At 39.9% G+C, this 144,179-nt stretch overlaps 7 protein-coding genes across 8 annotated transcripts; 3 read left to right on the plus strand and 4 right to left on the minus strand.

Annotated features, from left to right (window-relative positions):
- Positions 1–11,949: 11,949 nt before the first annotated feature.
- Positions 11,950–22,232, minus strand: LOC134210663 (ADP,ATP carrier protein 1). Its single transcript, XM_062686840.1, has 3 exons — positions 21,884–22,232; positions 16,274–16,770; positions 11,950–12,806 (listed from the first exon to the last, which is right to left on the minus strand). Exons 1-3 carry the CDS (start codon positions 22,047–22,049, stop codon positions 12,561–12,563), a joined length of 909 nt encoding a protein of 302 aa, XP_062542824.1. The 5' UTR covers positions 22,050–22,232; the 3' UTR covers positions 11,950–12,560.
- Positions 22,233–30,072: 7,840 nt separating this feature from the next.
- On the minus strand, positions 30,073–30,970 carry LOC134209156 (uncharacterized). Its single transcript, XM_062685139.1, has 2 exons — positions 30,895–30,970; positions 30,073–30,831 (listed from the first exon to the last, which is right to left on the minus strand). The coding sequence occupies exon 2, from the start codon at positions 30,745–30,747 to the stop codon at positions 30,073–30,075; it is 675 nt and encodes a 224-aa protein (XP_062541123.1). The 5' UTR covers positions 30,748–30,831; positions 30,895–30,970.
- A 4,192-nt stretch (positions 30,971–35,162) lies between these two features.
- LOC134210666 (DAZ-associated protein 2) lies at positions 35,163–44,494 on the plus strand. Its single transcript, XM_062686845.1, has 4 exons — positions 35,163–35,416; positions 36,859–36,914; positions 43,515–43,856; positions 43,922–44,494. The coding sequence occupies exons 1-4, from the start codon at positions 35,395–35,397 to the stop codon at positions 44,108–44,110; spliced, it is 609 nt and encodes a 202-aa protein (XP_062542829.1). The 5' UTR covers positions 35,163–35,394; the 3' UTR covers positions 44,111–44,494.
- Positions 44,495–48,265: 3,771 nt separating this feature from the next.
- LOC134210665 (KAT8 regulatory NSL complex subunit 2) lies at positions 48,266–65,990 on the minus strand. 2 transcript variants are annotated; one of them, XM_062686844.1, is made up of 3 exons: positions 65,873–65,990; positions 59,149–59,809; positions 48,266–49,665 (listed from the first exon to the last, which is right to left on the minus strand). In XM_062686844.1, the coding sequence occupies exons 2-3, from the start codon at positions 59,792–59,794 to the stop codon at positions 48,533–48,535; spliced, it is 1,779 nt and encodes a 592-aa protein (XP_062542828.1). In that variant the 5' UTR covers positions 59,795–59,809; positions 65,873–65,990; the 3' UTR covers positions 48,266–48,532. The 2 variants fall into 2 exon arrangements, with proteins under 2 accessions (XP_062542828.1, XP_062542827.1); XM_062686843.1 differs by lacking the exon at positions 65,873–65,990 and adding an exon at positions 59,896–60,015.
- A 479-nt stretch (positions 65,991–66,469) lies between these two features.
- On the plus strand, positions 66,470–115,490 carry LOC134210664 (cyclin-T). The gene is made up of 9 exons (XM_062686842.1): positions 66,470–66,690; positions 85,700–85,817; positions 85,880–86,090; positions 86,156–86,201; positions 86,286–86,376; positions 86,472–86,636; positions 86,705–86,846; positions 91,970–94,596; positions 114,985–115,490. Exons 1-9 carry the CDS (start codon positions 66,470–66,472, stop codon positions 115,300–115,302), a joined length of 3,939 nt encoding a protein of 1,312 aa, XP_062542826.1. The 3' UTR covers positions 115,303–115,490.
- Positions 115,491–131,961: 16,471 nt separating this feature from the next.
- LOC134210669 (protein lin-7 homolog C) lies at positions 131,962–133,806 on the plus strand. Its single transcript, XM_062686847.1, has 3 exons — positions 131,962–132,199; positions 132,273–132,539; positions 133,192–133,806. Exons 1-3 carry the CDS (start codon positions 132,163–132,165, stop codon positions 133,479–133,481), a joined length of 594 nt encoding a protein of 197 aa, XP_062542831.1. The 5' UTR covers positions 131,962–132,162; the 3' UTR covers positions 133,482–133,806.
- Positions 133,636–135,432, minus strand: LOC134210668 (actin-related protein 6). Its single transcript, XM_062686846.1, has 3 exons — positions 135,193–135,432; positions 134,131–135,123; positions 133,636–133,994 (listed from the first exon to the last, which is right to left on the minus strand). Exons 1-3 carry the CDS (start codon positions 135,270–135,272, stop codon positions 133,865–133,867), a joined length of 1,203 nt encoding a protein of 400 aa, XP_062542830.1. The 5' UTR covers positions 135,273–135,432; the 3' UTR covers positions 133,636–133,864.
- Between the last annotated feature and the right edge of the window lie 8,747 nt (positions 135,433–144,179).

The raw sequence follows: 144,179 nt of genomic DNA on the forward strand, positions 1-144,179 counted from the left end.
GACTTTGGCTTCCTTATGTGAAAGTCGATAAAGGGGTTTGCCCGATGAGAGCAGGTTTGGATTATCCAACCGTGGGCAGATTGGATTCTACGTTCTTGTCCAATATTTTCCCGAGACAGGAATCACAGTCCGAGATACCTAAAATTTTATATTATTAGTAAGAAGTATTGAAATCATTCGATTTTCAACCCACCTGAAGTTCTTATTAGGAAAATGCTAAAATCTTAAAAAATTGTTCACCTAAAGAGCAGTTTTAAGATTGTACTATCAGGCTATCAGTGACAGAAATTTGTCCAGTATCAGTGACTGTGTTTGACTGATAGACTAGTATCCAATATCAGTGCAGAGTTGATAGCTAGTTTAAACAACTGATGTGTGATAGACGAAGGAAATCACATATCAGCCTACGCTGATGATATTGTTCAACTCTGCCTACATCGCGAGGATGGGGCTGCCACCTTAGGTATAGCTGACGCGATACAGCATTTCGTTAATCAGCCGCTGGGTACCAGGCAGACGCTGTTTGAGCCGCACCTTCTGGTGAACAGACGCTCGAGCAGTGTTGTCCTACACTCAGGGCGAAAAATTCTGCTCTTTGATTTTACTCCACCTAAGTTATTTTATAGTCTTAACTAAGTAAGTTCAATTAACAGAGGGATACTTGAATTTTCTAAATGTCATGTCAAACTGTCAAAAAAATGCACGCCAGAGCCATAGGAGCGCGCGCGCTGAAAATACACTCCAGTGTATTTTCAGTGCGCGCGCTCCAGTGGCTCTGGCGTGTATTTTTTTTGACAGTTTGCCATGACATTTAGAAAATTCAAATATCCCTCTGTTAGTTGAACTTACTTAGTTAAGACTATAAAAACGTTTAGATGGAGTAAAATCAAAGAGCAGAATTTTTCGCCCTGAGTGTAGGACAACACTGCGCTCGAGGCGTACCTTCTCACTCTAGCTGATGTCAGAAGGACAACAGTGCCCAGGCTGCACTACCAGCTAAGTACACAACCCTTAGCTGGCGGTCTTTTGTCATCGGACGACCCGTGGAAGCGTAAGATAGGGACTTGTGGGGACCAGAGCTTTGTTGGGCGCTCCTTCCTTGATGTCAACCCACCATTTTGCAGCCCCACTTCGGAAGTACTGATGATGATAAGGACGCATTCCACGCGCTGCCGGAACGTGAGTACGACAGCTGCCCAAGCCACGACGTCAAAATCATCATAGGAGATTCGAACGCTCAGGTTGGCCAAGAGGAGGAGTTTAGACCGACTACACGCTTAAAGTAAATTACACATCGCAATCTGTGTGAAAATTATGTGTAAGACATGCACAGTCGCTGTGTAATGTCTTTTATTCTTTTAATATGTGTAAGAAACTTTGCTTCGAACTGTCAAGTCCATTTTGATCGCCATGATGGCGGTTGCGTCCGGCATGCACCGCAACGAAAATGACTTTCTGTGGATTTTCGTTATGTTTCGATACGATACAACTAAAATGTGCGACTATAAACATCGCACTTTAGTTTGGTCATATCGAAACAAATGGGGACTCCTCTGAAATAGTATAAAAATGTTGCGATAATTTTCAATTTACATGAAAAATATAATTGAGGTTAGGTCCGTTTTCCGACCGCTCTCTCACTGTGTGAAATGAACTCATCGATAATCGTTAACCGTCAATTACACTAAAATGAGTAACATGGCAGTTACTCATAATATGTGTTGTTCCAGGTTAGGCCCGTTTTGTGTGAACGAAACATAAAATTGTGTGAATGACTTTAAGCGTGTATTGGAAAGTTCAGCGCTCACCGGCTGACGAACGAAAACGGCCTACGACTAATTGATTTCGCCGCCTCAAAGAATATGGCCATTCGCAGCACCTACTTCCAACACAGCCTCCCGTATCGGTACACCTGGAGATCACCACTGCAGACAGAATCACAAATCGACCACGTTCTGATTGATGGACGGCACTTCTTCGACATTATCGACATCAGGACATATCGTGGCGCTAACATCGACTTTGACCGGGAGAGGGTGAGCTCGATGGGGCCCCTCTTGAGGACTGCTGGAATACAGTCAAAGCAGCCATTAACGACGCAGCGGAGAACAACGTCGGGTATATGGGACGAAGTCGACGGAACGATTGGTTCGACGAAGAGTGCAGACAGATTCTGGAGGAGAAGGACGCAGTGCGGGCGGTCGCGCTGCAGCAAGGTACCCGGCAGAACGTGGAACGTTATAGATGGAAGCGGAGACAGCAGACCCGCCTTTTTCAGGAGAAGAAACGCCGCCTGGAAGAAGCGGAGTGCGAGGAGATGGAACAGCTGTGCCGTTCTCAAGATACACACAAGTTCTATCAGTAGCTCAACGCATCCCGCAAAGGCTTCGTGCCGCGAGCCGATATGTGCCGGTATAAGGATGGGAGCATCTTGACGGACGAACGTGTGGTGATCGAAAGGTGGAAGCAGCACTACGAGGAACATCTGAATGGCGCTGAGAGTACAGGCAGTGAAAGTCAAGGCAGCGGAGGAGATGACTACGTCAGTTCAGCGGACGATGGAAGCCAACCAGCCCCCACCTTGAGGGAAGTTAAGGATGCCATTCAACAGCTAAAGACCAATAAAGCAGCTGGTAAGGATGGTATCGGAGCTGAGCTCATCAAGATGGGCCCGGAAAAGCTGGCCACTTGCCTGCACAAACTGATAGTCAGAATCTAGGAAACTGAACAGCTACCGGAGGAGTGGAAGGAATGGGTTATATGCCCCATCTACAAGAAAGGCTGAGTGTGAGAACTTTCGAGCGATCACCATCCTTAATACCGCCTACAAAGTGATATCCCAGATCATCTTCCGAAGTCTTTTTTTTTTTTTTTTTTCTTGAGCAAGGGTAAACGGAAATCTGCAACCAGACACCTGAGGAGGTACTCAGGTAGTGTGGGGATGGGTATGTCATGTAACTCTTACCCGACCCACTAAAACCAAAACCCTTTTGCCAGTCCGTACCCCCGGCCCGCAATTAAGCAATACATCAGGGGAGGACTATTGAGAACGCTCACGCCTATGCTAACGCACTTGACGTCAATACACACAACATCGACTTCAAGGGTGGCTACCTCACCACCCGTCGATCGCAAGCTATGATAGTAACCTAACGGTCCGTATCATAATCTCACGTTGGAGACGAGCACCCCGACAACAACCACCGCGCGTGAACCGCAATGACCTCTATATCTACATACTGAGGTCCCCGCAGCCCACCCGCGACATGTTGGTTGTCGGGGTGAGCAAAGTGTTCACTGCATCACAGGTGCCCTTACTGCACTCGTTGGTTTTGTTCAAGACGCCACCACCGCTGCAGTTTCGACATAATCTGTTGAGATGCTGTGTTCACCGCATTCCATATAGCTTCTTCCCGGCACATCCTCTCGACGAGGTTGTCCGGGGTTGTATCCATACCACTAATAAGCAGCATGGTATTGCGTTCTACCTCGAATCGCGGGCATGCGAACATCACATGCTCTGCCGATTCTACCTCACCTACACATTCAGGACACTCCGCAGAATCTGCGAAGCCAAACCTGTGTAGGAATTTCTTAAAGCAGCCATGTTCAGACAACACCTGTGTTAGGTGGAAGTTGACTTGACCATGCTTCCTATCAACCCAGTTGGACACATCTGGAATCAGTCTGTGGGTCCAACGACCTTTGACTGCGGTGTCCCATGCTCTTTGCCATTTGAGCAACGAAGCTGCTCTCTTGACACGTCGCACTTGCACCGAGTCCCTTTCGTTGTAGCACTCCACATCCTCCTCTAAGAGTATGTCGATCGGCATCATTCCAGCTATAACGCACACCGCCTCATATGATATGGTGCGATATGCGCTCGCGACACGTAAACACATCAGCCGGTGTACTCTGATCAATTTCTTTACATTGTACTCGGCTTTTAGTGCTACGGCCCATGCCGGCACGCCATAACGGATGATAGACAATGCTACGCCAGCTATCAGCCTACGCACTTGACTATGCACCGCCGATCTGTTGGACATCATTCGTGATAAAGATTTAATCGCCAATGAAGCCCGCTGACATGCATAATCGACGTGGCTCGTAAAATTGAGCTTATCATCGATCATCACGCCCAGATGCTTGAGAGACCTCACGGAGTTAACTGTGCAGGTCCCTACTCTTATCCTCGCCTGTTGCAGCCCATGACGGTTATGAACTACCACGACTTCCGTCTTGTGATGTGCAAGGGACAACCGCCTCGAGTTGAGCCATTCCTCCACTCTGCCAATCGCGTATGAAGCCTTCAGTTCGACTTCGTCGAGAGTGTCACCTGCTACTTCTAGCATTACGTCATCCGCGAAGCCTTCTATCTTCACTCCGGCCGGGAGACTTAGGCGTAATACTCCGTCGTACATAATATTCCACAGAACCGGTCCGAGGATCGATCCCTGTGGAACACCCGCGGACACTACGATCGACTTTTGACCGGCATCAGTGTCGTATAACAGCACCCTATTCTGAAAATAGCTTTTCAGTATCCTGCACAGGTAGTCCGGAACTCTCAATCGGTGCAGGGAGTCAGCAATTGCTGCCCAGCTAGCATTGTTGAACGCGTTTTTTACATCGAGTGTAATCAACGCGCAGTACCTAATACCTCTTCTGTTTAAACCTCTCGCTATCTTGGCCGTATCCTTTACCGCTCGAATTGCTTCGATGGTAGAACGGCCCTTACAGAAGCCATACTGGTTGCTAGATAAGCCACCAGCACACTCTGTATAGGCCGACAATCTATTCAGAATGACCCTCTCTAGCAGCTTTCCAGCTGTGTCGAGTAGACAAATTGGTCTGTATGCCGAAGGATCCCCCGGCTGTTTGCCAGGCTTCGGTAATAGCACCAATTTCTGCCGTTTCCATCGATCTGGGAAGTTTCCTTCGTCCATGCATCTCTGGAGGCAGCTCCTGAACATATCTGGATTGGCAAGAATGGCGTGTTTAAGGGCCAGGTTTGGAATACCATCCGGGCCTGGCGCCTTATTGAGCTTAAGTTTTCTTGCTGCTACGATAAGCTCTTCGTTAGTCACTAGCGGTACCACGTCAACTGACTCGTACGGAGTAGCGGGCCAGTTCGATGATTCATGCCTCGGAAACAACCCGTCTACTATTTTGGCCAACATCCCCGGAGATTTCTCAGGTGGCGTGGTATTGGTCCTAGCCATCACCATCCTGTATGCATCTCCCCATGGATTGTCGTTTGCCATCCTGCACAGCCGCTCGAAGCAGGCTCTCTTACTACATTTGATCTCGTAGTTCAGAGCTCTGCTCGCTGTCTGGAACACCCTGCGTCTCTCGACCTTTTCAGCGTCTGTTCTGGCACGTCGCAGCCTTCTCTTTGCTCTAAGGCAGGTTCTACGAAGGTCTGCAATTGTGTCAGTCCATAAGTACGCAGGTTGCCGGTTACCGGGGGGTTTGGTCCTCCTAGGTATCGTCACATCGCATGCACGGGTTAGTACATCGATTTACTCGTCGCCACCTAATCCCGTTGTTCGCGTCTCCCATCGTAGTGATTCCTCCAAGAGTTCTGGGTTGAACTGCGTGGTGCGCCATCCTAGATCGGCTTTGCCGATCCGCCTTGTGGTTGCTACGGGGGTATACCGGATCATAAAACGAATTTCCTGATGATCGCTGGAGGTATGCCCCTCATGAACCTCCCATTCTGGCTCCACCGTCCATCCCGCGCTGCAGAAGGTCACATCGATGCATGAATCACCGCTAGCGACTCTAGCAGGGTATGACCTCTGGCGTTTGTGGACCGGGATCCCCAGTCCACTACCCACGCATTGAAGTCGCCTGCTACAACTAACGGTTTTAAGCCAGTTAGTTTTGCTGCAAGAATATTTACTACCCTAGTAAACTGCACTATACTCCACCTGGGAGGACAGTAGCAGCTACAAAAGTAAACACCGTTTACCTTTGCTATAACGAAACCCTCATCGTCAGGTGATGATATTATCTCCTGGATGGGATATCGCCCGCAAGTCCAGATGGCCACCATCTGGGACTTATCCGCAATCCAACTACCGTTACCGGCAGGGATGCGGTAAGGATCGGACAGCAAGGCTACATCAGCTTTACACTCAGTAACCGACTGTTTTAGCAGCAATTGAGCCGCCTCGCTGTGGTTCAGGTTAAGCTGTGTTACCTGCGTGTCTGGGTCCTTCTAGAGGCCGGACAAGCCTGGACACCGGTGAGGTGTCTGTTGTCTGTACCCGGGGGACAGATCAGACACCTTGGTGCAGCCTGACAGGTGCGAGCTTGGTGGCATTCAGCTCCACACCTACGGCATAGCTTACTGCGATCAGGTCCTTTACAGTCATAAGACTTATGACCGTTGCCAAAACACCTGAAACAGGTCTGAAGCGGTTGCCTTATACTTAGCGGACATACCGACCAACCCACTTTCAGTTTAGCCTTATCCATTACCTTTTTGGCCTCAGCCTGAGGTACTTGGAATGAGGCAACCTGCATTCCTGCGAAGCTTTTGCGTAACCGAACCGTAGATTCCTGGATCTCGACATTGCACTGATCTCTCAGTGCGTCGACCAGGTCTCTAGCCTCGGTTACTTCATCCAGGCCCTTGCACTGGATGTTCGAAACTGGACATAGGGCTCTTACTTGAACCCCATCGCCCATGACTTCCTCCGTCAACTTTTTGTACTCAGAACTCTTCTGAGCAGCATCCCGCTTCAAGACGAGAATCATCTCGCCTCTCCGCGTCCTTCGGATGCAGTTGACATCCTCTCCTAGGCCAGCGAGTTTGTCATTAACTCTCATGGCCTTCAAGACTTCGGCGTAGCTCTTGTCTTCAGTACTGACGATAATCGCCTCACCTCTATCTTTACGCTTACCACTGACATTGGAAGGCTCACCCGTCGTCTTCTGGGCTCTAGAGTAGAGTGGGGCAAGAGTACGCACTTAGTTTTCAATCGATCATGTGGCCCTTATGAAGCAAGCTTCTGCATATCAAATCAGTGTCGATGATTCATATACTTTTCCTTTATGTTACCCAGTGGAAAACATATTGAAATTATTGAGATTCGTTTTAGTAGAACCCTTATTGCAAGACAAGTGAAAAACGCACTCTTACCCCACCGGTGGGGTAAAAGTGCGCATCGGGTGGGGTAAGAGTTCGCATTTATCCAATCATGTGCTTTAAGTATATATTAACACAAATAAGAGTTAATAACATTTAATTGATGTTTAATGAGCATATATTAGGGAATGTTTAAAGATTACGTAATTCTTAAAGGGGAGGGGGTCCTAAAAATGTGCCATTTCATACGAAAAACCATTGTTTTTTATATATACAAAAAAATACAGTTGTAAAAATATATATCAGGTTTCGCGTGACGTATACAAAGGCATTTTCTTTAAAGAAACTCCACCAATCACGTAACGTAAAATTTGGCTATTTCATCACACCTCCCCTCCTCCCCTATCTTACACTATTTGTATGAATCCTCTAACAATTATATGGATCGTCACACATCTCGCAACCCCTCCCAGCTAAACGTTGCGTAATTTATGAATGTTTCTTTTGATTGAATGAAATTATCATTTAGATGAAATTGTTTTTTCGTACTATGTTTAGGTGTACAACAAGTCCTAATACAATTTCATTATTTCGCTTCAGTGCTTTGTTCGCTAAGTCCTTTCTAACACCGAATTACTTCAACTTATCCTAAAAACTTGTGATAATTTCGAATTCTGTCTCTTTTTTCTTAGTTGTGGATTTTTACGCTTTGGAAGAAGTCTTATTTCGGCCGGAGATACGGGTTTGACATCATAACTTGAAGATTCATATGCGTACTCTTGCCCCACCGGTTCCTGCGTACTTTTACCCCACAGTCCCAAAAATTATTCAAGTAATGGTTTTGACTTCTTGGAAAACCAACCGGATTGGTGTTCTGTACCATAAAGTACTCTATACAATAGGTTATCGAAATGGTATAATGTTCACCTGATTGAACTAAATACTAGTTGCGGAAATCCAATTATTTTTAGCAAAATGACCAAAAAGTTATCTAACTCCATATCTCCCTTGTTGTTTATTCAAATCGTTTACAATTACACATGATAATAGTTGGCCAGAATACCTGTCAAACTGGTGCAGTGCTGCTAGTTTATCTTTTTTTATTACTTCAAAAAATCGAAAACGTACTCTTACCCCACGCGCACTCTTGCCCCACTCTACTCTACTCTTCTTAACAGTGGCGCGTATCGCACCGCCTGCCGCTTTCTCTGCGGTCTGCTGTCGTTGTCGTCTCGCCTTCTTGGGGTTCACGACTTCCCTCCAGGGTTGATCTTCCTCCCGGCGAGCTTCAGTGGTCCTCACTGGTGGAGGCACTGGGTTCAACGGCTTGGGATGGCCATCCTTCTGCTCGACCTTCTTCCTTTTCGCTGACTTCGGGGCTGCGGAATTCTCGACAGCTGCTTTCAGGTTCGCCTCCTGCGTAACCTTACTCAGCTTCGGGGTCGCTCCCGTTACAGCCATCCTTTTGCGGAGTTCCTCGACCTGGCTCTCCGCCAGTCGTTTGCCCTCGGACAAGAGACGAATTTTCAATTCCGCCTCCTCTTTGTCCTTATCCGCCTGCTTCCGCTCCTTGACGAGTTTGCGGAGCTCTCTCTCCGCACTCTTACTGGCCTCTAGTAGGGACCTCCACTCCGTTTTGGCCTCAACTACTAGGGCACAGAGTGCCTGTACAGCAAGTTTCAAGTCCTTGCTGTAGTTAACCCGGTTGTCTAGGAACGACATAATCACGTCGGATACCTCCGTGACTACTTCCATCGTGTGACCACCGCGTTCTTCGTGGTTCGCCATCACAGATTTGATGACGCGGGTCAGGGTAGGGCCGTCCATCTTTACTTCAACCGGCACCTCCTCAGACCCTCCACGGGCTTCACCATCGCCTTCCCCCGGCGATCTTTGGGGAGACCTTTCCAGGCCGCTACGTCTGGTGAAAGGGTTCTCTTTGCCACCATTCGCTTCACCTCCTTCCTTCGTCGATTTTATTTTATTGGGATTACTCATGTCTGTTGGGTCCCCCTTGCGGCTGCTGTCGAATCCTGCTGGTGTAGTCGCCTTCACGATCCCATGGTTATCTATACATACCTTGCGGCATGCAGGGAGGCCATGCGAGGGTTGACACTTTCGTGTTCAGAGCCAGATCAGCGCTAGTCAGGGAAAAGCATCTGCGCCTACTCCCACTCAGCTGTCAGCTGCGCGCCAGAATTGTACCGCGTGCTGCAAGGCCAGCCACGGTTTTAGGGGACGGAAGACAGCTTTACCATTAGCCCATTCGCCGTTTCAGGTCGGTGTCACCCGGCCTTACTAAGAGAATAGAATAATCAGACTACCAGCCCTCGCGTTCACAATATCTCAATATCCAAAACAAGACCAATAACTTCCGACGTCTGTCACCATTATTGAATGAGTTCGTGGGAAGTTGACGGCCGCTCGACAACGGACCAGATCTTTACTGTACGGCCAATCCTTCAAAAATGCCGTAAATACCAGGTCCCAACGCACCATCTGTTCGTTGCTTTCAAGGCGGCATAGAACAGTATAAACCGCGTAGAGCTATGGAAAATTATGGACGAGAACAGCTTCCCTGGGAAGCTTACCAGACTGATCAAAGCATCGGTGGATGGTGTGCAAAACTGTGTGAAAAATGAAGATTTCGGGCAGTTCGTTCGAATCGCGCCGGGGACTAAGACAAGGTGATGGACTTTTATGCCTGTTGTTTAACATTGCGCTAGAAGGTGCCATGCGGAAAGCCGGGTGTAACAGCCGGGGTACAATTTTCAACAGATCCAGTCAATTTATTTGTTTCGCGGATGACATGGACATTGTCGGACGAACATTTGCAAAGGTGAATGAACTGTACAGCCGCCTGAAACGTGAACCAACAAAAGTTGGACTGGTGGTGAATGTATCGAAGACACATGCTTGTGGACGGAACCGAGTGCGACAGTAATCTTCTACCTTGGATACTTGCTAACGGCTGATAACAATGTTAGTCGTGAAATACGAAGACGCATCATCTGTGGAAGTCGGGCCTACTACGGGCTCCAGAAGAAACTGCGGTCAAAAAAGATTCGCCATCGCACCAAATGTGTTATGTACAAGACGTCAATAAGACCGGTATTCCTCTACGGACACGAAACATGGACAATGCTCGAGGAGGACTTGCAAGCACTCGTAGTATTCGGGTGCTTAGGACCATCTTTGGCGGTGTGCAAGAAGACGATGTGTGGCGGCGAAGAATGAACCACGAGCTCGACCAACTCTACGGCGAACCCAGTATCCAGAAGGTAGCTAAAGCCGGAAGGGTACGATGGGCAGGACATGTTGCAAGAATGCCGGACAGCAACCCTGCAAAGATGGTGTTCGCTTCCGATCCGAACGACTTGGCGAGCGTGGGGCGTATTCGAGGATGGAGAGATGCGGCCTCGAACCGTGTATTGTGGCGTCAAATTGTTGATTCAGTGTTATCTGTTTGGATGTAGACTAAATAAATGAATGAATGAATCTCGACAATAAAAACATCGATTCAGGAGTATCGATATTTTTTTTTCGAAAAACGCCCATTCGTAATTAAAACTATTCAGAAATTTAGATTTCAAAACAAAACAACATTCCCATCATGACTGCTTGTAGTGTGACAGGTGACCGGGTTCCCGCTACATTTTCATTTGGTCTCTTGAAAATGAAAATGCTATTGCCTGATTTTCTCAAAATTGCACGCGGCGAACCCTTCATGAAAGGTACCGCCGCGCTTTCTGCACCCCGTTTACTTGATTCTTATGGGTGAATAGCATTGCGGTGTATCGTTAGGCGCGGCCGTACCTTTCGACAGTCATTCGCCGCGTGAAGTTTTGTGCAAGTACCCATTTGGGAACACTACAAACGCCGCGCAGTGTATCATATCCAGAAAATCTGACAATATTGTTTTCATTTCCACATGACGATCACGAAAACTACCAGTACTGCTTAAGGTAACTACACACTAACTAACATGCGTTACAATCGCACAAAGAAGAAGAAACTTGTGCTAAGTCTCCTAACTAGCATCATGCTGATCAGAAACACGATCAGAAGCGCCCTAATCAATTTGTATTTCGGCTACGCAAAGCAAAACAGCTGAATCGAGTTTGATTTTTTTTAATCAAGGGAGCGTCCACAAATTACGTAACGCTTAGAGTGGGGAAGGGGTTGAGCAAAGTGTGACGATCCATACAAAAAATGTTGATGTTTCATACAAAAAGTGTGACATAGTGGGGAGGAGGGATTGAGAATGCCCAACTTTTGCGTTACGTAATTAATGGATCTTTCCCAAGGGAATCATGTGGGGGACAATTATGCATAGAATGGTAGTGTAGTTCCTTACCTTAAATTCGGCTCAATCGGTCATTGGCGTACAAAGTTACAGTTTGTCAAAGTTGGCCATTTAGTATGAAAATCGGCCTCAACTGCCATTATTCTGGACACTGGTGTACCGATCTGTTCTTTTTGTCGTTGATCAGTTTTTTTTAACTTCGAATTCTTCGAGTTTTCCGAAGTTAATTCTCGCGCTTAGAATTATAGGGGCGTAACTGTATTGATCGATTTCTTTTAATCGATGTTATATTTTTAATAACTCATATTGTTTCAATAGCTACAACCGCGATTGATAATTTTGGTGCAACAAGCAACCATCCTCTATCACACCAAGCCATCAAATCTTCTGCAATCTACCGCAGTTCGCCACATTAATGAAAATAAAACATTGACAAAGAGAAATCGATCAATGCAGTTACGAGAATTAAATAATCCATGACACGTTGAATCCAAACTCTGGAACTTTCTTTCAGCATTGGAATCAGGACTTCTCGCAGACTAAATAACAATTGACAGTTATGTATTATTTACTCGGGTTTCAACTATAATTCGCAAATCGATTCTCGTCAGCAAACCAACGTTGCTCAGGATCTATAAGATTGAAGCTTGGTAGTCCGCCGTTCGGTTAAGTCAAGCCCTGCTTGATCGAAAGTTACACAAGTTGTTTGCCGGTCTTCGTAAAAGTCCTTTCTTTTCTTAAAATCGCAAATTGTTCTACCCTGAAATGACTTCGCACAACAAATTCTGAGCTCTAGGCAACATTACATGTCGTTGAATAGCGGAATGTGTACTTCTCTTTCATTTCAAGTGTTCAAAAAGGATCGGTTGTATCGTTTCACTCGTAAGAAACACTTTTTTTTTTTATTTTCGTACGGCCTATTTACAACTGAGTTGTCCTGTCTGGTAAGAATAGCATTTCAGTTTTGAGTAATTTAGTCATTCTAGTTCCTACAAATAACGCGGCTTGACTGGCTTTGCCTGTGAGTTTCTTTCTAACGTTAAATAAACAGATCACGCGGTTTTACGGATTTTTTTGTTCACCTCAATCGGTTTAGTTTACTTTAGCTGGTTTTAATAACTTTTTGTTGTTTTAATGTTTTCGCTAAGCTTAAATCTAACCCATCAGAGCCTTCAGCTCATCGTAGAATACGAGCACAAGAGCACCACCAGTACCACGCAGGACGTTGGAGAAAGCGCCCTTGAAGAAGGCCGACGATCCTTCCTGCTTGGAGATCTTGACCCAGCAGTCGAGGGTGTTCTTGTACATGATATCGGCCTTGGCACGACCGGACTGCATCATCATACGTCTTCTGACGGTATCGAATGGATAGGAGATGACACCGGAGGCCGTGGTTACAACCTGTTTTGTTTTTTAAGAAAAGAAAGAGAAAAATGAGTGATGAATATATGTTGAGTTGGTTTTAATGGTGCGGTAGGTCAAACGCAGAAGATCATTAAACTGGATCTGCTTAAAGCACGGCGTAGTTTCAAACACATGATCTAGTACTGGAGCGAGTGAGTGTGAGTTTATCGTGTGAATGAATCTATTGATAAGGTTTGTCCTGTCACATGGCTGCGCATTTGGCTGTTTTGCCGTGTTTGACAAACACGCGCCAAGTTGATTAACGTAGTTGGTAAACATACGCGCTCGTCGATGTAGCTCAGAACGAACGAAATCTCTTTGCAATTGTGTTCATAACATTATAGGCGCCAGTAAAAATGCATCAAAATAAAATATGTTTGATCTTTACAAGCGTTTTGATAGGAAAATAAAGGGATGCAAAAAAAAACATTATGTAACAAAATCGATACAATTTTGCTTTTCTCTACAGCGCTGTATGGCCTTTGGTTGCCATTTTATTTCAAATATGTAGATCTCAAAGTTGCAAGACATTCGAACTTTTTAAAAATAAACAACATTCTGAAAATATATCTCGTAGGATTTCCACAACAGAAAACAATTCTGATCTTAGAAATGTTGTATTATGTAACAAAAGATAGGAAAGGAACGTCCAATCGCTGTGTCACTCTTTAACGCTATACAGTGATTTTTGTGCTGTAATGTGAATTGTTACCTTTTCAACATAATAAATATACGGATCTAGGTAAATCGTTGACCATAGTAACATCAAGGCCGTAATATTCCTAACTTCCTAGACATTTCAATCAATAAAGTTCGGTTCAAAGCAGTTTTGTTACGTAACCCCATGCGTTTCGCTTCGCTACGCGATCGTGCTATCACGTTATCGCAGCTTATCGAGCCACTGATAACTGCTAGCGAGAGACCTTGAAATAAGACTAACTGCCTGTGCTCCGTTCAAACCAGATAGGAAATACTGGCGCTTACTTCTGATGCATGTGTATGAGTGGGTTACTGATAACATGTGACTGTGACATATTCCAAGAGCTCAGATTTCTTTACGTGACTTAGTATTTTTGACGGGAGGAGGGCATTGACAGAGACCTTGAAAATTCGACTGGAATTTGATTCAACTGGGAACTGGAACTTAACACTTTCCACTGAGCATATTAAAGAAGGATCACAGTAAGACGCGTGTTTCGCATTAAAACAGTTGTTACGTCAGGTACTCTAACTGTACGAGATACAACACAAATTAAACGTTAAAATTACGTACTATCAATGACGTCATGGAGCCAATATTCTATAGCAGAGGCATGGCATTTTGTTACGTCACCAATACTGGGAAAGTTACGTGGCAACATGTGTCGCCTCTCGCTTGTAAATCACACTGGCCCACTTCTAAAAATCAATAATTCTACCAAGACCAGGTGCAAATATTATTACGTACAATGTTGTATTCTTGAAAAAGCCATATTTTCTAGTCATCTACAGTACATTCTCCCATTTAGCCATCACAAATATGCCTTTTCCCAGATTTCTTGGCACTTGAGCGCATTAGAAGCGTGCTGAAGCGATTTTAAAAATAGCGGCTTTTACTCGATCACAAAGAAGCGAGAGCAGTTGTAGCGCATCGTTTCGAAATGTTTTGCCAGGCCTCTGAATGCTCCGATGGCTGACATTTGAACTACTAGGAGCTTGGCATGGCACCTATCGACGCGAGGAATCTGGCGCTTATCATCAAACAGGTCGCCGTGGTTGAAGTTCTTCTCGTGAACCGAACCGAGGTCAGGAATCAGGAAAATTCAATGAATGTGCTGCTTGCACTTGCTGCTACCGCGCGCCCCGCTTCCCATATAGATGATAGAGGCAATCGATTTCGGTTTTGCACTGCCTTTGCTTTTCTCTCTCACGAGGCAGAACATGTGGCATTTTAGTGCGATGTACTCTTCTACTCACTGCTGTTGTTGCTCTCTGCGCTCAATGCCGATGTAGTATGACGCACTCCGTCTGTCCCATTCTCACCGCGCGCTTCTATACCGCACCATGAACGGGGTCTGGTTCTTCCACAGAATATTTTATAGGCCATATCAGCTGACGACGAAGATGTGGTCTGCTGAACACCTTTCGTGTTATGTAAGGTTGAAAATTTGTTCCTTCAACCATAGACGACATCTCCGTACTTTGGAAAAGCTCAGAATTGCATTACATATATCGTAAGAACTTTTATTGTCTATTCAACGAGTGCTGATTGAAATGACCTTGTTCCATTAGCGATGGGCGTTAGTTGAAGAACGCAAAAACAACTCGCAAGACTACGTTGCGTGCGTTATCCACCGTTCCGTCATTCTTGGGGATTTTTCGAAAGATTGCGTCAATTTCGAAACGGAAAATCCTAATTTTAGAATGTATTTTGTCTTATGAAGAGTGAAAAGAAGCGTTGCATAACTGGTTATTTCTTGGACTGATCTTCAACGGACAATTATAAATAGTTGGAACGGAGTGGCCTTGCTCTTGACCATTACGCATCATCAATGCGTCAACCGGGAGACAAATCTGTCCAAAATTGAGACGCACTTGCCGTCTTCCTTCGCACTTTATGTTTACGTAACGGGTTTTCAATTGCTCGACGGTCATAGACGAGGTAACCAATATTCCTGCACTACGACGGACGACAGGAAACATCGTTTTTTTTCCTGTATGTGTTACTTCGATAAGAATCGTTGAAAGACAGGGAACCACGACACGTACATTGTGTCACACAGCGGGTCACCGTGTGTAGGTCTATACAAAACTACAGACGACAGCATATTCTACGGCGAGAATAGTTTTATGGTAAAAATAACATTTTTAGTTGACCACAAAACTCTTGCTTTTGCCTAATTTTGTCTGTCGGACGCAACCGAAATGACGTCACTACGTTTGAGTTGTAAAATCAATAGTTTTGCATGTGGCGGCTGTGCAAAGTCGTTACGTAACGCAATAATTCGGGTCATTCTGTAACGTATTATTCATAACACTCAGCTTCTAAGACAACTACAAGGATACGTTCAGTGTTTTCGTTTTGATCATGTCATTGAAATAGTTAATTTAAATATGCAAAAATGCAAACAAATGTTTTAATATTCGGGATACGTTATGCATGTACTTATGAATGCGATCCCCTTGATTGTAAATCATGATCGGAATTATATTTACGTTGAGGGTTGTGTAGAAGATTAATCCTTTAAAACAATCAAAGAACAATAATAATTTTGAATCAAGAACTGATTCAAATATCAAATTTCACAATAATAAAGGAAGAAAAAAAATAATGCCTTTGGTATTAGTACCTCCAAATTGCAAATAGAAAAAATCTTTTCACAACTTCTTTCTCACAATCATCTAATATTGAAAAGCCAAGAAGTTGCGTTTTGGTTCCAAACCAGTGACCAACTGCGCTTACCGCCGAAAATAACGACACTTACCTGAGCGATGGCCCACGAGACGAAGATCGAGGTGTTCTTCGGGTCTGGCAACATTCCCTTGGCAGTATCGAAGCAACCGAAGTAGGCAGCACGATAGATGATAATACCCTGGACCGACACGTTGAAGCCACGGTACAGACCGACCACACCGTCGGACTTGACGGTCTTCTTCAGACAATCGATCAGACCGTTGTACTCACGCTCGGCTCCGGCACGGCCGACATCAGCGCCCAATCGGGTACGGGCGAAGTCAAGTGGGTAGACGAAGCACAGCGAGGTGGCACCAGCGGCACCACCGGATCCGAGGTTACCCAAGAAGTAGCGCCAGAACTGTGTGTTCTTGTCGACGCCACCCAAGAAGACCTGTTTGTACACATCCTTGAAGGCGAAGTTCAGCGCCTGGGTTGGGAAGTACCGGATCACGTTGGCAAGGTTACCTCTCCAGAAAGCTCCGAAGCCCTGTTCTTTGGGGATGCGAACAAAGCAATCGATGATACCTGCGGGAAGGAAAAGAGAAGAGTTGATACGAGTTAAGATAATTTCTTTTAAAAAGTTAGTTTTGTGGACAAACAAAACCCCAAATATTTGATCCTATCCCGATGGAAACCAGACATTTTTAAATGTTCCATTCTTTCAAAAATTCCAATGAGGTCATTTTAATTGCTGTCTTCTTAATGCCTGCCTGAAAACAATCAGTTCCAAGAGAGGCAAAAAATTTCACAACCAGATTGTGCTGGTTCAAAGCGGATTGGCTGAAATGGCCTGTGAATAAAAACCCTAAACCAGGCTTAAGTGTCCTCGTCTAACACTAGAGCTTAGGTGATGCACCCACATGGGACGCTCGAACCTGGTTTAAGTTCTAAGTGGAGGTTATAAAATCAACCCTTTCACTGATTGATACAACAAAAATCGATCAATAAAGTCGAATGTAGATTGTGGTAATTGTACAACTATTAAATAATTACAGGCAGACTTCTTGAATGGGTGAGTATGTATATAAAAAAATATAAATTAGATGAAAAATAAACTGACGAAGGTAGCCAAAATGTATACAGCGATTCCCCAATTTTATCACGTTTTTGACCCGATTTATATCTATTAGCTGGTTCAAATGTGGAAATCAAGTTTGAATACGAAGAACTAGTTATAAATCAAATTCACACAAATAAAGATAATCAAGAGATAAATCTTGTATTCTGAATAGGCCATTATTTGAAAGAAAAATAAGTACAAGAACAAAAATGCTTGGTCAACTCTATTGGATGCCAATTTTGACATGAGAGCAATACACACACACAATACAATGCGCAATCTGGTGGGATGCATTTGCGTCCACGATTTTATTCATTTTTTTTACTACCTATAAGGATTTATAACTTTCTTAGGGTTTGTCTCATTTCCCAAACTCTCATTTAGAGTAGATTTGAGATGTACTTATCCATAAGATAAAAAATCAAATTAATCAAGAAGTAAAAACTAAAACTTAGAAAAGATAATTTCTAAGAGCAAAGTTTTATATTATATGATTTTTGCAAAACAATAACAAAGGTGTTGTAATTTTATCGCAAGGCACAATAAGAGTTACGTAAGGAAAAACTGATATCAATAATTCAGTAACAAATTTTACTTCACTTTTTCAATTATTATATAATGACTGCTGCGTGGAAGATAATTCTATTTCAAGGCACATTATTTTTAAAGCAGCTCTGACATGATACTCCTGACCTGTGCTCATTCCAAGATTGTAAGATCGGGGTTCGAAAACAGAGGAAAATGAAAAATCTCTCATTTGTCATCTCTGTATACATTCCCGATAGGTCCACATCAATTAATCGGATTCGGGGGAATTCGCCTTGATAGTCACTTAAGAAATGCTGCAGGTGCAAGAAGCAGCGATTAAAACGATGTGCAATGATGCACACGTATTTAAACTCGTTTCACACAGCTGTGTGGCAAAGACTGTGCCCCTCCCTAAGTCGAATAAACTAGAACAAGTCGTTGTTATTTTGCTGGAAGTAACTGCTTTTCGGCTTTTGTTTTGATCGCACTTGTATCAGAATGCGTTAGGCATACTTGTTTTCTTAATTTTCGAGTGGATTCCATATACAGATGGCACTGTATTGCAATTCACGGCAGTAGAGAAACATGCAACCCGATTGGGACAACGATTGCTGAATACTTTCAACGTTTTATCAAGTCAGTTGAATTTAATTTACACTACTACAAGCACTACTCTATTAAATTATTTTGATGTGTATCGAAACCAAAGCAATTCTTACTGTTCCTTTCGTAACATTAATGTTCTATGTGCCTTTGCCATGTTGTGACGCTACACCTCACATAAAATATCACTGGTCTTTACATGCAGACATTTGTGCAAAGAAAATTTGATATTATTCCTTTTTTGCCCATATAACAATTTAATCACATTCTTACGTGGTTTTTTAGCGAAAGATCGTAATAAGAACCGTCACAAATCAAACAAGAATCGCTCATTTTGCTAATAGAATAACCAACGAAGCATGCTAATAAAATGGAATAAAAAAGGGTATTGAGCTAAAAATGTGATATTCAGCAAATAAGGACATATTTCTTTCTGTTGAAATCAACAATTTCAAATGATTGGAAATCAACAGTAATGTGTTTGAAACATTCATAATTGTATCGCATTTTGCTCACTGAACGTATATAAATAGTTAGTATGTAAACGTTAGTCAGCAATGGCGACCCGAAGTAACTTGAAGTCACTCCGATTAGTTCGAGTTTTTTGTCAACAAGGAACTGTCAAGTTTCTTCAAGCTTGGTACTTCCAGAGTCTATTATATAGAGTTGCGCAAAGAGGATCTTCTTACTCTTATTCTGAATGATGCTCTTGTTATTATGTTGAAAACTTTCATTTTTGTTCAACCCTTCAAGTGACTTCACGGGAGTGATTACTTCTAAAGCTTTTTAATTCGATAACCAAAGTCACCTACAGAGTGCAAACACGTGAGTTTCTTGTTACAACTTTATTGGGGGGTGTATTGAAGTTTTTTGAAGCTGTTTCTAGAACAAATCTAATACATTTCAATTCATGAATTTTAATTCGCCATAATAATCATCAGGCGATAACAATACTTCCGCCTTACCAACAATCATTTGTTTACTTTGCACGATAGGTAGACGGTTTGACAGTTCAATAGGGAGATTTGGCTTCACTCTTTGCGTAACTCTATATATAATAGACTCTGGGTACTTCAAGTAAAAGTTCTGTTCTCAATGAACGTCAATGATTTTTGACGTAGAACTACGTCTGTCTTTTCTATATTGGGGTACACTTTAAAATTGCAAAAAATCGAAAAACGTCACGAAAATATTATAGACTTTGATCGTTAATGTCTCAGCCGTTTCTCGATGGATCTTCAATTTTCTTGGACCATTCGATCATGGAAGAGTCAATTCTTCATACCTGATGTACACTGAAGTCGTTTTTACGGGTTTTTTACACGAATTGCTTCTTATGCGATTTTTTTCACTCGAATTTCGGGATTTCTACGGTTCATTCAGACATACTTTGGAATTTACGCGGGGTTTAACTTTGTTTTATGGGCATAGATAGGTGAAGGATTCCGCTACTTGTTGATGGTGTTGGTTTGCGAGGGAGAGCTATCAGATTCGTCAAATCGTCGTTTAAATCTTTGTTTACAAAAGCAGATAAGTCGTTTTGAAAATTTTGTCTTGAGTTGTTATCGGCGATAACTTTTCAAATCTTGCAACACAACATTATTATTTTAATGTAAACCAAACTAATCTAATACCAATTTAATGTGAACAATTCAGCTCAATCGAATGTTTGGTATTGTGTTTTGGTGTTATGTAGGGAAAAAAGTTCAAAAGTAGCATGCACCAATAATGCTTCGAATCAAGATACAATTATCGAACGATTCTTACTCTCTAGCGAGTTTTTATTAATTGATAATTTGGATATGTGATCGCTTGAGAGTGTTATTCATCCTCGTTTATTTGAAAAAAATATTTTTATCATCCTTTTAAATGTTAGTCTAAAATCTCACTCAATCTCAGGAGAACAGGATAAACAGCGAAAACAGATTCACCCTGGGCTTGAAACACGCTTGCTTCGGTGTCATCGAACAGAAAAGTCGAAAACCTGTACATTACATACAGCTACGTAGTTCAACGTCACCTTTGCGTACAACCCGATTGGGCTGCACCTTTGAGTTTTTTTCCTTTCCAACTGACAGCTTCTTCCACAATATGTTTCAAGCGCTCAAAATTGGTTGAATGCCCCATCGCAAACCGACTCAAAGTAGGTTGGAATAGTTAAATGAACAACAACAACGAACTCGAAGCGATTGCAATCTACCTACTTTGAGCTGTCATTAGAATTGAATCCCAGGAAAAGACTTATAATCTAATTGGAATATGTTATGATTTCTACTAAAATCTATGATTTAAAAACGTATTCTCTGTTTTGAATTATGTGTTCTTAACCCCAGCACAGTTGTAGACTTTTGATTATTATATAATATCAAAATATAGTTTCATTCTCTGGTCTGTATCAATTGAAGGCAAATTGATTCATAGAAAAATGTCAGAAACTCAGAGGAAAAGTAAATATGTATTTGTAAAAATGATCTAAAATTTCTGAAATACGTTTATTCACCCTTTAATAACAATATTTATAGTCTCGCCATAATAAGTTATGTAAACGATAATACGTTGGTGTTATCTAATATGTTCTAAGAACAAAAAATAATGAGAAAAGTAAAATTCTAGATGTAGGTATTTTATTTGAATCATGATTAAGGAACAAATTGCCTAAATCGTGATACCAAAAAAGTTCATTTATATTCCCTGACTTCTATGTTCTCATCATTACCTGGATTTTCCAGTCGGATATTAGCATAGGTAAGCATCTTTACAATCGAAAATGCCAGAATTTCTGCCATAAAAATGTATAATTACTCGCAATATTAAATATTTTGAAATTTTCGTCCTAAAATAAATTTAAAATCTCAACGATAAAAGCATTGAGAAAGTTAAATTTTTATTAAAAAGCTTCATCAGTAAATATGAATATATGAATTGGTTATAATTTTTTAATCGCAGCAATCGATTTTTGTTCCTATCAAAAGAAAAATTACCTATTATTTATCTTCATTAAATGTTCAAAGGTTCTCCCAACCAAACAACATTGACTTCCTAGGGTTGAGCCAATTTTACCTGATCTAACGGATCAGCTCCCATCGATCCAAAAGAATTTTCCAGCCACCGCACTACCCGAGCATGGCTACTGTTACATAACCCCTACATTTTTCACCCCCGTCACGTGAAACCGCAATTTCGCACCGTTATCTAACCAGCCGCACCCAAAATATGTGCCAACCTAGCTAGAAAATCCTGCCTCGCAAATCCGGCCCCATTTCGGGTGTCCGGCTGGCAAAAACACCACCCACTGCCGGACCACTGGATTCGCGAAGAAATTCGCATTAATAAAAAGATGGCGGCTGCCATGCTGAGCCCGGGCCCACTTCGATGCTTGACAACGACGACCACTTCACCGAGGCGAGGAACCACCGCACTAAGGGAATATGGAAATATATCACCTACCTTTGTACTGCTGGTCGACGGCAATCTGCTTGGAGGCAGCCTGCACCTGGAGCAGCAGCTTGACGCGCTCGATCGGGGCGACGGCAGTCTTGGACACGGCAGCGGAGATACCTCCGGCCAGGAAATCCTTGGCGAAGCCTAGAGGATCAGCCTTCTTTCCAGACATTTTTCTGCGGGGATTCTTTTTTTCTTCTGCACACACACCACCACTGAAAGCAGGCGAGTTTGATCAAAACGAGCGCACAAAGGCAGCGGAGCTTCCGAACCGTACGGAGGGCACAATCCAAAGAGAATGAACGCTCAGTGGCTCTGCCAGATGTAGCCGAGTCGCGAGTCGTGGGTAGAATTCGTGGTGGAAATCCGGTTTCTCTCGCCAGCACAGTCTGCAGTCGCGAATCGTCGAAGCGGTTTGAAGGCCACCGGTTCGGGAGACTGTTGCCGTCTCGTGTGCACTACAGAGAACGCACCGGCACAGAGCAGGTAAACTTTTCGCGAATACGCACAGCGTAATATGTTTGACTCTTTCTCACCCAAGTATCCGATGCTCCTTTGCAAGCAAGAACGAGAAGACAGAAGTATTGGAGAGAAAATAAATTCTGCCAGAACACAACTTTTCAAAAGAGCGCCAGTATGCGGATTTTCGGGGGTAAAAAAGAGATGCCAATACAATTATGCTCACCCGGTTGGTGAGAGTGAACTCTCTCGCTCTCTGAACTTAAACAAAAAGGTTGACATTTTTCTGACACATGTCATCTGATGCACAGAGAATCAAAACTACCCAGCAGTGGGTTGTTTTCAACTCAAAACCGTACTTGGACCAATAAGGGTCTGTTCATAAATTGCGACCTTGCAGACGGCAATAATTACGCTTAACTTTTCAAAAGGTCCTAAGTAACATTTTTTTCATGATTTAATTTGAGTATTGCAATTAACAGATTAACATGAAATATGTTGATTGTATTATTCAGATTAAATCATGAAAAAAATGTTCTAAGACGAATTAAGTACTGTCCATTTAATTCCACCAGTTAATTTTCGTTATCTTTGCAGATACGTATTTCGACCACAACTGTGTGGTCGTCTTCAGTGTCTTGTACTTGACTCGACTTAAGTCTTAAATACATTCCACTAAAAGCTTAATATATTTTTCCAAAAAAAAGTTACTTAGGACCTTTTGAAAAGTTAAGCGAGAATTATTAAGGTAGCCTCACACCTCGGGAATCTGGTCCACGGATTTTTTCCCCATGTATTTTTGCATATGCGATGTTTTCGGGATTTGGGCACGGAAAATCAAAATCCCGGCCCCATTTAAATAACACGGGGACCAAAATCCGGCGGAAAATTTTCCCGAGGTGTATACACTATAAGGTAGCCTTTACCGCTAGCTTGTTGCATCAATCGAACTTGGTTAAGGCTACCCAAGAGGCTACCTTACACCTCGGGAAAATTTTCCGCCGGATTTTGGTCCCCGTGCATTTTAAATGGGGCCGGGATTTTGATTTTCCGTGCCCAAATTCCGAAAACATCGCATATGCAAAAATACATGGGGAAAAAATCCGCGGATCAAATTCCCGAGGTGTGAGGCTACCTTTAAGGCTACCTTACACCTCGGGAAAATTTTCCGCCGGATTTTGGTCCCCGTGCATTTTAAATGGGGCCGGGATTTTGATTTTCCGTGCCCAAATCCCGAAAACATCACATATGCAAAAATGCATGGGGAAAAAATACGCAGACCAAATTCCTGAGGTGTGAGGCTGCCTTTAAGGCTGCCTGGGAAAAAATCCGCGGACCAAATTCCCGAGGTGTGAGGCTACCTTTAGCACCAGTATGTTCCAGTAAAATGCCAACTCGGTGAACCAGTTCGATCCGGAACACGACGGTGAGGATCTCTGACATTTGGCCGACGGATCGTGGAAGTTGCTTCGCTTCATTGTGATTCTTCCAGTGCATTCTGATCATTTTTCAGATCTACACCTAATATTTGCTGCATCGGTAGTCACCGCTGGATGATGGTTATTGACGTCAACCGGAAGCAGGAAACGGGTGAGGACGAATCTCGTCGCCCGGTTTCGCTAGGCTTGCAACTCGCAAGCATCTTCCGTCAATCAATAGGCGATTTTGAGTAAAGCTCATCGATCATTTCGACATCTGGTGGTCGTCACAAGAATCACGAAAAAAATGTCGTTGGCCAAAAAAGTGCAATGGCAGCATACGGAGGGAGTACGATTTTTGCGTTTTCTGGTTAATCCAACCATTGATGAAAGCTGAAATAGTCCAAGGGGTAAGCCACTCGGCACACTTTCAGAATGACTAATTGTGCCCACTGTGCCTGAAACTGTGCCGAAATGTGCCGAAGTAAAAATAATATTGTTTTGGCAGCACTTGCTTTCATGAAAATCTGGCATCACAGAAAAAAATGTTTTTGTTTATTTTCATGCAAAATATTTACCTAGTGATTTTGTGATTTTCCAAATAAGTGGAAATGTGAAAAAGTTTATCATTTACACAAAAGTTTTTCATGACGACAGATACACCAAAGGAAAAACAAGTTTTTTATTTTGCGTTGGTGCCACAATCGTTGTCAACTACCAATGCAACTGCACGTTCTACGCAGGTTCTATACGTGGCCCTCATCGATACGGAGCGCCAAGAGCCAGATCACTCAACCATCATCTTCGATAGTCCAGCCAACTAGATCAACATGAGGCTCGGGTCTTTCGATATGGTCTCATCGAACGTATGGCGTACCATCAATAAAGCTGCCGTTGCTTATGATCTACGTAAGAAAACCGTCGATGAGCGTAACGTTCTGATTGCTTTGGTGGCGGTACCTAATACGAGGTGTCTATGCTGTACATTAATTCTGGTATCTTCGAGGTCAAGCTAAGTAAAGATAACCGATTGGTGAATCACTTCGCCCAGAAATCTTAGGCGCATGCATCAAAAACTTTTGTCGAAGAAAAAGTGTGTCCTGTGTCGATCCAACACAGGATGCAAAAGCATGAAGCATACTCTTCATACATCAAATGTATTGCGAGAGATCGGCTGGTACCTGGTGCTGGGAATTTGGTTTCATCAGTACCCGCTAAGCTGCGGTGGACGACGGAGGTCCTTCGTAGCTTAGTAGGGAAAGCACCTGTCATGCGAACTGGGGTCGTGGGATCAAACCCCACCGAAGGGGCGGTTACCCTCCAATACCTTTTCCGAACTAAATCTATCACATGTTGTACATATGCATAATCAAGTTTCAGACATAGTAATTAATTTCCACTCCGGGTGGCTTAATACCCGGCATATAGGCAATTAACTTTGAATGTACTGATCTCGAGTGGCGATCTCTCTTCGCTTGTGTGGTCGTGTTGGGATCTGACGACCAAACTGGCACAACCTCACACAACCCTACTTCATCGAGCGCCGTTGCTGATGAAGCAAGTGTAGAAGCCGGACAATATTAAATACTCATCCTACTTGGTTGACATTGTGTACAAAAATACATTTGAGAGAGTTAGTTCTGAAAATGTATTGCGAGAGATCGGCTGGTACCTGGTGCTGGGAATTTGGTTTCATCAGTACCCGCTAAGCTGCGGTGGACGACGGAGGTCCTTCGTAGCTTAGTAGGGAAAGCACCTGTCATGCGAACTGGGGTCGTGGGATCAAACCCCACCGAAGGGCGGTTACCCTCCAATACCTTTTCCGAACTAAATCTATCACATGTTGTACATATGCATAATCAAGTTTCAGACATAGTAATTAATTTCCACTCCGGGTGGCTTAATACCCGGCATATAGGCAATTAACTTTGAATGTACTGATCTCGAGTGGCGATCTCTCTTCGCTTGTGTGGTCGTGTTGGGATCTGACGACCAAACTGGCACAACCTCACACAACCCTACTTCATCGAGCGCCGTTGCTGATGAAGCAAGTGTGTAGGAGCCGGACAATATTAAATACTCATCCTACTTGGTTGACATTGTGTACAAAAATACATTTGAGAGAGTTAGTTCTGAAAATGTATTGCGAGAGATCGGCTGGTACCTGGTGCTGGGAATTTGGTTTCATCAGTACCCGCTAAGCTGCGGTGGACGACGGAGGTCCTTCGTAGCTTAGTAGGGAAAGCACCTGTCATGCGAACTGGGGTCGTGGGATCAAACCCCACCGAAGGGGCGGTTACCCTCCAATACCTTTTCCGAACTAAATCTATCACATGTTGTACATATGCATAATCAAGTTTCAGACATAGTAATTAATTTCCACTCCGGGTGGCTTAATACCCGGCATATAGGCAATTAACTTTGAATGTACTGATACTCTTCATCGTTGACCTGAACCTGCATTGAAAGTGAGTCGTTTAAAAGGCCGATTGAAAAGAAATCTCGGGTGCTAACGCTTATTGAATACGATCCGAACCTGTAGAACCAACCGGAAAGGAAAAATATTCCGTTCTTCAGCGATTGCAGTTGAATAACGCGGCCTGGGTCTGGAGAAACACATTCCGTCAATCGACTAACGATCAGCTAACGATTATTCTGCAGCACAAGAATATAAAAGCAACAACATGGGTCAAGGAAATACCGGGATTACTTAGCGGTATGTTGCTGCACCCTGACTTGGTGATCATCAACCCTTCGCTACATCTTTTTTCTTCGACGTCCATTAACCGCCATTCCTTTCGAAGATGATTTGGAACGATATTGTTCTTTTTCGTTGTAATAATAGTTGTATTCTGATTTACAATAAAAATTACATATATTACATATTTTAGATTTAAGATCTTTTTCTTCCAACAATATTGCGAGAGTAGTTAGCAAAATCATTCTTCCGTAAAAGAAAAACTGCTTGCACGATTGTAACCAGTTTCGTATTAAAAAAAAAACAATATACACGTAAATAGATAGACGGTTCGATTTGAATGCTGGGTTTTGTGATAATTCTTTTATTACTATCCGCAGATTTGAAAAAAGTGTAATAAAAATCAGCCAGAGGCTCCGGACATATTCTTAATTTTATGATAAAGTTTCAGGAAAAACTGCTTCCATCTCATCAATACTTAATTGATGAGCGTCGAATTCGTTCGAGTTTGAATTCATTTGGTAATCGAGAAGAGTGCTAAATATACAAAATATGATGCCGATCAATTTGCTCGTACTTCGACTGACATTATTGTTGTTTCATTAGGACGAAAGTCGTAATGACTTTTCTTAAAAAGTTTTTCAAAAATTAGAACTGAGGTGAATCAACCCAGGGCTGAACCTCAATAATTAGCAAATATAATAATTAGAATTTATCAGTACTGTTTCCAGCTAATTCTTACTGGAGGGGGCATCTCTCCCGCCGAAAGGTTCGTTCTTCTCATCAATATTGACGTCATATTGAAGCGGTTATTATGTGTTTATGTAGATACCCTCGTCGTTTGAGACTTCCATTGCAAATTTATAGCTGCAAACTCTGAATGGAAGATTATTTTTCGTGTAAGTCAATGTTAAACCAGGAACTAATAACTAATAGTTCCTGGTTAAACTGCAGTTGCGACAAACGGAAACCAGATCAGGCGGAATATGTCTACTGTCCCTGTAGATGTACGTATTTTGCCACTCGTTTAAACAGTTCAGATGAAAAACTTCTCGTTTTAAATACATTATAAAGAAAAGCATAGAGCCACTTCGTAGGAAACGTATCGGTTCATGGAGAATACAATTGTCTTGATGGGTTTCCAAGAACAGATTCATTGCAGCCGAAAGTGTTTTATCCAACGAAAGTCAATAAACATTGTTCTCGGCATGAATGACCATAAAATTGGGGAATTTAAAATCCATAATTCCTCCCATGTAAAACCTGAACCTGCTCAACAGAATGTATTGTCGTAAATCATCTCTATCTTCCAGATGCTGTCGTCGGTCGTCGGAGAATTCTTTAAACAGCAGTCAGTAGCAGCATCGTCCACAAAGCAACGTATTCCAACGAATTTCATTCTTACCAGCGGCGGATCATACCGGAGATGGCTACTGCATTAAAAACCACACCAAAGCAAGAAACTACCAAACATTGGAAACTATTGACTCGATTTGATTTCCACTTTTCTTTTTGCTGTCGTAGCTCGTAGTTCACCAGTGGATTGCTGTGCCGATTGCAAACGGTTCTGGTGTTTGGCAGGGTGCAGTTGCCGATCATGAAGGCAAGGATGTAAACCGCAATCAGGGTGTGGTGCGATTGCTAAATAGTTTATAGGTTCCGCGTGGAAATCTGATGCAACTATCTATTTGTACTTCAGCCATGCGAAATCGGATAGCACCGCAGACGTGCTGCTGATTCATCGCCGGATTGACTTATTTTTGTTGACAATCATTCCGTGACTGGATGAGGAATGTTTCTTATTGCTGCTAGAGCTGACTACCGAAAGAATCTTCTCCGTTTCCGCGGCAAGTTGTCACCAAGTGGACATGAGTGGAAGTGCTCCTCCGTACTGCTGATAAGACCATAGTTTCTCCGTTGTCGTTTTGGACCCGATTTTTATCTGTCCTGCGGAGTCTGAGCAAATGATTGTCCTATAAGTTTTTGGCTAGCTGAGGTGGCAAGAACCGTATCAGCTATTGATACATACGACCATGCAACATTTCCTGGAGGATAAATTAAAACATCAGACATGAAGACGGATCAGCTATTGTGCATTTACTAGAATGATTACCAGAAGAAACTACCAGAATCTGCAAAGAAATCAAATAAACGTAATTAGAAATTTGTAGATTGAAACATTTTCGAACCGAGGATTTTGTTTTTCTATTTGGATTTCAAATAATCTTGACACTGAAGTTCAGCTGTCAAAACCGTCAGAACTGGAAAATATAAGAAAGAATTCCCAGATGTGCCGAAAGTGTGCCGCACTGTGCCGCGGGCACATTGTGCCGAGTGGTTTACCCCTTGAAATAGTCGCAGATTGGAGGAAAATTTTGTTTTCTTTGGGATGAGCTTCCATCCGGTGGGTGCTAGCATATGATTTTTCCGATTAAATAGCACATCTCTTGCAGTGCCTCCACCGCACTATCTTGGTTATGAACTCCCGGATTTTTAATTCGCGGCTTATTTGGGTGGGATTCGTCTTCAACAGCTGCTTAAAGACTGTAAGAAGCCATTGCCAGTGGAAAACATGTGACCATATACCAAAAAGTTAAGTAAATTTTATGGAGAAAAATTTATTTCAAATGTAAATAATCGCTTCTGACGACTTTTCTCCCAAACTCTCGATGCGCACTCTACCACTGGATCCTTCTCGAATTCGCCTATAGCACATCGTTCGAATGAAGACCTCGGCGGAGACTACTCGTTGATTCGAAATATGGAATCACACCAAAACCAACTTGCAAATCTGCACACAAATACCAGCCAGAATACTATAGAATATATACAATCAGTATACTCGCAGATAACAGATATTGAGGCTGGCATCCGATACGTATGTAAACATCCGCAATCGTTAATTCAAATGTATTTTTAATTGCACAGAGAAAAAAAAGTTGGGATTCTAACATTTTTCTAATTTCATTTGAAAAGTAAGGGAAAATTGGTATTTTTAAGAGCTAAAACTTTCCACTCAAATGTTAAAATGATAGATTTGAAAGTTTTTCTTTCAATATTGAATTCTGATTATGACAGTGAAACTCTTACATCAAATTTTTTTAAATTGTCTTAAATTGTCATTACTTGACACTTTACCGGTCGCTACTAAACGCGCTGCTATAACAGTAGCGCGACTGACAGGTGACGAAATTTGGTAGCGCGATAAGAGCGCTACTATTTGATGAACTGTCAACTGTCAAACGTCACCGGTAAGGAAAACAGCAACCAAATTGAGAGCCGAAAATAGTGACCGATACGGAAACGAGTGACGAAACTAAAATGAAAGCGCTGCACGGGTGATTAAAATGCTCGCGACCGATAATGATGCTCTACACTCTGAAAATAATGTATACTAAATAGATTAAAAGTCATTCTAAATGGCTATTCGCCTGGTTGACCCCAAATTCGTATTTGTTCCAGAAATACTGGGTTAGTATAACTTTGACAAAATCGTTCGATAGTATAGATAGGCTTTATACTTTGTTTAGCTTATTTTGGATTTGTGTATGTTTTCTAGGTTATGTTAGTTTGTTATTGTTTTTTTCTTCTTAAAAATAAAATAAGAATGTTTATTTTTATTAAACTTTATTAAAATGCTGTATGACCACTAAAGATTTAATAAATTGATTAAGCCGTAGATTAATGGAGACGAAAATTTTAGAAGTACATAATTTTGTTCCTTCGTGAGTCCCAACGAAAATATAGAACTGGTACATTTTCGGCAATACGTCGTTTTCTGTAGCGGTGTTTAATCTGTTGGTTAACCCTGGAAACAGGCGGGAATCACCAGGAGATACGAAGCCAATGGCTAATTGACTGGCGTGGATGCATACGGCTTTTCTTCTTCTTGATCCGGAGCCAGACTGTCTTCCGCCGATGTCGTTTTTACCGCGGTGGATGTCCAGTACTTGTTGCTTTTCAGGCATGATCGAACAATCCAGATTCTTCGGGACACCGGTGCATTTCCTTGTGCGTGTCAACGTTCCGCGCGTGCACCGCCGGTACTGAAGAACCTGATTCAATCGCTCGCTCTCCAGGGTAGTGATCGATGCAATGGAATGACCCGTTATCGGAACATCGATGATAATTGCCAATAAGTTCCGGTGGTAGAAATTTTCACTGCTGGCCAAAGTTTCACGTGTCATATGTGATAGCATGTGGGCCGTGTCAATGAGCAGATAGGCCATGCTGTTGTCCGATTTGTCTACCTGGGATGCAGTCGCTCCTGCTTGTTCCAGCGCTGGCGGTGTCATAATTGAAATGGCGCGGTGCTTTGGTGGAATCAAACCCGCAAGGACAAGATTTGCTTCGGTTAACCTGCTTCTCGCTGAATGGCTCTAAGAAAAGAATAAAATGTATTTAATAATCGGAGTTACGCATTATTCTTTCAAGTTGCTCACGTTTATATCGATGTGGATGTTTTTTCATTTTATTTTACAGGTTTTCTCGGTCGTTCTCGGTAGGCTTAAAAAACGCGGCAACTTAACTGAAATATTCAATTCAATATAATTTTTTTCGGGAGACAGTATGCAATCAATTATATTTTCGCGTTATTCCGTTTAAGTATAAATTTTAAATTCAGATAGTATACTTTTTATACTATCACGCAGAGAAAAATATTGTAGAAACAACAATATTCCGGTTTGAATTCAACAATAATTATTGTTAACTCAGGGCTAATAATATTTACTTTTTGAATCAATCCAGAATATTGTTGTTTCTACAATCAAAGTTTTTCACGATTTTAGTACCTTTATTGTTAATTCAACAATATTATTGTTGAAACAATTGTCACTGTATTATTGTTTCTATAATGCATGTACAATTGATTTTAAAATATTTTATTATTGAAATTATAATACATATGTAGTGCATTCAAATTGTATTGTTATTTTTCTTAACCTTTTAATTAAACCAACAAAATAATAGGTAGAATGTTTTATTTTCATGTCATTTATTATTGTTTATTAACACACATGGAATACAGTTCAATTTGAATTGCTAATAATTTTGGCACGGGGTGATGAGTTACCGGGACCCGGAAAAGACGACACTGTTCGGATGCGCTTTGGTTCGGCGTCCTTCAAAACTAGTGCATGTTCCCGAATCTCAGCCGTGTTGAATCCTAACGTAAAAAGTGATTATCTATATCAAAAACGTTGAGAAAATCAATAAAATCTACTAACATACCTTTAGTTTGTGGAATAATTTGGTGACGGATTAAACTTTTCCCTCCCTCCACATAACTCTGATACTTCCACTCGCGGAGAAGACATACACAGTTACACATAAAAAAACACACGCTGAATTGTAAAGAATCAAATTCAAAACAATACAAAATATTGTTAAAACAACAATAATATTGTAGATTCAATCTGAAAACACTGTAGTTTCAATAATTAAATATTTTGATTCGACAATACCTTGATTATTGAAATCAACAAAATATATTTTTAGTTTAATCGTTCGAAAATACGCTGCGTGATGTAATGTATAACTGTCAAAAATGAATACAAAGATTAATATAAAACCTTTTAAGGATTTATTTTATTTCTGAGTGTACACGCCCGTTTCGAACTACTCAGAGACTGAAAGAAATTGTATGGCCGTCTCTTTTTTCTCACGGAAATCTTACTCATTTTTCGTAAAAAGTGGAATTACTCAAATTTTGAGTAGTTCCACTTTTTACGAAAATTGAGTAACTTTTCCGTGGGAAAAAAAAGAGACGGCAATACAATTTCACTAAGTCTCTGAGTGATTTGAAACGGGTGTGTAGGTAGGATGATTTGTTCGTGGATGACAGACACTCCCCCCTGGGTCCGGATGAGCGATGTCTTGCACGGTTAGATGACTTTACCCATTAATGGGTACTATGTTATTGTTGATATTATTCCCACCGTGAAAAATTCATCCATTTTCTTGAAAAAGCGCCACTACCCATTAAAATGGGAAAAATTGTCAAAACGCACGCAAACGTATGGGGCGATTCAAATATGACGTCCACTACTTTTTGGGATTTCTAGACCCCCTCCCCCTCCTCTGTCACGCTTTTTTGTATACCTAGTACACTCAAAAATAGAAGTAAGCCTGGAAAGATTTAAAATTAAACGTTTTTGTTATTTCTGAATATTATACCTGGCTTAGTTTAAAAATGTATACTATTTACATTATAATTTAAACTAAGCCGGTATAACGCGAATATACACGTAAAAAAATTTAATGTTATATATTATTAAGATTTCTAATACTTTTTTGCTGAAGCAGGCGCCTAATGACATGTATAAGAAAAAACTTATACATCGCATTAGTCACATACATTCCGAAACTTATACCACAGACAAACAGACGTAACAGCTAGAACAATTTGTTTTAAAATCCATCGCCCAGCTATTTTACCACCACCTAACGTGCATGTTGTACGAAACAAAGTTTAGTACGACAATGTCAACAGAAGGCGCTAGTGTGAGATGTCAAATACAAAGGTATACGATGCGCGCGCCCCTGGATGTGAAACTCCCAAGCAGTTGAATTCAAAACGACCGTTGAGCTCATGGTCGATGGGAATTTCCTCAGTGTTACGTCTGTTTGTCTGTGCTTATACTTTTCATTAACTTATGAATGTTTTTTGATATGGGATCATCCATTAGGTGGCATAATGAAGAGTATAAGTAGTTTCGAATGGTTTTTTGCCATAACATATAAGGTTATTTTTTTACGTGTATATTTGGTTTGTATAAATCTGTCTCTAGCAGAATCAGTTATTTTCTTCACGCGCGTAGTGAATTCATATCGAGTCATCGCCATTTCTTTAATTATTTATCTACAAGTGTTTAAATATATTCTATAATAAACAGCATATGAATTTACTAGTCGATAACTGTGAGATACTGAGTTCAGGTTAAAATATGTTTGTGGATGTTCAATGTAAATTATTTTTCCTTGTAACAGCAACGGCATCCGAAATCGAAGATTTTTTTGGGCGTCATCAATTCTGGATCAACGGACTCCGGAGGAAGTCGAGGAGGAAGTTCTGCACATCTTCATCAAAAACTGAGGAATGAATGGGCGTGAAGGCATGAACGAGCAGCCAAACAGAAGAGGGGCCAACATGGCTTGGAACTGCAACGCCAGCGGATTGTGGCGGTCACCCTTGTGCAGCCGGTGACATCGAAGATCTTGATGTAATTTATGCCGTTCCGATGAAACTCTTGCAGGAAACTAGTCGGAAAAATCGTAATGCCCTGTCACTTTTGTGGATCAGTTGACGAGAGGAAAAGACGTGTGTCACCCTCACTCGCTGCTGCATATTTTTTGACCGATTTTTGATGCTGATATCTCGGCTAAGATACAGAACGTTTTTTAAAACATAATTGTTTTATTCCGGTGATATAGCCGTACAATTTACGCCCTGTTATGAATAAATAAAGATGAAAACACTAGATTGTTTTGAATTTGATTGGCACCATTTGAAAATAAAACTAAGAAAATGCATACATAACCTAAAAATCCTGGATCATAATCTGCTCGGAAAGATAATCTAAATAATAATAAAGCTAACTTATACTAATTCACAATTAACTGAAAGTTATACTATCGCGGTATAGGGCACTGCACGGAAACATCTCTTTCTCTTTCGTTCTTTATAACTTTTGACGTTTACTGGCCTTGTTGTTTTCTAATTTCTTTACAGCGAGAAAGAGACAAAGCAGTCCGTGCAGTGCCCTATTGTTGGATCATATCAAGACAAAATTTTAAAAACGACTTATCTGCTTTTGTAAACAAAGATTCAAACGACGATTTGACGAATCTGATAGCTCTCCCATGCAAACCAACACCATCAACAGGTAGCGGAAACCTTCACCTACCTATTGGTGGTGTTGGTTTGCGTGGGAGAGCTATCAGATTCGTCAAATCGTCGTTTGAATCTTTGTTTACAAAAGCAGATAAGTCGTTTTGAAAATTTTGTCTTGATATACGAGTTTGGGGTCAACCAGGTGAATAGTCAGTATGACTTTCAACCTATTTAGTATAAATTTATTTCTGAGTGTACATGTACTGTCACAAAATCTCAGACCCCCTCCCCCCCTAAGACCTGTGACATCATTTTTGAACGACCCCTATCCATTGTGTTTAGCCCATTTGAAAAAAATTCCGGACTATGGCGACTATATTATTCAGACCCCTCGTCCTTCAACCGCGATTTCTCGGCGAAAAGGTTTGTTTTCCTTTTTTGTCACACCAGTTGTTTCTATAGACGAATCCAAGTAAAAATAAGAAGAAGACACACGACGGTGTTAACTTTGACAGATCTACAGCACAGCATAGGAAGATCATTTAAAATGCTTATAATAAATTCTAGAAATTGTAATTAAAATCTGATTAATGTAGGGTACGGAAAAAGTTTTGAATTACATATTGGGAAGCTTATCTCAATTTTTTAAATATTTTCCAAAAATGTATCTATCATACAGTTCGGAACTTTTTCCGTATCATACTTCAATCAGATTTTAATTACATTTTGTCTAAAATGATTTTCCTATGCTGTGCTGTAGGATCTGTCAAAGTTAACACCGTCGTGTGTCTTCTTCTTATTTTTACTTGGATTCGTCTATTTCCTCTCTCTGTCGCTCGCCCACTCGTTCACTTACGGCAGTCTTGCAGCTTGATGGCAACGTTCGCCACTTCGCCACTGAAAAGAACGCGAAAAGGAAGCAAGCGCGGAGTTGACATTTTCTTGAGAAGAGACAAACAAATCGATATTTAAAAAGTTACTACACAAGAAGCAGAAAGTCTTTAACGCAATTTTGTATTTATTTTAACTTATATAGTATTAAAAATTATATATAGTTACAAATTTACAAGTTAACATTAATAGCAAAAAGGGCAGATAATCCTAAAACATGAACAACAAAGCAAATAATGGTAAGTGCGATAATCATCGGAAGTCTGATTCACGGTGGCTATCATTTTAGGAAGACTGCGATGTGCACTTGATGCAATAAAAACATGAAATCACAAGGTTCTCTACCTCCGATGTAGGATCGACTCAGGTGGTATTTAATTCATCCTAAATTGTAGCTTGTGTCAAAAAGCAATTGGTTATGTAAATGATCCACAGAAATTATTGTGATCAATTTATTCTTAATGACGATTGCTCCAATGAGAGAGAATTCAAAATGTTTGGTTTGGTGACTATCTTTTGAATATTTAATGTCCACGAATATAGCTATAAATCTATTTGAAAAATGATTTTGCAAAGGAGATTAAATGCAATATTTAGATTACTTTATATACTATGGAACACCTTATGAGTAATAGTGTTTTGATTCGTTATTACCTTACGTTCTCTCAAGCGATATACAGGGCTAGCAGCGAATCACTTTGATGATAAATGGAGTCATTGGAGACACTATCAAAGGTTATCGCTATGGGGTTTCCTTTGTCCTTAAACATGTTAGGAGTTAGGTGGTTCAAATTGTATGGAATTTGTGTTGACGTTTATTAGTATTTAGGGAAAAAGTATTACTAAATGATACTTTGTCAAAAACGACAGTGTAAATTTTCTCGTTTCTACCACTATCTATGATGGCATTAGTGATCGAAGTCTCTAAGCAAAGTTACCATATTTGCATTTGTATATCATGAGGCAAACACGATGATGGTCTTGCGCCCATGAAAGTAGTAACAACTTTTAACCAGAAGGTCTTGTTTTGTAATTGTTCATCTTAATACCGCTAAGCAAAAAAATGGCCCTTTTTTCGTATAATCCAATTTCCAGGAAATAAGTAGCCACCCACAAAAAATGATCCGCTCTACTTTGGTCAAAATTCGTTTTTTTTTTTTGGTTGAAAATACATGGGATGGGTGGGAACTCAATTTATTAACAATGAATTATTGGCAGTGGCTGATTTTCTACCCGCCGCTGTCACATCCAGGCGCTATAGTATATGCGCAAAATAGCCAGCAAGAGTTAACCGCCAGAAATTTGTATGGCGAAAGTCATCTAACGCGGGTTTTCTCAAAATAAGGAACTTTTCATGAAAAATATTTGGTACCAATTATGTAGCACGGTGTCCGCTACCATGCCTACCAAATATTTTTTTGATGAAAGTGCTTAATTTTGAGAAATCGAACCTTAGATGCCTTTCGCCATACTGATTTCAGAAAGTTAACTCCTAGTGTGCCGCTGTAAGCACGCTCAAAGCAGGCGATTCATTGATTTCCGAGGTGTGATGCCACATTCCCGGTCCGGTCAAGTTTATCTTTCGGATTAGAAATTTTCTCGACTTCTCTGAGCATAGATTACATATCATTGGTTTTGCAACACAATTTCGGTTTTATAAATATATTTTTTTACATTTCAGGTTATCCCTATGATGCGGCTCAACAAGGCGCATATCAGCAATATATGAACAGCCAAGTAAGAAATAATTTTGATTTAACAATCAAATCCATACTAATCAAATGTCCTAAGTAGGACAGATTTTGTGAACAATCCGCGAGCTTTGCCAAACCGACGTTAATGGGTCCGTCCTTCTTTATTTCTTTTTCTTTCATCCATTCTAAAACTTTCTTCTATGTTCTTTCTTTCTATTTTTATTTTTTTGCCTTTCTCGTATACTAAGTATACGTAAAGGCTATAGGGGTGATCGGGGCAATATGGGCCACCTAAGGAAATCGTTCCGAAAAGCGCTGAAAAGCTAAAAAAAATCATCCTTCAAAATGTAGTTGACTTATACTAGGGAGTGTTACCTTTCGTATTACGTCGATGAATGATGAAATGTGCGTTTGGAAATTGTTGGAATGCACTTTTGAAAATGTATTGATTTCAATGTGTGTTCCCGACTATACGGGGCAATATGAGCCACCATTTGGGGCAGTATGGGCCACCCATCCAAAACGTTTATTTAGGCGAAAAAGGTATCGTAATATGGAAGAATATGATATTCCTACAACAGTTGTGAGTATTCCATACCAAATAAAATTAAAAAAACGCACAACAGCAGACTGAACCGATTTGCCACTCTTCATCGTTTGAACAGCCACATTTCAATTGGCCAATGGTCATTTTTTCTGTTTCAATCGCAGTAATGCGCTGTTGTAATTTTTCCGTAATGAATCTTACATATATGATAATATTCTTGTATTTGACTACTGAAATTTGAACTTGTTCGTATTTTAAGGCCTGATATCTTTCTCTGTGCAGGTATGCCCATATTGCCCCATAGAGACTGGTTTTGGAAAAAAAAAGTTTTATGATAAATTCAGATTTGTATCAATACAAACATGTGTGTACAATATTCAATTTTAATATATCTTTTGATTGCGGTGTATTTTTGACCTGTATTTTAATCAGTTTTGTGTCAAAACCTTATTTATAAACTTCAAATCATATAATAATTTTGCCTATGCAGCGAAAATTTACATTTTCAAGTGTATTTTCATGTTTGAATTGAATTTTAATGCGGTTTTCACGTTGATGCATATTTGTAGCATCCTCTTGAAGATCATATAACTTTTACATGATAAAACTTGTCAATAAGCTCAAAATGAGGGTGGCTCATATTGCCCCGTATGTTCATATTGCCCCTACTACCCATGTTCGCTTTTCTCTTTCTTTTCCTTTGTTTTCCATTTACTTCCTTCATTTCTATTTATTTTTCTTCCTTCTTCTCTTATTTTTTTCTTTTTATTTTTGCTTCCTCCATATTCATTCTTTTTTTCTCTACCCTATTATATTCCTGTATCTTTCTTTACGTTTTTTTTCTTTTGTGCTAGTTTTTTATCCTTCATTAATTATTTACTTTCATCATTTACCTGTAGTCTTCTTACCACACTTTTCTTCTTTCTTCTAAATGTTCCACGCTGTTTGCATGAGTTCGCATGTAGTATACCTCTGATTACTATTAACTATTCGCATCTTCTAGGTTGATCACCATTTGTCAAGTAAACAACCTAAGACGCGTCTTTTCCCAGTCCGGCATAATTGCAGGATTTGCAGTCCAGATATCTCCTGGTTGCATGAAGCCACTATTTTGAAAATTAGATCTACTCTTGTACAATTCATCACAACTGCAAAGCAGATGTTCCGAGGTTTCACGTAGCATGTTACACAAACGACAGATATCATCTGGCCAATATTTTACAAATGATATCTGCTCGGGCAGTGTCCAGTTATTAGGCCAGTAAAGGTGCAAAGAGCTCTCTTGCTGAAGTCTAAGCACTTTTTGGTTACTGAAACATTGGGAATTATAAATCTCTTTGATTGAGCACACTTTTCGGCACCCACCCAAGTAACCATGGAGCTATATATGCATTAGAGTGGGGCGCAGTTGTATGGGAAAACGAAAACTTCGTCCGATCAAGTGAGATCAAGGTTTTTCTGAATCGTTGTGGGACCCCAATCAACTGTGCCAAATGTGGGCTCGATTGGTTGCGACCTCGCATGCCGCATCGCGTTTTAAGTTTACATGAAGATTAGTACCGTGGAGGCACCATATTTGACGCAGTTAAGACAATTTTGAAAAGAATCATTATTTAAAAAATAATTGCAAAGTGGATTCGCTTAATATTCTGCATAACGAGCTTTCTACTATTATAGAATGTGTACAAATAATGAAACTTCGAAATATAAGTTCATTTCTTAGTTTCTATATCTGTGTTTATGTGGTAGGTACTTAAGGTGCCCAACTTGACGCACTAATTTTACCATGTTCCTTATTTGACGCAAAGTTGTTCCTAATTTGACGCACTTTGAAACTATGTTAAAACTCAATCAAATAAACGCCTTATTTGTTTATTATATAATGACAGTGCAAAAGAACTTTGCACTGTATAAAATAACAAGTTAATTCATTTTACAAAGCAGCATTTCATTTATTTTTGTTCAGTTGTTCTGCAAGTTATATGCTATGTGGCATGTAAGTGTTTTGTTAGTTTCATGTACCCTACACATCAATCAAAATGTTTCTCAATTCGGTGTAAGAGTCATGTCAAAACATATATTCACGGGATAACTAACTTTGACATTTCATTGCATAACCAGCCTATCATGGTCTGTTGCATTTGTAATAAAAACCACTTTCTTTGGTAATCTGGAATTTTGTATCTATAAACTGAGACAGATACAAGAAACGCAACCCGTAAATGAACCCTTTTAGAACAACGTTGAAGCGACCAATATGCAAATGTTACTTGACTGGCAGATATATCTCAAAAATATGAGCTGTCCGTCTATATACATTTTTTTCAATAAACTATTAACGTAAACTGAAGCTTATATAAGAAAGTCAGGCATATTTTTCTTTGATTTCCTATTCAGGGTTGCCTGACTAGTAGCTTGCATAGCAATAGAGTAATTTATTAAAAATGTGTTAATTTTTTTGGCCTGTTAGAATTTTGTACAGTGAAAGTAAATTGAATTGTGTGATACTAATTTATTATGTAATATTATTTTCTCGCGAGCAAAACCCATTTTTCTTCTAGTTGGAATTTTTACTTTGTGAAATCATTCCGAATATCTCCCATTGGCTCCAAAGTCCTATACAATCAATAATTTTGAAATAACACTCAGTTAAATTATTGATACACGTAGTTCAGCAGTTCTGGCAGAATAAACGATCTTCGAACAACCAATCTTCGAAGCGTTATAACTTTTTCGTGGACGTTTCAGCAACGTACCTTCTACAGTAAAGTTTTTCGGCATCCTTAGGGTTATACTTTAACGTAATGTCCCACTTGGTTTACGATAAACTGAAACCTCTAGAAGTAGAAAGGCAAAATATACGTTCTCCCATACTAATTTCCATACAAACTTCAAACGCAATGCGGAAAGCGAGGAAGCAACCAATCGGTCCCAAATTCTGCACAGTTGTTCAGGACCCAGAATGGCTTCGAAAAACCATTGATTTGAAAAAATGACCATGACGCTCCACTCTAATATGCATGCAAATAATATAGCCATTAAAGCTGACTTAAAGTGGAAAAAGGCCCCTTTACGACCAAAATAATGCTTCATTACTTCGACATGTTGAAATAAAACATAAGTAATGCATCGCTGCATTCGTAATGCTAAACTACTGTATCGTTGCTTGGGGAAGATCCATAAAGTACGTCACGCAAAAATTGGCGATTTTCAACCCCCCCTCCCCCCTTCGTCACACTTTTTGTATGAAACATCTAAATTTTTTGTATGAGTCGTCACGCGGCTCGAAACCCCCCCTCCCCCCTTGGAGCGTGACGTACTTTGTGGATGGCCCCTTGACAGTTGATCAATAAATACATCTTTACATCGTTAAATTTAATCTAATGCAATAAGCATTAAATATGTTGATCTGTGATTGATTACATGTAATAATTAATGCTTGGTGGTTACTTGGGCAACCAGTTGGTCATCAACCTTTGTGTGTGTGTGTGTGTGCTACGCATTGCTCCCGTTATAGCAATGGACACTAACCTTTGCAGTTTTGTTAGATCACTCAATTAAACTATTAACTTTGTGAAAAATACAGAGACCTTAACAATAACACGTATACGTATATACCAATCTAGCTGGGTAGGAAGGCATCTTCAATCTCTGTTCAGCAGACATCTATTTGAATGCAGAATGGGCGGTTTTAGATTTCAGTTTGGGTAGCCATCACATGACTATAGAAACAAAAATAGCAGCGCAGAATAAGACAAAAGTGAAGTTCGTATACAATAAGAAACAAATAGGAGAACAAATAGCAAAGTTGAACTCACATGCAACACAAACTGTAGAGGATCTTTCGAAACAGGTTAAAATAATTGAAGCCAATAAGAAAAAGGATAGGAGAGTACCTAAAATGTGGTGGTCAAAAGAAGTCGACGAAGCGTGGCAAAAGAAGACGGAAGCACGCAGAGAGTTTAATAGGAATTCGACACAGGACAATCTAATAGCATTAAAAAAGGCAGCCGCCTTCCAAAGAGCAAAAAGAAGCGAGGTTAAGAAGAAATTTGAACATTTTGCAGACGAAATCACACCGTTCACAAGCTCCAAGGAACTATGGTTAAGAATAGGTAGGATCACAGGAAAAAGGACATACAAACAAGAGAACAATGTGCTTTTCGACGACAAAGAATTGACAGAGGAATTTTTCGATACCCACTTCGGCCAGAACGACCTACAAGTAGACAATCCGTCGCTATGTGTTGCACAAAATCACATTAAGAATAAGCTAACATGGGATAGGATTCTTGCCAGCAAAAAGAACAGATCAGCACCAGGCGAAAAAAGGATCAGCTACGAAATTCTGAAATGCTTACAACCCAGCGTCACCGAGTGCGTAATACGTGACATAAACGATATGTGGATGAGAGGCGTCTTAAAGGATGAACTAAAAGTTATTCGAGTTGTTGCCACACCGAAACCGGGCAGGGATCAATCCTCGCCACAAGGAAACCGACCAATCTCATTGATATCTACACTAACAAAACTCACAAATACAGCAGTACTTGAACTACTTCAGGATCATTTGGATAGTAACAGGATACTTAAGCCAACTTGTTTTGGCTGCAGGAAAAATCTGTCGACTACCACAGCACTGGCTCACGTGACGAACGCCGTTCAACAAAACAAGAGAGAGAAATGGATAACAACGATGATTTGCGTTGACCTTAGTAACGCATTCAACGCAGTGAATACACAAAAACTTCTGGCCAAGATGGTAAATTTAAAAGTTCCAGCGGAAATATCCAATTGAGTTGCTTCATTTCTACAGAACAGAGTCATCACTTTCCAAATGAGGGACAGGATACTGAAAAGAACAATCAATAATGGGCTACCACAGGGAGACGTCTTATCACCGACTTTATTCAACATATTATATACGTTGAGCTTTCACGACATCGAAGAAGATTGAGTTGTTCAGGTGCAGTATGCAGATGATTTTGCCATTATGATCCGAGCAAAAACACTGGAACAGCTGGAGAATAAAGCACAGAGCTTCATGGACAAATTTGTAATGGCAGCTTCTGAACTCGACTTTCATATAAATCCAGAAAAAACAAAAGCTATAACCTTCTTGAACAGCAACAGAGAAATAACATAAAAATCAACGACGTGAAGATCGAAATGGTTCGGACGCATCGATATCTTGGAGTCACTTTTGATCGCGGCCTAGGATTCGGAGTGCACAATAGAGAACTACAGGAGAAACTATCGCATCGACTGAACATGGTTAAGGTTATATCTGGAATAAAAAATGGTTCCCATCCACAAGTGATGAACAGAATATATGAAGCACTAATAAAAAGCGTTATGGAATATGGGTGTGTAATACATAACAATGCTAGTCCAACTAATCGGAACAAATTAGCAGTCACGAACAATCAATGTCTGAGGAAAGTAACTGGATGCACTCGTACAACACTACTGAACGCCTTACTGGCAGTGGCCGGACAAGCGCCAGTAAGCATTCGACAGGAGTACGTCACAAACAGAGCAATAACCCGATACATGGAGCAAAATAATATCTTGGCCTTCTTGAGCTTACCGTACATGACACTGAATCCTTCAAATACATACATGGAACCTAACACATAGAGAAATTTTTGACAATATCATGGTCAGTACGAGCTACCAATGGTCATGTTTAGTTCATATTGAACCGAATACTGATTATACAATCAAGCCATGTGGTGAATTTCAAATTCACCACACGGTTTTCTACTCCTATCATCAAAAGTTCAAATCTAGCGTAAAAATTTTCGTACAATGCTGAAATTAAAATCGATTGTTTAGCATGAGTAAGGAAACGATCTACGAATGTTTCTTCCCCATGGGCGTTGTGGTTCTCTCAATTCGTGCTCTTTAAAAATCACTAGAAAAAGCACGTGGTTTCCAAGATGACCGATTTGTGGCTTTGTTGTATAACCACCTTAATAGATCTAAATTACACTTCCTATATAAGGTAACTATTATCGTTTGGATCAACAAATCTTTACAGAATCTTCTAAACTAGTAGTACCCATAAATCAATTCGTTAATTTTCCGTTTCAGATTCCAGCGCACGCACAGCTACCGCCATCGTACAACTCCGTGGTGACGAGCATGACACCAGCCGGTTATCCACCATATCCACCGGGGATTGTCCACCAGCAGCCGTTCTACACCAACAGCTGGAGCGTGAATCCGTCCGCGCAACAGGCTGCCCAGATGCATCAGTTCGCTCCTCACCATCTTCCCCCGCCGCCACCGTATGCCGCTGCTACTCAACAGGCTGCCGTTGCGGCCATTTCCGCTCAACCCGTACACCACCCGACGATGTACCAGTATCCGATTGCGACTGCTCCGCAACCACAGCCACCACAAGTGTATCAGCCTCCGATGTATCAAGTGCAGGTAAAAAAAATCACTTTTGCTAATACCTAAATAAGGGGATCTCAGCCTTAAAATTCTATCCGCAGGGTGCTATGTACGACGCCGGTGCGCGATTCGGAAAAGGTGCCGGATCGGCTACGATTCCCCCTCCGCCACCCGGAATCGCTCCCAATGCGGCCCAGATTGCCGCCATGCAAGGCCAACAAGTTGTGATGACCAAGAAGAAGAACAACTTCCTGCATGGTGGTAACGGAGCTGGCTTTACATTCTGGTAAGCTGGATTGTCTCGTCACGCACTCACACAAACACACGTAGAAGGCTTTTCTGCGGTGCAAGCGGTTTTTTTTCGTTCTGCGCGCTTGCTCAGCGACACCCGGAAATCCACTAAATATACAGTGATGATGATGATGAAGATTTTTTCTAGTATAGATTGGTTCAGTTCAGGAGCGTATAGCCCCGTTCGATTTATTTACACCTGGCAGGTAATATTTTTTGTTTCCTGCTGCCAGGAAAAAATGCCATTGATGTATTTCAATTTGTAGTCAATTTTTTTGTTCTCCGTTGTTCATTTCCATTTACAACTAGATTGTACGTTCTGACCATTTATTATATGAAAATTAAGAGAAAAAAAAACAATAAAATTCTGAAATGAAACGAAAGCGAATTGTGTATGACGACGAAGTTAGGCGATGCAGAAAATAGTAACTACTACTACCTACTACAAAAAGGAGTTTATTAAATAATTATTAACCACACGGTAAGATGAAAACAAGGTAAATGTAAAAGACTGTTCCAACAGTCGACCACAGTTACAATGTACCAAATTAACGAACATGCAGCAGTTATCAATTAAATTCGAATGATATAGCACAATTATTATTCACAAAAACAAAACTAGTAACAGATGACAGAGAAAAAAATGCTAATCATAGCTATGAAATAAGTTACAGAAAACAAAAAGCACATTTAAAACACGTAGCAAGGAAGGTGATTTCGAGATCAGTTGAAGAAATATGTTTAAAAAAACAGTTGAGAGGACGAATTACCAACACACATTCAAACCATACCCCCAACTAGTTAAGACGGTTCAAAGGCCCCTGAGTTGCGTTACCATGTCTCACAGGAATAAACCAACTTATTAGAGCAATCATGCCTATATACAAAAAAAAGATAGCAATAGCAATACCAAGCCCTCTTCGGCAAATGAAGCAATAGTTTGGGTATATCCTCCGGCGTGATGATAGGTGAGAAATAGGTACGACCTTTATAACCAAAAGACAATGCCATAAGTACTACGGTACAAGAATTATCTCCTCATGGATCGTTGTGTTCTGATGCAAACAGTCATCTACTTCCTCTCGTTGCTTTCAAAAAAAAATCCGTTTTCCGTGTTTCGATAGATATTCTATGGGTTGTATTTTTATTGTTCGGCTCACAACTAAATTGATTGATTCTACAACGAATTGAATTACAAAATCATGATCATTCATAAATATCTGGTCCTACATTAGGTAGTTTCAGTTAAAAACCGAAGTGAGCTCTCGTAACATTCGAATTTTACTCCCGATGGAAAAAAATCGACTATCGCAAGAGCTCACTTCGATTTTCAACTAGAACTAAAATGCTCCGAAGGAATTTAATTGTTTAGAATTTTTTTATAAATAATTTTCATAATCGAACTACGTTTTTTACACTACAAAAAATGTTAATCTAGTTTGAGATCAGCTACAAAATGCAGGGTTTCTCAGTGCGATTACATCTCGTTTCCGGTTTCTTATTCGGAAATCCGGAATGGTAACGTGCGCCTCCGGTTCAGATGAATGCCATGTCAATCTCTTTCTCCTCAAGGAAATCCAACAATGATTTCCAATCCATCCATCCAACGATGATTTCCAATCCATCTGATGTTGAACTTGAGCGGGCAAACGTTCCCATTGAGCAGGCATAACCAGGAGCACTTGTCGATAATGAACATGCCAAGAGTGAATACTTGGAACCAGTTGCTCCGGGATGTAGAGTGGAGCCGATTCCTCCGGAAATAGAGTTGAGTTCTCTACCGACTAAATCCAGGTAGGACTGGTGCTGGACTACGATTCTTCGCGAAAGTCCTGGTGGTACACTTCCGAATTTCCAGAAACTCCACTGGTTGGAAGCAGCCCTTGGGAGTGAAAAAATATCCTGATACTTGAAACGGATTTGGTGGTCTTACGGCTACTGGTATCGATCCATGCGCAGGAGGTCGTTGGTTCAATTCCAGGACCGTACCATTATTTTCCTTGCTCGTACACCAGTCTTCTCGTTCCATACTGTGTAAATTTCCGCATTGTTCGCATGTTTTAGCAATCACTAGCAATAGAAATGTATTCCATACCGTTGCAATCTTCTATCTAAGAAGCGATAGGTCTTCAACTTAACTATTTTAGCAATATTAGAAATGCGTGGAATAGCGTGTTTCAGCATCTAATAGTAATACACACTCATTGTTATCCCCCTTCACATCGGCAACCCGTTAACTAAGACGAACCTCTGTCATAGAATTAATACCAAAAAAAAAATCCGTTTGTGCAGTAGTGTTTTCGGCCTGCACATCATTCACTATACCCGAACCGTTACACAATGGTTCGAGGGCAGCCAAAACCTCAAAAATCGAAATTCGTAATTCGTTCGGAATTATATTTTTCTCATTTCATATAGAATACTCATGTGATTCAAATTAAAAAAATTGAAGAAGTTCTGTTTTTTCAAGACTGCCTGATTATATACCACGTAGACGGATTTTGATCAGTTTACCATACCCCGCTCCATTAGCGTGGACAATCGACACTTTTGTTTCATAAGGGCGAAAGTCGCAAACGTAAACAATGCCTTTTCCTGCAAATTCCTCAACAACTAGGACCGCTCACAGCTAACAACCACTTGGAACTAGCTCCGCGCCTTCTACCGAACGGAAGTGGAAAATACCGTCAGAAGTCTCTAATCTTCCTGGAATCAGCAGAAGAGATTAATGTTTACGTTTGCGACTTTCGCTCTTATGAAACAACAATGTCGAATTGTTCATATGAATTTAAAAAAAATGTGTGAGCCGTGGACATCCGCCAAACCACCCCTTCCTCCTAAATTTCCCACGTGGTACATGGACAGCCCCTAATAATAAACTGTGAACCAATTGAGGAAGTCGAGAATTCCCACGGATCAATTGACGAATCCAAGAGATAAAAAGGAGAAGACATGCGATGGTGAGAAACAACAAAATCGTTCATAGCGAAGTATACGGCGGCGATTTTAAAATGCTCGTATAAAATTCTAAAGGTATTCTAATTAAAAACTAATGAATGTAAAGTGCGAGAAAAATGAAAAGCTAGATTTGGAAAACATTATTCTAAAAAAATTTTTTTTTTCGTGTAATGCACCTAAAATATAGATTTCCATTTTTCTCGCACTTTGCATTGATTAGTGTTTAATTAGAATTGGTTTTTAATTTTATACGGACATTTTAAAATCGCCGCCGTATACTTCGCCATGAACGATTTTGTTGTTTCTCACCATCGCATGTCTTCTTCTTTTTATCACTTGGATTTGTCAATACTTGAACTGAATATCTCTCCCTGCGTTTTGATTAGGATTATTCAAAAGATCAATCGACATGCCACGCGATGCTGTTTATCTTTGTTTTGTCACTTGTGACGGCTAAGATTGCTCACTTTCCATCTCGCTTACCACGCGGTGCTTCTTGTTTGAACCAAAATGATATCATTTGAACATTTTCGTCCCTTCAACTCTACACAACACTCGTAGTACATATGACTAATTGAGTATGCCGCCTGGAAGTCAATAAATATTAGTAAACATGGTATGGCATGCGTAAGCATATTATGCTTAAGAAATTCATCAAGAATTCGCCGAAAGGTAAACAAGTCTTTTACCCGAAAATCAACATCAGCGTAGTTCTTATCTACAATGCGTTCATTGCGTTGATTTGTTTAATTCTATTTCAGTAAACAGAAATGCGCATCGACTTCCCGCACATTTTGTTCGCTGATTATATAAAAGGCTGTTTACTGTGAATGGCACATACTCTTTTTCATGCTATTACATTCGTCATTTAAAACCTTACTACAACAAACCCATAGAATATCGCAAACCATAGCATAACGCTAAACTAAACACAAGTTTGTGGTGTAAGTAACATGGTTCCAGGCAAGAAAATTAAGCCAAGTTTCGCTTCAACGAAAATAATCAAGTTGTACAAGCCATGATACGAATACCACCAGTTCTTAGTATTACACAGATTATTCAACTAAAATGCCCAATTCACCAGCCAAATTCAACTGAGAGCATAAATAATAGGTATAGCTGCATAAACCAGACCGCCTGCAACAATAAAAAAGGAAGAGAGCAGTAGTAATGAAGAGATGATAAAAACCACGTGATCGACTTAGCGGAAAATTTTATTCCAAATTTATTATAGCAACTACCTTTAGGAGACACAAACATATTTGAACATGGTGAGTTTTTATTGATTATTATTTACGATCAGGTTATATTTTGAACCGTTCTTAAGTGATTTTTTGTCTATCGTTTTTTTTACTATCGCGACTATATATTTAATGAAACTATTACAATGAAAAATGAAGGAAATACAATAAAAATCAATTAAATTGAGACCAAAACCGGAATGGCATTTTTATTTCCCTTTGTCAATCGGCCTTCTTGGAGGAATCGTCCGTCAGCTTTTGGGTTTCATCTTTCAGATCAACTGGTGGCGGCGACGATATTTCCGCCAGAGATACATCCGGCGATTTTTCAGCAATCTCCTCTGTTTTAGGGCTACCCACCAGTGGCATCGGCTTGGGGATCACACTCACCGGAAGTGAATCTTCCAGACTAGCTGGCTCAACGTCGTGAGCGATGGTGATGTTGTGCTCGACAAGCGGGGGCTCGGAGGACATTTCCTGATCTTCGGTTTCCGCTGCCGTAGCCGTTGTGCTGGACGACTGCGATGGCGACTGTTTTTCGAGTTTTGGAATGGATGACGCTTCCTGTTTGATCGTCTGCAAAGGCAAATCATCTTCCCCGTCCGATTCGGATTCGTATTTCTTCTTGGTGAACGTTTTATGTGCCGGCAGTTCAACATGGAGATAGCAAGTGGCATCCTCGAAAATGTTTGCCAAGGCTTCCTGGCACACGACGCCGCTTTTTTCGACTCCGCAAGATTTGAACAGCACTTGCTTCTTGTCCTCGAGTATGTGTTTTCGGCAAAATTTGCAACACGGGAGGGTTCTCTCACCGCATTTGACACCTCCCTCGGTGAATGCACACTTCGGATGGGGCGGTACTTTCTGATGCAAACCCTCCGTAGCCTTGGCTCGCTTTTCCAGATATTTTCGGTGCAAAATAGCATCCATCCCATATTTACGATGGTAGTGATTCAAAGCTTTCAATTTCTCATACAGCTTGCGCTCTTTTGGTGAATCCTTCACTTGGTCATGGATACTGCAGTACTGTTCCCGTTCGCGGCGCAGGTCGTGGAGGTATCGTCTGCGTTTCTCCTTCAGCACATGCTGTAAACGATGGAACTGGTCGATGTACAGCGTTTGCAGCCGGATTAACTTTTCCTTTGTTATCATGGTTGCTTCCTCAGCGGTATAGATTCCGGCATGCTTCAAGAGATCCTCATTCTGTGAATCAACGCTTTCGTTGTCGGAGTTGTCCATATCGTACCCACGCCATGTGTTGCCAACCAGAGTAGCATCCTCGTCGGTGCTGCTATCGGAAGCATAATCCAGAACAACGCGACCTGAGTCATTGATTGCTGTTACATCAATGTCAACTGTAATGGAAAAGAAAACAAAATAGACCATTGAAGACGAGGGAACCAAAAAAAAAACGACTATAATGAGAATCCATAAGTGGCGTATGCATAATATTCATTATAGCACTCATTTGGGTGCTATAATGAAAAACCTACATTGGGACAGTAGTTACATGACTACATTTAGCTGAATTAGTTTGGGTAAGTGTTTAAATAGTGTACTCTAAGTTTCTCGTAATAAATGAAATGGTTTGTTGGACATAAACATCACAATTTTCCAAAGGCAATTGCATCCATCGCTTCATAGCTTTTCAAGCTATGCAATTTGGCACGATAAGATGGAATCTTATTGTTCTCTGCCGCAACATAATTTATTGGCATGAATGATCATGTGGAGTAAATTCGATTGAACAATTTTGGTATAGATTTATCATATTAAAGCCCATTTTTCGTCATTGCAAAAAATAGCGTGTGCAACTCGTTGCAAAACTCGATTTTTCAGCACCAGTCTTCCCAAACGAACATCAAACACGCTGAGTACAGCTGTTCGTATACTCCATCTGTACCCTTGCTTCGTGTTTATACGTATACGCACGAAATGTATACTTGTACCCGAACTTGCGTTCGAGTTTCATTTTGTACCGATGTACTGTACATATGTACAGTACACATGTACACTCTGGCTGTAAAATTTGCTGTTGAATACGGGGGTCTGATGTTTTGGTTGTGTTTTCGTAGTGTAGATGCAGTCTCCTTTCTTCTGCTTGTCGTTTATGGAGCTGTCAGTGTGGAACGCACCTATCTCTTTCTTTCCCATGATTCTTCTTATGGCTGTCAGTGCGGAATTTTCTATGTTGGCTACGAAATGAACTGTGGTAGAGGTATACAAGTGTCAGTCCCGTGGTTGAATAGCGTTCCAGAAGGTTCTCAAACAAAGCAAATGTAGACAGTGAACAAATTCATAGATGTGCGGATATAAGCAAATTTATTGTATATCAATATTTTCATGAGGTTTTGTATTTTAGAAGGCTCAGTAAAATGGCCACCAAAAGTGTTCACGCAAAAATTAAGTTTATATCTTTCAAGTATTATGCCCCTATTTTGTTGCAAAGTCAAAGTCAATAATCGCTTGTTGCGTGTTTAGTTAATTCTGAGGACAATTCTGAGAGGACAATGTTGTTGTTATTCGCAATGGTTCAGTTGAACATTCCTAGGTTATAGTCTGTACAGATTACGAGTATAGTCATTTTATATCATTTTAAAATAAAGTGAGGTGTGTGATCTTTGATATCATTAAGTCAAAGAGCTGGTAGTCTGTGGAGGCTATTGCGTAATATGTTATGTATGGTATTTTCCAACACGAAGCCAGTTTTTGACAAAAAAAGCTGTGCATCCATGGGGGCTGTGGATGAATTACGTGACGCTATATAGGGAGGAAGGGGACTCAAGGGTTACGATTCAGACAAAAGAATTAAATTGTCAATACATAATGTGCTCCAAAGAAGAGGACTGGACTCGCCCAATTTTATGTTACGTAATTTGTGAGCGGTCCCATAGTGCAACACAAAATGCTCTCTCCCGATGGAGCATTTCTAAAAGCGTGACAATACACAACTTAGTTTTATTAGGAATACATTAACAGAGAGTCGAGAAATTGTTCCACTGATCTATGAGTATACGCTTTCTATTCCTTCCCTGTTGAATGTACACGCTCAACAAAAGTTATATAGCGGTATGTGAATCGAAGTCAAATTTATCAACATCTTCTGTAAACTTAATTATTGTTTACGTGATGTTGAAGGTCCATGTCAGTTGGTTACCAACGTCGTGAAAAAGTTTTGCAACATTAGAAAATTATTCGAAAAAAAAAGTCTTCCAGATCCACCCATCACTGTGTATCTTCATTTCAGCGTGCACAGTTTTCGAATTCCATTTTGTTCATTCTCTTTGTCTCTTGCCGGTCGACTCTCGGACCTGAAAGCAAGTTTGTACATGTGTTTTGTACTTAAGTACAAGTTCGTTTAGGTAGGTACTGGGTATCCCTTTGTACACGAGTACGTCAATAATCCATGTTCAGTGTTCAACACGAGTTGATGAAAATGTACTTGTGTTGAACATCACACATGTTCGTGGGAAGACTGTTCAGCACTCGTAGTATTTATCCAACTCGGCAAGCCTCGTTGGATAAACGTACAACTCGTGCTGAAAAAATCATCTTTTTGCAACTAGTTGCACAAACTACTATTTTATGTTGGTTTCCATAACACATTCAATTAGTGCATTGGTAAGTTGGTTTTCTTTGTAGTTTTGAATTCCAGCAACAAAAATATTGATATGAACATCAAAAATTTTGAAAAAAATATATTCTTACTTTGCCTGTTTTTTACCATGGCAAGTGAAAATTTTCCGATTTTCCGAAATACTGAATGTATTTCAAGTATAATTTTTCATAACGACGTATGTAACAATTATGTGGATTCGAAAAATCCTTTGCAGAAAGTTGGCAAAACTTTTTCTAAAACTGTTTTAAAACTAAATCTTTTTCAATACTTTTTCCGCTGGCATCCGTCATTACATGACACGTAATAAGCGTGCTTCACATCAAATCTCAGTTTATTCAAATTCACTGTGAAAAACGATAAAATTATTCATACACCGGTATGCTGCACGCACGTCGGTGTACATTGGTCGGTTTTCCATAGTGCACGATTGACGCAACTACAGTTTTGTTTTGTTTTGCTTTTTTTTTGTTACATAGGTCGCTCTTAGTTCCCATATGTTAAAGCGACGTATGTAACAGTGAGACTTCAAAAATAGATTTTTTTACATACGTTTTACATACAGATTGAATTAAAGAAATTTAAGATCTGAAATCAGTAAAATCGATGCGTATTATATAAATCCACGTGTGATTGTCACGTTGTATTAAAAACCTCGTTTTGTTTACTTTTGTTACATACGTCGTTTTGAAAAATTATGCTTGATTTATCTATTTTTCCAAACACAAATCAAGACAAAATTTTCAAAACTATCTGCTTTTGTAAACAAAGATTTAATCGACGATTTGACGAATCGGACGAATCTGATAGTTCTCCCACGCAAACCAACACCACCAATAGGTAGGCGAATGTTTCCGCTACCTGTTGATGGTGTTGGTTTACGTGGGAGAGCTATCAGATTCGTCAAATCGTCGTTTGAATCTTTGTTTACAAAAGCAGATAAGTCGTTTTGAAAATTTTCTCTGAAATAATTTCTATTAAGCGTTTATAAACAAATGATACCAATTCGAACCACCCCCCTGAAATGAGATGTAGTTATCTTGAAGCCGTCTACCGATTGAGTGGCGCTAGTGTTGCCTTTCCTATTTTAAGCTCCGTTCATACCGCCGCGAGAGCATTGGCGATTGGCGCTTTGATATTGCATGACGAAGAAGCAGAAAGATGATAATCAAAAATATTCGCACGGGAAAACATACGAAGACATTTTTGAACTTCTTTAAAATTCTAGAAGCAATTTAATTAAAAACGGTAAGCAGTACGGGGTATGTCTTGTTTTCTATTGCACAATAAACACAATATTTCAATTTCAATTTTTATTCTGTGATATCACACTTAATACACAGTATAAGAAAAGTCCAACCCCGTACTGTTTACCGTTTTTAATTAAATTGCCTCTAGAGTTTCAGAGAAGAGTTTCAAAAAATATCCTCGTATGATTTCTACCGTGCGAATTTTTTTTAAATATCATCTTTCTGCTTCTTCTTCTTCATGCAACATCAAAGCGCAAAATAATAACGAGTCACGCAGCAATGCAATACATCTCGTTGAATATACACGGTTAGAAAAAAGTACCTAATTTTAGGTACTTTTTTTCTCTTGCATCTCCCTCCCTCTTCCCTTTGTTGTCATAAAATGAAGAGCAAAACCACTCAACAAGGGCATTAAAGTGTGGGAACCCAACGTTGGGTAATCTCATGTTTACAAAAGTTGAGTGAAATTTACCTAACTTTTGGTTAGTTTGTATTTAAAATTAAGTTTATTTTACTTAATAATAGGTGAATTTTATTTAATTTCAAGGAAAAAATACCTAATTTTGGGTTCCCACACTGAACCCCCGATTTGAGTGAAAAGTACTTAATATTAGGTACTTTTTTCTAACAGTGTAACTTAACAATGCAACACATGCCGCTTACGCATCCGACTGTTCTGACTTCATGTGTTTATTGCTTAACCGGCAATGTTTACATCCAGCACCATGTTTTTGGCTTCAGGCGAGTTGTTCGTGGATGACAGCCGTTTCATGGGGGTGATTCGAACTTATTCGAAGGCTTTTGGTTATTACAGTGATTATTCGGTGTGGGTGTGAATCTTTTTTATCGCAGTTTCATATGGACCCCGACTTGCACAGATAATTCGTCTTCTTATTTAACGATTAACATCATTATCAGCCGTTATCAAACAGCAAAGGTAGACGAATTTCTCAACCCACTCGTCTTTCAGAACAATGCTTCCCAGGTGGGCCTTGTCGTGCTTTCACCATGCTGTAACAAATTTATGTTATACAAACATAAAGATACTCAAGCAACATGTAACAATTAACAAATTAAAATAATGCACGTTCTCTCCTGGTGCCCTGAGAGAGACGGCTAGGTGGTGCCCACTACGGGAAATGACGAGGTTTCATATGAGATTTTGGTCCATCAACCAAATCCCGCATGAATGTATATTTTTATTGCGCGTATAGCGCTTTTTGTCTACAGCAATTAGTAGCTGAGCCTTTGTACAGGATTCTTATCCTATTTTTTTGGGCACCTCGAATCAATTAATGCCATTAGGCATCAACGATTCGATGTCTGTGTCTGGAACAAACTTGGGACAAATCACAACTAAACATTTTATTGCCTATTTTCAGGCTTTCATCTTGGGTCCAGACACAGAAACAACAAATAAAACATACACAAAATAGCACAAATGATACAGACTCGATCGAATACATATTTTCAACTATTCGAACAACATGAAACCAACCGTAACAATGCACCAGTCCAAGTTTTGGTTCATCACGATTCTGCCACCATTTTAGATGTAGGATAAGGTGGGGCAAGATGGGTTACGGGGTAATATAAGTCAGGGTCGTTTTTGAGTATCGTATACATTTAAATGTGGATATTAAGACTTTATAGAAGGTATTATTTGATTCTACTTTATTGTCACTTGATGTGATGATACAATTTAATTTTGGTAGAGTATGGCAAGGTAAAATAATTTGCAGCATTGTTTCTCATGCGAAACACAGTTTCTATAAAACATGTAATCTCATCTCAAGCAATGTGAAATTTAAACATTTTTAGTAATATAATAGTGAAAGTATCATAAGTAATATAGGAGGTGTTGTACTAACTGCGTTGAGATAAATAAATTCGATCGAAAATTAGACATTCTAACATGAACTTGCAAATGGGGCAAGATTAGTCACCCCGAACGAGCAGTTTGGTTGGCACAAAATGCTACTAGGAAATTTTCCTATGCTAATTCTTTAAATTGTGTGTAGTTTTTTGACGTGCCATACTTTTAAAGTCTCGGTAAACGTTTATACATCAGACCCAGTAGTAGTACCTTTTGGTAGGGGCAGCAGGGACTATGTCCAAGGGCTTGACGACCCCTCCCCATGGCCACTGCGAGTTAGGGGGCCTGCCTAGGATGTGGTGGGGTTTGACGGTGGGCTCTGTTAAACCTCTACAAAAAGCTGCATGTGTCCATAAGCAGGCCCTATCAAACCCAGTCAACACATGAACGTATATGGTGTCGTGTAGGATGCTGAAGTGCAGGCGATAGAGGTACTTTTCTACACAACATGTATGTATATCGTCTCCAATTTAGCATCTTGTATTGCACCATGTGCGATTTTATGTAGACTGGGAAGCGACCGTGTGCCGCTCAAAGCGCACAAGCCCAACACGAGTGCCAACCGGCACATCAGGATTAATACCAGTGAGATCCTGATTACGGTATACTGGTCAAGGCAAGTGACAGACACGCGCGCGCGAAAGTAATGCAAAATAAACGACATGTAAAATGAACGTAAATTTACATTCTTACTTAACGTCAAATAGAGATAAAATAAGGGTTGCTGAATAACATTAGCTTTCCGATTACTATCAATTATTTTCAATCCCGTTTCTTTTTACTTTTCTTACGTTAATGAAATGATAACGCGGGCGCCTAATCCGAAATTCAAAAGAACAATCGCTCACTTTGAGCGATTGATTGTTTATTCTCGCGAAGAATGAACAATTGAACAAATTAGGGAAATGCTAATACTGCTGTGTAGAAGTTTCATAGGTCACATCACTTTCCATGGTGAATCCCGATCTATGTTACTGATTACCCCACCCAACTAACACTACTTCCTTCCCGTGGTAAATGTGGAGATGCAGAGGTATTCTCGGTCTCTAGTAGCAACAATTACCACACACTCACATTCCCTCCCTTTCCCAACTGACTGTAAGGACTTGGCCGGCGCCGTCATTGATCAATATTTGCGAGCTGCTGAAACGTGCACTTCGAGAATAGATGGTAAATCCCAACCACTATTTACTTGGATCGTAGTGCAATTTGCACCAGTTCTGATCAATCACGGAGTAGCAACCATTGATATGTACAGTCAGTCTAAGCTAAGCTAAGCTAAGCAGACCCAGTAGTAGTACCTTTTGGAGTTCCCCAAGGTTCTGTGGTAAGCCCAACTTTATACTACATTTTCTCCGCCGATATCGTCAAAGTTGACGGGGTACAATATTACCTGTTTGCGGACGAAGCTGGATTCATTACTTCAAATCGCGACCAAAATGTTGTGACCGACAAACTTCAAGAAGCACACGAATCGATTCAGAAGCATCAAGAGAGATGGAAAGTTAAAGCCAATCCTGACAAATTTCAGGCGATCTTCTTTACACGTCACCGAAGCCCAAAATACCTACCGCAGAGAAACGTATCTTGCAACGATGCTGAAGTTCCATGGTCTTCAATTAATGGCTACCTTGGTGTGATTCTGGGTAAAAAGCTAAACTTTGGTTGTCACGTGGCGTCATGTATACAAAAATGTACAAAAACTAACAAGAAGTCTATACCCGCTCGTGAAAAGACGGTCTCGCCTAAATCCCAGCATCAAGTTATTCTTCTTCTTCTTATTGGCATTACATCCCCACACTGGGACAGAACCGCCTCGCAGCTAAGTGTTCATTAAGCACTTCCACAGTTATTAACTGCGAGGTTTCTAAGCCAAGTTACCATTTCTGCATTCGTATATCATGAGGCTACCACGATGATACTTTTATGCCCAGGGAAGTCGAGACAATTTCCAATCCGAAAATTGCCTAGACCGGCTCTGGGAATCGAACCCAGCCACCCTCAGCATGATCTTGCTTTGTTGCCGCCCGTCTTACCGCACGGCTAAGAAGGGCCCCAGCATCAAGTTATTGCTATCCAAAACCGTCTTCCGGCCTACGGTTGCGTATGGCTTCCCTGCCTGGTACAACTGTGCTCAAACTCACCGCAATAAATTACAAGTCAAGCAAAATCGCCTACAAAAGATGATACTAGATTTGGACTTCCTATTCCCAACGGATGCGTTACATATGATTGTATGTCATACCCCAGAAACCCATTGCCCAGAAAGTGATTCCCCAGAAATTAATTCCCCTGAATGCACTACTCCCCACAAAACCATTCCCCAGAATACCACAATCCCCAGAAAGACATTCCCCAGAATGCCCCTATCCCCCGAAAGACATTTCCCAGAATGCCTCCATCCCCCGAAAGACATTCCCCAGAATGTCCTAATCCCCAGAATGCACCATTTCCTAGCTTAGACTAAATACTTCGTAATTGCTTCATCCCGGGCAAATGCGTACTTTTAAAGGAGTCATCTACTCTTTTGCCTTATTCCGGGCCAATGCATACTTTTAAAGAAGGAGTCATCTACTCTTTTGGTTCATCCCGGGCAAATGCGTACTTTTAAAGAAGGAGTCATTTACTCGTCTGCCTTTTTCCTGGCAAATGCGTACTTTTGAAGAAGTAGTTATCTACTCGTTTGCCTTTTTCCGGGCAAACGCATACTTTTAAAGAAGAAGTCATCTGCTCTTTTGCATTATCCCGGGCAAATGCGTACTTTAAAAAAATGAGTGATTTACTCTTTTACCTTTTCCGGGCAAATGCATACTTTTGAAGAAGTATAGTTATCTACTCGTTTGCCTTTTTCCGGGCAAACGCATACTTTTAAAGAAGGAGTCATCTACTCTTTTGTCTTATTCCAGGTAAATACATACTTCTAAAAATGTAAATCATATATTCTTACGACCCATTGCATTTCATACTCTTTTCAACGATTATGCCAAATGGTCATTATACCAAACGGCTTTATGCCAAATGGCATTATGCCATATGGGCTTCCCCCAATATGAACAACGAGTTTAATGGATTATATGCTCCTTCGTATTATATGTGAGCCCTAACGAACATATCAAATGGGCTCTATTCCGGGCAAATGCGTGCTTTAAAATAAGGCAGCATATGTCGTTTTGCCTTATTCCGGGCAAATGCGTACTTCAATATAAGTATTTTTGCAAAGAAATATAGTATCTAGTATTTTTAATTTATAGAAATGACAGGGAAAAACATAGTTTCTTAGACTGATACCTTTTTCTGGTGAACGGGTTATTCTGGGTTTTTGGTTTCTGGGGAATGGGTCATTCGGGTTTTTTTTTTCTGGGGAATGGGTCATTCTGGGGATTTCTTTTCCGGGAAATGGTGCATTCTGGGGAATATCATTCTGGAGAATTGGTCGTTCTGAGAAATGGAATTCTGGGAAATACCATTCTGGGGATTGGTATTCTGGGCATTGACATACAACCGTTACATATGCTTGCTGGAGTTCAGCGTATAGATGACTGGTTTCAGAGACTGGTACCAAAGTTCCACCAAAGCTGTTCCTCCTCCACAAATCCATACATACAAGAGATGGCCGAAATGTGATACTAGAATTAAGCATTTTCTTTTCTCTTTTATCCTAAATAATTTTGAAGGTTTTTGGTGTTTTGGTTTTTGGGGCCGGGAAGGTTCTTAAGATGGTTTGAGCCTCCTCCCCATTTGGAAAGAGGTGATCCCATACAAATGAACCAGACATTTCCATAGAATAAATCAATTTTAGGCGAAAGAAAGTTCGTCGGGTCTGATAGTAAACCATAAAGAATTGTCGCTGCGGTTCCCTTTCTTCTCGTTTTCAAACATGTTAGGTACAAAACTGTCAAAACGTACTGATCTTTTCTTCGTTGATATTTAGCGCCCTATCTTCGCCAGCAAAAGATGTTTCGCCAGTGCCTACAGCAACATTCTTCCTCTATGGTTTATTACCTCTATTTATCGGACCATCACTATTAAGACTTAAGTCCCTACATATACGATGCAAACATAGAATAGTCCTACGTCAAAAATGTTTCTAACTTACCAAACGGATCGACCGACGGAGTGACAACGTCCAGATCTCCCTCTTCGTCGTCCTCGTGGACCGTTATTTTCAGCGCCGACGAGCAATTTGCCAACTGGTGCTGCTGTTGTTGATTTGCCTTCAATTTGTCCACCTTGACGTGATGCGCCAAATTATGCAGCAGCGTCTCGGTCGTCTCCAGCGGAGTGTACTTTCCAATGGTCGATTTGGTTTTCGTGAGCTGCGTCAGCCGGCTGTGCTCGAAACAGTAGTTTGTTCCATAGTCCTTCTTGTTGTCGTACTTTGGCGCCGGCTCCAGACAGCGCTTGCCGTTCGATGCGAAAAAATATGCGCATTGCTTGTACGGCGCACGGGGATCTTGAAGAATGTGCCGCTTGCAGTAGTTGTACTGCTCCAGGCGCGGCAGTGTACATTCGTAGGACTGATTGGAACAGGCCTTCGATTTCTTTTCTATCTCCATGTGAATTTGGTTACGAAGTGCCGCTTCCTGATCGATGGCCGCGTTTCCAAGTGATGTAATATTCGTCGGCAGTGCTGCGACTCGTCCTCCTCCTCCAGACGATGCGGTTCCAGTGGTGCTTTTTCTCGAATGGTGGTGCTGCTGATATGGCCGAGTCCTCTGCTGTCCCCCGCGAGGATTGCTCATCTTCCTGGGACTCCTCTGGAAAGAAGAATCGCACAGTTGGATTGTAGAAAGCTAATGGCACACATTCAAACAACAGGCAAACAAAAACGTGGAATTCTTACTGGATTGTTTTGATTCTGCATCATCCCGATGGCAGAAACTTTGGATGACAAAAGGCGAAGGATCGGCTTGTACTAAATCTCGCTTAACTTTTCAAAAGGTCCTAAGTAACATTTTTTTCATGAATTAATTTGAATAGTGCAATCATAAGCTTTCATGTTGTTCTGTTGATTGCGCTATTCAAATTAATTCGTGAAAAAAATGTTACTTAGGACCTTTTGAAAAGTTAAGCGAGAAATATTTGCACTGGAAAAATCACGCGAGAAATTATTTTATAGTATTTGGCTGCGTAATTAAATAGAAAACACCGTCCTGGTTCGAATACCGACCGTTTCAAAATCTAATGCTGTTCAAACCCAATACAATGCTTTTGACTGCAATTGACCTTTCCCGTCGAAAATTGTATCTCGATTTGTCTCAGTCCATACTTTGGCTTATCTAAGGTCCCAAAGAACCCATATTTTTTAACCCTCTATTTAAAAAATCGAAAATAAAAACCGAAAAAGTGCTGCACATGTGAACCGGCCTGAAAAATTCACCCGATGTTCGTTCAAAATCGGGCAAATGTTAGGCCAATCTTAATAAAACAGCACTTTTTCGAATTGCTTTGAATTTAAAAAATACTAAAGGCGTCAACAAATTTGGGTTCTTTGGGAAAGTTGACAGCAAAACTTCAGAATCATGTCAAAGTCGATGACAGCTGCATTACACTGAATTATCAGATAAATACAGCCGGATGACAAACAGCTATGCTTCTGGCTCCAGCATAAAATTCACGTTATTATTTTGCTGTGAGCGTTATTTTCTGATACAATATTATTACCCAATATTCAAATTTGTTTTGCACCGTACTAACCGTGTTGTGTTGAATAACGGTCTTATTACAATTAAATTGAAAAACGAACACATTTTTCACGGCACGGAATACGTGGTACATAACGATAATAGTAATAAATTCATTCAAATCGCTTAACAACAATTACCCCATCACAGAAAATTAGTCCTGAAATGATGTTTTTGTTTACTAATTTTGAATTGTCAGTGGGGCCCACCGCGCGCTAACCCCAGAGATGTTAGCCACCATTTTTTCCCATTGGAGAGATAGGCAATGACAGTAGGGTGGATAAATAGCAAATTTTCAAAACGACTTATCAGCTTTTATAAACAAAGATTCAAACGTCGATTTGTCGAATCTGAGAGCACTCCCAAGCTAATCAACACCATCAACACATAGGTTAAGACTTCGGCTACCTATTGATGGTATCCAGCTTTTCGCGCACAGTAATGGCAGTTCTGTGGGTTTAAAAGTGTATCCGTCCCCGTACTTCTTTGACATCTGACTTGGGTTTGACATTTCGATTACCCACTCCCCTCATCCTGTAATAGGAGGAAAACGGAATGTCAAACCCAAGCCAGATGTCAAGGAAGTACATTTGCCGGAACACTGAAAATTGATTTGGTTTGCCGGAACACTGAAATCAATATGAAGGACCATTTGATGCGACGCATGTAAGAAAAACGAACTAATATAGTGCAAGATGACTACACACCAAATTTTTTTCGCCGAAAATCAGCAAAATTTTGCTGAATTTTGCCGAGCTGAATGATCCAGCAATTAATTCAGTAAAAACAAATTACTGAAAGTTTCAGTAAGGTGAACTGTCATTTGGTTTGACGACTATTCACTGAACCATCAGCAAATTCAAAAAGTTTGCTGAAAAATTCAGTAAGTTCGGCCATTGCAGGATTTGACAACTTCATGCTGATACTTTTCAGCAAAATGCATTATCAATGTTTTAATTGCGCATAAATTATTAAAAAAAATACAGTTTGTTTTGTTGTTGCGTCTTTTAAATTTATTTGTCTTATTTAAACGTAACATAATATACACGACATATATATATAATAATGTCCATATTTTCGACGATTTTCGAACCAGGATGACCAGAATCACACCGCATCATAGGAAGACATTTATTTGCTTTGGCTGAAAAATATTTAAATTTATTTCACATGAATTATCTCCATGCATCTCAAATATGTGATACATTAGATTTGGCATACTTACAGGACTCATGTTATATAAAACGTACTTTTTAATATATGTTTGAGGGACTCGAAAGCAGCAGTATTTATCACCTTTTCACGAAACTTATGGCCGTTTTTTTAATGTTTGACAGTTAATGGAAAATACTGAACAATCAGTAATTCGGAAAAGTATACTGATTTTCAGCAAATACGAATCAATTTACTGACTTTCAGTAAGCTTTGAGTTTGCTGGTTGTTTTTCAGCAAAGCATTTTGCTGAAATAATTTTTAAGAAATTGGTGTGTAGCGTCAATTTCAGTTCTTTATAATTCTGGATAAGCCTACATATAGCGACTTGTTTGAGCAACATGGTTACTCAGGTCGATACCAGCGCTAAAATCTGACAAGAACTGGTCTGCCGTGTTTTAGTTGATGGCCTTCTTGCAGCCCCGGTGGCCAACAAAAGAGTCCGTCAATGGATTTAAGAACTTGAAAGGGATGCTGGCAAGCCTAGCCATGATGTCTGATAGAGGAATAACTTGTCTATGAGTAAATGCGACCCCGCCAGCAGAGTGGGAGTGGTATCGTAAAAAACGACATAGGAAAACTATTCTTGGCACGGCAGTAGTGCTCCAATACAATAATCGTCAACAGCAATAATCCCTAAAGATTGCGAATCATCACTGGTCGACGAGATCGAACTTCGGATTGTCACCGGCATCGTTAACAGGTACTAATATCTTCACGTTGGTCCATTTGAATAACGGGACTGGAGGACAAAGAAAGTATGCGACGAATCCGCCAAATACCAAATTGAATATGTATTTGATGCACTCAACATATATTCCCGAATAAAAAAGTCCAATAGAATTACAATAGAAATTATTGTAACAATACGATGAATTTAATTGTAATTACAATAAACTCTATTGCTGTTCACAATAAAATAACAATTAAGAATATTGTTTTCCACCATAAATCCTATTGTAAATGAAAGTTTTACAATAGAAAATAGGGGTCGGGTTGTTAGTTACGGTAACAACACAGATAACAGATGTTGAGGCTAGCATCCCATACGTGTGTAAACATCCGCAACCGTTAATTCAAATGTATTTTAAATTGGGACCGCGTTTGGCAATCGATTGGAGATGGCGCAAGAATCATTGTTATTGAAAACGCAGCCCGATTGCGGCTGTCAAATGCATTGGCTGCGTTCGACGGTTGTAATTCAGCTGCATCCTTATGTACTGCCGCAATCAGTTGAGTAGATGGCAGTAGTGGGCCAACGTATATCAATTCAAAAGTTTACACAGGATTTTCAATAAAATTTGTTCTAGCTTCAATGTCTGTTATCTGTGGTAACAATAAAAAAAATCGTTTATTTCTCGAATAAATTTTTGCGTTTCAATGGAATATATTGTAATTCTATTGTCAACATTTTTCTGTCAATAGATTTTATTGTACGTTTATTGGAACAACAATAAGGCAATTTGATTGGTACAATAGAAGAACAATAGAAATGAATGTTCATCAATAAAATGTATTGGAATTTTATGATATTTTAATGTAATTCTATTGTATTTTCTATTCGGGTTACCATTCAACAGCACTACGAATTATATTTCTTCAAGTTGAATTCGAATTAAAACTCAAATAATTCAGTAAAAATTTGCTCGAATTTAGCTTCAAATTTCTATTCATGGCTTTGTTTTCATGGGATGAACATAGGAGCTATGAAATGAAATCCAGAAGCGGTAACCCTCCGTAGCTACCTACGCGTAGGTTTGAAGCTTCGTTCTTTTTAAAAATATTCGGGGTATTTTAAATTCGGTATATTGTATGGTGCTGTCAATACGATACACCGCGTGCGCGTTGTAATGTTTCCAAAAGCGCATTTGCACAAGATTCCACGCGGCGTTCCACATTCGAAAGGAACAACCGCACCATAGGAAACGCCGCTATGTTATCTCCCCATAAGAATCGAGTATACGGACAGCAAAAAACGCGGTGCGTCGTTTCCTTTGGGGAGCGCCGCGTGTACTTTTGGGCAAATGCGTTAATAACACTGAAACTAAGAGCGCAGTAATTTTAACCATGGTCGTGTAGTAAAAATAACTATTCTGTGTATTGCTTAAATAAATTGATAGATCGTATTAATAACAACATTGCTGTTGAATTCACTATGTTGTCACGGTATATTTTACCATGTCCATAGTAATAAATTGCTGCTCCTGTCAAGTTGATTTTTTTTTCAAAGCGCTTAATTTTGTTGCCCTTATAGAAGTGTAAATTTTAGTTCTTTAATGTTTTGTGTCATATTATGATAAAATGTGTGCACCAAAGGCAATCAAATTGTATACAATCTATAGAAATCTGGATGCAGAGTAAATTGATGGTTTGTATAGTCTTTTTTAGACAAAATTTATCCTCAAACATTGTTTCTTTTTTTCAGCCCGTGATGAAAACCCGGAGCTTCGGTAGAATCCTAAGTGGAATCATCAATTTATTATACTTTCACCGGTAATATTTTTGTTGTTGTATTGAATTGTAGTGAATTCATATGATCTTTTCTATAGAATCTGCGATCTTCCCGGTGGTCATTGACGGCGCGGCCGCGAAGAATTTTGATTATGGTGAGGAAAAAAAATCCATGCAGCGATCGGCAATTCGTCCGTGTTTGCATCCAAACATGTTCTCTCCCGAACACTTCCTCATATTCTGTTTACTTCAGTACTTTGACTTCTGAAAAACAATCTTGGATGGAGCAAAAACGGAAGATTGGGACCTAGTTTCACAAAATGCACCTGCGTTAAGACACTCAACATAGCGAATACCATTTTTACACCGTGGTTGACCAAGTAGTCGACTATTACATTGTGAACGGTAACGCCAGATATTTAACAATTTTACTAGTGCTTTTTTTTTAATAATCTCGATATGTAACTTGTTTTGTAATATATAATAGCTATACGTAAAGAAAATAAAAACATTTTATGTAATTTAACCATTGTGCACATTTATTGCCAAAAATTAGAGACAAACGAAAAATTTCGATCAGAAAAACAACTGCGTAATGCAGTAGAATTTACTGCACGATTATTATTTTAATTGCAACAAATTGTTATTTTTCTAACCATGCTTCATGGTTTAGATAACCATGGTTCATGGTTATTTTGACATTTGTCTGTACGTTATGTAGCCATGGTAAAAAACACTACAAATCATGTTTGAAATGAACGCGATATGTAGTCTGCACAAATCAATTGGTGCTGTGCATTTAATTCAAACTATCAATATGGTATTTTTTACCACAATGCTGTTTTCAGTGAACAGAAGTCCGGAGCGTTCGGCAGTCATAGAATCAAGTACGCAGTCAATTATTGATTTTTAGTACAATATACACACCCCTGTGCGATTCAGCAGAAGCAAAACGTCAAAGACGCATACGTCAAACTGACTGCTGAATCCGTCGTTGTGAGGTCGGCCATTACGGAGTGTAAAACACAGCTCAGTGAAGTGCATTTTTCTACGCGTGAAATCCTCCGAAAAACTCACATACCAACCGCTGGAACCGTTTCCGTCCGCCGGAGGACTCGCGTGTCCAGCAATTCCGCTAGTTTTCCAACGCCGGGAAAACGCGTCTTGGCCAAAACAGCCACGGAAATACTCGAAGCTCGTCCGATCTAGTTAGCAGGAGGGAGACAAGGTGAAAGTCTGGTTTCGCTCTGCCCACGGCGGAACACACGTAACAAGCCTGGTGGATGCCAGTAACTAATGGCGTCTCAGGGCTTTTTCCATGACCTGCGCTGCTGGCTTCAATGAATGGATGATGAAACTTTTTTTCCAGCCTAAATTTTGTGCCCTGTCGATCGCGTTTGGCGCTTGAATTCAACACGCTTGTGTGGTGGGGGTGTTGACCTGGCGATTGGTGGGTGGTTTAAAGGTACTTACGGTCTCTGGCGGGTGGAAAATTGGAAAAATCCACACGCGAAGTTCGCGCAGCGACCCGCACTGCTGACAACAAATCACTAGACTAGGGTCGCCATATTGGAAAATTTTCCTGTTTCTCTTTCACACACACGTGGGCTTGTTGATAGTGGTGGTGTGAGTGTGCAGTTTGTTTTGACGACGAAAAGGGCACGTTTGTGTGTGTGTGTCCGCGTTCATTTACGGTTATTTACCTACCTTGGCGACAGTGGTGGGATCAAAACAGCAGGCGAAAGTATTTGCGGGAGTGTGGGTAGGAAAAGCGACGTCGCACGCGCGCAGAATCTGATTGCTGCGATTGAGGACATCGGCGTTTTTTTTTGTAAATATTCCACATAATCGCATCCGCTTACTGACGGGTTTGTTGTTATTTTGTTTATTAAAAATCGAGCAGTGCTTTGGAAGATATTCAAGAAAATTGTAAAAGTATCAGCTGAAGCATATCAAGCTGTGATTATTAGTGTAAGGTGTTTATAAGTAGTGTTTTGTTTGCGATTTCGGAAGAATCTGGTGCTGACTGGCCGCCGAAGAAAATCGGCTGCTTCCCCCCAAAGTCTATAAATGGCGTCGGGAGCGGGAGGTGCTGCCAGTGCAGGATCCGGTGGTAGCAGCGGAAGCAGCAGTAGTGGAAGTCTCGCCAGAGATGATTCCAAATGGTATTTTACGGCGGAACAGCTGGACAAATCGCCCAGCCGCAAACAGGGCATGGACGCCGATCAGGAGCTGATGTACAGACAGCGAGCGGCGAACCTGATCCAGGACATGGGACAACGGCTGCAAGTGTAAGATTTTTTTTCGTTTACTTGTATTATTTCATAAGATTGTGCAAAACGCTACCCTTAATGAAAATATCGATTTTTTTTTATACAAAAAAGGGAGACATTTCTAGGGCAAAGGGACGAGTATACAATTACCCCTGCACTCCTCCTGGAGCATGCCTACCCAGTGGAAAAATAAAATAAAACGCATTTCACATTGCATATATAGTTGGACGCGATATTGCGATGCTAGCATTATTGGCGTTTTTTTTGCGGTGGCAAGACCGAGGAAAAATGTTCTCATTTTACATACCTACCTACACGACGACGCTTTTAATATCATAACTACGTAGATCATTAAACAAATTTTGATCTTTCACTAGCTTTGACGGATTAATCATTTCACAGTGAAGTCAATATGCTTTACACTTTTGTAATGTTTTTCGATTGCGTTTCTTTTACATTTTCGTTTATATTACCATAGTGTGTTTATCAGAAATATTTTGAAATAATTTTGGAGAATAATTTGTTTTAAAATCTAATTACTGAGTTCTTCAGTTTTGAATTGTCGTTTGTGAGTACGAGTATCATCAGTAATCTAAAGTGGGGGCAGCAGGCACTATGCCCAAATGTTTGTCGATTTCTTCTCATGCCACTGCGAGAGGGCCAAAGCCAAAGCGATCGTGTGCCGCTAGAAGCGCACTAGCCCAATCCAAAGCCCACCGAGCGCCTGTTTTTTTTTTTAAAGATTCCGCTCACAACATCTTGTGTTTCTCATGTTAGGGTCGTCTAATCATCGTCCGAGTGGCAGCGAGAGGCTCTAAGCAAAACTGTGTAGCAGGTGCTCCGGAAATTTAAGTAAAGATATTACGATGAATTTCCTGAGACAATTTCGAAGACTTTTTCAAAGATATTCCGAAGAATTTCCCGAGTAAGTTTCGGATAGTTTCCTGAGAAAATTTTGAAGAGTTTTTCAATAGGTTTTTGGAAAATTTCCGAGGGAATTTAGAAGCGTTTCCCGAATAAATTACAAAGAGTTAATTCCAAAGGCTCTACAACGAAATTTTGAACAGTTTTTCGAGGAAATTTGAAAGCGTTTCTCTAATCCTCGGTATGACCTAGAGCGGCTGAAGCAATCGGATGTTGCCACTACATACGCGCAGCATCTCGAAGCAACATTATCAGAAGATGGTGAGTTCGATGGGGCATATCTTGAGGACTGCTGGAGTGCCTTTAAAGCAGCCATTAAGGACGCAGCGAGAAGCGGGTATCAGGTACGGGACGCAGCGGAGAGCGAACGATCATCAAATTGGGCCCGAATAAGCTGACAATCTGCTTTCACAGACTGATAGTTAGAATCTGAACATGTACCGGTGGAGTGGAAGGAAGGGATCATATGCCCCATCTACAATAAAGGCGACAAGCTGAGAACTTTCGTGCATTTAGGCGCCTACACAGCGATATCTCAGATCATCTTCCATCGTCTGTCACCAGTAGTGAATGAGGTCGTTGGAAGTTATCAAGGCGGCTTTGATGAAGACCACTCGACTTGACTTTCGTGTCTGTTGTTCAATATAGCGCTAGAAGGTGCCAGGCGGAGAGCCGGGTATAACAGCTAGAGTAACGATTTTCAACAGATCCAGTCAATTTGTTTGTTTCGCGTCGGCCGAACATTTGAACAGAACACCTGCCACACCTGTAGGCGACGTAAGTTGGACTAGTTGTGTATGCGTCGAAGACAAAGTACATGCTAGTGGGCTGAGCCGAGCGCGACAAGGAAGCAGTGCTACGATAGATGGGGAATGGGGATACTTTCGAGGTGGTCTATGAATTCATCTACCTTGGATCCCTCCCTTGTCAACGGTTGATAATAATATCAGTCGTGAAATACGAAAGCATATCAGAGGAAGATGGGCTTGCTCCAGAAGAAAGCGCGGTCAAAAAAGATCATCCGCATCAAATGTATCATGAATAAAATGCAGGGTGGTACTCTACGGACATGAAACTTGGACCATGATCGAAGAGGATTTGCAACCACTCGAAGTATTCGGTATGCTTAGGACGATCTTTGGTTGAGTTTGTGTGGTGGCGAAGGTTGAACCACGAGCATGCCCAACTCTACGCCAAACTCATTATTCAGAAGGCGGCAAAAGCGATGCGCATGTCATGCTAAAAAAATGCCGGACGGCAACCGTGCAAAATATGATGTTTGCTTCCCATCTAGAAGGCGAGGATCGCAGTGAGCTAGTCCAGATTGAAAACGATTGGCCGCGCGTTGGTTGCAACCGAGAATGGATAGATGTGGCCTCGAACCGTGTATTGTGGCCTCAAATTGTTGATTCAATGTTATCTGTTTAGGGGTTGTACACTAATTACGTAAGCACTTATGGAGACAGGGAAGGTTTGACATTTTCTTACGTTCGATATAAATAAAATATGATTTGTATGGGAAAAATCTTACATGGGCGGAGAGGGGGTTGAAAAACCCAGAAAATTTGCTTACGTAATTATTGTACAGCCCCTTAAATGTAAGCAAAATAAATGAACGAATGTTGTTGCACTCATGTTTGTGTTCCTATAATATGAAGTTACACATTTTTGAATAATGAAAACACCCTCAAACACAATGTGTAAATTTTTTAGCTTAGCTCCCATACTTACAGTAAACATACGGTAACTGCAATAGTTTTATATTTATCAGTCCGACAAACATCAAAGCGATCTCAGACTCCATGATTGACAGATATCTACAAAATTGCCCTCAGGTTTTCCAAATCAGGACATTAGCTTCCGCGCCTTACGTGTAAACATGAAAAAATATCTGTTTTGGCAGTTTCCTTATTGTCGTCCCCTCAACTATCAATCAGTCGCAATCCAACCAAATGTTTAGATCTTTGTGATTTATAATTTTTTTTTTCATGTAAAATATTCTAAAATTTGGCCACCAGATGCTTTCATCCAAATTGGTGCAATAATAGAAAAATAAAAGATTCAAAGCCATATTTTGACCTATCCTATGAACATGTGGGAGAATAATTCCCTATCAATGCACAAATATGAATTAATCCACTGTAAACCGAATTTCCAATTCTTTTCAATATGTATTTAGGATAAAAAGTAGAGAAATATTTTTTTTCTACTGACATCAAGTAGTTTGATTTGACCGTTTGATTTGGTTTGAACGCGATTGATTAACAACGTTCGTAGACTTGAATAAAGGTGCTGCCCGAATAAATTTCCTATCAAGCAAAATCCTGAACAATACCTTCTCGGGTACTTTTTCAAAACGGCGTATGTCGCAAATTGTAAACAAACCCGTTTTCAACAGCATAAGGCATCAAATTCATCTAAAAATGTGTATATCTTCAAAGCTACATGAAAATGTGTTTTTAAAAATGTAAATCAGTTTTTAGCAAAACGGTGTAACATCATTGTTGAAAATATTGCACATACACCGCTTAGCATAAAATGTACTTTGGAAAGTTTTTTCGAACAACTAAATAGTTTAAAACGTGCGTCTGCTTGTACTTTTTCATCACTGATTTCAAAATTAAGCATGTTGCTTGAATATTCTGATTTTCGTTAAAAAAACATTTTACGTTGTTTTTCTGCAGCAAAAAATGTTGTTACGTCGTGTTGTAAGTGTTGCAATTTTTTTGTCGCATGTGCGTGAAACGTTTCAACTTGACGCAACATTTCGACGTATCAACAATGCAGCGTACGGAGCAGCGTAACATTTCGACGAAAGTAGCATGACCTCGGTCATGCTGACGTATCAAAACGACGTATGTGATTTATCTGTTGCAGAACGTTGTTTATCAAAATAACTGAAATGTTCACACGCAGTGCAGATTTCAAAAATTTTTGTTTTTCAAAGATTTTTGTTTATCAAAATAACTGAAATGTTCACACGCAGTGCAGATTTCAGGGTCAGTGACGATGAACCTTTTCAATTTTTTTTTTTTTTTTTTTTTTTTCAAAGATTTTTGTTTATCAAAATAACTGAAATGTTCACACGCAGTGCAGATTTCAGGGTCAGTGACGATGAACCTTTTCATAATTAATGTATCGTTGAGGTGTATTCAATTGCCATAAAAATGATTAGTTTCTAAATAAGAATAAAAATAAAATCTGAAAACTTCCAAGCTCATTTTCTCAGCTTGATCAAAATGTTTTGAAAAAGTTCCCGAGCCTTATTACAAATGCGGGATGTGGTGAAGAGCTTGAGTTGAACTTCGCTCTGGGGCATCCCCTTTTACATTTTGTTATTTGCGTATTGCTGGCAATAATGATTTACGTCGGTCGCTAAATAACCAAATAGTACGTTAGAAGAGATCGATAAAGCATGTAGCTTTCTTTTTGCTGCAATGAGTATATAAAATTCTTATCAGAAGGTTCAGGGTGTTAATCTGGATATGTGGTCTTCGAAAGATTCTGATTCTTCTGTTGATTGTCGGCGAGGTATGCTGACACCAAGTGCTCGAACGGAGTGGGAATTCGAAGACTATCCCAAAGCAGAATTGAGTCACAGCAGCGGTGGTGGTCAACTGTTTGAAAGAGATAGCTCCAGATGGTATTTTACGGCAAAACAATTGGATAACTCACCCAGTCGCAAACAGGGCATGGATGTCAATGAGGAACTGACGAACAGACAGCAAGCGGCAACCCTGATCAAGGACATGGGGTGGCGGTTGAAACTGTAAGAATTCTTGCGCGAGAAACGCTTGGGTGAAATCTAGCATTGTCGAAAATATCGATTGTTTATCATTATTATTATTTTTTGGTGGGCAGGAACGGGTAAAGACTTGCCCTCTGCTTTATTTCACAATGCTAACGGTTTATTGCGACGTTCGCCTTTAGTGTATGTACGTGTGTATTTGCTTTTTTCATTCGACCGGAGAAAGCATGTCCATTCGCAGTTCGCAGGCAGTCATCATAACTTCTTATCAGCGCTTTCATGAATGTGCACGATGAATCGGTTTCTCCAGGGGGGATTGTTTACATTGTTCAGCATTATCATGAATGCATGAATCATCATAATACAGATTGGATACCCACTGTTCTGTTGTAAACAACATTATTGGTGGCTTGGTTTTTCGTATCTATATACCTATTTTATTTAAGTTTTAATTCATGTTCCATTTGTTTTAAACTCAGTGAGGTGACGGTCATTTCCCACGTAAAATCAAGCGTAAAATGAATGCCGTGGTAGCCTTCGAAAAATTTAGGTTTAAAATTTTTTGACAAAAAGTCCAACTATGAATCCTTTTAAGATCAAAAATGAATAAAATCGTTTTGTATTATATGGATTCACGTGTAAAGTTGTGAACAAATGCAGATAACACTTTTGCAGACGTAAAATAACATCTTTACTTGAATATTTCACAGATTGTTTACCAGGTGAGAGCCAAGTCTGCTATTTTTTTTTCGGGCTCATATTTAGGAATGCGGTATACTGCCGTGAATCGCATAGCTGTCCCATCTTCGCTGGGTTTCCTATTCATATGGGACAAATATGCGATTCACGGCAGTATAGCAAACTGTCGGAAATTATGTAAGACGAATCTCCACATCTGTTAATCGGAGTATATGTACATATGGTAGGGCGCTCAGAATGATATTACATATTCTATTTTGAGATCGAATAACACTATGTATTGTAATATTTAATGAATAGCAAACATCTACTCTACATTTATGGATAGATAGGCAAATACCCCTTAAAATCTTTACATTTCATTATTACCAAAGAATCATCATATTACATTTCCTCACTTTTTGTGCAGATGTTTGTTTTTACCAATACAACTTTTTGTTATTTTTCAAACAAAAAATCTTATGAAATACAAAATAGTCATGACTACTAGAAATCCATAGTATTATACACACTTTTCAATATCACTCGTCCTATATAAGTCCCAACTATAACAGTCATTCATTTGTGGCTGTTTACTAAACGCCTATGCTGGATATTTAATAATGTACACAAAAAAACATATCTTACCATTCTGTATAAAATCTTGGCATACACAGATTCTGCAAGCTGTATGCTTTTGTACAAATATTGTATAAAATAAATAGAGAATTGTAAGCAGAACATAAAATATTCTTTTTCATGAAACAACTTCGACCCGAGTTATGACAATGAGAAATGTCTCATTCATTCATAAAAACTCCTCGATAAGGAAATCCCCGAAATTGCTAGATAAATAATACATATGGCGATGGGAATTTCTTATTTTTTCTCAGAATTTGGTTGTTTAGCAATACGTAAATATTGAGTTGTTGAGTAATATTGAGTAATCAACAGATTTATTTATTTATTATCAGACTAAGGCCGGAGTGCACGAAAGTCTTCTCCATTCAGCTCAGTCAATGGCTGCACGTAGTCTACGGAGGATCCACAAATCGTCATTCACTTAATCGATCCACCTTGCTCGCTCTACACCTCGTTTTCTTGTTCCCGTCAAGAACCATTTTCACCGGATTACTGTCCGGCATTCTGGCTACGTCCCTGGCCCACCGCAATCTTCCGCTTTTTCTGTGTGAACGATGGAAGCTCCCAGTGCGCGTTGGTCCTCCACGATCATCGTCGAGGTCTCGTGTCCGTAGAGAACTACCAGTCTAATAAGCGTTCTGTAGATAGTCAGTTTGTTACGGCGGCGAACTCTGTTCGATCGGAGCGTTTTGCGGAGTCCAAAGTACGTACGATTTACTGCCATAATGCGTCTCCAAATTTCTCTGCTGGTATCGTTATCGGAGGTCACCAATGAGTCCATGTAAATACACGAATTCTTCAACCATCTCGATTTTGTCACCACCAATACAAACTCGTGGAGAGTGGCATGCGTTGTCCTCTCTTTAGCCTCTTCCTATCATGTACTCCGTTATTGACGTGTTGATGACTAGTCCAATCTGTTTAGCTTCGTTTTTCAGTCTGATGTAGGTTTCCTCCATCCTCTCAAAGTTACGTGCCATAATATTAGTGTCGTTGGCGAAGCCAAATAGCTGGACGGACTTATTTATTGAAAATGGTACCACTCGTGTTAATCCCTGCTCTTCGTATTACCCCTACCAAAGCAATGTTGAATAGCAGACACGAAAGACTATCACCTTGCCGTAACCCTCTGCGTGTTTTGAAGGGACTCGAGAATGTCCCTGAAACCCGAACTACGCACATCACTCGATCCATCGTCGCTTTGATCAACCGTGTCAGTTTAACCGGAAATCCGTTTTTGTGCATTAGCTGCCATAGCTGGTCCCGATCGATTGTATCATATGCGGCTTTAAAGTTGATAGATAGGCACGTTGTATTCACGGCATTTCTACAATACTTGACGTATGGCAAACACCTGGTCTGTGGTAGTAGAACGTTCAACCATAAATAGCGCCCCACGCCCCAAACCATGGCACTGTCCCACGAACTCTCTTGCGATTGGTATTAGTTGGCGGCATAACATTTGGGAGAGCACTTTGTAGGCGGCGGTCAGCAATGTGATTGCGCGGTAGTTGCTACAATCCAACTTATCGCCCTTTTTGTAGATGGGACACCTTCCATCCACTCCTGCGGCAGAACCTCATCCTCCCAAACCTTGTTAATTACCCAGTGCAGCGCTCTAGCCAGTGCCTCGCCACCGTGTTTAAACAGCTCTCCTGGTAGTTGGTTAATTACAGGGGATTTGTTGCTCTTCAACTGGCTGATCTCCTCCTGGATTTCCTGGAGATTCGGAACCGGAAGTCGTATGTCCGTGCGCGTGCTCCCAGGTTCCTTACCATACCGCCACCATTGTCTGCCACATCGCCATTCAGGTGATCTTCGTAGTGCTGCCGCCATCTTTGGATCACCTCACCTTCGTAAGAAGGTTCCCGTTTATGTCCTTCCTTAGACATATCGGGCGGTGACACGTGACTCTTACGTGAACGGTGTAGCACATTTTACTGATTTTCGACATATTTCCAATTAATCAAAAACCTTTTTTATATTTTTTTAAAACTATTAAAAATAAATCGTAAAATGCAGCATAGGAGTCATTTTCTAGTCTCATAAACCTTCCGAAAGCAAAGTAAATCTGAAAAGTTTGGATTCGGATGATTTTCCCTGCAGATTCAGAAAACGTAAATCATAGATAATCCTAAACAGAATTCGCAAACTTCTTAAATTATAGGTAAGGCCGGATAGGGAGGCCCTCCCTCGCGTATCAACCAAGGGTCTCAAAAAATAGTTTCATCTTTAAAACATTATTTTTCTTCAAAGAACATAAATATTAGGATAAAAAATCAATTAAAAGATCCAAAACACTACGAAGACACTAGGATGTGATGGTGGGTAAAATCCTTTGAAGGTCCGAGCCTGAGTTGGCAATCGGCCCGCTTCAATCCTGGATAGTCTTCTGCGCTGTTCTCCGGAGGTTATTTGTTGCTGTTCCTACAGAACGGGAATTTAGTTCAAGAGTGCCGTTTAGAGAATCCTAAATTTTTTCACCTTCCTCTACTATTTCGGTTGATCCTTGTGGGTCGTTTGCAACTTTACGTGAAAGGACAGAACGCCGATTATTAGTGGAGGGTCAACTTAAATTTAATAAATTTCATTGCTATTGACACAATAAATCTTGATCTTTACAGCCATAACGCCCCCACATCATAGTTTTTCATTTTGAGTGGGTTTTTGGGATGCCGACAACCGACCACCTTTTTCGAAACGGCCTAAAATAAACGCTTAACAAAATTGGTAATACATAATTGTTTTCCAATACATAGATGAAATAAAACAAATCCACTCCACTAGTTATTAGCTTATGCCTATATGCTTCCATTGGTATGCAAATATCACCACATTGTGCAATTGGACGAAGCAAAAGGGGGCCGACAATTGACCACCTTCCCCTACCTACTTGATAAACGAAACGTAAAAAAATATGCTTTGGCTTAGAGTAGTATAAAAATTGAAACCACACTTTTTCAATCTATTCTTGGTGGAACATTCGCCACTTTTATCTATTTAGTGTTGTTCAATTTCTTCTGATTCGGTTCTGATTCAGTTGCCGTCCGTAAACATTTTTACGCTCACTAAATTTTTCTACGCAGGTAAGTATGTAATCACGAGAACCGTCCGTTTCTACCACTACGATAAATATAAAGAAAATTTTCAAAAACATTTGAAACAAATTAAACATTTAATTTGTACACGTTCGTTTATAGACTTGAGTTGAAATCCCTGAGTATAACACAGCACAGAGTAAGTTTTTTTTTAAGCTTAAATACTGTGTACTGCATATATGAGCATGAGCATGATGACTGTGCATTTCTTAGTTGCAGGGCTGGTAGCTATGAATGCCGTTCAAAATAGTGACTTTAGTGACCAACGATGACGGAAAAGTGACCAAATAGTGATTTTCAATTACAGAAAAAGTGACCAAATAGAGACTTTTGCAAAAGTTTTGGACCGGGTATAGAGCTACAAATTACATTAGCATTGTTACAATTTCATTTTGAATTACTTATCTAGAATGTTATCAGAAATCAAGAAAAGGCAAACACAACAATAGCATGAGGATTACTGTTACTGGCCACGCCCATCATCATTATAAGGAGGGAAAGGATGGAAGCAAGATGCCAGTAACTGCGACACTCTCAGAAGTACCACGGAGTTGGATATTGAGGATGGTATTCGTTGGGTCAGCCAGAAGCTAGCAATGTGACCATGGTACCTCATATTAATTAACATACCACGAGAAGGTATCTGCCCGGCGTCACGGGAACGGGTAGTGAGTTACAAGTTGTGTCACAAAATTATTTTGATAATTACAACAACATTTGTTGATTAATATGAGCTCGAAGTTTTCTGTATAACAGCCAAAGAATGATATAAAACGATATATTTGATTCCTAGACGGTGAACTATTTGGACTCAAAAAGCTTATAAATGTTTGGCAGCGCCGTTTGTTTTAAAAATATGAAGTAAAATTATGATTTTTTTTAAATATGATTTTGCCGGTTTTTAAACCATGGGGTTAACAAATTAAAATGAAGTTCTTAAGATTTTGAACTCGACTTGGCATTCTGAGGATTTTTTTTATAAACCAATAAAACCATGGTCTCTTATTAATTAATTTTAATTTTAATTTCTAAATGGCAAACTTTAGTATTAAAGGTAATTGAAAATGGGTAAAATCTGGATTTTCTTTCGGCCTTTCGGCGTTGCTCTCTAGATTGATTTCAGTTCGAGCTTGATAGCTTTCTTCAGAAATCATGAAAACGTTGTATTTTGATAATTTTCCAACTATTCCATCAATTACCCAACTCTTAGTATATACCGTCGTGCGGGGCTTCTTTTGATAAATCAGGGGCTACTTTGGACATTTTAAAACAAGAATTATAACGAAAATTACTATAAAATTGTCATTATCACCAATCGGGTGTCTTGTTGATGGTTGGATGGTAACTTTCTGTTTCAAATTTGGTATTTTTTCCGTTTATTTTTTTCAAAAAATCAAAAATCCAAAGTAGCCCCCGGAATCAAAAGAAGCCCCGCACGATGGTAGTAGAAGCACAAGTACTAGAACGCTAGTGGCGCTGTAGTCATTAAAATTATTTTGCCAAATTATGCTTTAACAAACTTTTTGGCCATAATTTATGCATCGTGTTTGGTTTCATCATCAACATCGATTTGACACTTGTAGTACCAGTACTTTGGCTGCCAGGTCGAAGTAACCTGGATGTTAGTCACGCGAACAGGAACGACATTAGCAATCTTATAATTTTGAATCAACTGTATATATAAACACAGCAGACCACAAGACGAATCTTTTAGTGAGAAACCCGCACAAATCGGTCAACCCGTTCGTTAGTTATATTGCCTCAAAGGAAATATAAACTCATTTTTAGGAGAAGATTTCAAAAATCCGACCAATTCATTCACATCTACAGTCTACACTTGGGTATCCATTCTTAATTTTTGGGTATCCATTCTTAATTTTTGGGTATCCATTCTTAATTGTTAATAAACAGAATCTTTTTATAAAAATATGATATTTCTGAAATAATTTCAATCAAAAAAAATTTGAATTCAGTGGCTTGTGCCAGAATTATTTCTGACATAACTTGCATAACTTCCGACATAATTTTTTTCGGAGACTTATCTCGAAGGTTCGCAAGGCAGATTTAACAATCATAAACGGATTTAACAATAATTTACCAACCATAATGTACTTTCCGTCATCGACGCCCTTATCGCTCATTATTCTCCCTGACGTTAAGAAACATAAAAAATCATTATCATGTGATGAAACTACGGCTGTTCACTATCTTTGTCACCGGAAAGTATTAACGCTCACCAACAGACGTGGTTCTGGTTCCAATACTCCTCAATTCTGTACTCTTTACTTGAGGTAAGCCTTTCGCATTTTAACAAATTAAATTCGTGAAGAAAAAGATCATAGTTGACACGAATCTTAAATAACCTCACGATTTGCACAACACACTTGGAATTTCTTTAGTGCATATTTCCGAAATTTAATATATTACTACCAGATTCACATTTGGTTGATAATAATAGGTACAAATGATTTATATTTCGAATTTTGTTACAACAGGCAATGCAAAAAAAGTGACCGTTTTCCGAAAAATAGTGACTTTTGGATGCAAATAGTGACTTTTTAGTGACTAGACTCAAAATAGTGACCAAGTCACTAAAAAGTGACTTGCTACCAGGCCTGTAGTTGCTACTCGGTGATTGACCAGAACAATTGCAATTGCACAAGGAACCAATAGATGGAAGCATGGGATTTGCACTCCAACCTAAATGTGCACATTCCGAGAGCTCTAGTATTTTAAATGGTCGGATTTTCGGAGAACTGGTATCAGGTATTTTCGCAGAAATACTCTCCGGATAATTACATTACCTCCTTAGGAATTTTCATAAGGATTCTATGAGAAATTTAATAAATATATTCATACAGCCTAAAGGGGCCCTCCTTAGCCGTGCGGTAAGACGCGCGGCTACAAAGCAAGACCATGCTGAGGGTGGCTGGGTTCGATTCCCGGTGCCGGTCTAGGCAATTTTCGGATTGGAAATTGTCTCGACTTCCTTGGGCATAAAAGTAGCATCGTGCTAGCCTCATGATATACGAATGCAAAAATGGTAACCTGTCTTAGAAACCTCGCAGTTAATAACTGTGGAAGTGCTTAATGAACACTAAGCTGCGAGGCGGCTCTGTCCCAGTGTGGGGATGTAATGCCAATAAGAAGAAGAAGATACAGCCTAAAGAGGATTTCTGCAGAATTGATAATTCGAAAAATTGTAAAGAAATATTTGGAGGAATTTCCGCGGAAATTCTTGGAACTGGAGGAATTACTGTTCAAAATGCGCAGGAATGCCGCCTTTAATTTAAGAAAGAATTCCCGGAAGGTTGTCCACAGGAATGTCTGCAGAAATTTCCAAAGCGATTTCCACAGGAATTCATGGAGGGAATTCCGAATGTATTTCCGGAAGAATTTTTGCAGAGATTCCCAGAGAAATTTCCGTAAGAATTCACGTTGCGATTCTTGTAGCGAGGATCACAGGAATTTCTGTAAAAAATCTTAAATACTTGCGCCTTGAATTTAACGAAGGATTTTTCGGGAGTTTTTCCACAAGAAGTCAGCAATCAATTTCTGCAGGAATTTCCAAAGCGATTTCCGCAGGGATTAATGAAGGTTTTGAAGGTTAGACACATGAATGGAATTTCTAAATTTTTTTCGCAGTTTGTTTTTGACGAATTCACTTGACTTTATGGCAAAATTTCCGAATGAATTTTTGCATGAATTCCCAGTGGAACTTTTTCAAGAATATCCGGAGGAATTTGCACACTGAGAATCCTGAGTTTGAGGCGTCAATTCATTCTAAAAAATCATAGGTATATTTTCGGAAAAATCAGCAGTATTTTTTTTTCGGGAATTTTGCAGGATAGTTTGCGTAAACTCCAGTGAAATTTAGTCCGGAATTTGTGCGGTAAGTCCTCTATCAATTCTTGTGGCAAGTTCCTCTATAAGGTCAGAGAAATTCTGCCAATTGACATTTTAAGCGCCAATTTCTCCTATTTTTTCGGAAGTAATCCCTGTGTCGTTACTTACAAGAATTTCAGCAAAATTCTCCGAAAATATCTGCGAAAAATCCTGCACAAATTCATCATTCGTGCGGAGATTCTTGGATCTGTTATATTGACGCTTAAAATGGTAATTGGCGGAATTGCCTGCATGAACTCATGGAAAAACTTGCCACAAAAACTTTCCGCGCAAATTCTGAAATGGAGTTTACTGGAGTTGTGACCTGAACATTCCTTGTATATCAATGCATCTTATATAGTTCTAAAATTTCACTGACAATAACGGAATAAAACAAGCTAAAATCATCATCTTGTCTTAAAACCGGTGCTTATTGAAATAGTTTTGGCTGTCTGTCTGTCCATCTAGAAGGGTTGTTACATTAACTCTGTTTTTGACGTAGGACTACGTCTGTGTTTTCTATATTGGAGTACACTTTACGATTGCGAAAATCGGGGACCGTCACGAAAATATGATAGACTTTAAACTTCAATATCTCAGCCGTTTCTCGATGGATTTTCAATTTTTTTTGGCCATTCGATCAAGGATGAGTCAACGCTTCTTTGTATTTATTTGAAAATATTGATTTTTAACTATTTATTATCGATAATTGATAAAAAGTTTGGAAATAGGTCAACCAACCAATCACGTACATGCATCACTAGCACAGACATCAAAAATCAATCACTTGCGGGTTTGGATCTAATCCTCAGTTTGAACAAGGTTTCACGCAGAGCAGACGCATCAAAGCGATCGCTGCGGAGCTGACACAGCATCACGGAGGCGCTAATAACATTTTCAAAAGAAATCCTTCGCATTGGTGGTGGTGCTCGATGTGTTGCTGCAGATCATTCAACCTCAACGAACCAGCATTTCATATGAAGAAAGGGTTGATCATAAAAATAGCACTGTGGCGATCCCGCACCGCCAGTGCCGATGCTGAAAATTTATTACAAATTGTGGTGTCAGCTAGTTGGAAAGGAACATTGGGAAAAGAAAATTGGTTCTTCTCAGGACCAACATTTTATGAAAAGAAAGAGTTAATTGCGAAAATTGACTGTTTCGGAGGCTTTGAGTTTGGCGTGGTAGCTTGGTTGCTATTAGTGATTCCATCCGTTCAAATTAATTGCATCATCTCTCTCCGCCGCGCTATCACATTTGCTAGTTATGACTGAGTTTTGCACTTTGAAAAAAATGTATCTCAGATAGTCGGATCAACCTTCTTTTGTATAAAATGGCTTTTGTATAAAATCAACGAAGACGCCACCTCAGTGGAAACTATCTACATCAACCACCCATCGGTGAACGCCACTCGGACATACAAATGCCGAAAGATAATGTTTTGTAATATGAAGAAACTTCGTCTTGAGTCAAGTTTCTGTTGTCATTCCTCGCAACAATACGCATCTTAGATAAACAACATCTCATAACCAAATTCAGAATCTTGCGAGAAAATTTCATTGGATTTTCAGAATTTGTCATCCTCCGAACGGTCCGTTGTCTGCGGAATCCCGATCGAAATGGCTCGCGCGCGCCGGAAAGCAGCTTTCTTATATCTAATGAAGTAATTCCATTAGCCCCGCCCCTTCATTAATCGTTATGAGTGCACATTATATTTACACCTATATCAGATCACAAAGGGGCGGGCTAACGGGCTTAATTTATTGAATACAAGAAAGCTCCGATTATGCTTATTTTTCCTATATTCCAGACATTTTTGAGCATAATGTCTTCTAGGATTCTGATGATATCCACTGAAAGATAGACGAGTGGCTTCAGTAGCGATCCGGCCGATGAGTCGTTTCTTTTCCACGGCTGGTTCATCCAACTGGGAACTATTTTCAGTTTCTTGATTCGGTTGACCTCCGAGCAGTTTGCACAATGCTAATAAATTTACACAAATTATGATGAAAAATACCCTCCATTTCGTATAGCTACGTAGTCCTACGTCACCTTAGCGTACAATCCGATTGGGCTGCACCTTTGAGTTTTTTTAGACCTATTTCCAATTTGGTACAAACATGTGTAAGGATGAAGTTTAAAATCATATTTAAAATCAGTTACATTATAATTATAAACCCCTGCACCTAGCGGTGTTGGTGCCAAAAAAAAAAATATGAATTAGTTTTTTTAGCGTGTTTTGCGCATAAAAAATAGTGTTTTGGTCATAACTTAATAGCAAACAATGGAATAGGATTCCCCGTCGAATGGACATTTTTCGGACAATGTTAAGTTTCAAAAAGTGTCTTCAAAATTTTGTACACATATACACACATACATACTAGGGCTAGATTATATTATTGTATGTACGAACTTTCTTCTGGAAGGAGATTCTCTTTTCATCCCGTGGATTCGCATAAGTGATTCTGCTTATGGAACCACCCCACCCATTTTTGGCCCTTCATACAGGAGTTTGATGAAATACAAACAATAGTATAATCATGATCAAATCGTTTGTCAGATATGGCCAGTGCTATCGGCAGGTGCCTTGCTACAATAGATGGTAGTATCATCATCATCATCATATACACACATACAGACATTATCTCAGTTCGTTGAGCTGAGTAGAATGGTATATAACACTATGGGTTTCCGGGCATCCTATCAAAATTTCGTTTTTGGAGTAATCTTACAGCTTTTCGGTACAACTTTGTTGTACGAGAAAGGAGAAGACGTGCAGTAAACTGTGGTAACCAAGATTAATATTTCACGTGTATTTGTTTAAAAATCTAGTCCTGGGTCTTGCGGAAATGGCGTGATTTGTATTTTAGTCGGTCAGGAAAATGTACACCGAAAAAATTCTTTATATTGAATATATTTGTCGCACACATAAATTTTTGCAATTTGGCGACCCAAATATATGCAACTTGTACCCACACATAAATTCAATAACTGCATATTAGAGACCACACATACATTTTATTTGATTATAGATTATATTTGTACTTCGCGTGGAGAGTGGTTATGTGTGCACTAATTAGAATCATGAATTAAATTAATGGATTTTTGCCAATAAAAATGTGTGGAATTTTTGTAGTGTATCAGGATCTCCGTAACAACCGTGAATCTAAAACAAAACATAAAAACCCAAATCAATCCACCTAGCGTTGGTGGTGCCTTTCTCGGGCATTGAAAAAATAAGAAAAACACATAAGAGAGGTCAAAATAGCACTTTAGGGGGATATATTTTACTTTTACCATCAATTCATATGCATTTGCGGTTATTTAAATGCATTGCTGTAATCTTTGAAAAAAAAATCGTTTTTGAAGTTTTTTTTTTCAATCAATAACTTTGGAACGCAATGACCGATCGGGCCAATTTTTAATAGGAAACAACTAGACTACTAACAATCCGCGTCGACTGCAACTTGTTGCGAGCAAATCGAATAATGCTAAGTACCAAAAAGTGTGTCTCATATTTTTGTACACACATTCACACACACACACATACAGACATCACCTCAATGCGTCGAGCTGAGTTGATTGGTATATAACACTATGGGTCTTCGAGCCTTCTATCAAAAGTTCGGATTTGGAGTGACCCTATAGCCTTTACGTATACTTTGTATACGAGAAAGGCAAAAAGTGCGGCACATGTGAACCGGCCTGAAGAATAGGCTTTGTCCAAGATCGAGAAAATGTTAGATCAAACTTCAAAAAACAACATTTTCTTGATTTTTTGTTTTGAGTTTTTGAAAAAGAGGCTTTTGTGTTTTTGGAAAAGTTGACCTTGAATAAACTTGAATCTTTTTTTACACGGGGAATGCGTTCCGTGTAAAACAGTTTCCAGTTATAAAATCGAAACTTGAAGAATCGATTAAGGACCAGCCTCCTGGAATCTAAAACTAAATGTACTCGCGTTTTCAAGGGCACCCCATTCAAAATAGAAGCTATGCACAACTGTCATTTTTATTATTCCACGCGTGCTGCGAGGCAGCAAAACTGGAATAATAAAAATGACAATTGTACGTGGCTTTCGTTTTGAATGGGGTGCCCTTGATAACGCGAGTGCATTTAGTTTTGGATTCCGGGAGGCCTTGCGAATAAAAAAAATGACGGGAAAGGTCAATTGAGAGAGAATTCTGCATATTCTGATATAGATCTTAAAACTTTTATAGAGCCACACAGTTAAATACACCTTTTTGGGATATGGGAAATCATTGCAGCATAACAAAATTTCAAAGGAAAACTAAATTTCAGTTTTGGCGTACATTGACCACACCACACCGTACATTACACCAATATAAATCAGTTTCATTTGACCAACATGCAAACTGGAGTGACTAATTATTGTTAAAAAGTGACCCATATATGAGGAGCCAGAGTACAAGCACTTTTAATAGCAGATGGGAAAGCTGCAACCAACCACATGGGTGAGGCGATATCCAGATAGTTTACGAATGAGTTCTACACTACTGTACACTTCATAGTTGCTACTCCGTGATTTGCCAGAACAATCGTAATTGCAAAGGGAACTAATGGGTGGGGCTTGGGATTTGCTTTCGAACCTCAATGTGCACAGCCCAAAAGCCCCAGCATTTTTAAATGATCAATATAGCGCTGGCCACATCCTTACGTTCTATCAGAGATGAAAAGGAATGGAAGATGCAGTCACTTGCCAACTGCAAGCCGAGTATACTTCTGCACTTGCAACGAGTTCACGCGGATTTTTTTGGTATTTGGGGGTCAAGTTCTATTTTTGATGTTGGAAGTTTTGTCAATAACTCCATAACGCAATGGCCGATCGAGCCAATTTTCAATAGGAAATAGGAAACAAACCCTTGCTGATCACTATTGAAAATAATCACGATCAGTCATTGCGTTTAAAAGTTATGAAGAAAATTGTGTATCAAACTATATTCGATTGATTGGTTGATTCACTATATAGCGTTTGCAAAAGCCGTAAGGTAGGCAATTATTTTCATTATGTATCACATGATGGCGAAACCAAACGATTGAATCGAGAAAGACATTATAACCGCTAGGTGGATTTATCTGGGTTTTTCAAACTATATTTACTAATACTGATTTCTTATAAGAAAACCTCAATTTTTACCATCTTTTGTTAATTTATCTGTATTTCATAGCGGGCTTGGTAGTCATATGGCTACTGCTTCTGCCTCATACGCAGGAGGTCGTGGGTTCAATCCTAGGTCCGTTCCATTCTCCTACTTTGTATCTTTCTCTATATTTCTCATGTTTTAGCAATCGCTAGAACTAGAAATGGACTCTCATACCGTTTCCATCTCAATTCCCATACCTTTAACTTGAATATTCGAACAGTAATCTGCTAGAATTGGAAATGAACTATAAAGTGCGTTTCCAAACATCCAATTAGAAATTCCATCAGTTGCTTTCTCCTATCTATCACATTGGCAGCTCGTTAACCAAGACGGACCTCTGCCTCTCGAACCTAACCCAAAAATTCCAACAAATTCCGCATGAACTTGTGGCAAGTGCAGAGGTATATTCGGCTTGCAGTGGGCGAGTGATTGCATCATCATTTCCTCTCCCTTCCCTACATTGACTTGCATTCTGACGTGGCAGGCGCCAGTATGACCTAACAAATGAGATCACCAGTACTTGTACATTGAAGATGTGAGCTAGTCCCAAGCAAACATCTGTTGGTTCCCTGTGCAAGAACAGCTGCTCTGGTCATAATGGAGTAGCAACTACGAGCAGTCAATCAATCTCAAGCTCAAGCTCTTTTGTTAATTTATCTGTATTTCAAATGCGTTTCATTTTTATAAAATTTATTCAGTGTCGAATCTTTTTTTGGACAGGGGTGTTATTTAGAGAGGAGGCAAAATGGCGGTAAAATTAAGGGGTGCTAATCTTGCCGTCGGTGGCGATCTTGCTCCGTCCTCCCCTAATGAAGAATATTAAATGCTGCACCTAATTCATATTGTAATGATTCATATCTAACTCCCTCTTATCTTCTATCAATTTACAGGTCGCAACTGTGCATCAACACGGCGATTGTATATATGCATCGTTTCTACGCATTTCATTCCTTTACACAATTTCACCGCAATAGCATAGCTGCTGCCGCCCTGTTCCTAGCTGCTAAGGTAATTGTTTCACCAAGAAAGCTTTATGAGAAAACATCTAATGATTTACTTCTTCTTCCTAGGTTGAGGAACAACCACGAAAGCTCGAGCATATTATCAAAGTGGTTCACATATGTCTGGGTATGGAAGCACCCGATCCACTGAAGGAAAACTACGCCGAGCAGGCTCAGGATTTAGTGTTCAACGAGAATGTGCTGCTGCAAACACTAGGCTTCGATGTTGCCATCGACCATCCGCACACGCACGTCGTTAAAACGTGCCATTTAGTCAAAGGTTGGGAAAATCTGAATGCATCAGTATGCGAGCTGGCGCAACTATTAATTTATGTTTCATTCTAGCTTCCAAGGATCTGGCGCAGACGTCCTACTTTATGGCTTCTAATAGGTGAGGGACCCGGATGATTGTTTATCTGTTTACGATATAAAGTTATATGAAATGAAATCTATATGAAATTATTATTTGTTACAGTTTGCACCTGACAACTATGTGTTTGCAATATAAACCGACTGTGGTCGCTTGTTTTTGTATACATTTAGCGTGTAAATGGTCGCGTTGGGAGGTCAGTATAACCCCTCTTCTGTTAAATAAATTGATGCTGTTTTTGTTACCTAACAAGAGTCTACTTTCTTGCCCATGCACAATTGTATCACTCAGATCCCACAATCGAATGAAGGCCGCCACTGGTTTCATTATGTGGACAAATCCGTCACGTTAGACCTGCTCAAACAGCTGACAGACGAGTTCCTTCACATCTTCGATCGGTGTCCAACGCGGTTGAAGAGCAAAATGAAATCGATACGCGCCGATCAGCCACAAGCGGTAGGTTTCCTCGCTTTCTTGCTACCAAACAACCCAACAGTTGATTTAAACATAAATCTTGCTCACAGGATGACTCGAGTCGGCGAAGTTCTTCTGCAATGCCGAGCTCCTCGTCGTCGGCCATACCGCGTGGCATTGACGACGCTGGTTCGTCCTCTAGTCATCATCGGTCATCGTCTCATTCGCACTCTAAGCAGAGCTCTTCAAGTGGTGAGTTTTGCAGTAGACTAGTTTGTTTGTATTGTTGTTTTGGATGGAATCATTTCGTAGATAACATTATGTAGTGTCTATTATAACTTCATCAATTACTTATAATATGGAATTGTCAATGCCCATGATCGGCACTTTTATCGAGAATGTCAAGCAAATTTCCTAAACCGGGCCTTGATTCGAACCCAGCCACCTATTGCCATAGTGCTTTTTTCGGTATTTTTCGTGTAAACTCCAAACAAATCTTGAATGATAGCCATATTTTGACCGTCACGTGCCAAAAACTTTCTCTATAGACAAATTCTAGCGTTAAGTTTGTAATATGTCGGATTCCTCACGACGATATATGATCTATCTAGTAGAATTGCACACGACTGTATAAGAGCAAATCAAATCACCTTCTTTTTGACAGTGAATAAAATATCAAATTCCATACTGATACTCTTTCCTTCCCCTTCATACGGAAGCTTGGCAGAAGGAAGGTCATGAGATTTATTGCGTCACCAAAATTGCCCTCCGCTCGCTTCTATATGAAAAAATCTTCATGGCTTCCGTATCATAACGGATCTATCAAATCTGTACGTTCGCCTCTAATTCTATCATGAACATAAGACTGGCCCAGCTTAGTAAATAAGGGAGAAAAAAGATTGTCGAATTCTAAAGTGCACCCCCAGAATTATGCTGTTGGTGGTACATAACATCAATCTTTGAAAATTTCAGCTTAATTGATTGTTGCCTGGCGCATTTGATTTATATAGGAAAAAAACTGCTTCAATCTTTAGTTCTAGAATTCGGTTTGGAAAGCCTGATTGCGTCCAAATTTGCAACACTAGCACTGCTTATGATCGCATTTCAGTCCCATCCCAACTTTGCAAACCGCACGGCCACGAAGCCCACAAATAGAATAAATCAGCCGAAATCTAAGCAAAAATTCATAAAACATAATACAATGTTCTGTGGAAGCTATCGTTTCTTCAATTCTGGGCTGAATCGGGGTTTCCAATCAAAACGAAAGAGTTAATAGAGATGCATTTTCTTGTATATTTTGTCTGAACCCCCCATACAAACTAAAAATCAAATGCGGCAGCTTATGCCACAAGCGATTGCCTGATTTAGAGATAGTTTGTCTCTTATCACAATTCTGGAGAGAATTCGAAAGCTTTTTGTCTAATGAACATTAGGGTGGCTCAAAAAACACTTTTTCAAATTTTTTGATGGGCCGCCTTCTTTATTTGGTTCTATATTTGATGTCCTAATGCTGTGGACAAAATTTCAGCCAAATCGGTCAACGTTTGGGCGGTGCTAAACTCGTTGGAAGTTTATATGGAAAAATGTATGCAGAAATGTATCAGGGCATCAAATAGAAGCGAATAAAAGCGCGGCCCATCGAAAAAATTAAAAAAAGTTTTTCCCATACTAATTTGAGCCACCCTAATGAACATGTACGTCTATATTTTGAAAATAGTACTAGCATTTCCATATCATTACAAGCACAGACAAACAGAGAGCTTTCGGTTGATTTATTACAGTGATCCTCAAAGTGCGGCCCTTTAAGCCTTTTCCTGCGGCCCGCGAAGAATTTCTAAGAATACACTACATGTGGCCCATTGATAAGCATTATACGACAGGAAACGTTTTGTATCATTCCCAATATTTTGTTGTACACGGGAATCTGTCAAGTTCTCATCATTATGATGTTGAAGCTTGATTCAGGTTATGTAGGTCGACAGTAAATATATTTCGATGTTATCGCCCGGGTTATAATAGAAGCAAATTGGTATTTAATCGCAGATTTAAAGGAAGTACAGGTTGAACTTCAGGTAAAAATAATGTCAAACACTGCTCCGCAATAAGAATGCTTTTATTTTTCAAAATAGGTAAGGTTTTAGCAAAATTTAACTGATACTTTGCTCAGTATTTCAAACAAATTCCTAATCGGACTCTATTCAAAGTTTCAAACGAATTCCGAAAAAAAATCTGTTTGAAATTCCGAGCGGATTCTGTTCAGAGTCCCGAACGGATTCTGTTTAGAATTGCAAACGAATTCTGTTCAGAATATCGAACGAATTTTGCTCAGAAGCTTGAGTGAATGCTTCTTAGAATCTCGAGCGGATACTGCCAAAAATAGCATATGGGATTTTTCCAGAACCCTCCGTTATTTGTTACGACAAGTTATAGTGCACAATAAACCAATAAACCATAGAAAACATAAGATCGAAACTACAGAATCGATCGACATATGGTCATATGGGAAAACCGCTTAAAATATGTTCTTCCAACTGAGCCAAAAAGATGCTTTGGAGAAGTTTTTTGTTAAGTCCGCTACTGCAAAAAGGGTACTGAAGACTAAAAGTCAGCTACGACGATAAAACCTGTAGAATGAAATGTCCTTACAAGTACACTTTTTTTGAAAAAGATTCACAGGAATAAATATTTACTTCATATATTTATAATGTTTTGTAATATGCAATTTGAACCGAAACAACAGCTCGAAATTTCTGTGCGGCCCTTGATAGTAGGCATGTTGGGGACCACTGATTTATTAGGAGCTGGATTGTGTAATTTTGGATTTATTGATCGAATCGCATCAGCTGAAAAGTATATAAAAGTTTATTTAATCATCTTACAATGTTCTGCAAAATTGTTCTGTAACATACCAACTACCCTTTTTGCAATTCTGAGTTCAATCGAGCAATCAGAACCAATTTCCAGATCAAATGAGTGACGGACGTGTATTTTTTCATATATTTTGGCTGAAATCCCCATACAAATTTCAAATCAAATGCGCCAGCTTATACAACAATCGATTGAGCTGAAATTTTGAGAATGATTTTCTCACCAAAAGACACAATCCTGGGCGGTGCCACGTGTAATTCGACAACTTTTTGTTTCCTGGGCCACTCTACTGGTGATCTCTGATATCGATACCAGCAGATACATTCAGAGACGCGTGATGGCAGGAACTCGTACGTACAAAACGCTCCGATCGAATAGAGTTCGTCGCCGTACCAAACTGACTATCTACAAAACGCTTATTAGACGGGTAGTTCTCTACGGACACGAGACCTGGACGATGCTCGTGGAGGATCCACACTCTCTTGGGGTTTTTGAAAGGGAAAGTGTTGCGTACAATCTACGGTGGGGTGCAGACGGTATATGGCAGCTGCGAATGAACCACGAGTTGCAACAACTGTTGGTAGAACCATTTATCGTTCCCACCGCGAAAATCGGAAGACTGCGGTGGACCGGGCACGTAGCCAGAATGTCAAACAGTAATCCGGTGAAAATGGTTCTCGACAACGATCCGACGGGAACAAGAAGGCGTGGTGCATAGCGAGCAAGGTGGATCGATCAAGTGGAGGACGACTTGCGAACCCTCCGCAGACTGCGTGATTGGGGACGTACAGCCATGGACCGAGCTGAATGGAGAATACTATGCACGGCACAGGCCACTCCGGCCTTAGTCTGAAAAAAAAAATAAAAAAGTTGAAGGGACGAGGTATCCATAACTGGCGGTCTGTACTCCGTTGATGGCGACTTGTCCTGGTTACGGAAGTCCATGAATATGATATGAATCATTTAATCAAAACATTTTCTTTTTTTATACTTTTGCCTTCTCTCTGCTTTAGACCTTAAATAAATTGTATGTAATCAATAAATTTTCTCCACTAACTTTGCAAAATTTAAACTGCGCTCCTTTCATACAAGTGACACAAAAATCTATGCACAGAAAATGGCATGATATTGGCCTCACAAGTTAGAAGCCAAAAAACATTTTTTCGTGGAAAAAAATTCATTACTAAGAGGCCATGTACTAATTACGTAAAAGCTAGGAGAGAAGGGTCTCGCATTTTCTTACGCTCCATACATATCAGTGCTGCGTTTTGAATGATCAGCGTTTGCTGGCAGGCTTTCTTTCTCTTCCTTGGCATTACGTCCACTAAAAGGACATTGCCGGCTTGCAGCTACTTATATGGCTCTATCACCTCTATGTTCCAACTGGCTTGCAGTTTAATGTTCTCTTTAAGCACTTCCAAGGGTTCATAGAGTGATTAAATTGAAAGGTGCAAGATGGTAGGAAGCAGAACATTTGGTAATACCGAGTATGTGCTTGTGCTTTGTGTGGTCAATAAATAAAAGCTTGTCTGTGGGTGTTTTCGAGAAGTATGCAGAACGATCACACAATCATCGAAAATTTGTTCTGCGTTGTGCGGCTTGGAAATTGCGAGAGAAATCCATTAAATTTTTCAGGAAATCTTCCAGAAAGTTCATGAAAATCCGTTAACAATTGCAGTAATAAAGACGCCGACGGTTAAATTGGCTTTCTGATAAACGCCTTTGAAAATGATTTCCGGCTCATTGAACACGAGGTATAGTGTTCCCTACTAACTTTAGTCTTGTGTTGCGAAACCTTAGGTAGTTTTTGGTCGCAGTTTTTTTTTTCTTTAAATTTTGTCTAGCATCTTTCGATGATTCAGGGCCCTGATTGTTCATACGCTGATGCTAACGGCGTTATAATTCAAAGAGTCATGCCCCAGTACCCATGAGTGCTCGCAATGGGCATGAGTTAGTGTGAGATATCGTAAGCACCTTTGAAAATACTTTTCTCTTGTAATTACAAAATTTCAATTGAGCATAAGGAATACAGCGAGTGACCCACGTGAAGGATCTTGGCGTCATTCTAGATTCCCAACTAGTATTCAATCAACACATCTCTTTCATCGTCGACAGAGCATCCAGAAATCTAGGATTTATCTTCAGAATTGCAAAAAAAATCACCGACATATTACTGTTTTAAGGCTCTCTATCGTTCTCTGGTGCGCTCGACTCTAGATTATTGTTCTGTTGTCTGGAGTCCAGCTTACAATAACGGTGCCAACGCTTTTGATGGGCGGTCCTCTTATTCCATTTTATTTGCTGCTCTGATGCCCTCTACAAATTAACGTGTGGTCGGTACTAAACTCATTGGAAGTTTGTATGAAAAATGTTATATCGGAAATCCCTGCTCCTACATAATTTGACAGGCATTTCAACGCTGTGCAATATTTTAATTAGATAATTCATGTACCTAGTGAGATCATCTAAATATAATCAAAAACATCTTTCTTACATTTTACCAACAGGCGACCCATCGTTGAAAGCATCACAATCTTCCAGCCACAAAATTCCTTCATCTGGTAGTTCCCGTTCTCGCGGCGATCGGCCGCCATCATCGTCGTCGCAGGCACTGCACCAGCGGGAAATGATGTCCGGTGCTGGTGGCGGCCACTATGGAACGAGTAGTTCCAGCAGTAAAATGCAACCAATACCGCATCACAGCAGCAGCCGTTCCGGTATGCCACCACAGTCGTCTTCGTCGTCATCATCATCATCGTCAAGATACGGTAACATGCATGAAAGTTCCAGGGATCCAAAGAATCGCATGATGCCAACGGCGACCGGGAGTAGTTCATCTTCATCGATGCCAATGCATCCGTACAGCCAAAGCAAAGTTGACCGGCACGGCGTTAGTAGTGGTCAAAAAGGACCGTCACTATCTCTTATGGATGGTAAAAATCAAGGAAAATCACAAAACTCCATGATGGCGGCACCTCTATTCAGCGGTAGTAATCCGGATTTGTCCAGCCGATCGTCTGCTTCGTCATTGATGAAACAACCTTACGGGTCACACCCACCTAGCTATAGCCAATCGATGAGTAATCGAAACAATAACATGCCTTCTAGTGAATCGCAATCCGTCCCTAATCAGCAAACGCAGCAGCAGCAATTTAAGAATCAGATGCAACAGCAGTTACCATCGGCAGGTGCTGAATCTTCATTCCGCCTTATTGATGATAGCAATCGATTGACCGAACCAATGCAAATGAGCACCCCTCCCAAGCAATCTAAGCCTTCGTCGATATTCAGCCCAGATTGGAAAGATACGCAGGCGGAAAGTAACAACGGCAGTGTTTCCAACAGTGGTGGAAAATCTAGGTCACAAGGGCAATTGAATGCCAACATTCAGAAAACGATCAAAGAAAGTCCAAGTAGCAGGGAGAAAAAGCCCTCTGTTCCAACCTATCCGGATCAACAGCATAAGTCTCGTTCTATCACACCGAAGAAAGAGCGACGTACCGAAGCTGTGACGACGCCCAGCTCAAGCCAACAGCCGAGATCCACTGAGAAGAAACCTCCCTCATCTTCGAGTTTGAAAAGGTCGCTGGAAACGCCATTATCTGGATCGATGTCTGGTAGCACATTAGATCCAACTGATTTGCTAGGCATCAATAAGATTTCTAGTGGACAAGCACCGATGAAGCGGTCTCTTCACAGCAGTGAACAAGTTCGACAGGAAGATGGAACCGATTTCCGGGAATCTAAAGTGCGCAAAGTGGAAATTTCTTCTCCTTCTGACAATCTATTTTCCTCGTCTTTCGACTTGTCCAGCACGTTTGATAAGCAGGACGATAGTTTCTCGATGTTTCCGTTCAACGACCCTGGTTCGTTGCTGTCGCAGCCTTTGCTCAGTGATTCGAAACCGATCAATATCGGCAAAACTAGCTTCAGTAATACTATCAACGGAATTGAAACTAACCCGGCTTTAGTTAGTAGTTTGCTCAAGGAAAGTCTGTGTGGCACGGAGAGCAAGTTCAGCTCCCTCAGTGGGAGCGCTACTAATGCCTTGGGTTTTGCTTCATCTTCATCAACAACCAATAACAGCACGGTAGCAAGTACTGGATCATCACTATTGACTAGTGCTGCTTCTTCGCAGTCGGTTTCAAGCTTGAGCGCATCGTCGGCTCCAAGCTTAGTGCCCAATGTACCTGAAACTATCAAGACAGAGCCTCAAACTATTGACGTTAATGCGCCGTCGGCGATCAGTAGTTTGCTTGCTCAATCCGCACCATTATTGTCGACAGCCTCGACACTGACTACAGCAAACACCAACACTGCTAGCAGTGAACTGGTGGCACTAACAGGCGATACAGCCACAGCTCTTTCCAAAGAAGAGGAGCATCGCCGCTCCAAGTCGGAAAAGAAGAAAAAGAAAGACAAACACAAACACAAAGAGAAGGACAAGACAAAGGACAAGGATCGTGAGGAGCGTAAGAAACACAAAAAGGACAAGGACCGGCACCGAGATCGAGAAAGGGAGAAGACCGACCAGGCAAGCGATCCGGCATTGATCCCCGGCCCGATCAAAATTAAACTTCCAAAAGACAAGTTGAATCTCCACCCACTCACCGAAAGCACAACCGGTGGTAGCAATCCTGCGGCAGCCGCCGCCTCCGATATAGGATTAAAAATCAAAATTCCAAAAGATCGGCTTTCGGGTGCTTCATCTCTTAGTGGCTCCAGCACAAGCGCCTCGACGGCCCACAGTGGGGCAGCAGTTCCCGCAACCGGTTCCACTTCCAGTCAACCTTCGACGCTAGCTCCGAACCCTCTCAAACTGAAAATCTCCAAGGACAAAATCGAGCACTACAACATTAATGATAGTGGATTCAACAATGGCTCCGGCCACGGAGGCCACGGAGGGGCACACCACAGCCACAGTAGCAAGAAGAAAGATCGCGACAAGGAACGCGATAAGAGCAAATCGAACAAATCATCCACGTCCACTTCGTCGACAGCGGCGGTGACTGCTGGAATGGGCCCATTAATCATTAACGACTACAACAAACAGAATGGTAATAGTGGCGCCGGGGGTTCCTCCGCCTCCGGTGGACAGACTGGCAGTTCTTCCAGTAAATCTTCCTCCAGCAAGGTAAGTGACGATCTGTCGTTGTTTTTCTGATAGTAAATATTGGAAATTCACCTTCCTAGAAAATATGTTGAACCATGTGTGAATTCGGCAGCTTTCTGGTAGCTGATTGGACTTTGCACATTGTAATTAGCAATGTTGATCAATATTTTTTCTATTAATAATGCGTACTGTGTAAATAAATTATCACCCATCTGGGCATGGTTCGTGATTGCCCAACGGCTAGTTATAACGATGGATAATTGGAAGTCTTTGCAGGCAACCACATTTTTACAATTTCACTGTGACTTCAAATTAAAAATAGAGTAAACTATCGAGAAGACGTATTTCATATAGTCAGTTGTTAAAGACAATTGATTCCTTCTGAACGAAATGTTAAAATAATTGATTACATTCATTGTTGTTGTATATTGTTAAAATTGCAATCTTTGAAAATTCGATTGTTATTAAAAAGATTTTTGAGAATGTCTCAACATTTTAATGTATTTAGTTTCGTCGAAGAACTATTTCGGATGTATTTCAAAATACTGCAGAACATAAGATATAGACTTAATCAACTTAACCTTTTTTTAAAAATGTTTAAAAACATTGGTGTCCCATTTGAACAGTAAGCTCATCATGATTTACAATTACAATAATTAAATAAATTGTTTGCTGAACTAAGGTCAAAAAGAAAATTATTTCTGAGCTTGTTTAGTGAAATGTCTTCACTTCAGATTAAAATGGCTTCTCCACAAACAAGACTACCAAATAGCATTGTAGTGGAGCACTGTGACTAGGCAATCACGTCTGTCTATATAGGAAGAGGTTATTTGGTTTAGAGTACCTCCAAAATACATGAATCCTTTTGCATATTAATATCATCATTTTGAAAATCCGTGCAGTGCTTGCAGTGCAATTAGCTTTCTCTTACGAAAGCAAGTTAAGTCAATATTTTATGTTGTGCTTGCACTAAAAGCCAACTGGTATATTGTTTTGCAAAAAAATAGATCTTTATATAATCTGACAGTATATTATATACGTTGACTTTGAAGTTTACTCAAAAGTGCCCTTTCAAGGCATGAATTTTCCTAACAACGATCGCACAAGGTGGTGATAATTTAAGTTTCCTTCACTGTTTCCTCTTGTATGTAAGTAGGTCGCAATAAACAAATTCTTCAATTTTGGCTAATGTTTAGTTTATAACAACGACAATCTTAGATAATTCATGCGAAAATATAAATTAAATAAAAACACATCAAGCTCAATCCATCTAATGGATTGAACAAAAATAAAACATGTTTTAGGCAAATAAAAAAAGTATAAAAACAACATGAAAGACAAAATTTGTTCATTTTTTTTATAAAAACGCGCAATTTGTTCTGTTCCATTCTGTGTTTTCCATACGGTGATAGGAAAAAAAAGTTATTGTTTGCCGGTGAGCACGATTATTGGGGGTCCGGCAAACAAAAGATGACTCAAACAACTGTTGTAGTACGAAAAGAAAGCAAAACTTCCGCGCTGTCACGAACTGATGAAAAGCACTAAAAATGGTATTAAATAAAAACGCATTTTTTACAGAAAACCAACCAACTTAATTGTGCTATTTATTTTTTTCGATTTATGCTAAGAACCACGCTGAGCTAGTTCTGCTGGACAGCGACGAAAGAAAGTTTCCGGTTTTGTTCAATTCCACTGTTTGCAATACTCGGTCAATCACCCGAATAGTCTGGTTCGTGAAAAATTATATTTCGAATGAAACACTTTCGTTCGGATCAATTTCCCGTTTGCTTCCTATGTCTTCTACATGATTCGTTTATATATCGGCCATCGGATAATATGTTCATGAATTTGAACGTTAAAATGACTAAATTCACTTCAAAAAGCTTTAACGAAACACGACCAGCGATCCACAACCATGCGAATTCTGAAACGCCAAAATGATATTTCACAGTATCTCCAAATTGTAGTTTGCCAAAAAAGGATAAAATAGTAAGAATGGTCTGATCTACAGGTAAATCTAGTCATTGTAATAGGTAGGTATGCTCTGATTTGTTTTAAATTTTATGTTTTAGGGCCGCTTTAATTGCCTTTAGTTAGGCGATGAACCCGGACGTGAAGAAATTTATCCTTAGTGTATTAATTTTAAGCTATTTCACTTTCAACCAAAGACAAACATATTATGTACGCATGCAACCAACTTCTACTACTGTACAAAGTTTATATTTAGAACTGAATTGAACTGCCTTTTAATGTAAAGTGCTAAAGTGTCAACTTTCCGTTTCCCCCTGTTCCTGGATGAGCAAAAGATTGAGAAACTGCATCCATCCAATATTCGTGCTACTACAGCTCTCGTACAATCCGAGTAATAACCGTCACAGCTTCACCCCAAGTAACATTTTTAACGCTCTTGAAGACCATAATTTACTCTACGAGAGTGTGATAAAACCAGTATAAAACCAAAATGTTACTAGGGCACACCTTCTTTTATAGATGGATGAAGGAAAATCTGCATACAGACACCTGAAATCTTCACTCAGGGAGTGGGTTTGGCGCGGAAGGCAGAAGGCCAGCCCGCCGGACCCACTAAACCCACCAAAGCAACATAAGATTACTTGAGTTACCCTCTCTACTAATACCCTGGTTCCCCCAGGAACTGCCTCCCAGCATTACTTCTGGGGGATAGGCAGTACTTAATGTACACGCTCATTCACGCTCACACAGGCACTCATCCCGTATGAGTCTTTTTTTCATGTCGTTTATTATTTAGGCTCAGTCATGTTTAACATTTTGCGGAGCCAATACCAGATTTTGCAGTATTACAAAAAGAAACTTATTCTGATTATCAAAAAAGAAGAATTAATCTTATCATGAAAAACTTCACTTTCGTCCACCCTAATATTGAATGCTGCCGCTATTATTGTTTTGTCATCCTCTATTAGGGGTGATCGGGGCAATATGGGCCACCTAAGGAAATCGTTCCGAAAAGCGCTGAAAAGCTCAAAAAATCATCATTCAAATGTAGTTGACTTATACTAGGGAGTGTTACCTTTCATATTATATCGATGAATGATGAAAAATGCGTTTGGAAATTGCTGGAATGCACTTTTGAAAATGTATTGATTTTGATGTGTGTTCCCGACTATACGGGGCAATATGAGCCACCGTTTGGGGCAGTATGGGCCACCCATCCAAAACTTTTTTTTGGGAGAGAATAGTGTGGTAATATGAAGGAATATAATACTCCTACAACAATTTAGAGTATTCCATACCAAATAAAATTAATAAACCGCACAACAGCGGACCGAACCGATTTGTCACTCTTCACTGTTTGAACAGCCACATTTCAATTGATCAAAGGTACACTTAATTGCATATTATTCGGCAACTCGACCGTACGAAGAAAACCATTTTTTTTTGTTAAATATCTTGGCTGTGCATATGCACAGCACATGTTTCGAAATGGACAAATTGATATGAAATTTGCGAAAAACCTTCAACCTCCTATTCTCTAGACATGCGTGATAACCCCTACACAACAAGACCACTTAAAGATCACGTTTGCGGAAAAGCCATCAGAATCCGAGTACCAACCTCCACCGCGGTTAGCTTGCAAATTGAATATCTTTCGGATGCTTGATTTGTCCAATCTCCACATGTGCTTTACTGTTGTATATCCACAGTCAAGCGAGTGCACATTGTTTATTAAACGAGAGGATCGCACTCCATGCCCCCAACAACAGGCTGGGCGGACTGATATAGAATGTGAATCAATCGCACTCTGCTGTGCCAAAGGCTTGCTTGGCTAAAGCATTTTGATGAGTTTGATTGCCTTACGTGTGCGGTCGCGTGTACTCAAACGACTAATGACGGTGAAAGGCCGACACTTGATTACAATTAATTGCACATTATTCGGCAACTCGGTCGTACGAAAAGGTTCGTACGAGGGTTCGAGTCCCTCCAAGACACGTGGATTCTTTTTCGCAAATTTCATATCAATTTGTCCATTTCAAAACATGTGCTGTGCATATGCACAGCCAAGATATTTAACAAAAAAATGGTTTTCGTACGGCCGAGTTGCCGTTAACCGTTGCTTCACTGTACATTTCGACCGTTGGTAGAAGTACCGTAAACGATTGAACAAAAGCACCGTAAGCGAGCGCGCGAGTGAACCAAAAACGCGTCTGTTCACATAGAGATGTGATCGTTCACTGGTCCCGTATGAGTCTTACTTGGGTGCTCTCTCTAACACACTCTGACACTCTTTCTGACGCACCATATGAGTCTTACTTGGATGCTCACCACTGACATACCATGTGAGACTAACTTGGATGCTCACCCTACCACCGTATTCACGCTCTAGCACACAAATTCGAGACTTATTTGGGTGCTCACTGTAGCACACCCTGTCACTCCTCCCTGACACACGCTCTGGCAAACCATGTGGGACTTACTTAGGTTCTCACTGACATGCCATGCGAGTCTGATTTGGGTGCTCACCTCTGACATGCCACGCGAGTCTGTCTTGGATGCTCACTCTACACACCTCTGCCATGCCTCGAGGCATCGATAGCGATAGGTACCAACAGTTCTACGCTACGACCCTCCTACCCCGACATATGCAGTCCATACTAACACCTATGCGGTCACTCCTCTGCCATGCCTCGTGGTGGCGACTACCGTTGCCACCCGCTGCGACACTCTTACCTCGACATGTGCAAACCTCTCATTCACTTCCCCGCGCTCAACCTGTTTTCGCTCTAACTAACCAATCACAAGTTAGTCATGCTTGTCGACTGCTGCTCGGCGCGCCAGATTCTCTGCAAGCTGCAGGCAATCTGAGTGGTTGCAGTCGCGTTCCACTTCTCCACCGCTTGGCACATCCTCTGGATAAGGGTATCCGGGGTTGTGTCCCGACCGCAAACGTCTAGCATAGCTCTTCTTTCGACGTCGAAACGAGGACATACGAACAGTATGTGCTCTGCAGTTTCGTCAAAACCTGGGCAGTCAGCGCAGACGGGGCTCTCCGCGTGCCCAAACCTGTGGAGGTACTGCTGGAAGCAGCCATGGCCTGACAGGAATTGTGTCAGATGGAAGTGAACTTCCTCTCAGTCTCAGTCTCTCCACCCAGCTCGATATGTTAGGTATCAACCTGCGGGTCCACCTACCTTTAGAAGAGTTGTCCCACTCGCGCTGCCATCTGGCAACCGAAGTCAGTACATTCAAAGTTAATTGCCTCTATGCCGGGTATTAAGCCACCCGGTGTGGAAATTAATTACTATGTCTGAAACGTGATTATGCATATGTACAACATGTGATAGATTTAGTTCGGAAAAGGTATTGGAGGGTAACCGCCCCTTCGGTGGGCTTTGATCCCACGACCCCAGTAGGGAAAGCACCTGTCATGCAAACTGGGGTCGTGGGATCAAAGCCCACCGAAGGGGCGGTTGCCCTCCAATACCTTTTTCGAACTAAATCTATCACATGTTGTAGATATGCATAATCAAGTTTCTGACAACCGAAGTCACCCTGATGCGTTCGCGGGCTCCTCTGGTGCCACGTAGCTCGAAACACTCCTCGTCTTCCCGGATGACCAGCCCGACTGGCATCATGCTCGCAATCACGCAAGCTGCATCGTGTGATATCGTGAGGTAGGCAGATATTACTCTGAGACACATTAAGCGGTACGTGCTCTCCAGCTTTCGCAGACAGACTGTCTGTACCAAGACAGGCTGACAGGTACAGTGATCACCACGTCATTATCCAATCCGTTCCTGGGTGGACGTTAGGCAGAATAACAGCGATTTCAACAATGCTTGTTCTCTCATATAGCCCTCTGCTAATATTCAGTTTCTATTCATTTCACACTTGCCGCTCGGTGTCAATCGAATCTGTATCTTCATTACTATCATCTACTCCCTTTTCGCTTTGAGTAGTATACTCACAGAGAAACAGACGTCTCACTTTAAACAAAATGCAATCAAAATCATCGTCACGGAATCATTATCGCCCAATTCTAAATTCACTGTGTTTGGACCAGCGGTGGTGCGCAAACATCAAAAACAAGCAATATCGATGAAAGCGCCATCAGTGGCCGATAGACCACCTACAAAAAAATGAATCCACCGTTAAAAAGGTAAACGATGGAACATGTGTTGAGTGAGACGTCTGTTTCTCTGTGGCATAATTATCACCGAAAAAAGCCAATAAATTAATTTTGATAATCACGCGGTGATCAAAGCTTTCTTAATTTCTGACTTCTTTTCTTTCAACAGGATGAGAAACTGCATCCATCCAATATTCATGCTACTACTACACTGCCGTCCCAAGCATATCTGTCCCATGTCAAAAAATATGAAATTGAGAAAAATGCGATTGAAGTTGGAAACATATTTTTCAGTTGGTAGCAAAATTGCTAAGGAAATTTTGATTAATAAACGTATATCGATGAAAAAAGTGTATTTCTAATGGATTAGTATGTTTCAAAGGATAAACACTGTTTTTTTAGTGGAATTTATTCAGTGGGGCATTTATGCTGCGAAATTGAAGACAAAATTGATAATTCCAAGCATATTTGTCCCAGTGCTAGAGTATCATCAGATCACGAACATTATCAAATGGATTCGCACCATGTTTGCAAAAAAAATCTCTTCAGAGCTGGGAAGTTCGTCTCTTACAGTATGGGCAACCAAAGGTTGCCCTCAAGGAGGGGTCTTCTCACCACTAATGTGGTTCTTAGTGGTAGACGATCTTCTAGGAAGCTTAGAAGAAAAAGGTTTCGAGGTTGTAGGCTTTGCTGACGATATTGTCATCATAGTGAGGGAGAAATTCGACAATATCATTTCTGAAAGAATGCAATGGGCTCTAAATTTTACCCAATCGTGGTGTATTCAGGAAGGCCTTAGCATTAATCCGTCAAAAATTGTAATTCACTAGGAAAAGGAAACTTGATCTAAAAGCTCTAAAGCTTGGAGGACTAGAAATTCAGCTTAGTGAACAGGTCAAATACCTGGGAGTCATTCTGGATTCTAAGCTAAACTGGAATGCTCATATTGAGTGTGCGATCGGAAATGCAACTAGTGCCTTCTAGATGCTCTAAAACATTTGGAAGAAAATGGGGCTTAAGACCAAAAATGATAAAGTGGATCTATACTTCCATTATTCGTCCAAAACTGACATATGCTGCTCTTGTATTGAAGCCAAAAACAAAAGAGGCTACTGCACAGAAGAAGCTGACAAAACTGCAAAGGTTAGTGTCCATTGCTATAACGGAAGCAATGCGTAGCACTCCTTCAAAATCGTTAGATGCCATTTTAAATCTGCTACCATTGTATGAATTCGTGCAGTTAGAAGCGGAAAAGAATATGCAAAAACTTAAACTATTGAAGTTATTCAAGTCAGGCGATTTAGTGGGCCACTTGAGTATCTCACAAAATTTTCAATATGAGCCAGTGATGAATATGAGTGGAGACTGGATGAAACCTGTGGAGAACTATGACATTCCTTATAACATACGTGAGCCATCACATATGGACTGGGAAGTTGGAGGTCCCACTGTTCGGGACGGTTCCATAAAATTCTACACAGATGGCTCAAAAATAGGAACAAAAACGGGAGCAGGAATCTTCGGCCCTGGGATATCGACCTCAGTGGCAATGGGAAACTACCCAACGGTGTTCCAAGCGGAGATTTTTGCTATAATGAAATGTGCTAATATCTGTGTAGAGAGAAAATATAGATATGCAAATATTTGTATATTCACAGATAGTCAAGCGGCACTCAAAGCATTGAGTAGCTTTAAATGTACATCAAAACTTGTCTGGGACTGCATTCTTTCATTGCGAAAAGTGTGCCAAGAGAACTCCGTAAAACTGTACTGGGTTCCAGGACACTGTGGCATTGAAGGTAATGAAAAGGCAGACGAGCTTGCGAAGCGAGGTTCAAATACACAGTTTATTGGCCCAGAACCTTTCCGGTATATCATACTGTACTATAAAAATGGAATTGAAATCCTGGGAAGCACAAAGGTTGATGACCAACTGGTTGGTTGGCGAAAAGTGTGCTCAATCAAAGAAATTTGTAATTTCCAATGTTAAAGTAACCGAAAAGCTCTTGGAGCTCAGCAAGAGAGTTCTTTGCACCTTCTTACTTGATACTTGATGGTCTACAGCTCTTCGATGAACCTACGCCGAATGGAGTATCCTTCTCCACTGGACTCGCTCCTGGGCCAGTCGCTTCCAGTCGCCCTGAACATTGAGCGCCCTCAGGTCCTCTTCTACTGCAAAAAGCCATCGTGTACGCGGCCTTCCACGAAGCCTGCGGCCTCTTCCGGGTTCTCTACTAAATATTATCTTTGCTTGACGTTCTTCCGGCAAACGAACAACGTGACCAGCCCACCGTAGCCTGCCGTGTTGAATAAGCTTAATAATATCCAGCCCTTTATACACCTGGTACAATTCGTGATTCATGTGGCGCCGCCAGATACCGTTCTCCTGTTTACCGCCGAGCATTGTCCGCAGCACCTTACGCTCAAACACTCCGATCAGCCTCTTTTAACGTCCATGTTTCATGGTCGTATAAAGCCACAGGAAGAATCAGATTAGCATACAGCGCGAGTTTTGTTTTTGTTTGCAGACTACGAGACTTAAGCTGGTTACGAAGCCCGTAATAAGCCCGATTTGCAGCTGCAATACGCCTTTTCACCTCGCGGGTAACATCATTATCGCACGTCACTAATGTTCCAAAATACACAAATTCTTCTACCACTTCAAACTTTCCACCATCCAGCACCATTTCGCTACCACCACCACTAATGAACCCACGTTGATTGCCAGCGACAATATACTTCGTTTTGCTGGTATTGATCGTGAGTCCAATCCTCGCTGTCTCCCTCTTAAAAGGCACAAAAGCCTCTTCCACGGCACGGCGATCAATCCCGATAATATCGATATCGTCCGCAAATCCCAGGAGCATATGCGATTTTGTGATAATGGTACCGCTTCTTTGCACACCAGCTCTCCTAATCGTTCCCTCGAGCGCTATATTGAACAGTAGATTCGAGATTGCATCACCCTGCTTTAATCCATCGAAGGTAACAAATGACGTCGATATTTCATCCGCAACCCTTACACTTGATTTCGATCCATCCAACGTTATAAGAATCAGCCGTATCAGTTTCGCCGGAAAACCATGTTCAAGCATAATTTGCCATAATTCATTCCGTTTCACTGAATCGTACACCGCCTTGAAAACAATAAACAGATGATGTGTCTGCAAGTTGTACTCCCGGAATTTATCAAGGATTTGTCTCAGGGTAAACATTTGATCCGTCGTTGATCGGCCCTTACGAAAACCTGCTTGGTATTCGTCGACAAAGGACTTCTCAAGCGGTCGCAATCTGTTGAACAGAATACGGGACATAATTTTGTACGCCGAATTAAGGAGGGTTATTCCTCGGTAATTGGCGCACTCCAGTCTGTGCCCTTTCTTAAAGAGAGGGCAAATGAGGCCGTCCAACCAGCTATCAGGCATTTCCTCGTCTTCCCATATTTTCGACATAATATGGTGCAGAACTTCATAAAGCTACATACAGCCATGTTTGAGAAGTTCAGCCGGGAGCTGGTCCTTCCCCGCAGCCTTATTGTTTTGCAGCTCTTTAACAGTTTTTTAACCTCATCTAGTGTAGGCGACTCCATCGTCGCTAATATTTATTCTGCTCACCGATCCACCGCCACTTCCACTATTCAACAATGTCTCGAAGTGTTGTTTCCACCTGGCAGCCACTTCGGTTTTATCTGTCAGCAAAATCCCTTGTTGGTCGTTGCACATGACGGGAGATAGCGCTGTCTTTCTCCGCACGTCATTGACAGACTCATAGAACCTCCGCATATCGTTCTGCTCCATTTTTTCCTGCGCCTCACTAATAACTTGTTCTTCATATTCTTTCTTCTTCCTGCGGTTGGTTTCGTTTTTCGGCTGCTCTTGCTTCCTTGTACCGATCTCTATTCGATCGGGTACCCGACACCAACATACGGCTTCTGACAACGTTCTTCTCGTCTGTCACTCTCTGACACTCCACATCGAACCAACCCGTCCTGGGTCGCCTCTGTGCAGTGCCTACTACTTCTCGTGCTGTTGTGCTCACCGCTCCATGGATCGACTCCCATAGATCGTTGATGTTGTCGCTAACGTTGATTGCACTTATCCGTTCGTCGAGCTTCTGGTGGTACTCAGCCGATACTCCTTCCGCCGACAATCGCTGGATATTGTAACGCATCGTTCGCTGTGATCTTTCGTTCGATACAGTTGACAACCGTGATCGAATTTTACTGACAACGAGGTAGTGATCAGAGTTAATGTTCGGACCTCTGAATGTACGTACATCGATAACATCCGAGAAATGGCGCCCATCCACCAAAACATGATCTATCTGGTTGCAAGTTTCATCATTTGGGTGTCTCCAGGTGTGCTTTCGGATATTCTTTCGTGCAAAGTAGGTGCTACTGCTTTGCACCTTCACTGGCCTATTAGCCGGACACTGCCCGAGCAGACATCACTTGAAAAATATTGGCCAGATTTAGAATGATATCTGTCGTTTCTGTAGCACGGAACGTGAAACCTCGGAACATCTGCTTTGCAGTTGTGATGCATTGTACAAGGGTAGATCTAAATTTCTAAATAGTGGCTTTATGCAACCAGGAGATATTTGGACTGCAAATCCTGGAAAGGTAGTGGGTTTTATTAACTCAATCATACCGGACTGGGAAAAGACGAGTCTTTGTAGGTTGTTTACTTGACAAATTGTGATCAACCTACTAGATGCGAATACATAGTAATCAGTAATCAGGGGTACAGGGGTATACCACAAAAGTTCAACTCAATGGACGCAGTGGTTCTACGCCCCAACAAAAAAAATTATCAGATTATTTTGCGCTTAGCAAAAGTTTAGTTCTTCTTCTTATTGGCATTACATCCTCCACACTGGGAAAGCACTTCCACAGTTATTAACTGCAAGGTTTCTAAGCCAAGTTACCATTTTTGCATTTGTATATCATGAGGCTAACACGATGATACTTTTATGCCCAGGGAAGTCGAGACAATTTCCAATTTCAATTTCCAATTTCCAATTGCCTAGACCGGCACCGGGAATCGAACCCAGCCACCCTCAGCATGGTCTTGCTTTGTAGCCGCGCGTCTTACCGCACGGCTAAGGAGGGCTCACAAAAAAAAGTTTAGTTGGGTCTGGATAATAACCTGATTCAAATTAGATGCATTAGGTCTTTTCAAAGCGTATTGTAGTAATGGGCAGTACACTAATAACGTAAGCTTTTAGGGAAGGAGGCTCTTACGCTCCATAGAAAAAAAATGTGTATGAAAAAATCTGACATGGGGACGAGTGTGTCTGAAAACCCCAGAGATATTATACCTTACATAAGGGTAAGGCCTCTTACAGTGAGAATTGGTTCCTATATATAATTTGATCCTGAAATAAGTTCAGGTGAATTATGTTTCAGCGCAGATGAATTTCCGGAAGAAGCATCAAAATCAGGTTCCGTGGTAACTCAATACCGCAATACTGCGAAGCAGAGTCTATTATATATAGAGTTACGCAAAGAGTGAAGCCAAATCTACCTATTGAACTGTCAAACCGTCTACCTATCGAGCAAAGTAAAAAAATGCATGTTGGTGAGGCAGAAGTATTGTTATCGCCTAATGATTATTATGGCGAATTAAAACGCATGAATTCTCGAGCAACATATGATTAGGGCCGAAAAACCAACAAAGCTGAACCGAGAAAAATGAGGTACAAATTTTCTAAGACTAATTTAATTCATTTATTGAAGTAGAAATTCAAAATAGCAATTAATGTGTTTCTTAAAAAATATCAAGTACAGTGTTTTAACTAGCATGAAGAATAATTTACAAAGCAATCGTTCATGCCAGAAAATCAAAAATCATGGTATTGGCTTATAAGCCGTAACCATATGTTACGCGAGAATTGAAATGTATTAGATTTGATCTAGTAACAGCTTCAAAAAAAAAACATCAATACATTCCCCAATAAAGTAGCAACAAGAAACTCACGTGTCTGCACTCTTTGGGTGACTAGGTTATCGAATTAAAAAGCTTTAAAAGTGAACGCTCCCGTGAAGTCACTTGAAGGGTTGAACAAAAGTGAAAGTTGGCAACAGAATAACAAGAGCATCATTCAGAATAAGTGTAAGGTGCCCGCCAGAGTAGACGCGACGTGCGATGCGACGCAACGCGACTCACGTAAAAGAATAACAATCATTATCAACAGGCTGTCAAATTGCACTGTCGCGTCGCGTCGCATCGCACGTTGCGTTTACTCTGGCTTCGCCCTAAGAAGATCCTCTTTGCGTAACTCTATATAATAGACTCTGCTGCGAAGGTGTTTGATGATTCATATGAAATTTATTTCAGATTAGCATCTGATGTGTCGAGTCCACCTGCGTGGGGTGCGTGTATGAACATTTGTGAACTCATGTTTAGGACCATTTTTTCGTAACAAGTTGCCCTCGACGAGAAATTCGGCCCCATTGTTTGCTATTGAAAATTTATTAGTCACTTCGATCCGAAGCTATTGCTAAAATCTTGTACATATGTAAATGAATTTGGCCTACCTTATGGCCATGCGCTAAGAAGCGCGACGACAAAGCGATGATGTGTAGCAGGCAGGTTCATACCAATTTCTGTTATCGAGGTCGTCGCTCCTGCTCGGGAATGGCCTTCGGCCTAATGGCCTGACACCGCTGGAGTAAGGTAGAAGCGTAATCTATCACCATAACTGATCCTCATCGTAATCGACGAAAACTTGTTACACTATTAGATCAAGGATTCTCAGGTTCCGTTGTGTAGAATGTTACTAGTTACTAGCCTTTTTATGGAATGCCATGGAACCACCGACCTCTACCCGTACCCGTGCACTTTGTCTTGGCAGATTTTAATAATCAATCGCTATTAACGTCTATCTCTTTAATTAAACAAAACACTGATCGTGCACAGAGTAGCGTTGAACTGTTATTTTTGATTTGTATTTAAACTTCGGGGCCCTCCTCAGCTTAGCGGTAAGATGCGCTATTGTTAGGAAATTGTCCCGGCTTCCCTAGTATTCATGTTAGCCTCATGATATACGAATGCAAAAATGGTAACTTGGCTTAGAAACCTCGCGGTTAATAACTGTGGAAGCTTAATAAACACTAAGCAGCGTGGCGGCAATATGTCCCAGTAAGTGATGTAGTGCCAATAAGAAGAAAAAAACATTTGTCTATTATTATAATTGTCTATTAAAATAATTGATAATTGTCTATTAAAAAATAGATACATTTTCTAAAGTGAGAACCGTTGTCCAACATTATGGTTCTATAAACGTATCAAAATCCACCATATTTACTCTAAAAGCGAATACCATTAAGTATTAAGAAGTCAACGAGGTAAAGTTTCGAATCATACGCACGGTGTCTCTATGAGGAAACATTATTTTTCAAAAATCAGTATCTCTGACACACCCACCACGTGAAAGTATATGCTCTCCTCTTTCATATAGTTTTTTTTTTTTTTTAACGGAGGTAAAAGAAATCTGCAACCAGATACCTGGGAGGCGAACCCAGGTAGTGTGGGGATGGGATCACCACTCCCGACCCACTAAAACCAACTCCTTCCTCCCAGTCATTCCCCCGGCCCGCAATTAAGCAATACTTCGGGGGATGACTATTGGGCATTGCGCCCCCTCCATGACGTGCACAAGTGCACGTATGCGCCTCAACTCTTCGACACTCCCCATGCAACACATTTGCACAAGACATACTGGCACCACATGTGCCCCAACACTCACCTGCCTATGCCGCTTGAATGACTGCAAGGGAAGACCAGGTACCCTGCAGGGGGTACCCCAATGCCGCCATCTCACAACATAGACAGTCCTCATTCAGTATGGTGCTCACCCCGTCCTGCAACAGAATGGCACCACTTGTCAACCAAGCCGGAGGCGACCCTAGGTTGGTGGCTCCTATGCCGCTCCTACCTCAGCTACGAGGCAGACCCTTTCATGTCTCCTATTTCTGAGGTGCCGCAGAGGCATCAACTCCCCGACACTCCTGCCAGTCATAGCGAGACTTTCGTGTCCCCTACTTCTGAGGTGCCGCAGAGGTATCTGCCCCCGACACTCCTGCCAGGCCTAGCGAGACATCACTCATTCCGTCCCTGACAGCCGGATCACACTACTGCCTAAGCAGCCACTCTGGCCGGAACACCCGGCACGTCAAGCGTGCCTAACACTCACCTACCCAGGCTTTGATACTGTCAATAGGTCTCCGTAAGGTACTTTGCAGGCAGCACCCACCTATTGACATTTCGAGGCCCAGATAGTCCTCAGCCAGTGTGATGGTCTCCCCATCCTGCAACGGGGAGGCACCACTTACCTTACATGTCTCCGATTTCTGAGGTGCCGCAGAAGCATCAACCCCCCGACACTCCTGCCAGACGCAGCGAGACTTTCGTGTCCCCTACTTCTGAGGTGCCGCAGAGATATCTGCCCCCCGACACTCCCTGCCAGGCCTCACCAGACTTCAGTCATTCTAAAACTACCGACCATGCGTACCATGCGAGACTTACTTGTGTGTTCCCCCATACGCTCGGTCCCTCATTCGGTGGGGGTATTACGAGTAATACCCCCAACTCCCATTCGCTTGCACCACACGGTGCCCCCAGAAGCGAATATTATCGCACTTTCATGAACTTCCTTGGTTTTCTCACGAAAAGAAAGCTTAGAGCACCAGGATAAGGTTACCCAAAACAGGTTGTCTTCAGTCAAAACCGTATTTTTGGCCAATAGCCCTATTTTAAATAAAATTACTTTTCTAGCACTAGGTAGTTTGCCTTGAATCAAATGTAAAAAAAATACTGAAATCTAGATTTAACTTACCCGAAGTAAACTTTGATACACAGAAAATTGAGAATATTAAATTCACTCAAATTTGGGCTATTGGGCCGAACTACCCCACTGAGGTGCTTGCATCTTGCTCTCGTTCTATCAGAATCAAAGACAGGAAAAACTACCCAAATTTTGGGTAAATTTTGTTGCGATGTTCTCTTCAGTAGGTTTTTTGAACTCATGTTTTGGGTTGATTTATCTGTCCTTGTAAGTTTTTGTAACCAGTGATTTGTTCTTATTTTAATCATTCAATTTTACATCTCTGTGCTCAGACAATTACTGATGCATTGGGAAAGCGAATATTTTATGCTTGTTTTAATTTATTATGCTTACATGTGACACTTTTCTTACAATACCTATTATCCAATAAAATTCGTTGAATTTTTCGTGATAATGCAATAGTGAATTGGCCTTTCTCACATCTTTTATTAGGATTTCCTTTCCAAACTCAGAGCGTAAACTAAGTTGCGGCGCTTTTCGTGATCGATCTTCATGATCATTAGGAACATATCACTTACTCAATATTATAACATGTCTTGACATATGGGTTTATTACCTTGAAAACTTTGGATTGTCTAATCTGGAGAGTAAACTTTGCAATTAAGAGCAAAAACTTACGCGTTCAGCACTGTTGTTCCATCACATTCATAGTTCGACCAGTTTTATTGTATGACAAACTCACTTGGGCTGGACACATTACCCAAATATCGAAAAACATTCATTTATTTGTATTGCTACTTGCATTTCAACAATACTTGATTTAATTACTATTGAAAAGGAAAGCACTATATATTTATATTTTGCAGCTAACATGTATGTATATGGGGAAAACCATACAATTTAAAAATAGGGCGTATTCAAAATTTCACCGATGAAAGATTTTAAAACTAGCCGTATCCTTTTCCTGATGCTCAAAGCTTTCTTTTCGTGAGAAAACCACGGAGGTTCATGAAAGTGCGATAATATTCGCTTCTGGGAGCACCGTGCACCACATGTGCACCACTTGGGGGTGTGTGGGTACCACCCACTGCCACCCGCTTGCCGCCGAAGCAGCCCTCACTCTGTGGAACCTCCACAGGCTCCGTTAACGACCTGGCTAATTGTTTCACCCCCCAGGCCATTCATCCCTTCGGCACGGGTCGCCTGACACCTTGGGATTCGGGGTTAGGGGCTTGTATGCTTTAAGCGGCACACGGTCGCTTGATGTGGTTTTTGGGAGGGAATTAACAGCGCCCCCTGTCAACCCCACCACCTCCTAGGCAGAACCCCCTGACTCACAGACAGCTGGGGAGGGGTCGTCAAGCCCTTGGACATGGTCCCTGCTGCCCCCTTCATATAGTGGGGGAACTAAAAAGTTCTATCGGGGGATCTAGAACAATTTTCATTTTTTCACTATTTTTTTGGTGCAAACTACATAGAAATCTCAAATGATAGCCGATTTAACCCCCCCAAAAATGTATGGAAAAATGACCCCCGATAGAACATTTTAAAAACGCACCTACGTGAAAAAGGAAAACCTATACTTTCGTGTAGTTAGTGTTTTCATTTCATTTTTATTTTTTTAGTCTACATCTAAACAGATAACACTGAATCAACAATTTGACGCCACAATTCACGGTTCGAGGCCACATCTCTCCATCCTCGTATACGCCCCACGCTCGCCAAGTCGTTTTGCACCTGGTCTGCCCATCTCGCTCGCTGCGCTCCACGTCGTCTCGTACTTGCCGGATCGGAAGCGAACACCATCTTTGCAGGGTTGCTGTACGGCATTCTTGCAACATGCCCTGCCCATCGTACCCTTCCAGCTTTAGCTACCTTCTGGATACTGGGCGAGCTCATGGTTCATTCTTCGCCGCCACACGCCGTCTTCTTGCACACCGCCAAAGATGGCCCTACGCACCCGTCTCTCGAATACTCCGAGTGCTTGCAAGTCCTCCTCGAGCATTGTCCATGTTTCATGTCCGTAGGTAGAGGACAACCGGTCTTATTAGCGTACATGACACATTTTTAGCGGTGGCGAATCTTTTTTGACCGCAGTTTCTTCTGGAGCCCGTAGTAGGCCCGACTTCCACAGATGATGCGCCTTCGTATTTCACGACTAACATTGTTGTCAGCCGTTAGCAAGGATCCGAGGTAGACGAATTCCTCGACCACCTCGAAGGTATCCCCGTCTATCGTCACACTGCTTCCCAGGCGGGCCCTGTCACGCTCGGTTCCGCCCACAAGCATGTATTTTGTCTTTGACGCATTCACCACCAGTCCAACTTTGGTTGCTTCGCGTTTCAGGCGGGTGTACAGTTCTGCCACCTTTGCAAATGTTCGGCCGACAATGTCCATGTCATCCGCGAAACAAATAAATTGACTGGATCTGTTGAAAATCGTACCCCGGCTGTTACACCCGGCTCTCCGCATGACACCTTCTAGCGCAATGTTGAACAACAGGCACGAAAGTCCTTCACCATGTCTTAGTCCTCGGCGCGATTCGAACGAACTGGAGTGTTCGCCCGAAATCTTCACACAGTTTTGCACATCATCCACCGTTGCTTTGATCAGTCTGGTAAGCTTCCCAGGGAAGCTGTTCTAGTCCATAATTTTCCATAGCTCTATGCGGTCTATACTGTCGTATGCCGCCTTGAAATCAACGAACAGATGATGCGTTGGGACCTGGTATTCACGGCATTTTTCAAGGATTTGCCGTACAGTAAAGATCTTGTCCGTTGTCGAGCGGCCGTCAACGAAGCCGGCTTGATAACTTCCCACGAACTCATTTACTAATGGTGACAGACGACGGAAGATACTCTGGGATATCACTTTGTAGGCATGCCGCCTACAAAGGATGGTGATCGCTCGAAAGTTCTCACACTCAAGCTTGTCGCCTTTCTTGTAGATGGAGCAGTGAGTGTTTTAGAGATACCGTGGAGGCACCATATTTGACGCAGTTAAGAAATTTTTTAAAAGAATCATTATTTAAAAAATAATTTCAATATGGATTCGCTTAATATTCTGCATAACGAGCTTACTACTATTATAGAATGTGTAGAAATAATGAAACTTCGAAATATAAGTGCATTTCTTAGTTTTTAATCTGTTTTATGTAGTACTTGAGGTGCCCAACTTGACGCACTAATTTTACTATGTTCCTTATTTGACGCAAAGTTGTTCCTAATTTGACGCACTTTAAAACTATGTTAAAACTCAATCAATTAAATGCCTTATTTTTTTATTATATAAAGACAGTGTAATAGAACTTGGTACGATATAAAATAAAAAGTTTATTAATTATACAAAGAGGCATTTTTTTTTTTGTTCAGTTGTTCTGCAAGTTATATGCTCTGTGGGATGTAAGTGTTTTGTTAGTTTCATGAACTCTGCACATCATTCAAAATGCTTCTTATTTAGATGCAAGAATCATGTCAAAATATATATTTACGGGAAAATTAACTCTTACATTTCATTACATAACCAGCCTACCATGGTCTGTTGTATTTGTAATAAAAAAATAACTTTCTTTGGTAATCTGCAATTTTGAATCTATAAACTGAGAAGTTCGTATAGCTTCTGTCTAAACTGAGAAGGATACAGAAAACGCAACTTGTATATGAACGCTTTTAGAACCACATTGAAGCTACCAATCTGCAAGTGTTACGTGACCGGCAGATATATCTAAAAAAATATGAGCTGCCCATCTATATACATTTTTTCAATGAACTATTAACATAAACTGAAGCTTATATGAGAAAGGCAGCCATATTTTTGTTTGATTTCATATTCAGGATTGCACGACTAGTAGCGACAGGAAAGCGACAGAGTAACAAATTGAAAATGTGTTCATTATTTTGGTTTGTTAGAATTTCGTACAATAAAAGGAAAATTGAATTATATGATACTAATATATATTAAAATATTGTTTTCTCGCAAGAATTCTAAAACTAGCATATAAAAAGAGCATAATTACCAAATACCCGTAAGAAACGCGTTAAATAAACGCATCAAAATCGAAAGCAGTATAAGTTATACTATCATGGGCTGGACACTTAGTGGAATGATCCAATATTGACTAATATTTAAAGTAGTTGAGAGTTAGTTAAAACTTAATGAATACATTTTGCTTTTCCTAAGACTATTATTGAGTAATAAACCTCAACTGCACTGCCTTGTCTATTCGTATGATAAGATTAATTAGGAACATCACAATGCATTGTGGAGCCTAATTTGACGCAGAACATTTTGGGTTGAAAAATGCGATCGAATGTTGCAATGTTCAACGTAAAAGGTAAAGCTTACTCATAATGCTCAGCTGTTTGTAGGTAGGGGTAAAAGATTCTCACAAAAGTTATTTTGCGTGAAAAAATGATCATTCGATCCTTAGCATTGTGGCTAAGAACAAAAAAAAAATGACGCATTATGAGTATGACTTCCATATATTTTATTCGGGTATGTTGATTCTTCATTAATAATATGCTTTTTATGCCATATATGCAAAGAAGAAGAGCAAATAAAGCTATCTAGCTTGATTCGTTGATATATTTTTGGCGAACATAGGTTTTCTGCATCATTTGATTTAAGAGTGCGCCAAGTTTGGACCTGCGTCAAATATGGTGCTTCCACGGTACTGATTTTTTGAAAACTCTTCGGACAAACACACCGTGTACGAAGTAAAACATCGCATAATGGAAGCCTATTTCTCGCAAGAGAAATCTACACATTTTTCATGTCCCTTATTTCCAGATTCTGGAGCTGATTGTTTCGTCCGATTCAAAGCATCGTCATGACCTAATCTTTTCAGAATGTCTTAGGATATTTTTGATTCCGTAAATCATGCAAACCATTATGATTTCTACATTCTTTAGACCCTCTAGATTAATGAAAAGGTTCAAATTCCTAAGATGTCTGCATTATGTAGAGTCTTGCCAATCAACTCAACTCTTGCTGATCCTTCAGAATGTCTTGAGCAAATTGTCCAGATTCTCAAAATTACTCAAACCCTCGTTCTCCAAGTTCAGTAGACTCTATAGACTACTCAAATTATATTTTGTTTCTTCTGATTATTCGGATCTATTACAAATTTTCTTCATTTCATTTACTACTATTCCAAAGATTTCTCAGACTTTGAAGATTCATCATGAAATGCAGGACGTTTTCCGAGACGCCCGGCAATGCATGAGAAGTAAGCTAATTCTGGGATTGCCACGTATAATCCGAGACATCTGACACTTATTTATTTGTTAATTTTAAAACATGATTTTATAGTAATGTCTTGTCTTTATTCTAACCCTCGGCACTTATACACAAAAAACAGAAGTTTTAAGATTTCCGAGAACTTCAAATTAATAAGATATTGCAAGAGATATTGAAGACGAGCAGTATATTGTATACTCGTTTATGAGAAATGGGAGAATCGGGGTAAGCTATGCTGAATTCTGCAGCCCTAATGTCATCATATTCGCTCTTATTCACAGCTTACCGTCTCTTCCGCGCAGCAACAATATTCCCTAAACAACATGATGACCGATCAATTGATGCCTTCTACCGGAGGTCCACAACATCCCGCCAGTTTCGATTACATGCAGCATGCTCAGGCTCCCACGCTTCAGCAGCAGCAATACTTCAGCCAGTTTGGAGCGTTTAGCTCTCAGCAACAACAGCAACAACCAAATGTGCTGACTAGCAATAGTGCGTCAAAGATGGCTGGCAACACTTCTCTTGGCACCTCCCTCCAGAACTTCTACTACGGCACGAATAATCCAAACAATAATAATAACACTGTCAAGAAATAAAATGGTGAAATTAGCACGATGCGAACTTTGGGAAGATAAGGCACACACTAAAAAATGTGGCAACAATGATGTACCCAATTCGAATCATATTCATATGACTTAAGTTTTACATTACTTTTAGATTATCATCCTTTGTGAATAAATGTACATAGCTTTAATTATAATGAAAACAGGATAAAGCAATACAATTGGTTTTCTTTATGTTATTTTTTCGTTGAAAATGTTATGATGTTATGGAATGTGAAATCATGAATTGCCTGTTTGAAACCGACACAAATGTAACACTTAACATAATAATAACCAAAAATGTACTGCATACAATTTCGGAGAGTTTCTCTTCTGTTCTTTGCAAATAATTATGCATAGGGCAATGAAATAATGCAGTGAAAGCCTTCTTCGCAAAACAGTAGATTTGTTGGTAGCTATATAATCAACAGCATAGAATTAAAAGAAATGATAAAATAATAAATTCCTAATAGTTACATTGAAGATGAAAACCATCTAGAATGAAATTAAAAGTCTGAACCAAGTGAAGTAAAAACTTCTAAAGCAAAAGCAGTGAACACAAGCACTAATCACTCTCCTACAAGATGTATTGAACGATACACGGATCAATGGTTGAATAAGAAGTAAAATAAGTTAGTTAGAAAATGCTATAATATTGTATCCATGTTCACCAAACTACTAGCAATGAATCAACTCAGATTAACAGTTATAAAATTATTGAAACAATGGGTAATTGTTTCTGTAAACAAACAAGTTTAATGTTATTTTTCGACATATCCGAAATCCTCAGAAGTAGAGTGCCTACGTTCAATTGCTGTATTCTCGAATATCAAATCCTCATCCAATGCCCACTGGCAACGTTCTTGCATTTTTTATTTTTTAGATTTTTTCTTCTGCATTTTTTATTGCCAATTGACTGGAGCTACCTACTCTATAAGGGATTATAAAGTCACTAGATAGCTAAAAAAAAGGATGCGGGGAAGGACCATAGCTTCCTGCTGAACTACTTAAACACGACATTGAAATTTTTTACGAAGTTCTACACCATATTATATTCTTGTTATTCTTGTTATACTCAACGTATCGTTAAGAAAATTATTTTGAGCTTTTTAGTGGAATGTCTTCACTTGTCATAAGACGAGTTTGTACAATCCCATTGAATTCCACCACTTAATTGTATCTTGACAGATACGTATTTCGACCTCAACAGTAAGGCCGTCTTCAGTGTCTCGTACTTGACTCGAGTCGAGATAACACTGAATCAACAATTTGACGCCACAATACACGGTTCGAGGCCGCATCTCTCCATCCTCGAATACGCCCCACGCTCGCCAAGTCGTTTTGCACCTGGTCTGCCCATCTTGCTCGCTGCGCTCCACGTCGTCTCGTCCCTGCCGGATCGGAAGCGAACACCATCTTTGCAGGGTTGCTGTCCGGCATTCTTGAAACATGCCCTGCCTATCGTACCCTTCCAGCTTTAGCTACCTTCTGGATACTGGGTTCGCCGTAGAGCTGGGCGAGCTCATGGTTCATTCTTCGCCGCCACACACCGTCTTCTTGCACACCGCCAAAGATGGTCCTAAGCATGGATCTCGCGACAGTTTTGCCTATCGTTCGGCCGATTTCCTTCCGAAAGAAATGACAAATTGTGCTAATTTTATCAAGATTAAAATTCACCTTTAATTGAAACGTCCTATGGAGTGCACACTCAGTCGCATAGACGAGGCGGGGTCTGCGCCTAAGAAGCCAAGTGATAGAACAAATGGAAAAATGGTTTCAAGCCGGATTAAATTTTCAAGCACGATACTTCCTAATGATGACGTCGGTGATGAAGGTCTGCTGTTCAACATCTCAATAATCGGAAATACCAAACAGGAAGGAATTATCGACGTGAGCACCAATGGTAACAGCCTGGATGATACTTTGAGTACTTAGTAAAACTTTGTTCAATCTAAAGCAATAAGTGAAGGTAAGTCTCCGTTTATAATTTATTTATTTTTCCGTCATCGGTTATAGTGTACGTTATAATATACTTGAAATATCTCATGTACACCCAACCGGCGGTTGATGAATTTTCTGTATGGGAATCTACCGGGCCTGTAGGGGAGCTGGGCGTGTGCGGGGTTGCTGGATTCTTGTACAAGTATTGTATAAGAGTCTAACAATTTGTAAGCTTTTCTTACAATATTTGTTTGAGAGCTTACATTGTTTGTATAAGAGTCTAGCAGTTTCGCATGTGCCCGGTTCTTGTGCAGGCTTTGGTGGATTTTTATGCGGAATTGTTGGATGATCTAACAACCGCCGGTTGCGTGTATATTACATATTTCACAAATGCATATCACATATTTAATTCAATATCTGATTCATTCATTTCGCATAAATTGTATAATTTCAAACTATTGTTCCGCAGCGATTACGTAACTGTTATAGTGAGTATATACATTCGACGGGCGTAAATAATCTGAGATAAGTGAAACAGTGTCATTTATAAATATGACCATGTTACTATTACGGCGCTATTATAAAAAAAACTTTCCTGCCTGATTTCCTTAAAGCGTAATAGGAAGATGAGTTGATTCGCTCTCCTGCTTTTTGAAGTGGGTGACCAAAGTTGTGAACAACCTATAAAAATTGAGCATATCATGATGTTACAATGATCTGCTAAAACTGATTTAAAGTCTAAAAGTGCGTTTTTTTTTCGTTTTTACGGTACGTTTTTCGAATGTTTACGGAGCATTTTATATATTTCAAGGTAATTTGTTAGATAATTTAAGGAGGAATGATCACTTTTTTAAGGAGCATTTTTCAATTTTTCAAGGGTAATCATGAATCTTTCATGATGCATTTACCATTTTGCCATTTGAAATTTGCCGATCTTTTTTTCTGCATAGATCTTTTTGGATCTGCGAATAACTTTTCTCGAACAAAATCTATTTTGTGGATTAAAATAAATTTGACATTTTTTATTCGAGTTTTACCAAGATCTCTCGATCTTACAGCTGTAGTGGAAGATTTCATTTCATTTTCAATTTGTGTCGGGTCTCACAATAAGTTTGAAGCAATAGGTTGATTCGATGTTTCGATGGAGTAATTTCCGAATACAACTAACTTTGATTCAACCAAAGTACAGACTGTTATTGGCTTTCCTCAATATTCCTATTTTTCCGATAAAATTTTCCGTGAGTGTAAAGTTACATATTGGTTTTCGCTTATTACTAAGGGCATATATTAATATGACTACATAATTTCAATTGGGATCGCATAACGGGAAGGGAAAATTAATATATTTTATATTCTTTCTCGTTTCAGAGAGCGAACAATGGCGCTTAAACCTAGGCTAATTATAGCCAGGGCAAGTTTAATAGCTTCGCCCCATCCCAGGACAATTAACAATGGAGTGACAAAAATTTCTTAGCATGGTCACTCCCAACGTCTGTTTAAACGCATTATATCATTTGCTTATGATGATATTCCTAAACTATATTCCCTACCAACCATCCAACTCCTTGACATCTATGAGGGCGTCGGTGAGTCGCTGGGCTCTCGTTAAGTAGATGTCATATCATCATTTCCTTCCACCCCCCTGAAATGAGATGTAGTTCTTGAAGCCGTCTACCGATTGGGTGGCGCTAGTGTTACCTTTCCTATTTTAAGCTCCGTTCATACCGCCGCGAGAGCATTGACGATTGGCGCTTTGATGTTGCATGAAGAAAAAGAAGCAGAAAGATGATAATCAAAAATATTCTTTTGGGAAAAACATACGAAGAAATTTTTGAAACACTTCTTCAAAATTCTAGAAGCAATTTAATTAAAAACGATAAGCAGTACGGAGTTAGTCTTATTTTGTACTGCACAATAAACACAATATTTCAATTTCAATTCCGTGATATCATACTTAATACACAGTAAAATTATACAATTAAATTGCCTCTAGAATTTCAGAGAAGAGTTTCAAAAATATCCTCGTATGTTTTACCGTGCGAAATTTTTTAAATATCATCTTTCTGCTTCATGCAACATCAAAGCGCCAATTAATAACGTCGAAAATCACGCAGCAATGCAATACATCTCGTTGAATATAATTTAAATAACAATGCAACACATGCCGCTTTCGCATCCGACTGTTCTGACTTCGTGTGTTTATTGCTTAACCGGCAATGTTTACATCCAGCACCATGTTGCAGCACCATGTTTTTGGCTTCAGTCGAGTTGTTCGTGGATGACAGCCGTTTCATGGGGGTGTTTCCTTCCCTTCCTTAGTAACAGAGAAGATGGGCGTGGCCGGCAATGGTAGCTTTCATGATTTATCATTTTTGACTCCCAATTGGGTTGCTATTAAATCCCAAATAGTAATCCATAAGCAGTTGGGGTAAGAAAGTTAAAGAAAATACATAACAGCTATCAGTAACGCAACGCAACCGCCAAAAATAGTCATAAGCACCCGTCTCTCGAATACTCCGAGTGCTTGCAAGTCCTCCTCGAGCATTGTCCATGTTTCATGTCCGTAGAGGACTACCGGTCTTATTAACGTCTTGTACATGACACATTTGGTGCGGTGGCGAATCTTTTTTGACCGCAGTTTCTTCTGGAGCCCGTAGTAGGCCCGACTTCCACAGATGATGCGCCTTCGTATTTCACGACTGACATTGTTATCAGCCGTTAGCAAGGATCCGAGGTAGACGAATTCTTCGACCACCTCGAAGGTATCCCCGTCTATCGTAACACTGCTTCCCAGGCGGGCCCTATCGCGCTCGGTTCCGCCCACAAGCATGTACTTTGTCTTTGACGCACCACCAGTCCAACTTTTGTTGCTTCACGTTTCAGGCGGGTGTACAGTTCTGCCACCTTTGCAAATGTTCGGCCGACAATGTCCATGTCATCCGCGAAACAAATAAATTGACTGGATCTGTTGAAAATCGTACCCCGGCTGTTACACCCGGCTCTCCGCATGACACCTTCTAGCGCAATGTTGAACAACAGGCACGAAAGTTCATCACCTGTCTTAGTCCCCGGCGCGATTCGAACGCACTGGAGTGTTCGCCCAAAATCTTCACACAGTTTTGCACACCATTCACCGTTGCTTTGATCAGTCTGGTAAGCTTCCCAGGGAAGCTGTTCTCGTCCATAATTTTCCATAGCTCTACGCGGTCTATACTGTCGTATGCCGCCTTGAAATCAACGAACAGATGATGCGTTGGGACCTGGTATTCACGGCATTTTTCAAGGATTTGCCGTACAGTAAAGATCTGGTCCGTTGTCGAGCGGCCGTCAACGAAGCCGGCTTGATATTGTCGATTCGGATAAAATCAAGAACATGTTTGAACTTGTCTCAACTATATCGCTCAACTGAAACGTTGCTGGTCGCTGGCGACCCTTTCCAGTAAGTGCTCCAGCGACGCAGGCAAATTCAATACGTCGCTGCAGCACCAAACTGGAAAGCGCTCGCTGGTTGAGCGACGCGATGGTCCAGCGACGTTCCAGCGATGACTCGCATAGACAATAACTTCCCACGAACTCGTTCACTAATGGTGACAGACGACGGAAGATGATCTGGGATATCACTTTGTAGGCGGCATTAAGGATGGTGATCGCTCGAAAGTTCTCACACTCCAGTTTGTCGCCTTTCTTGTAGATGGGGCATATAACCCCTTCCTTCCACTCCTCCGGTAGCTGTTCGTTTTCCCAGATTCTGACTATCAGTTTGTGCAGCCATTATATAAAATGATTTGAGCAAAGGCGTCATAGATACGGGAACGACATCGCCATAAACCACACGGGACAACCATGCTCCACACGACAGTGCAACAATGCAATAATCACTAATGATACTAAAAGATTTAAATGGAATTAGGTATTGTTCCCGCTTATCATTTTAGCACCGCCAGGGGGAACTTGGCCGGTACCCACTGCACTTTTCTTTCCCTTTCCACAAACAATTACCATCATTTGTGATATTTCAACGGAATCTTATTGGGAATTCTGAAAAGGCAGACAATCAATGCGGTTAGATTGCCAGGTAATACGTGCACATCGTAGCACTGGTGATGCATCACAATCGTATATATATACAGGAGTATATGCACTATATGATGACATTGACCGGAAGATTAGATAAGCATTTCCCCCCACGAAGTTCTACACCATATTATAGCATAAAAATTGTCTCCACTTGTCAGAAGACGGGTCAGGGTCCACCTGAAATTCACGTAACTTTTACCTAATTTTTCGATAGAATTTTCATTCTACGTAAAAATCAGGTAAGTTCTACCTGAGTTTTGAATAGAATTCACTGGACGCGTAAGTTTCACCAGAATTTTCTGAAGCATTTGCAGTTACGTGTGCACATAAAATGTACCTGAAAATTCAGGTGGAAACAACGTTTAGATTATTTGGAGTGTACACTGACAAAAATGATTGTGCCACGTTTGGCCTAAAGTCGTTTGGCCTAATGCCGTTTGGCCTAATGCCGTTTGGCATAAGGTCGTTTGGCCTAGTCATTTGGCCTAATGGTCGTTTGGCCTAATGGACGATTGGCCTAATGGTCGTTTGGCATAATAGTTACATATAGGCGTAAGCGTAAAATTGAAATATATTGTTATATATGAAATTCTTTTTGTAGGGGCAAAATAAAGCCATGTGCATGTGATCAAAGAGCGAAATACAAACTAACGTTAAAATATTGCAAATTACTTTTATAATACAATAAAAACAGGAATTTATAAAAAGGAAGGTATAAAAAACAATGAATCAGATATGTTTTGGCAATGTCGACATATGAAAACAGTATACCTTGAAAGAACTGATCATGCTTCAAAGAAGGCATCAACATTTTTGGAAAATGCTTGTCATATGCAATACCAAAGCAACATGCAGTAAAACTCGAAAGAACCGCTCATGCTTTAAACAAGGTGTCAATCATATTGTAAAGATTGTATGTTTCCTACACAATGTCAAAACAGTAAAACTGAAAATACAGACCCCATTAGATTTTGGCATCACGTTCGGAACATTTATGTTGCCAAAATCGAATGGTTTTTGTTTTCTTACGATACTTTAACATTTCTTCACTTTTTGTGACGCTAGACACACTGTGACCCTTTTTTACATTAGGATACTCATTTTTCTTATATTTATGTTGTAAAAATATGTTGATTTTTCTCAAAATTGAGCCCACAGAATTTTATTTAGAAATGAAAAGTGAAATGAAACCCAATTTTAATCATCTTTGAGGGGAGTTGATGATTTTTCGGCGGAAACATTTTGTTTTATTTTATTTCATTTTGTTTTTGTTTATTCAAGTGCATAGTATGCATCGGCCAAAAGTTTGGGTTCACCCTTATTTTTAGTATAATTTCAGGCAAAATATACATTGAAGAAAGTGAGTTTCCAAACAAAACATCAAGAACTGTACTTCAGACAATATTCGGCTAAAATTGTGAACGGCTAAAATAAGTGAACCCAAACTTAAGGCCGGTTCACCATATAGTGGGTGAACCCAAACTTTTGGCTGATGCATACTATGCACTTGAGTAAACATTTTGATTTTTAAAAATAAAACAAAATTTTTCCGCCGAAAAATCATCAATGCCCCTCAAAGATGATTAAAATTGGGTTCCATTTCACTTTTCATTTCGAAATTTTTTGGGCTCAATTTAGAGAAAAATCAATACATTTTTACAACATAATAATAAGACTAATGAGTTTCTTAAGGTGATTATACAATCCAAAATTCACCACGGGACTAATTGTATAATCACCTTAATGTAATATTTTAGTACATAAAAAAATGTAAATTGTTAGTTTAAAATAGGGGAACTGTTCCGATTTCCATCTCACTGAACATATTTTCATCTCATCGCAAAACAAAGAAATACAACACCAATCTTGTCGCTTCTTTTTGCCAACACGCGTGCTCACTAATGAAAAAAACACAAAAATAAGAAACAAACCAAATTCCTTTTCATTGATTTGATGAGATGGAAATAGGAGCTATGGGATGGAGTGCAAAACCGTTCCCCGTGCAAGATCTACTCAAATTCTTTATCGAGCTAACAATACCCGAAATCGGATGCAAGACGGCGAAAATACGACCAAAAACTTTTGCCTATATTTTTCGAGGGTGAACCCAAACTTTTGGCCGTGACTGACGATGACTATCGGATAATGTTGTTATATGTATACCAATAATAGTAATGTGGATTTCCAAATGTAGCATTAAATAAAATATTAAAATTTTCACATAATTTACTACAAAGAAAAATTTACGTTTTTCAAATTATGCCAAACGACTATTAGGCCAAACGACTTTAGGCCAAATGACCATTTGGCCAAACGGCCTTATGCCAAACGACTTTAGGCCAAATGACCTACAACCGCCAAAAATATCTATGTGTCGCCGTTATAAATTTTTGCAATAGCTCCACCCTAATATAATCGATATAGAACCACACATAAATTAAATAATTGCTAATTCGAGACCAAACATAAAGTTTATTTGGATATATATTTTATTAGTAGTTCGCGTGGAGAATGGTTATGTGTGCGCTGATATACATCATAAGTTAAATCTATGGAATTTGGCAATAAATATGTGTGGATTTTTAGTAGTGTAGGACATAATGGTAATAAAATATTTGTAACGGCCTTATATAAGCGCACACATAATCATTCTCCATGCAAACTACTTATAAAATCTATATCTATATCTAAATAAATTTTATGTGTGGTCCCGAATGAGCAATAATTTAATTTATATGTGGATCCAAAAGATATTTTAGTTACTAGATAAAGATTGTCGCTTCGGTTCCCTTTGTTCTGCTGTCCGAAACATGTGTGGTACATACCTGTCAAATCGTATGGATTTTCCTTCTTTGACATTTAGCTCCCCTATCCTCGCCAGCAAAAGATGTTCCGGACAGCGACGACAGCGACAATCTTTATCTAGTAACTAAAATATCTTTTGTGGATCCAAATCAATTATATTAGGGTGGTGCTATTGCCAAAAATTATAATGGCCACACATGATTCTATGACACTGCCCCGAATAGACCTGTGCAGCGGTTCATCAAATTCACTCACCCGATGGATTTTGACATTTGAGCGGGTCGTCTTCTCGAACAAAAGTTCATTTTGCGTTCATTATGCGACCCGCTCAAACGTCATAATTTCTTGGGGGAGTTCATTTTGCGTTAGTCTATGTCACTAACCCGAACCGAACGCCAGTACCTCAAAAGGCTATTGCTCCGAATGGTCACTACCTCGAATTATCATTACCCCGGATGACCATTACCCCGAATTTGTCAAAAATTGAAAAAAAAAAACATACGCTCACTTTATTACTTTATTAAATTGCGTTTCAATAATGAAGTTGAAAATAGAAACTAATCAGTCAAAAATATTCAAATACAGTAATATCCCGATTTTATCACCCCCCTCGTGAATTTTGGGGTGATAAAACAGGGTAGGGGAAAGTGGGGCAAGACCGCCATATGGGGCAAGACGAGCAATCTTTATATTATCGCAACCAAATCCAGATTCACTTCGAAAATGATGGCATTTGATAAAAATGTGACAAAAATAAAAAAAAATCAAATTTTTTAATTCATTCCACAAATATGAATCATTTTATGCCTTGGAAAGGCCAAATGCGTGAACGGTACCCGTTTTTTCTTGCCGAAATTGCTTACAGAATATTTCCCAGGTACTCAGAAGTCGTTCGTAATAAACTACAGGCGGTGAAAGTTATTTCATGAAAATCAATGTTGTTTGTGGTACGAAAATAAAAAGAATGACCAAAATTTTTGGGGTGATAAAATCGGGGGTAGACAAAATCGGGGAGTGACAAAATCTGATCAACACTGTAATTCCTTATACTGAAAGTCACATCACGTTTTCACTAATTTCTCGTGAAGGTTGTGAAGCCAGATTTGCTTTCATTCTCTTCGCTGGTCTCTATATAAACACTGTCTCTAGCAAAGTCTCTGGCATTCGCTCTTTCGCATTATCCCGAGCGCTCCAGGCTCGAATATTAGGATAATTGATAGCATCCCAACTAACATTTAGTGTCAAAGTAAATGCTATTTCAACTCGTCTATACGGTTTCAAGCTGAATATGTGTCCTATACATATGATCAAGAACTTCTATTCAATGCTTTTACCAGCAAATCTGGCGAATCTATTCAGCTGTTTTTGACGTGCCTGCACAACTTCTTTACAGCATGTTACACAGTTTTTTCTCAATCTTTACTAAACCATTTAGTAATATAGTTCGCTTCAATGGCGCTTATTCAGATTTTTTGAATCTGTTAAATAAGTTTTATACAGCCACTGAATTCAATTTGATTAAATATTATTTGAGAGGAGAGTAAATTTCGGGAGTTTATTCAATGTTTTTTTTTGTGAAAACTCAAATATCAATTTTGTTGCTACCTAGATTCGAACTCCTGATTTACTGATTCAAGGGCCGCTGCTCTGTCATCACCATCACTTTGACATATGTAAATAACAAAGAAAATTAGGGATGTGCTTCTTCACATACCCTATAGGTTGTTTTACTAACGCTATTTTCAGATTCATGCTGTATAAACGTTAGAAAGAGGCCTACATGCTGCTTTCAGCACATAAGCTTAAAAATTATGCCTTCAGCATTATTTCAACCATTATTCAAACATCTATCAGCATGTTCTGTTGGATAACTTTTATCCATCATCAATCGCTGAAATTGTTTTTAGACAACATTTTCTCGACCTGTATAGATGCTACTTTGCTGCTAATCGTTTAACAGTAGCCGTCAACAAAAATATCGCTTCTAAATGGCTTGTTTTCTTACGCTATCTGCTAGCATTAATGACAGCGCTTTGTCAGTTGCTATAAGAGCAGGTGAATATCTTTGTAGCTGCATTACAGAAATCAATAGCTCATACACAGCTCCGGCAACAAAAATCAAATGTAAACATAGCGGTTTTGACGTTCCATACTTTTTTTTTTTTTTTCTTTATTTGAGTGATTTTTAAGTAAGTACAAAGTTCATCACTTGCGTTCCATACTGATATGCTATTAAAAGACGCAGTAATAGGTTTACTTAAACGTAGTGTAATCTTCAAAGGTACAGAAGTTGCCTAAAAGCTTCGTTAGTTCATTTATAGCGCCATTACGCTATATTGTTACATAGTGCTATAACAACAGCAAAAACGTTTTCATTGTGAATGCTACTCACCGTAAAATGGGAAGTTGCTAACAAGCAACTCAGTTACATACATGAGCTCTTAACCGATAGGCGAATTCGAGAAGGATCCAATGGTAGAGTGCGCTGCGAGAGTTTGGGAGAAAAGTCGTCAGAAGCGATTATTTACATTCAAAATTAAATTTTCTCCATGAAATTTACTTCACTTTTTGGTATATTGTCACATGTTTTCCACTGGCAATGGCTTCTTACAGTCTTAAAGCAGCTGCTAAAGACAAATCCCACCCAAATAAGCCGTGAATTAAAAATCCGGGAATTCATAACCAAGATAGTGCGACGGAGGCACTGCAAGAGATGTGCTATTTAATCGGAAAAATCATATGCAAGCACCCACCGGATCAAAGCTCATAGCAAGCTCAAAGTAAACAAGATTTTCTTCCAATTTGCGACTATTTCAGCTTTCACAAATGGTTGTATTAATCAGAAAACGCGAAAATCGTTCTCCCTCCGTATGCTGCCAATGCACTTTTTTGGCCAACTACACTTTTTTCGTGATTGTTGTGACGACCACCAGATGTCGAAATGATCGATGAGCTTTACTCAAATTTGCCTATAAGCTTTGTTGCTAATTCAGACAGAGCTGTTTTATGACTATATGAAAGCTGCATAAACGATAAAAGATTAAATATATTCGGCACACTGACTAGTTGATAGTAATTTGGGTAATAGTCGACTTGAAGTTTAAGGGATTATTTGCGGAGGCTTTTCTTTTATTCAGCATTGGCTGCTTTTATTCAAATATTATACAGCCAAAGCACTATGGGGGATCCCCATACAAGCGAGCGGTCAAAAATAAAATTGGACTTTTCAAGTGATTTTCCACTTTGCTTTAGCTGTGTATGGTCGAAATAGCATGAATATATAATTTCTAACACCCCCCCCCCCCTTTAGGGATCGTCTATGAATTACGTAATATTTTTTTTCATAAATTCGATTAACGTGACAAAGCAATCCAATTTAGGAAGTTTAATTTTATATGTTTTCTTGAGGAGAAGGAAGGGGTTGTACAAAAACTAAGTACAGCAATTTATGGACATCATGAACCCTCCCCCTTCTCCATCCTCATTTGTGGACTGTCGTCTATATATTTTTGTATATTTTTGCGGAAGGTAATCATTTTTGTGGGAAGAAAGTAACAAAACGCCTCCCCTACCAATAAATCTAATAACTTTTCATTGCTCTAAATCTGAAGTTGGCGGCGAGAGAACCGAATTAATGTTAAAAGACATTAATTTCATGACATTCGGTGATATTTTTTTGTTCTTACTCTCATGCCTCACAATTTGTATTTAGAACAATCTGTTTGACAAAGTACTAGGTTCTGAAGGATCCTAAAGCATTAAATGTTAATCAAAGAATCAGAAGTCAAGAACGAGTAAAGTACGAGACACTGAAGACGTCCTAACAGGTCGAAATACGTATATGTAGAACTAATACGAGTTGGTGGAATAAAATGGAATTTTACTAAACTCGTCTTATGACAGTGAAAACATTCCACTAAAAAATAGTTAAACAATTTTCTTAAAGAATCAGAATTGGAAATAACTTTTGAAAAAGGGTATTAGCAAATTAGAAATCGCAATCCCATGACATTTGTACAAGTTATTCAAAAAATAAATGAGAATAATATATTCTCAAAAAATGTGAACATTCATTCATTCCACAATGCTCCATTGTTCCGAAAAGCAAATTTCTTTCAATTTGAATAACAACACTATTTAAATTATTTTTGATTTGTTTTCATGATTTCTACAAGTTATATATAGCATCATTCTTTTCTGTGTGAAGGTTTAAATCTTTAATGATATTTTCTTCAATTCCATCAACGATGGAAGATGACATGAATTCATCTAAAGTATCAGAGGATAAAGAACTTTTAAAAATCTTCAAATATTACAAAATTACGCATGGCATAAGAATAACTAAGTGAATTTTTTTCCAATGTCTCCTCGTTATCCAAATCGAGCTTAAAATAGTTCTGATTCATGTAAGGCACGAAGAAAAATGTCAACATTTGCCTCTCTTGATCATTTTCTTGCATTATGAGTTCTAAATTTCTTCTTTTTTATATTGACTTTCCGCTGGTTGTTCAGCCAGTGAACCTCAAAGTGTAGATGAGTGAATAAATATTTCCCTACCTTTAGCCAGACATTCATGAACACTAGCAAGAATTTCATACTCTCCGTACTAACTAAGATATTGTTCGTCTTTACTTTTGCAATAAACATGTCGGGAATTATTGATTCCATGAGATTTATAAATATTTACATACTATGAAACCTCATATTTAGTTCTCCATCAGTAGCTAATGAATAGCTCAGAAAAATAGGTTTAGGAAATGACTCAAACCACTCAAGCCCTAAACGCACTTCAGCGGAATGGCGACGGAACTCGTAAAATTTGACAGGAAATATATAAATTCCGTTACCGTTACCGTTGTGCTGCATTGTATTGGGGTTTTATTCATTCACTCCTTTGAAAAGTTAAAAAATTGTTATAAATAAAGTCGAAGTTATTACCAATACATGTATTTTGACCATACCCTTTGAGCCCATAGTTCAGTCTGGCCCATTTTCAATAGGAAACGATGGGACTAGATTTCCCGTCGAATGAAACTTGTTGCGAGAAAATCGTACACAAATAAGCGTCTAAATGGCGATTTGCGCACATACATACAGACGCGCATGCACACACATACAGACATCACCTCAATTCTTCGAGCTGAGTTAGTTGATATATACCACTACGGATCTCCGGGCCTTCTATCAAACATTCGTTTTTGGAATGAGCATTAACCTTGGAGTACGAGAGAGGCAAAACACAGTAAAAAAATAAATGAAAAAAATCAAAGTGATTTAACTCTGTTAATTGCAAATACTGGCAAGAAATTATTTCGGGAAATTTTAGTCGAAGCTTCGTCCTTGATGTGCATCATAAAAGAACCTGGGGATTTCTGAGGAAAAAAAGTTCTTCACTATCAAAGTTGAAAATAGCGTCGTTTTGGAAAAAATATTGTTTCCGCATTTTTTCATTTTTTTCACAATGTAACCATTAGTTTTTGCATACCATTTTAAAGCTTATACAATTACCTTTGTAATGATGTATTAACATTAAAGAAAAAACATTAAGAAAATATTTCAATAAATAGTTGAAAGTAAAATATTTTTTCAGGAAATTTGTTAACTTTTTTACCCATTTCTGACTTTGACACCTTATATCTTTGGAACTAGTGCACCTAGAGACTTCAAATTCAGAATTTCTCTTAATTAGAGTATTGACAATGGAGAGAAAATATTTTAAAATAATTCGGAAGACATGACATTTTCGATTAATGACCGCCCGAAATCCTATAGTGCAAAGGCTAGAAGTTGAAGCTTTTAGCACCAAAAATGTTAGTTGGGATATGCAAAAGCACAGACAAACAGACATAACACATTGAACATTCGCTCATCAAATTCATCGTCGTACAAACACTAACGACATCTGTTGTTTTCACTAAGTTGGGCAAATAACGAACCAGATGGCGATAGTGAGCCAATATCAAACCCGAGGAAATCCGATGCGTGCGCCACGAGTGATCGATTGGCCAACTAATGATTATTCAAAGTGACCAGTAAATCAGTGAACGATGAGAATTTCATGAGTGTTATGTCTGTGGCAAAAGTAATAATTAAAATTATTGCGTAATACATTTAGATGATTTGTATAGTGGGGTATTCGGGGTAGTGAAATATTCGGGGTAGTGACCTTTCTAGGTACTGGCGTTCTGGGTAGTGACATTCGGGGCAGTGACATTCGGGTTAGTGTCATGGAACCGTCCTGGTACATGTCCAAGTTTGATATAATTTCTTACCATATTGTTATTCATTTCACTCCATATACAACTACCAAAATAATTAGCATTAGCATTAGCATTTAGCAGTTCGCACAAATTCGTAGGTGGTACAAGCCAAGACTATTGTATGAGAGTAGCATCACTTTCATCCGTTACCACAGATATTGATTTGGGACTAATCACTAACTCTTAGATGGAAGCAATGTACTCACCAATAGTCGAGATCTATCCTGTCCACGTCCTTGCGAATGCTGAGGAAGGGGAAGGATGGTTTTTTGGACACCTACTTAAGAAAGATGCAGAGAACTCTACGACCTCTCATAGGTGCCATGGGAGGTTTTGGGATTGTGTGGAAGGTTATAACAGTATGAATCGTTTTTGGTATAACGTGAAACACAGAAAGAACTAGGATAGAAATACAAAGTAGGAAAGGGACGAGTCTGGAATTGAACCCACGACCTCCTGCTTATAAGGCAGAAGCGGTAGCCACTAGACCACTTTTATGCCCAGGGAAGTTGAGACAATTTCCAATCCGAAAATTGTCTAGACCGGCACCGGGAATCGAACCCAGCCACCCTCAGCATGGTCTTGCTTTGTAGCCGCGCGTCTTACCGCACGGCTAAGGAGGGCCCCTCGTCACTTCATATACAACTACCAAAATAAGAACTTGAAAAGAACGCGGTGTGTATGGTATGTCCACGCATCCTTCAACCCCTGTAGATTCGTGATATGTATCGTATCATGTTGAAGTGACTACTTGAACACGATACATCTCGAAGAATCATCTCTGCGGTAAACACTAGTGGGCCTGGCCGCTTTGACGTTTATGTCATACCACTGATATGATGTAAACCTCAATATTGACAAGAAAAATTATTGGGTGTCATCTAAAGGTTCCCCCAAACACACGCGATGCGACAGTCGCGACGCGATTCTATCGCTTGGCGACAGCGATTATATCGTCGTTGGTATGGAAGCGTAAATAGAACATTGCCTGCAGCGACCCAACGATAGAATCGCGGCGACTAGTTGTCGTCGTCGCGGCGATGAAATCGCTTAGGTCTGGGGGAGCCTTAACTCAATGATTTTCCAGGATGCTTTCTTTGTACTGGCAGCGTTTGTGTTCGATTAGATTATACATGAGAAGACACCATCACCGTTAGGTGGATTATTCACACACACACACAAACAGACATCACCTCGGTTCGTCGAGATGAGTCGATCGGTATATAACACTATGGGTCTCCGGGCCTTTTATCAGAAGTTAATTTTTATAGTAATCATATAGCCTTTCGGTACAACTTCACCACACTCATGATGCGCTAATATTGAGGCACATTATTTTCAGTGAAAATCAAATGTGAGGTTTTTAATATCAAGTTAATAGGTTAATAGCTCGTAGTCTGAATAGGTCTGATACCCTATATAATAGTTGGCTCAGTGGGCTCGGTGGGCTCAGTTTTCCGTTTTCCGTGTTATGTCATCCCTGACATCGCTGACATCTAAAACATCAAATTATACACATTTCGATTTTATGTTGGAGGGTGTTGGTAGTGTTCATGTAAAGAATGTTTATATCATTTACAAGTGTTGGATTAAAATAACATTTCTCATAAAAACATAATTTCTTACCATTTTAAGGCGTAATTCGGTTTATCACAGTGTGACAATTTTACCATCGATTCATAGTACTCCAAGTCAAATTAAAATCAAGTCAAGTGCTGTGTGGTTTTCTGCTAACACAAAAATCGATTAGTTTGCCAAACAATCCGATAAAATGGCTAACGTTTGTGAGCCATTAACATTAGCTAAGGGTACGGATAGGCTAAAAATAACAAGTGTAAAATTAGACCATTTACTGAAATCACTTCATTTGCCAATGTTTAGATGTGAAACGTTCAATCGAACTGCTGGAGAAGCTGCAAATGAGCGGGGAGGTACCCGCGACCAAGCTGGCTGCTCTGCAAAAGGTCTTGCAGAGTGATTTTCTGAACGCTGTCCGTGAAGTTTACGAACATGTCTACGAAACCGTAGACATACAGGGCTCGCTCGATGTGCGAGCTTCTGCCACTGCCAAAGCTACCATTGCGGCGTTCGCAGCCAGCGAGGGACATGCTCACCCGAGAGTGGTAGAACTGCCCAAAACGGATGAGGGTGAGTATATCAAGGAAAATCAATAATGGGATGTGTTACGACTCTACACATATAGATTTAGATCATGCACAGCTATGAATCGATATTTCTTTAACCCTCCGGGACTCGCATGGACATGGATCACTCACGCAGTCCCGCTGGTATTGTGAACGACAAGCGTGTTTTTCAGAAAGGGTTGTACTTTTTACAATGGTGCGAGTACCGAAAGGTTAAGTGTCTTCAAAGGATTTATTTGAGGAAGATAGAGATCTATAATGAAAAAAAAAGCCGAATTTCATCAGCTATGTATGTGGTGTCAATTCATAACTTCAGCTTACCACATTGCTACTGAATTTGAATACCCATAATAAAATAATTACATACTTTATATTCCAGTTAATACGCCTGATTACATTAATTATGCATCAATAAAAGTACCTATCTTGAAAATACGAAATTCAAATGGTTGACGAGTTTGTGTGCTTGAACTAAAAGCCATGAACATTGAACATATTGATCCAACTAAGTGGTCTTATTTAATAGAGGGCACTGGGCTATCAGCTTATTTCTTCTATGCCTTCCCCCAAAACTAAAACAGTACTACAACAACAAGTTGTTATGTTTTCTACAACTTAAGAGTATTTAATAAATAAAACCCTTTTTACATTCACAGGTCTTGGGTTCAACGTTATGGGCGGAAAGGAGCAGAACTCTCCCATCTATATCTCCCGTATCATTCCTGGTGGCGTTGCCGATCGTCACGGAGGATTGAAACGTGGCGATCAACTGCTCTCGGTCAACGGCGTATCCGTCGAGGGAGAGAATCATGAGAAGGCCGTCGAGCTGCTGAAGCAGGCCATTGGCTCTGTTAAGTTGGTGGTGCGCTATACGCCGAAGGTCTTGGAAGAGATGGAACTTCGTTTTGATAAGCAACGAGCTGCCAGAAGGCGCCAGCAGTACTAAGAAAGATAAAATTGTGCACACAAGATGCCATAATTGAAAGAAATATCTCACTCGAATTTGAAGATGGTATTCAGAAACCAAGTTCTTGCTGAATGTCTATTGAGTCCCTTGTATTGACGCGGAGTTTCTCATATTTTCATCAATTAGATTATCATTTTGTTTTCACTTAAATTAGGTTTAATTTGAATTATGGTTCTTTTACAATAGAAGAGTTGTACCCATGTTTAGATACTGTAATCTATTTACATTTTATGTTCACTCAATCGTGTTACTATCTGTCCAAATGTATGGTTATTGATAAAATAAACATCGTATGTAGCGTTGATGGCTAACATGGCTAATAACTGGCCAAGGAAAGAAAATATCTACTCACCGTTTGTAACTCAGTTGTCGTATTTTTCGATCAAATGCTTTATCCCATTCTCCTCGTATTGACTCCGACTCATACACGATTTCAGAAAGCTGAGCGATTGTGAATATTCTTTTCCTCCTTGCCAAGCGTAGCCGATAGGGCTGCAATAAAGAATGCAAACGATTCAAGTATAGATTGTTGTAAACTAACTTTATAACGAATAACAAGTTAAATAGTCAACTCCATCGACATCTCATGAGCTTTAATACCAAGTAACAATTATGAAATCAGACTTACTCTTTGGGCACGGTCACATTCACATCGAACTCATCAGGTGCCAAGGCTCGAACATCTTTCTGTATCCTCGATTGCATTCCACTGAACATAGCACTTCCTCCGCAAACCACTATGTTGCTGAACAGATGTGGTCGCGTTTCATCTGGACAACTGTTAATCGCATCTAGGATTGCTTCCGCCACACCCATCTGCTGTATTCCGATGTCGGACGGGTGGAACAAAACCTCTGGAATCACAAAACGCTCGTTGTTCAGTCTTAGAGTTTGTTGCTCATCATTGGCATTATTCTTCGGATCAAGTGGTCGCAGAAATCCTCGCCGAATTTGCGTGTAATCTGGGAGGACATACTCTCGTATAATGGAATTATCCTGAGGTTTCTTACGAGCAATTCGCATATCTTCGTTGAAGTCTTGAGATACAAAGCAACTATCTTCCTTGACTTGATTTATTACATAGGATTCGTCCATCACATTCAGCTGTCGATAGGAAATGATCTCTTTCAGATGATTTGTGAGCAATTTTCCACCAACGTCAATCCTCCGGATTGCCTCCTTCTGCTTCACTCCCTTTAAAAAAGGGACAACATGTGTGAAACTGTAGCCCATATCGACAACCAGACAGCAAAGCGGCTTACTCTTGTGGCCACCTTCGTGCACATAATTAAATGCCATCAAATCTACCGAATTCGTCTTGCAAATTGCATCACAATCGTACTCCTCGTATAAAATCTCCAACATTGCTTCCTGAATCGATTGGAAGTTGAACAGAGGCTCCGTTATTAACATTGCTGTCTCGGAAAAGTTAACCGGACAACAATCCGAGCTGAACATGTAATCCCAAACCGTTTTCTGAATGTCCCAATTGACCAGGTAGCCGCGTTGAAAGCACAATATGTAAAACAATCCGGACACATCGCGGCACTCGTCTATCTGGTTGCCGATAAACGGACGCCGCCTTTCAGACTTTGCTTTCGTGATGCAGTTCAAAACTGTCCTGGAATATAAACAAACACTTTTGATAATCGAATATTCTCGCACCTTACAAACTCCCAACGAAACTTACTTCGGTTCATTCCAGTCGGACATTCCCAGTTTGGCATAAAATGCACCATTATCCAGGACAAAAACGTCTCCATCGGACATCCTTTTGGAGCGCACAGTTAGATCAATCGCAAAATGTTCCGGAGAGGGTGGAAATTATGTTTACAATTCACTCGATTCTACGTTTTTTTTTAGGAAATTCCGGCGAAGGTGAGCGCGCAAAAAAACATTCGTGTTTTTGTTTGGTACACTGTAGTAAGTATTGTTTCTAATTTGCTTTCAAATGTCACAAAAATAGAATATGGCTTTTGGTTTCATATGGCAATTCTACTAAAAAAAAATCATTCAACCCAGCAATATAGAAATAAAAGGTTATACCATTTAAAATTAAAATATTCAAAATATCTATTTTAAAAGCTTTTGAACAGAAAAATTTCAGATGATTTGCCATTTTTTTATCAGTGCATTCTAAATGATATGTTGTACAGAATCCATAACAAGACAAGATTGGTACAGAATCCAGGATGCAAGCGAGTGCATGGGATGGGATATCACAAAGATGGGTGTCTTGGCTTGAAACTTCCTGAAATGGTGTGCTACTTTGTTTGGTATTTGGCCAACACAGGGTTGGAATGGACACATGTTTTATGTTTTTTTTTTTTTTTTTTTTTTTTAACTAATTTTATTTGCTAATTATCTAATACATGTATTCATCTCTTAGACTAGGTGTTCCGTGTTTTCTTAACACTATCATCCTTATTTGCTATGTTACGCTTTTAGTTATTATTAATACATTTCAATTGCCTCTGGCAGTTAGAATTTTTCCTCTGGTTGAATTGAACCATGTAGGAATTACAATGTTTTCAACTTAAACTAAACTTAACCTATTTTATACTAAGGGTACAGGAGTTAATCATTGCAATAGAAGATTGCAACGATTTTTGACTAAAATTGGAAATTATTTTGTTGGACATTTGTTGCAATGTCTCAATATTAGAAATTCTATGAAGTTCATTGGTACTATACCACGGAGGCAACTTCAGAATCATTTTCAAAATTTTATTTTGAATCCTCTGGAGTGCCTTCTTTCTGGTATTGCAGCAATTAGCCCATATTGGCACAGCATACAACATGGCAGGTCTAAAATTTGTTTGTAAATCAAAAGTTTGTTCTTAAGACAAAGTTTTGATTTTCTGTTTATAAGTGGATATAGGCACTTAATATATTTGTTACATTTGGCTTGAAGGCCTTCAATGTGATTTTTAAAGTTAATTTTTGATCTAGCAGAAGTCCTAAATATTTAGCTTCGCTCGACCAATTAATTGGAACCCCATTCATAGTGACAATATGTCTGCTAGAAGGTTTCAAATAAGAAGCTCTCGGCTTATGTGGGAAAATTATAAGCTGAGTTTTGGAAGCATTCGGGGAAATTTTCCATTTTTGGAGAAAATATCCAAACTTTTTTGCAATCTACTACAAATGACACGAAGGCTTCGCCCTTTGGCTGAGAGACCTGTGTCATCTGCAAACAAAGATTTTTGACACCCTGGTGGTAAATCAGGTAAGTCAGAAGTAAAAATGTTATACAAAATGGGCCCCAGTATGCTGCCTTGGGGAACACCAGCTCTTACAGGTAATCTATCAGATTTAGTATTCTGATAGTTTACCTGCAGTGAGCGATCTGATAAATAATTTTGGATCAGTTTAATGATGTACAGAGGAAAATTAAAATTCATCAATTTTACAATCAAACCTTCATGCCAAACACTGTCAAATGCTTTCTCTATATCAAGAAGAGCAACTCCAGTCGAATATCCTTCAGATTTGTTGAGCCGAATTAAGTTCGTAACTCTTAATAACTGATGAGTGGTTGAATGCCCATGGCGAAAACCAAATTGCTCATCAGCAAAAATAGAATTGTCATTAATATGAACCATCATTCTATTTAAAATAATCTTTTCAAACAGTTTGCTTATTGAAGAAAGCAAACTGATTGAGCGATAACTAGAAGCCTCAGCTGGATTTTTGTCCGGCTTCAAAATTGGAACAACTTTGGCGTTTTCCATTTATCTGGAAAGTATGCCAATTGAAAACATTTGTTAAATAAATTAACCAAAAAGGATAAAGAGCTCTCAGGAAGTTTTTTGATAAGTATGTAGAAAATACCATCATCACCCAGGGCTTTCATATTTTTAAATTTTCTAGTAATAGATCTCACTTCATCCAAATTGGTTCCCAACGAAGGGTCAAAAACATTCTCTTGATTGAGAATGTCTTCGAAGCTCCGTGTAACCTGATCCTCAATTGGACTAGTGAGACCTAGACTAAAATTATGGGCACTCTCGAACTGCTGAGCAAGTTTTTGAGCCTTTTCGCCATTTGTTAATAAAATTTTATTTCCCTCTTTAAGCGCTGGAATTGGCTTTTGAGGTTTTTTAAAAGAATTTTGTTAATTTCCAAAAGGGTTTCGAACTGGAATCCAGCTTCGAGACATTATTCTCAAAGTTGGTATTTCTCAGAATAGCGAAACGTTTTTTAATTTAATTTGCAAATCTCGCCAAATAACTTTCAACGCGGGATCGCGAGTTCTTTGGTATTGCCTTCGCCTCACATTTTTAAGACGGATCAGTAGCTGAAGATCGTCGTCAATAATAATGGAGTTGAATTTAACTTCACATTTCGGAATTGCAATGCCTCTGGCTTCGACAATAAAATTTGTCAAAGATACGAGAGCATTATCAATATCACTTTTGGTATCGAGAGGAATATCAACATCAAAATTCCTATCGATATACGTTTTATATAAATCCCAATCAGCTCTATGATAATTAAAAGTAGAGCTGATTGGATTATAAATGGCTTCTTGTGAGATTTCAAATGTCACAGGAAGGTGATTGAAGTCAAAGTCAGCATGTGTTACCAATTGGCCACACAGCTGACTTGAATCCGTTAAAACTAAATCAATTGTAGAAGGATTTCGACTGGAAGAAAAACAAGTTGGTCCATTGGGATATTGAATAGTATAATATCCCGCAGAACAATCTTCAAATAAAATTTTACCATTGGAATTGCTTTGAGCATTATTCCATGAACGGTGTTTGGCATTGAAGTCACCAATTACGAAGAATTTGGATTTGTTGCGAGTCAGAATTTGAAGATCAGCTTTCAACAAATTCTTTTGCTGCCCATTGCATTGAAAAGGCAAGTAGGCTGCAATGAAGGAAAATTGTCCAAAATTTGTTTCAACAGAAACTCCCAAGGTTTCAAAAACTTTGGTTTCAAACGAAGAAAATAATTTATGTTTGATACGTCTATTGATGACAATGGCGACCCCACCACAGGCGCTGTCAAGGGTCTGTTCACAAATTACGTAACGCAAAAATCCAAGTTTTTGACCCCCTCCCTCCCCCTCGTAACAAAAAGTAACATTTTTGCTACCCCCTCCCTCCCCCATGTAACGCGTAACTGTGAAAAAAAAATTCTCCTTCTCTGAAGCATTTGGGTTTTGGTATTTTTTGAACACTGTTAGAATTGAGTCGGCACATAATTAATAATCAAAGATATCAAGAATGCAGCTAGCAGAAACGAAAATAGAATTTGCGATCATAACCATTTACATAGTTTTGCGGAACTGTGGTGTCGAGAAATACAATATTCGCTTGGTATTTTACGCATATCAGTCCCGCTATGTTAGCATGCTTGATTTCGATAATGACTAATATACGATAACGATAAACAGCAATTACTTCAATCAGTGATTAAAAAAGACATTCAAATGAATTTTTATTCGCGTTATGCGTAACATTTGGTAGTACCCACCCCTCCCCACCTTTTAGTGTAACAAAGTATAACGCAAGTAGGACCTCCCCCCTCCCCCCAGAAGCGTTACGTAATTTGTGAACAGACCCTCAAGACGATCATTTCTGTAGATAAAATAGTTTGGATCTCTTTTAATGGAGAGTCCTGGTTTTAAATACGTTTCAGTTATAATGGCAATATGCACATTATGAACTGAAAGGAAGTTGAATAATTCATCTTCCTTACCCTTTAGAGAGCGGGCATTCCAATTTAGAACTTTCACACAATTATTTAGATCCATTGAAACGGAGTCCAATAACAATTTTTGGTGTGTACTTTATACCAACCTGAACAGCTTCAGGAATGGTATTTGCTTTGAACATTGCATCAATCATGTGATGCAATTGTTCAGTTAAAAAATCAAAATCGGAAGCAGTCATGCTACCTGAATCGGCAACATGACCGTTATTTTCCGTTGGGACATGGGTATAAACCTCATTTTGAGAAGAGAAATTTGGTCTACCAGCAGCGATGTTTGCATACGTAGGTACATTGGAATAATTGGAATTTACTGAAGTGCTTGCTACCCGTTGACGAGCGGCAAAATTTGTTTGTGAATTGTGGTGGGTATGAATTGCTCGACCGGTTACTGGTTTCGAAATCTGAGCGTTTGAAAAATTTCTACCCGTCGAATCTGGGATCCGATTGGAATTTCCCGTCATCAATTTTGCACGGAATTCAAAACTTTTGCGTGAAGGGCATTCCCAGAAATTGGATTTATGATTGCCCCACAGTTTGCGCACTTAAATTTATTGGAATCTGCTCGCACAGGACATGCTTCCTTGGGGTGAGAGGTTCCACCACACATCATGCATTGAGCATCCATGTGACAATGTTTGGTTCCATGACCCCACTTTTGGCACTTACGGCACTGGGTAGGGTTTGGAAATTTCCCCAGGCATGCGGAAATGTTCCCATGTAACACGGACATGAGACATAATACAGGCCTTTTCCAAACTTTTCATATTATTTAGTTCACTTTTGTTAAAATGAACTAAATAAAATTCTTGAGAAATGCCCTCTGGGAAGTATCAGAATGGGATTTTTTTCATCTTAATTACTTGGACTGGTGAAAATCCAAGTAATTGAGAAATTTCAATTTAATCTCATCCAGTGATTTGTCATCACTGGGGAGACCTTTCAAGACGACTTTGAACAATCGCTCAGTTTTGTCGTCGTATGTGAAGAATTTATGGCGCTTCTCAGTTAAATAGTGAAGAAGACGTTTGCGATCGTCAAAGGATCCCGGCAAAACGCGGCAGTCACCCTTCCTAGCAATCTGAAATGAAACCTTGATCCCCTGAAGGTTACTCAAAATCTCATTCCGGAAGCCAGAAAACTCGGCAACAGATACCACAATTGACGGAATCCTTTGCTTTTTCGCATGAATCGAATCACCTGGGCTAGAGGTAGATTCGATTTGCTCAATTTCATCATTAATCAAATCGAACTGATTGCTCAGTTCGATTGGAGAAGAATTATTTCCGATATTAGAGTTAGAAGGAATATCTGAATTCTCCAGCTTCCTTCTATTTTTTCCGCGCTTTGGCAGGACGGTCTTGAAACCTTGTTTCTTTGAAGGAAGTGGAGAATTCAGAGATTCTTCCTCTTGTTTTATTAATGCTCATGGCTGAGCGTGGAGACGTGACCTTCTAAGAGGTTTTTTCCCAGAACGGTGTCCCTGCAGGATTACCACCGCTTGTCGGAATTTTACTTCCGCAAACGGGTCCAACGTAAAACGAAGGCACGGGTCCTTGCAAAGATCGTAACGGGATCAGTGGGTACAAATAGCGCTAAGAAGCACCGTTGAAATTAAAATAGCTTCGGGTAGTATTAAAAACTTCCTTCCGCAAAGAGAGAAAGAACCGCACAGCACGAAAGCACGATGCGGTCTGAGTTTTATGTTTCTGCTTCTTCTCACTGCGGGATGGTAAAAAAGTTAATTTCTCAAAGTACCTATTAAATAAAAACATGGTTTCAATTGACTGAATTTTGTATGTTTTATTTGTTTAGTTTTTCGTCATGACCTTTCAGCGGTGGAATTAATTACAATAGAATAATCAATAATAAATACATAATCGTAACTGATGGTGATCGGTCGGGATTTTTCAGGTATATTTATAAACCCAGGCATTTCTCTAATATTATAATCCACAATATAGAATACTCAACTTATTATCACTCCGTATTTCTTCCGACAACTTTGTATATATCCGTCCAGTTGGAGTTGAATGATAGAACGTTCGATATATTCTTTTTTTGCAAAAGGTACGAGCGAAGATTTTACTTTTGTCTAGATATTTTAGGGGTTTGATTTATACTCCATATTTCGCTGGATCGCTTGGTCTACAGCACGATGAAGCCGTCTTCATATTGTTTTATAGTTTGATTTGGCTTTGATCAGGTCATCGCTATTCGCCTGATGAAATGACGTAGAGTATGCAACTACGGCGTTCGAATGTTAGATGATTTTTTTTCCAACGTTTAAATAATTATTGCTACACAGAATTAATGCTCTCTTTCTCTATAGTTGAATCATCAAGTCCTACTAGGTTTGTTTTCGTGCTTTCCCAATAATTACGTAAGTATGATTATTTTGTGATTTGCGTTTACTTAATATCATTTTTTTGTGTTCGATCACTCCAATTCGCTGATAATGGAATACAATTTTTAAGCGGTGTAACAGTTCAACGATCTCTATTTTTATAGGTTGATTGAAGCAGTAACTCAAATCCCTAACTGTTTGATTAGTATGATTCGTCGTCGATGTTTTTTGCGTTCAGAAGGCTCATCTACTTAGATCATTGTATTTAACATATAATTTGAAATATTTGTAAGATTATCGCTTCGGCGGAAAGTACTAACATTTTGGTTTTCAAACCCATTTTTTCAAGTCCTTCGAAAATAAAGCAAATAAAATGTTGACTCCTTCTGGACTTACTTGTTCGGTGTGTGTGTTTCGATATTTAATTGGAGGTCAGACACACTCAGTTTCAATTTCTATTAAAAAAAAATGGACAAATAATAAAAAAAGTCAGTATTATTCAGGCCTCTAGGCCTTATTAGTTCTAGCGTTCTAGCTTCGGTATTCTATCTGATTCCCACTGAAATACACTCAACCCTCTTTTTACGTCTTTTATTGGGGAAACGAATAAAAAAGATGACATAAAAAGAATTTTTTGCTTAAATAACTATTTTTTTACTTAATTCCTTGATCTTTGGACAATTTTTTTATACGATACATAATCATAGCAATCCAAAAACCCTAATTGGGTATATTATAATGTTATAATCATATGATGTGCACATGTTCTAAGCCTTCCAAAAATTCCCTGGAATTTAGGCTTACAAGCCTACACGCATAAGCTAACATCTTTGGGTGTTTTTGATATGGTACATGCTCCCAGCGGTTCAAACATTAATAATCCAAGCTGTTTTCTAATCATTTACATGCCTCCAACATGTGTGCCATTCCAGGTCATCCAAGAATTTTAAAAATTGGGAGTCTTCAGGTTGAAATGCGTAACAAAAGATCTATTTGTTCCCATTAGAAATTGAAAATGCTCTTATAGTGATCATTTGAATCAAATTGGATATGAATTGAATGCATGTTCCAATCCAGGTCATCCGAGAATTACAAGAACTGGACTACAGGCTTTAAGGTCAATACGTGTAGCGAAAGATCTATTTGCTCTTTTCAAAAATGCAACATGTTCTTAGGAAACATTCGAACTGAATCTGGTATGAATTGAACGCATGTTCCATTCCAGCCCATCCAAGAAATCCAGGCCTAAAGGTCAATACGTATGAAGGCTAGTACGCTGCTGGAAAGTACTGTACAAATAGATAGAACACGGAATGGTGATGGAATGATTCCGCTACTGGAATTCTTTGAGCCGTACGTAGCTGACAAGTAGAGACAATTTTGTAAGGCTAATAACAAGGTTAAAATTTTTTTTCTTCCATTTACTTCCACTATAATCACTAATGTATCATCAGATACGTATTTCGTTTTCTACTTGAAAACTTCTTCAGTATTTTGTTATCGACTGTCACTTTTTTTTACGGAAAAATATTCCGTACCATTATTCCGTACGGAAAAGTGACAATTTTCTCCAAGCATTTCTCCCATATTGAATAAGCTGTCAAATTTACTTTGGTCAAATTAAACCCAATTCTGTAAGAGCTATTTGCTTATTTTATAAGTAAAACGTGCTCTTAGTGATCATTCAAGATGCGCAATGAGGCCCCAGGCCTTAAGGTCAGAACGCGTAACGAAAGATCTGTTTGCTCCATTGAGAAATGCAACATGCTCTTAGAGACCATTTGAACCAAATTGGATATGAATTAAATGCATGTTCCATTCCAGACCATCCGTGAAATCCAAGAAATAGTGTACAAGCCTTAAGGTCAATACTCCCATAATGCTGGGTAGAGCATTTTAAGCAGTGTGTTACGGTGTAAAATCTACCAAACAGAGCCCTAGCCTAATCCATTTTTCAAGATAGAGCAAAGAGTTGCGGTACTTAAGGATTCATCGTATTCAGTCCTCGCTACCAATAGCAGTCTTTGAAGCATAACAACATTAATTTTACCCGACAGTTTACCCGAATGACTCTAATTCCTCTCATTTGAGGCTAAACTGTATGCAGTAGAAGAAACTTTTCAAGCAATTAGTTTAAAAAAAACCTCGATATCCGGTCCTATGCTAAAATGATTGACCATTTGTTATATATTGCTCCATGTTGACGCATTTTTGCTATTTAGAGCAATCGCATCGCCTTGACTGGCAGCCTTTTCCCAATTAATTATTATTGTTCTGATGAATCATACTACCGTATTAAGATTTGTTGTCCGAACTTCAGAGGGTTCTACCATCCCCCTGTTGAAGTACTGAAACATCTTTCTAAAAACTGCCGGGCAATTTTTTTAAAAGAAGTTACGAGTACCGTTGCGAGCCAGCCTAGGGCTGAAAGTCTCCTTAATAAAGACAATAAAAAAAATGTTACGATTTCTCAACATATATGTCACAGAAACATCATTTCGATGTTTTCCTAACAGCTTCAAGTAATATCGACTCTTCAATCAGGTCCGTGGTGCATTTAAAATTCACCACATGTTTTTCTACTCCCATTTCCAAACGGCCAAATT

The sequence above is a fragment of the Armigeres subalbatus genome, chromosome 2 (genome assembly GCF_024139115.2).
Source record: "Armigeres subalbatus isolate Guangzhou_Male chromosome 2, GZ_Asu_2, whole genome shotgun sequence".
Taxonomy (NCBI): Eukaryota; Metazoa; Arthropoda; class Insecta; order Diptera; family Culicidae; genus Armigeres; species Armigeres subalbatus.

Coding starts and splice junctions, on each gene's coding strand:
- LOC134210663 (XM_062686840.1), bottom strand. CDS start 22,049: ATGTCTGGAAAGAAGGCTGATCCTCTAGGCTTCGCCAAGGATTTCCTG. Junction 16,771..21,883: donor CGTCGACCAGCAGTACAAAG/GTAGGTGATATA, acceptor TCCTTCCCGCAG/GTATCATCGATTGCTTTGTT. Junction 12,807..16,273: donor TCTCGTGGGCCATCGCTCAG/GTAAGTGTCGTT, acceptor AAAACAAAACAG/GTTGTAACCACGGCCTCCGG.
- LOC134209156 (XM_062685139.1), bottom strand. CDS start 30,747: ATGACACCGCCAGCGCTGGAACAAGCAGGAGCGACTGCATCCCAGGTA.
- LOC134210666 (XM_062686845.1), top strand. CDS start 35,395: ATGAACAACAAAGCAAATAATG. Junction 35,417..36,858: donor GAACAACAAAGCAAATAATG/GTAAGTGCGATA, acceptor TTTACATTTCAG/GTTATCCCTATGATGCGGCT. Junction 43,857..43,921: donor CTCCGATGTATCAAGTGCAG/GTAAAAAAAATC, acceptor TTCTATCCGCAG/GGTGCTATGTACGACGCCGG.
- LOC134210665 (XM_062686843.1), bottom strand. CDS start 59,919: ATGATGCAGAATCAAAACAATCCA. Junction 59,810..59,895: donor TGCAGAATCAAAACAATCCA/GTAAGAATTCCA, acceptor TCTTCTTTCCAG/AGGAGTCCCAGGAAGATGAG. Junction 49,666..59,148: donor TCCGTCGGTCGATCCGTTTG/GTAAGTTAGAAA, acceptor TTTCCATTACAG/TTGACATTGATGTAACAGCA.
- LOC134210664 (XM_062686842.1), top strand. CDS start 66,470: ATGGCGTCGGGAGCGGGAGGTGCTGCCAGTGCAGGATCCGGTGGTAGC. Junction 66,691..85,699: donor ATGGGACAACGGCTGCAAGT/GTAAGATTTTTT, acceptor ATCAATTTACAG/GTCGCAACTGTGCATCAACA. Junction 85,818..85,879: donor CCCTGTTCCTAGCTGCTAAG/GTAATTGTTTCA, acceptor TCTTCTTCCTAG/GTTGAGGAACAACCACGAAA.
- LOC134210669 (XM_062686847.1), top strand. CDS start 132,163: ATGGCTAACGTTTGTGAGCCATTAACATTAGCTAAGG. Junction 132,200..132,272: donor GCCATTAACATTAGCTAAGG/GTACGGATAGGC, acceptor GCCAATGTTTAG/ATGTGAAACGTTCAATCGAA. Junction 132,540..133,191: donor ACTGCCCAAAACGGATGAGG/GTGAGTATATCA, acceptor TTACATTCACAG/GTCTTGGGTTCAACGTTATG.
- LOC134210668 (XM_062686846.1), bottom strand. CDS start 135,272: ATGTCCGATGGAGACGTTTTTGTCCTGGATAATGGTGCATTTTATGCC. Junction 135,124..135,192: donor TCCGACTGGAATGAACCGAA/GTAAGTTTCGTT, acceptor TTTATATTCCAG/GACAGTTTTGAACTGCATCA. Junction 133,995..134,130: donor AATGTGACCGTGCCCAAAGA/GTAAGTCTGATT, acceptor TCTTTATTGCAG/CCCTATCGGCTACGCTTGGC.